Source organism: Sander vitreus, chromosome 16, assembly GCF_031162955.1.
Source record: "Sander vitreus isolate 19-12246 chromosome 16, sanVit1, whole genome shotgun sequence".
NCBI lineage: Eukaryota > Metazoa > Chordata > Actinopteri > Perciformes > Percidae > Sander > Sander vitreus.
Window position 1 is genome coordinate 27,350,738 of NC_135870.1, and position 144,179 is coordinate 27,494,916.

Consider the following 144,179-nt stretch of genomic DNA (forward strand, 5'->3'; position numbering starts at 1 on the left):
GCATACAATAAGTCTGTTTGCAGATGACGTAATGATCATTTTAAAAGACCCAATAAACTCCTTTATGAAACTTATGCAAGTTTTGGAACAGTTTGGAGTATATACAGGTTACAAACTAAACTTATCTAAAACACAAATTCTCATGTTCTACTTCAAGAATTGAAGGAACTAAAATTAAATTGGAAAGCGAAATCAATTCAATATTTGGGTATAAGCATAACCAAAAACTTGTCAAACCTATACCGAAATAACTATGAACATATTGATAACATAAGGAGACATATTGAAAATTGGTCGACTTATCCGATGAGTTTTATAGACAGGATTACCGCAGTAAAAATGAACATTTTGTCATGTTTATTATATTTGTTTCAATCCTTGCCAGTGAGCATACCACAGGTCCAGTTCCATAACTGGGATAAATTAATATCTAGATTTATATGGGAAGGCAAAAGACCAAGAGTACAATATACCACTCTCCAGCTGCCTAAAGACAAGGGGGGACTGGCACTTCCAAACCTAAGGGAATACTTCCATGCAGCACAAATATCGATATCGATATCGCTCGATGGAAAGAAATCGAAATACCTGTGTTGGGGCACCTGATTCAACCACTTATAGGGCAAAGAGAAATCCCTGCCCATATGAAAGATGGGGAAGAATTAGACTCAATAACAAAGTTCACCCTAGAAACATGGTATTCCATTACAGCTGAAAGTGGGAAGGGAACTAGGACTATTAAAATGGATAGCTTTTGATAATGAATTCACACCAGGAAGGTCTGACACCAGATTTGAACAATGGACTAGGACGGGCATAACAGCCATATGCAGTTATTCATAAGGGTGAAATGAGAAGCTTTCAAGAACTAAAAAATACAGTCGGCCTAAAGAATCAGGATTTATTCAGGTTCCTACAAATGAGGGATTACTATACAAAAAGGGTTAAGAAAAACATTGATGAGATACATCCCATGGTTAAGGTGATTGTACAATCTTACAAGAATGTTATACCCAGAGAAGTGTCGATTCTGTATACTTGTTTGATGGAAGCAAAAAATAAAAAGAACTGAGAGAAGAGACCCCGGAAAAGAAGTGGTATGAGATGTGGAAAGTACACCAGACAACTACAGAGTCACACAGATGGAGAGAATTCACTTGGTAAAACCAAATTCATTTTCTTGTCACGCCCAAGATTACTAGAAAACGCATGAAAACTCAAAAACCCTGCTGGAGACAATGCAATCATATGGATCCAAACCATATGCACGTTTTGGAGCTGCAGGAAAATACCTTTCTGGAATCGTATACACTCGGTGCTATGTGAGGTACTAGGTTACAGCACCCCCCAAACCTGTCTTGTTCTATACCTTGGATATTTGGAAGGATCTGTGCATAAAGGAGACCAATATTTGGTCAAGATTCTTCTTGCGGCCGCAAAAACGGCCATCACTAAGAACTGGCTCCAGACTGATGCACCTGAACACAGACAATGGCTGACTACTATCAGTGACATTCATATGATGGAGAAACTCACATATAGATTAAAAACTATGGAAGACTCATTTTCTAAAGGCTGGGATAAATAGCAAATGTACTTGGCAAAAAAAAAAAAAAAGTGTAAAATATTGCTTGTATGTAATGTATAATGTCCCCCAACAGGCACTGTTCTCCCTTCATTTCTCAACTTCCATCCTTTACTTTCTATTGCTTTCTCTCCATCTTTACCTATACTTCAAAAAAGCAATAAAGGAAAGTTAAATTACAATTAAAATTGCAACTCACATTTAAGGCAAAATGCTGTAGGATGGGCTCAGCAGTTTATAAAGCAGGTCTGCAATTATTTCAAGTTTATTTGCTACTTCCAGAAACTGTCATTCTTAAAAGAGGTGACAAGTCCAGTCTTTCAAAAGGCAACCATGAGATCAAACTGCTAAAATGATAAATAAAATATATATCACTTTATTTGAACACATTATTGGCAGTTAACACCAGTTTAAATGTTTTATTTGCTTAAGTGGGATACATAACATCAAAATTAAACCCTTCAACATTTTCTTATTGAAATATGAAGAAATTTAAAAAGGTATTCTCATTGAGGGGGAGAAGAGGATGTTTACCTTCATGACAGAACAAAGTAAGTGAGTGCAAACAAACTGTAGCTACTTAAGATTCTGTAGACCTGAAGGGATGTTACTTCAATGAATTTTTAAAAAATATGTTAAGTTTCAGACTTGAGATCTCCAGAGGGTGGAGAGAACTGGCTCTTATCATTAGAGGAAGTAGGGAGTGGTTGTTCGGGGTGGTATGACGCGCTCAGAGTCAGGGACAGCACGGAACAGCTTGGGTTCTCGTCTGTTGACGTCCTTGAAGACCATGATAGACGCGATGTTTCCGCAGCGGTAGCAGTAGTTGGGTGCCGACCACACGGTCACCAGCTTTTCGTCAAACATGAACTTGTAGCCTTCATGAACAAGCTGATGTGCACGGCAGATGAGCTTCAGACTGTTGATGTGCACAAACTAAAACAAAAAATGAGCATGACTTTCAATCAACTGGTGTTACAGGCATTTCAATTTTCCATTGATTAGTTTAAAATTTTGTCGACACAACATACCTCATTAGTAACCTTGGAGCCAAACAGCCAGCCTGCACCTCGTGGACTGATAGCCCAGGTGTCCACATCCTCTGGATCTGACCACACAAGATCACAGAAGGCCCCCTTGTGGGGAATCTCCTGGTTGCGTTCAATGGTGCGGATCTGGTCCAACGTCTTAATGTCAGGTGAAAGACCACCATGGACACACAGGACTTGCTCATCTATCAACTTGGATTAGAGATTAAAAGATTTCATTAGAAAATCAGGCAGTTCTGAAAATATCACACAATAAATACGACCAGTCATATTTTTTTTATCAAGTTTGATATTGTCTGTAAAAAACCCGACCTGCACACTCTAGAGTAGTATAAAATGTGACGAGATACAAAACCAAAATCAGGTAGGGGGTTCTGGGGAAAATTTCCCTTAAATAGATTTTAGTGATTTTGATATGCAAATGAAGCCTTTTGGAGCGCTTTGAAATTAATAAACTTCTTTTGATTAACCAGGTTTTATTGCATTTTATTAATTCATTATTTTAATCACAAGTCCAATAACCAGCCAGATGGGCCACAGAATAAACTGCCAAAAATAAAAAGCATAAACGTATTAGCATTAATACTTCAATCAATATACTTAAAGTACCAAAAGTACTCATTGTGCAGATGAGTACTTTTTTTCTATATATATATATATAGAGAGAGCTTGGTAGCTTGTGAATTTCCCCCTGGGGACCAATAAAGCCTTTTTTTTCAATTTATTGATTATATTTTATATTGTTAATTGGAATCATCATAGTAACTAAAGATAAATACAGATAAATGTAGTTGAGTTGAAGTAAAAAGTAGCAGAAAATAGAAATTACCTCCACTGAGTGGAAGTAAATGTAGCATAATTAAATCTGCGATATTAACAGAAAATTTGTATCTTTAAATGAATATATCTAGTTTTGAAGTTAATCTGCATTTGTTCAAAACACAATACATTGTGCATTTTTTCTTTGAGAGGTTTATCATAATCCCAATCCTATTAACACCGCGTTATCCCAGACAAGACCAGGGTCCTCCTTTATAAAACTGTGCAGCGAATTTGCGTCAGAAGTGGCGTACGGACGAAACATAAGATGTGAGTACACACAGAAATATTCAGATTTATAAAACCGTGCGCACGTACGTCCTACGCCGGATTCCCTTTATTTTTGTTCAAAGATTTTTTTTATTGAATGACAAATTTGCAAAAACAATTACTGTACGATGGAATATACATATTTTTCCTTCTTTTTTTTAAACCAGAACATACCCCACCCATTTACAAACAGACCTGCATTAAGAAATTCCTACAAGAGATTATTTAAATCACAGTCTAAATTATAATACATAAAGGTTGAAAGGGTTAAGAATGGCAGAAATGAAATACACACCTAAAAATATATATATATATATATATATATATATATATATATATATATATATATATATATATATATATATATATATATTCAAAATTTTAAAAATTTTCTCTAAATTCACACAGGACATAATGTTTCTAATCCAATGTGAGTGGGAAGGAGGAGCAGGATCTTTCCCCTTGAGTAAGATAACCCTACGAGCCAGTAAGGAGGTAAAGGCCAATACCTTCTGCTTCAAGCCCGAAGCTCAATTTGATGGTGAAGTACTTCAGAAATTGTTTGAAAGACTGATGTCCACAACTCAGTCAAGGTGGGACACGTCCAGTACATGTGAAAGATTGACGCAAGTGCGCTCTTACAGCTATCACAGGTCAGGTCCACATCAGGGAACATACGAGCTAGTTTGGTTTTAGATATGTAAATACGATGTACTACTTCAAATTAGGGCTGTCAAAATAACGCGTTAATTTTGATTAATTAATCTGAGAAAAAAATAACCCATTAATCCATTCCATATTGAACTTTGACCCAGAGCCGTTCTAGCCACCATTCGACTGTGAAATGAAGGAGGGAGACGAGAATGTGGTGCCTGGATCATTAATTGGAACATTTCCTTAAAAAAAAAAAAAATCTTCCTGAATAGGGTTGGGTACCGAAATCCGGTGCCAATACGGCACGGGTGCCTTCACGACCTGTATCTACCGGACCGAATAGCAACGTGGATTTCGGTGCCTCATTTCAATGCCACTATGTCTGTGCTTCTCTCAGATGCTCTGAAACAGACATTACAGGAAATAGAAACATCGCTGCACGTGATGCTAGTTACACTATACTCAACAGCAGCAAACGATAGCCTACCGCTAGCTAGTAGCTGGATTAAACACGGTTACAATGCCGACAGCTAACGCTAAACGGTGTAAAGTGTGACTGCATTTTACTGTAGAGGATTCAACACGGTAACCTACAGTCTTGTGGTGCATTCAAAGTTGTTGTTAAATGCCCTTTTCCTATCTGGTGGTTGTTTTTCCCTCATTCAACAGCAATTTACTAGTGAAATAAATTAGTTATTACATTATTATTAAATCATTTAATTTTGACCATATGGCCTAGCTATGTTTATCGCCCTTTCTCCCCCCCCTTTCTTAAAAAGTATCGGTTAAGGCACCGGGCAAAAATTATGTATGAGATTAATTTAGATTAATTAATCACAGTATGTAATAAATTTGATACATTTTTTTAATCGATTGACAGCCCTACTTTAAATTGCACAAGAGCACGTCGGGCGCACATGGAGGTAGAGTGTATCCGATCCAGGACTGAATCCCACATGTGATCTGTGAAGGTAGAACCTAGGTCCTCAGATTCCCTTTATAAATCACAATCAACTCTAAATGTGGCGCAGCTTTGGCGGCTTCATGTCACGCCCATTATTGCCCTTAAATAGTCAGTGAAATGCCCCAAATTAATATTCATCCATACCGACATCATGCGCTATAGAGTGACAACATGTTGCAGACACAGTTAATGCCACAGCCTCAGAGGTCGGACCATGGCCCAAAGTAAAAATAAATGGTCCGATATTAAAGTTGATGCAAAATAAACGGCTAGTGCTACCCCGAGAAAGTGTTTATGCCATGGGACACTGGAGGTGACCCCTCTTGAAGTGGGACAGGCAAGGCATGGTTTCTCCGAGTGCTCCTCTGTAACGCTGGGCCCAAAACAGCACAAAAATCCAACAGGACAGCTCGAGGAAGTCGGAACAGGCTCTGAGGCCACTCTTCCTCATTTGCCAGCAAGTCTTCTTGCTGTCGGTCTCCATTTGCCACATCTTCCAACATTGCAAAGCCAGCCATTGTGCGTCATTACACATGACATGCATTTAGCCATTCATTGGATTGTATCTAAAGGTGTTGGAATTAATCTAATTGTAAATGACAAATAGTTCTGCGCAAGGAGCATGCAATTAGTAAAACGTTCTATTGCACCTTTCACAATGGTTGAAGGACAAATCCGGCGCAAAATGAACCTAGGGGTTAATAGCATGTGTACCGAGTTCGACATTCTCTGCGATTTGTTTTCATGCTAATCGAATGTGACCAGTTTTATCACAAACTGCTAATTACCTTATAATGCTAGCCGTCGGGGCACGGCTAAAGTAAAAAGAAATCGCTATTTCTATACCACTAACAAGGCTCAAAATAGCACCACACTTCCACGGTAGCATAATGAGGGTCCCTACATATTAACCAAAGCATTGAGATCTTTTTAAGTGTACAGACAGCTTATTAAAAAGATAGTTTAGAAAGACAGTACCGTTCACATATACAGGCGAGCGCCATCTTGGGAAAACAGTCACGACCAGTCGAACGAAGAACGCCATGCAACGTGAGCTGAACGGTCACTTGAAATCTCCCATGGTCCGTGGTTTCCCAATGGGTCGACAGGAATTACGTTTGTAAAATGTAATTACATGGAAATGCATGAATTATATCCGTTTATTAAAATATATGCACAGCGTTCGTCATTTGACTGGTCGGACTGTTTTCCCAAGATGGCGCCCGCCTGTATACGTGAAAGGTCTTTCTGAACCATCTTTTTAATAAACTGTATGCTTATAAAGTTCTCAATGCTTCGGTTTACATGTATGGACCCTCATTATGCTACCATGGAAGTGTGATGCTATTTTGAGCCTTGTTAGTGGTATAGAAATAGCGATTTCTTTTTACTTTAGCCGTGCCCCGACAACTAGCATTATAAGGTAATTAGCAATTTGCGATAAAACTAGTCACATTCGATTAGCATGAAAACAAATCCCAGAGAACGTCGAACTAGGTACACGGGTTATTAACCCCTAGGTTCCTTTTTACGCCTTTAAAACATGCTTTAGACCTACAATAAAAACAAACATTTAAAACAATATTTTTATTTTAAAGCCATAAAAATAAACACTATGATACTGTAGGCTAAATGATGACCATTTTAAAATGATGTGCTCCGCCAGACGGAGGCATCGAAAACAGCATCAATCTATTTGTCCTTGTTTATCGTATTATTCATGAGCATAAATTCCATAACATGCCAATATAATTACAGAATATTTGAGTTTTCTTTACTTGACTTTACGATAGTATCTTGTTTTATTTTGTCCGTTTTTCCCCGCAGATGGATCAAACAGGTGTTTGTGTAGGATATTAATTGTAAGAATGGCTTTGTGAATTCTTCATATCATCAATAAAGGGAATATTTCGATTTGTTTTACACAATGGTCTCAGATTCACACAGTTTCAAATGTTTCATCCATCTGCCGTTGGTGTCGCCGTTTCTCATTTCACCAACATGGTATCATGACTTTGTGTAAACATACACGCCACTTTCCTAAAGCCAAATGGCGTGTTATCTGTACGCATTTTGAGCTATCCATGTGTATGACTACGCTGTATACAGCGGATGTAAACACACACACATACCACGTGGCGTTGCCAACGTCACACGCTTAGGAAAACAATAAACGGTTGGGTTTAGGAAAAGAACATTGAGGAAGGCTTTATTTTAAAAAAAAAAAAAAACGATCCCGACTCTCCTGGGTGAAAGTCTTGTGTTTTACCCATCCGCCACCCCAACCAACCTCCGTCCTTTCATACTACTCGCTACAGCGATAATTCACATGTAATGTAGGTCAATGAAGGCCAAACGTTGATAAACACGCTAAAAAACGATTATGCGTCTTGATAACTCGCCAAAATGGCATACGAATTGGTGTGTCATACATACGCCACTTAGTGAGATCAGTCTGCATTTCACCTATTTCTGTGCATACACCTGGGTCATAGTGTCCGTGGAGGACCGCACATTTTCCCATCAAGTTAGCTTTTTATAAATCCCAATTCTTGCGTAGAGAGCGGCGTACATCTTCTTTTGTGCATACGCCACGTTTATAAATGAGGCCCCAGTTCAAAGCTAGTAGATGGCTGGACCGTGTATGGTCAATGTGCTTAATTTTGGCCAAATTGTTATAGGGACAGTAGGGCTGGAGCAGTTTACAAAATTCACCGTTCCGTTCATATCATGGTTTTCGGTTCAGTTCGGAACGTTTTTGGTATTACAGACTAAAGACAAACAAAGTGACAGTTACAGTAGCCTATAAATTGTCAGTTCATAATGGAAATATAAATTTTCCACTTGAAATTAATATACAGCCTTTAAAAACTAATAAATTGGATTTCTTATTAAAATGACAAGTTCCACTGTGTTAAACACTGTACACCATTTTCAAAACCACACTGCTTTGTTAATTCTATTCGTTATGTTCCTCTGCACAAAAAATACAGTTCGAGATTTAGTGTTGCTGAAATGTCGGCGGATATTCTAACTTTAATCATAAGCTGAAATCCAGCATCCTCCACGACTGCATATCTTTTGCTATAAACCCTGCCAATTCTTTAGTTATGGATTGGATTGCCCTTTCTGAATCTGCACGGAGAGGCTATATCTATATCTCTCAGTCCAATCAGTAATGCCACCCTGAATAAACACTAAAGAAGCAGCCCCCACCCTCGCCCTCTACCCCGCTGTACGCAAGCACGCACACATACACACATGCGCTGGAAAATTTGGGTGTTTGGTGTTTTAAGCCCCCAACGTCGTCTTCCAGGCAGCGCTGCCTGGAAGGCACTAGGATTAGGCAATGGTTAAGGTTAGGTACCTTGAAGTCAACGGTCGCAGCACTGCCTTGAAGTCGATGTTGGGGGCTTAAAACACCATCGAGCGAAAGTTTGCAGGGCCTGTTCCATCCGAGACATACATCCATGCCCAAGACTCATTGGCAACATTTTTTGTGGTAATGTTAACTAACTGCAGTAACCCACAGTTTTATCATTATCAATGTATGACAGCTGTTTTTTCATGAAAAACAATGTATACTTTAATAAATACTTAAATATAGCGCAGATAATGTTTTATTTAACGTTAAAGGGAAGCTATGCCGATTTTTAACCCGTGTTTGTGTCATTGCAGTGTGGGTTAATAGATGAACGTGTTTGGCTTCTCTCCATTACACTTAATGCTAATGTTTAACTTACATGACAAACTACATAATCTTCTTAAGGAAAACAAGAGTACAAGCAGTGTGCTCCAAATGCAATTATTATTTTCAATTATTTAGCTAGTATTTACCTTAATTTTCAGTTCAAAATCAGACCTTCGTAACAGGCTACAAGGATAGCACCTGGCTGCCTACATGAAGGTTTCCATCAATGGGTCGACCCCAGAGGAATTTACCTACAAGAGGGCATTAGAACTTTTTCTTCTCAAAGCCCATGGAAGATACATGTCCAAAATTAGTGTGCAAAGTTTGTCAATATAGATAAAATAGATTGTTATTGTCCACCAGGACAAGTAGAAAGGCTAAGCTACGTTTGATTTTGTCGGAACGGCAAGACGGGAAAAAAACTGACTAGACTAAGTTGGGGCATGCTCCTGTTGTCTCAATTGTTTGGTGTAAGGTACACCAAACGATTGAGACAACAGGATGCGCCCCAACTTTAGCAAGACTCATTCCGATAAATAGTCTGCGAAAATGTTTATTAATATGCACTGTTCCTGTCAAATAAAATAAAGCTAAAGACCGATGTAGCAACTTTATCTCCTCTTCTTGCCCTGTCCCTGCACCATTTCCTCCTCGGTATATTTGCTTTAACAACTAGTATGTGGGTTTTCCAGCCCTGATCGTCCAATGCTAGCGCACATCTGACCAAAGAGGAATGGTGCATTTATGTGCTGTTGTGTAGCTAAAGGCCCTGACACACCAACCCGATAATTGGCCGTCGGACAGTCTGTCGAGGTCAGTGACTTGAGACTGTTTGGTGTGTTCAGTGCCGTCGTCCGTCGGAGCGTCTGCCTTCATTTTGGCTGACCTGACTTGCTGGGTCAGAGGACGGGCTGTCGGACTCAATGACCAATCTGATTGGTGGAGTTCTAGCCCTTGACTAGCGACTCGTGACGAACGGCGCTTAAAATCTGACAAATCTTTCAAACTGACCTTTGTCGATAAAAAAAAACAAAAAAAACAAAACAGATTCAGCAACTGTATGGCCCATTTCTTGCTTAAAATGTTTTCAGAAACACATTTTGGTGAACTATTTTTCGTAAAATACGGGATCATATTCTGAACGATCCGGTTGGTGCGTAAACTGTCTTCCACTCTAAAGACAGCTGAATTATTTTCATAGACCGTTCCATATAACTGCATGCATTAGCTATGTCCAGCAAGTTTCAATTATCTGTGGCCTGATTTTGATATTGTACAGAAATGAAAAGAAACCAGTGGGCCCCTGGAAGGTTTTTTTTTTTTTAATTACAGTGCCATTTGCATGAATTAGAAAATGGTTGTCACTATTGTATAGTAAGTTTAAGCACACAGGATTTACTGGGCTGGTTGTGCAAATCCACTTGTGTGGTCCTTTATGTTGCTTTGGGAGAGGATTGATCCATGTTTACACATCCTACCTATGATCAAAGATTTACAGCACAAAATGCAAATGTTATAGTGAAACCAATGTGAAAGAACCATGAATGAACTTACAGCTGCCACAGTCAGCATGTCAAACACTTTTGTGCAATACCGCCAGGCATTTGCGTTTCCATATTTTGTTTGGCACTCATCTAAAAATAAGCAGAACATACATGACAACAGGGTTTGATGAGCTTGAAGAAAACATTCATAAACAGTAACAGTGAAGCATGTCTACCTACCATAAAAGCCGTACACTTGTGTTATTTGTCTGCTTTCGTGGTTTCCACGTAGAAGTGTGATACGATCCGGCCACTTTGCTTTTAAAGCTAGCAGATGTGTAAATGTCTCCAAGCTATAATATCCTCTGTCTACAAAGTCGCCCTAGAGGGAAAAAAAAAAAAAAGACACCATCAGTGACCTTAAAGAGCCTCCATATATACGCAAATATATACAAAACACAACTCAGTTGTCTCCAGGATACAGTGTCTCTTCATATCTGAACAATCTGGGTACAGAATAATTGTTGTTACCTTAAATCTGTGTGCTACATACTGTGTACTACTTTTTCAAGCCTGTGTGCATCCTGTGCTTAAAGGGATACTTCACCGATTTAGCATTAAGCTTTGTATCAACAGAAATACGGTAGTATTTTTGAATGACCGTGCTTCCCTCATGTCCCCAAAAATCTTTGTTTTCCGTCATCGGAGGCATTTTTGACCAGAGGCAATGGACTACAGCCAGTAGTAGGAGCTACTTCCGCATGTTTTCAACCCGCCCATAGGGGGTTGGAATGTCGTCTTTACATGAAGATTCCCGAAACAAAACGAGCATCAGCCATCTTGAATCCTCGCTTACTGGCTTCTCAGCAGAAAACTAACAGACAGACAGATTTATTCATCCCGAAGAAAATTTTAGAACAATAATTATGTGCATTCAAACTACCGCACACGTGTACCACCGGAATACATTGGTACAGATCGGAGAATATGCAGGACACTTTATTACAGACGGAATACTCGACACACTACGCGAGTTTCGCCTGCCAGGTATGGAGACCAGCGGTGTTGCTTGATGCATCTGGCCGGTAAAGGGACATCATCAGCGGGGAACGTTGAACGAGTGAGCCGGTGGAAAGCTAACGATAGCCGGCCACCTGTTCCATCAATCCTGCTTGCAAGTGTCCGCTCATTAGACAACAAACTGGACTACATCCAACTTCAACGAAACTCCCAACGCGAGACTGCTGTGTTTTTGTTGTTGTGGAAACATTGCTGTATTGGACTATCAGCTACCAGCCTGGTGCAGAAATGGGGTGCTTGTATCCAACTAACTGCTGGTGGAGTTTGGGACTGTTAAATGCTGACCATTCTACATTCCACGCAAATTTACGGCTGTGTTTATAGCCCACCAAGCGCTAATGCTAGTAGCTATGTGTTAGCTGAACTTTACGGAGCATATCATGTCTGTGCACTAAATGTAGTATAAAGTCGTTTTTATATTTTTTAATTGTGTAACCACTTGAGCCACGGTGAAACGTTGTTTCGTGTATATGGTTGAAATGACAATAAAACACACTAAAGTTGAGTTGACTGTCTCACTGTCTGTCTGTAAACAGTAGGCGTGGCTTGGGAGTAGATGCTAAAGCAGCAAAGCAAATGCATTCTGGGATTTGGCGTCTTTCATCCACATGAGCCAAAAACACATTTTCTGGCTTTTCTCGGCCTAGAAGCCACCAATTTCTAAAAAAAAATAAATAATAATAATAATAATAATAATAATAATAATAATTCACATTTCTACTACATAAGTGACCCAATTTAAAGATATATTCATCTTTTCAACAGTGAAATATCCCTTTAATTCATCTGCCGGGGTTCAGACACGTTTAAATGTGTGTGAAACAGTACTATTAGATGTGGGGGGGATATGGGATGGGAAACGTGAAGTTCGAAGGAAGAAACATGTAGCTCAGTTATGGCATCAGCTTTTTGATATCAAAGAGAGAAGGTTGACCAGAGGAACAATTATTTGGGATAAACAAATCAATAGATCTTGATTTTAAAAAACAGCACACATATAAAAACATAAAACTATAGTTGGTGAGTATTTACAAACCAGCTGACTGTGCGTGTTGATTCCCTTTGAAACAGCAACGACCAATGGGGAAGCTCCAACTCGACCTAGGTCATCACTCACTTTTAGGGCTGCCCCTTCTTAGTTGATTAGTCAACTCATCGATCGTTTAGGTTAGTCATTTATTATGCTTTTTTTCCGTGCTGAATGACTTGTTTCCAAGAAATGTATGAGCACATATGGTAAACGCAAGTTAGTCGACTAAGAATTTCTTTAAATCGAGGACAGCCCTACTCACTTTGACCAATGGTGTAACTTCATCACTTACTCTGCGACAGATGTTCGCGTTTATAGGCCTGGCCTATTTTTGGCTGGGTCCAGCCAAAAAGTTTACAAAATTGGTCTCAAAATATTTGTGCATGTACAAGTATTTTGAGCTCTGTTAGTTAATAAAAAAAAAACGAAAAAAAAAAAACTTACTCACCATGAAAATATAATTTGTGTCTGGAACTTGGCCTCCAGTTCTGAAGAGCTCGCAAAGATCATAAAACTAGACAGGAACATTGAAGAGAACATTTAATCTTAAATTCATTAAAAAGGAAAGACAATGACAGAATACCACAGTATTAGCAATATAATATCTAATTTAGCATTTTACATGGACTGGTATCCATGTGGATACGTGTCTTAAAAGGGGTGATACAATGCAAAACCGATTTTAACAATCTCAACAATGCTAAAAGTTGACGTCAACTCCTCAACTCCTACCTTATTTGGCTCTAGTCTCTACCTTTGTCACGCCCCAACATTTACATAGGCTACACCACTGATCTGAGATCAGGTAGTCTTCTGAATAGGTTGCGCAGATCTCAGAAATTGTATACATTGTTCATATGCTATTTTATCACAAAATTCACTTCTGAGACTTTTTTATGCAAGAAATCAATTATGTAGAGGTCAAATATGGGCCGTTTTACGAAAATTGATGGCTAATTGCCAATTTTGTCCGACTGTGTGTCGGTCACCGTTTCTGGGTTAATGGACTACCAAACGCCGCTGCCCTGACAGAGCTCCAGGGCCTGCAGCTCGCTGTCCTCCTTCCCTTCTTCCTGCTAAATGGCCGGTGTGTGTGAGTGAGAGCGCGGTCAGCGAGCTCGTTACGCCCGCAATCTCTTACCACAGGTTCCAGTTAATCTTATAATGGATGTGTGTGTTGAGTTATTATATATATAAACAAACGATCGGGGAAATAAACGCCTCTTGTCCGCAAGTGTGCTGGATGGAGCGCTATCAACGAGAGCTAGCTTGCCTCCTCCTAACGAGAACTCTGAAATTCACAAAAATGCCTTAAACTGAAATCGGACAAAAGTGTTAGCTAAGCTTTGTAAAACCTTAGGGTATCTGTGATATACATGTCGTGACGAAATTCAAACTGTAAATATACTATAGTTATGCCGAAAGTGTAGCTAGCTGCAATCTTTACCCATAGGATTGAAGGGACACTAGCAGCTAACGAAACCCCTCACATTCACAAAAATGCATTAAATTGAAATCGGACACAAGTATTAGCTTTGTAAGACCTTAGGATAGCTGTAATATAAGTGGCGTGACGAAATTCAAACTGTAAATATACTATAGTTATGCCGGCAGGCGGCCCGCTCCGTGGAGCCCCGAGCCCCGGTAGTCCAGTAACCCAGAAACGGTGACTTTGCCCTGGGTATGGAGCCCAGTCCGACACGTCTTACCAAATTTGCAATTAGCCATAAATTTTCGTAAAACAGCCCATATTTGAGCTTTATATAGTTGATTTCTCGCATAAAAAAAGTCTCAGAAGTGAATTTAATAACGAAATAGCAGACAAACAATGTATAATGTTGCAGTGTCTGAAATATGAGACCTGCTGTCTCGTCTCCAATGTATGTGTATGTGGTTCACTCACCAATCAGCGCGCAGCTCATCTAAATATTCATGAGCATACCATATTTGGAAGAAAAGCTCTTGTTCCAAATGGAGCCATATTCACAGGGTAGTTAAGGGCCCACAGAATAGCACTTGGGCAATTTTCAGCCCAACCAATGTTACATACCCTATTAGGAGACCTTAAGGAACAGTGTGAAATAGCCTATATAATTATTCTATCACCCCTTTAAGAAGGGGTGCACCGAAACTGATATTAAGATCGGATATCGGCCCCAATATTGACAAAATAGCTGGATCAGAAAAAAATTAACAGATCCACGGGCCGATCCAGTTTATTTTATTATTTTTCTCCTCTCACTATTTTGCTTCTACTGCTACATTTTATTTATTTAAATAAGTTTGATTACATTCTATTTTCAATTTGAATGAATAAAGTTATTAGAATAAGAATTCAATACATTACATCTAGGTTATTTTGTCTTAGTTAGGAAAGTCTGGTGCCTTTAGTCTCTTCCACATTGTGGAAGAAAGGTATACAGTTTATTATTAATTCAACAACGGTATCGGAACCGACAGATAGCGGTATCGGTACTGAAAAAGTTGGATCGGTGCACACCGGGGGCGTGACGAATAAGCGACGTGAATATGCTATACGCAATATTACACATATATATATATATATATATATATACATATACATACATATATATATATATATATATATATATATATATATATATATATATATATATACATATACATACATATACATACATACACACACACATATATATAGACGTGCAAATTAATCGCACTAAAAAAAAAAAAACAGCCCTGGTGTGTAAAGGCCTTTATAGCATAAAATGTTTGGTAAGGCCAATTGCTAGTAACATATTTTCTTAGGCTGACTAAAAGTAGGACTGGGGCCAATTATCAATAATTATGCTATGGAACTGATTTGTGCATGCCATTTATGACAACACATTTATTGTTTAAAACAGCCACTAATTTAATACGTATACATTTTTTCGATCAGTAAATTCAGTCTTTAGGCATGATTTTGAGTTCATCCATTCGGAGGGTTTAGAACAAGAAATTAGTTAAACCAACCTGACCATGAATATCTCCACAAACAGTAACTGGAGTAGAGACTGGCTGAACATTTGATTCTTCCAGCAGTAAATCACAAACATAATCACACAATCTCTGAAAAAAGCAAAACATGAAAATGGTTAGGCTAGTAGTCAAAGTCATCCTGTTACAATACAGCTTCATAACAGCAGGACACTGCAGCTTACTGGTCAACTATTTCTATCCATGATATGAAATGAGGGGCCATCCACACGGAGACGCTTTTTGATGCAAACTCACGTTTTGCATCGTCTGGGCCGACCGTCCAAACGAATTCTGTAAACGTACTGCCTGAAAACGCACTTTTTTGAAACCTGGTCTCAGGGTGAAAAAATTCGAAAACGGCTCTCGTTTGGATGGCGAATACGTCTGTATCGATGATGTCATCGCCACACCCCTCGACCTCTAGTGCACGGCCACACACAAAGCTAAGCGAGCATATCCCATCTCCATGGTCAAACCAGCTCACTTCATCTAGCTAAATAGTTTGTCTCTGCTCCCTGACACTTCCCTCTGCTCTGCCGGTCCTGGATTCTACACAAGATATATTGCTAACGTTAAACATCGCTAAAGTAGCTGACCGCTAAAGTAGCTGACCGCTACAGCAACGACGTAACGTTAGCTGCTATGGTTAGCAGTTTATAAAGTGGAAGTAGACAACTTATTAACTAGCTAGCTAATCTGTCTGCTTATCAACTCCTTGAACGGATTATAGTAACTTTTACCACGGCTTATTGTAGAAAGGCTACCGCAAGAAAACTTGTAGATTATCAAAAAGACATTGGTTCATTGATGTTTGTTGGACTGCCGATGTTAGGATGCCTGGAATATGAAGTAGCGTGTTGAGTCATTTACAAATGGTTTCGTTCGGACGCAAACATTCTTGAAACAAATCCAGGGAAGACGGGTAAAAAAAAGATTGTTTTGGTACGTGTGGACGTGGCCTGAGAGGCATAGAGCTTTTGGGTGTAACAAAGAAAAAATATAATCAAATTTAGCTTTCCAATGTTAAAACAGACTTGGGCAATCCAGATGACAGAACAGGATTCAGGAAAGCTGGTCAGACAATCAGAATTAGATTTCCAAGTTGAGCTCAGAAAAACATGTCCACCTGAAGTCAAAATGCTACAAAGATCATTGACCTAATATTACTTATACAGTTCTTAACAGGGCTAAGTTAGCTCAAGACAAGCACCCACCCACACAGTGACTGTGCAAGTCTCAAGAGTGGGTTAAGGGCTAAACCGGGTAAACAAGGAAGTATGCCGACAATAAAATATGTAGAGGTTGTAAACTAGTTTACACTAAAGCTTTACTTCCTCATAAAGAATATAATAAATATGAAGCCAGTAAAATGGAGCTGCAATTAGTATTGGTTGTTTTTGATAATACAGATAAAAGTAAATCAATATATATCACTGCTAGACGAGATGTTAGACATGATCAGGTTGGAGAGAATGATGAATATCAGATATAGCTCTGACGCTCTTTTGTAACAGATTCTGATTTCAACAATAAACCGTAACGTTACTGCTCCCCTGAACAAGTGTTTCAGTTTAACCTTTACCTAGCTATATAGCTAAACAGTGCCATACATTTAAAAGTAAGTAGCAACATTTGCTCTAAGTATTTATGGTGGGTAACGAACAATTCACCTAGCTAACTACTGATATAACGTTAGACTGCTGATGAAACTCGATAACGATAGGCTAACGTTAGCTACTGTTTGGTTTGTGCCGTGGTTTCCATGTTTCACACCAATTGTAACATTTAACCGTTAACGTTAGCTAGTTACGTAAGCTAGCATTAATAATCAACAGCTAAAGCTTCCTCTTTGACTTTCCGGTCATGATTTTAATACACGAGTTTGTTAGCCGACGATCGCCATTATGGGTAACAATGGTAAAATGTGCATACAAATAACAATAATCCTTGCTAACTCCAAGTAACAATTAGCAGTTACGTGATTAGCCACGCTTGTTGAACAATCGTTTTACGTTAGTCACTCAGTTTGCTTCCACTAATATTAAAATCTCAGCCTACGTTAATTTCAGCTACTTAAACTCACCTTTAGATCATTTTCTGGCAGGTATTTGCAGTGTCTCGCTATTTCAACGTACTTATCAAGGTCTAAAGGCGCCATTATCAAAACGCTTAAACCAGAAGATTGCTAAAGTAGTTAGCCAGCTAGCAAGTTTTTTTTTTTCTTCTTCTTCTTCTTAATGGCGACTTGCAACCAGTCGGAGCATTATCGCCACCTACTGTATCGTTTTTGCATTTTCCTTACATTCTCATTAGTTCAGTTTATGTGAATGTGAGTTTTAACACCATATCTCCAGAGTTATTGTCATATAATGAAAAACAAGTGGCGCAGTGTGATTGATGGGTAACCTTACCTTATTTTGTGAATTTGTATTGATTGATATAGCAATTTTTGCCTTAAAACTTTTATATTGATTGCTGTGATTTTCTTATTGTTGCTTATTGTTTGCTGTGATGTTGCTGTGGATTATTATTGTCAAACAATTGATCATACTGTTTACCTCTTTCACGAACTTCAACAACAAACACTAATTGACACACCTGTAGAACCCGGTCACATCAGCAATCTAATTTGCCGGTTGCTCAGACTACTCCCAATAAAAAGGATGCTAATTCCATTACCGAAGGAGAGAAAAACGCTCTGGACGGATGGACGTTCCGTTTGCTACAAGTGTATCTCGCTGCAGTCTGCGGGAAGGCAGGGCTTGACATCAAGCCCCGCCCACAACCAAGTCAGCCATTTTTCTTTGCTTACGTCACTCCCAAGCCCCCAGGAAGAGCGCCATGTCTAAAAGCCACCATGGGCTTAGCGGATAACGGTGGTACTGCACCCCATGGCCCAGAAAGACTTTTCACATAGACTTTGCATGGCGAAAGAAACGTCTATATTTCAGCGGATAATTTGTTTCAGGGTATATCAACTTACCAGCCCAAACAAGTAAAGGGTCCTTGTTTAAAACATCACGTTTTTTTTTTAACATTTTTAACCTTCACTAGAAGCGAATCCAGAATTATTAAATTAGGCATGATGAACGCGCATAATGGGCGCGAGCAGAGCCGCGGGACTGCGCCCGCCCGCGTCGCCTGCACTGCGCATGCTCATATGACTGTTTTGAGTCCTGTAGCTGTAATAATCTAATGGATGTAGCTCCAGCAGCTAATGGCTGTAATTCACCATGTGTTCTATTAATACATCCATGGTATTATCTTATGATATATCCGAGGAATGTATGGATGTATGCTGTAAAGCCTGTTACGTGGATGTAACGTCATTAGCGTTTCCCAAAACTACCAGGGCTATCGGCTAGTAGCTAACATCAGCGGTAGCTAGCATGGGAGAACGGTAACACTGTACATAGATAACATTACAGACATAGTGATTACATCGCCTTGGTTTTCTCAAAACATCCATCGTTTATTTTGATAAGCATTACTAATTAATACATGGCAAAGTGAAGTATTATAATGAGCATTGTCGTTGACTGTTGACTCATTGACTCAATGTCTGGCTCAATGTATATATATAAAATATATATATTTGAATTTTTATATATATATATAAGAGACGGAGTTCATTTCACAAATTTGGGAAATTATTTTTTTTAAAATAGCATCGTACAGTCCCTTGAGGCTACAATCCATACTAGATTGTAGCCTCAACGGGATTGCATTTTACAATAAAAACTTGTAAATATCCAGGGCAGCCCTCTTTGTGTAAGGATATGTCTCCACCTATTTATGTAAATGTTTTACATTTTAGATTATATATATATATATATTTATTTGTCAATCATTCTGTTCACTTACATTCTCTGTTCTTCCTCTCCCTCTTGCCTTTATTTCTCCCTGCCTTTTCCTCTCTTGCCTCCACTCATCTTCCCCAGCCTCACCCACATGTGTTTTGCATTTTTTATTTTGTCTTTCTTCCCCACGTCGGATGTAGATTTTGTTTGTCCTATATTATGTTTTTTTTTAAAGATTATTTTTGGGGCTTTATTTGAAAGTGGATCGATATGAAAGGGGGAGAGAGATGGGGGATGACACGCAGCAAAGGGCAGCAGGTCGGACCTGAACCCTGTGCCACTGCAGGACTCAGCCAACGTGGGGCGAGCTAGAGGCCGCCCCGTCCTACATTATGTTTTTAATGCATTTTTTTTTTTTAAATAATCCTGCAGGTGGAATACATTTTTCTATTGTGTATTGTATTGTGTTAAAATGTAAATATACACCAGTGTTGTTGAGCATTATTTTTGTGCTTTCCAATTTTTCCATGAAAAGTTTGAGACAAAAGTCAACTTTTTAATAACAAAAATGTTGGAGTACATGTAACTTGCAATGAGCATCAGTTGAAATTGTTATTACACATTATGCATACAATTTCAACAGAAGGTTTTAATACATGCATGGATTTTAACTCATTGTGAGGTATAGGTTATTGTATATTGCACACAAGAATCCCAGATAAGATGGAAGATAGGTGATGGATGAATAGATGATAACTGCACTCCCAAGGTTGGAGTTGTCTGTGAAAAAATTTGTCTGTGAAGCAATTTAACAAAACAACGAGTGAAAGTTTCAGTATTAATCTTAAATTAAGATAATTAGTTTTAAAATAAGGAACATGTTGTTTGTAACTTAAATACAGTGTCACTATCACTCAACCTGGTTTAGTGGTTTATTGCAAAAGCTAAAAAAGCAGAATGCAGGTCAAGCTAAATAATAGAGCTAGTTAGGTAGCTAATGTTAACGTAATATCTTATGTGTCCCTAAGAGCACAGAGAACACTTATCTTATGATACATCCGAGGGCTGTATGCTGTAAAGCCTGTAGCATGGATGAGAGATAAAGCCATGGATGTATTAAGAGTTGCTCTGTTCACCAAACTGCAGACTAACCTACTAGCTAGCTAGCTAGCTAGTAGCACAACATAATAATTACATCTCCTTGGTTGTCTAAATACATCTATTGTTTATTTAGCTAAGCATGTTAACGATCAGGAACAACAAAAACACAATGTTTAACGTTAGTGAATATTTTAGACAATGAAACGGCGAGTTCATGAGTTCGCTAGCTACGTTTACCGTGGATGTAAGAGACACGAGTGGGAGTGAGAACGGGTCAAATTCATTTCCTTGTTTCAGAGACCATTCTCTTCACATGTGTGACTCGAACACAGACGCGTAACTATCAAGGGGGTAAGCTTCTCCTCGGACCGCAAACCTCCTATGGCGCCATTTTAATGCTAATAAGCCATCACCTCCTGTTAGCATTCCACTGACTGCCATTCATTTTGGCCCCTCTTTGACAGCGAATAACTTTACATCTGAAGCGTTTAAAGACTCTATTTGTCCATTGTTTATTTCTAAAGAAACACGACAATGTATAAAAGGCTCCATTACCTTGTACCTCACGTTATGGCTCCGTATCAGACCTTTTTGTAAAAATAGGAAACGATTGTGTCATAACCACGCGACTTACTGTCACATAGTAGAGGAATTACCGTATAGTACAGGAGAAGCGCGCAGGCAGTTTCGTCTGACATTAGCTGTTTAAGTGTAATTACTAATGTTAACTAGCATTTTAGTTAGCAATAATTAGCCTGTGCTTATGTTATCTCCTTACATATACCTACGCTCTCGGTCTCTGCAATATTCGGAATGATTGAGATTTCTCTTGGCACAGCTACCAGAAGACTTACAACTTTCAGACACGTTGCTCACGTCACATTTACGTCGTTTCTCTCAGTTGGAGGCTGCGCAGTAACGCTCAGCCATCACCGGAAAAGTGCTTCTAATGGCCTTCACTGGTCTCCGTCCAGAGCAACGGGAGCTGTTGGTCCATTCTTATATACTGTCTATGGTAACTATCGGCAAAGCCCGTCTACGGAAAGCCGTTCCACTCCCTATTCAGCCCCATTGTACCTACTTTGGTTGCAGTTCCACCAGAGTTCCACTGGGGGTGATCACGGTCCAGTGCAAAATGAATGGGACCCTATGGAGCTAGACGGCTAAATTTTTCTCTTTCGCCTGATTGTCGTTGAGGAATCCCAGATTTGATTGTAGTTTTTGCAAGTTCAACATGGATTATAGGTCAAAAGTTGAATGAACCAGTACTTATGCCCTTTCGATTTGTTACAGGTTGAGTCGTTGTTGCCCATAACACGCTAGCATTCTGCTAATGAATGCTGATTGGTCAGTGAAGGACTGATTACGATCGGAGATCCCACTTGACGGCATCCGAAGCAGAGCCAGAATGTCAGAGTGAATATTTCGGCGTGGTCTTTAAAACATTAGCAAACCTCTTTCTAGCATGTGTATTAACAGGGAGAGGCTAACCTGTCAGCTGTGTTGTCGATGCCTCGAGAGAAAAAAGAGCTTGCCATAAAGCAGTATCTCTGGCCATATATGTGTATGACGTCATTGACATTTTAAAAGGCTTTTTAGAACAAAAAAGCGACGAAAAAATCTAACACCCAGCAGTGTGCATTTTCTTAGCCTCCCCTTTCGAATGCAACATTCAAATTACTAGACAAAAAATTACATCCTGAGAAAAGTGGATTTTGAGGGGTATAGCTCCATAGAGTCCCATTCATTCTGCACTGGCCTGTGAACGCCCCCTATATGGAACTCTGGTGGAACTGCAACCAGTTCAGAAGCCGGAAGTAACGAGGGAGTGGAACTTCTTCCCATATTAGAAATTCTTTGCTATCGGTAAGCAGGGTAAGCGGTGCTTACGGGCCCGGACCAATCAGGGGCCCGCGTGACTGGAAGATATTGATTGACAGCCGGGGCCCCCTATCGCATTTGGCCACTGACCAAGCGGGAGTGAGAACGAGTCAAATTCATTTCCTCGTTTCAGAGACCGTTCTCTTCACGTGTGTGACTCGAACATCTCACATTTACCAACAAAACGTACAACGAAAGACATTTCAGACCGTCCTGCCAACCTGTAAACATTTTAACATCAATGTACGCTGTAACGTTTTTTCACTCTAAAGTCACTGAAAGTTGCTGCTGTTTACATCCTGTCTGATCTCTGCAGCGGGCGGGGCTGCTGAGTTCCCCCCGCGACTGACACACACACACACACACACACACAAAATCACACACGGTGGATGCAGGAAAAACCGAAGATGAGACATACAGGATGACCTAAATTGAGGACAGCTACTCTCGTTATTGTAAGTGCAATGCTAAGTTAAAGTCCAATAAGTACTTTATTAAACCGTATGAATGTGTGTCCCAGGTCAGGATAGGAAATTAACTAACAATGTAAAGATCAACAAGCTACTGACAGACATGTTCAAATTTGATTCATTTAATAAATTATTACTTTTTGTCTTAAATCCACCAGCCATTTTCATATTATACCAACATTTGCAGCATCCTGAGCCTTTTTGGTAAAGTTCCTAAGGAAATCTCAGCCCAGAGTAATTAATTAATAGTAATAATTATTATTCTCCCCAAAACAAGTTTCCTTTTTTTTTTTTTTTAAAGAACTATACAAAAAACTTTTTTTTGCAACTTTCACTGTCTTCTGCAACTTCATTGCAACAAACATACAAAAGACATCGCAACTTTTATCGCAAAATCAGGCATTTTGGGCCGCAACAATCGACAACGAAATCCTGGAGGGACTGCCCTTTGTGTTTTTTCATGTGTTATGGTGCGCAGTCACCAGTGTTTTGTTGGTGGTGTTGTTGTGGTGCGCGTAGGCTACTCCTGATTTTGTCAGTCATCTCATCTCTTATATGCTGTGTCTCTATGATCCTATCCTGTCCTATTGATGGTAGCCTACTCGTGGACATTGCGCCGTCATCACGTGCTGTAGTAGGGGGGCCCGCCTTGATAATCCTGCTTAGGGGCCCGGTGTTGGCTCGTTACGCCACTGTTTTACACTCAGTGGCACCGTGATGAATGCAAGGGGGAGATCACTCGCGATTGCTGGCAGATTTGAAAGCCTGTTGAAGATGGAGGATCACGCCTATTCTCAAGGACATGTAACGGAGTTGCCAAGAAAGTTAAAAAGATAATTTCTTGGTGAAAAACTGGGTTACAGTTTGACACCCTTTCCTTTGTCTTTCCTCTCTCTCTTTCCTTTTTTGAAAACCAGATTTTGATTTAACGTTACTTGGCAACATTGTGGTCACTGTAATTCTGGCGCATCTACTGACTGCAACTAAATACCATCACTGAGTGCTCTAAGGCAGGACCAAACCATTACATGCAGATACAGGGGGGTGGTCGGTCAATATGGATGTTTACTTTTTGGTCAATGGGGACTGGGAATGGGGATTTAACTTTTAAAAAATATTTAAGTTATTTTAAGCGAAGAGAGGGAGGCTGTAATTCGGGAAGAGAGGACCGTGAGTTTGTGTGTTTAGCGATTGTTGCCGTAATTCTAAGCCAATAAAGTGTGTTCAGTCGGGTGGAGAGGACGGCAAGGTAGTGTATTTTTAGCAGTTCCTAAAGTAATTCTAACCCAAAAAAGTGTGTCTGTCAGTTGGGTACAGAGCACCGCGTGATCACGGGCTTTTATGACAATATGACAATATAGCCAGGATCTAACGTTAGCTACTCCGCTGTGCTGTGAAGTAATGTCTGGCTATATGAGACAAGCGTCTAGCAACATTGTTGTGGATGCTGACCTCCCAGAGTGTTCGCTTACGGGCATGCCAGTGACTTTGCCGGTCCCCGGCGCCCCTGAGACCTCCCCAGTGACTTTGCCGGTCCCCGGCGCCCCTGAGACCTCCCCAGTGACTTTGACTTTGACTTTGTTTTCGGTCAGACCCACTCCTGCCCCTTGTGCCCTGTCGGCACCCCTGTCGACCTCTGTTCCCGTTGCCTGTTTGGCGGACCCCAACTCAGCTGGCCCGTCGCCTGTCTTCAGCCCAGCTGCCCCTTCTCTTGCTCGGTATGCCTGTCCTCCTGAGGGGTTTCGCCTTTGCCGCAGACCTGCTCGGCCTTCAGAAGGGATTCACCTTCGCTTTTGCCACCGCCCTCCAGAAGGATTCTGCCTTCGCCGCTGCCCTCTAGAGGGGTTTCGCCTTCACGGACGGCCTCCAGAGGGGTTTCGCCTTCACGGACGGCCTCCAGAGGGGTATTGTCTTTGCCGTCGGCCTCCAGAGGGATTTCACCTACACGGTCGGCCTCCAGAGGGGTTTCGCCTACACGGACGGCCTCCAGAGGGGCCCCGCCCTGAGGGGCTCTACCTTCGTCGACGGCCGCCTCTGAGTCCTCGACGTCCTGTTAAGCCGCCTGAGGGGCTCTAGCTTCGCCGACCTTTTCGGCCGCCTGAGGATCTTCGCCGTCCTGCTCGACCTCCTGAAGGTCCTCGATGGCCTGTTCGGCCGCCCAAGGGGTTCCGCCTTCGCTGCTGTCCGCAGCCCTGGACTAGCTGGCCGTAGCACCTTGGTGCCGAGACCACTCTGTCCCCTGTTGCCGAGCGCGCCCCTCTCTGTCCCCTGTTGCCGAGGCATGCCCCTCTCCGTTTCCTGTGCCCCAGTACATGTAGAGGCAAGCCAACCGTCACTGCTCTCCACTTACTCCCCTGGGCAAAAGGTATGGCTTAAGATCTTCCTCTCAAAGTGGAATTTAAGAAAATGGCACCTCGTTTTATTGGACCGTTTAAAATTTGTCTGTTATAGAATGCCTTTATTGTCATTGCATATAACGAAATTTCAATTGCACTTCCTCTGGTGGTGACACATGACAAGACAACATAATGAAAACATGAATTAAGACATAATAAAAAAGAGACCTAAGCAATATGAACACAGTAGTAAGTAAATTATAAGAATTGAAGTAGCTAAAAGAAGTCCATAAAGTGCAGTGCAGTCCATATGGGTCATGAGTTCAGGTGTTTTATGGCACAACTATTCAAAAGTCTAGAAGTGTGACCCTGGAAAGATCTGTAACGCCTTCCAGATGGCAACAGAGTGAAGAGGTAGTGACCTGGGTGGGAACAGTGATGGCATGCGTGGTTGACCTGTTTGCTTTATAGGCAAACTGGTGCTGGTCCAGTGTGGAGGGGAGGGAGGCTTTTAAAAGCACTTCATAACAGTGGAAGTGAGGGCCACTGGTCTATAGTCATTGAGGCTACTCCCAGCTGATTTTTATTTATTTATTTTTTATTTTTTTGGGGGGATCGGCACAATGGTGGCAGATTTGAGGCACTTGGGGATGGAACAGGTAGACAGAGAGAGGTTGAAGATGGAGGGAATACCTCAACCAGCTGGTCGGCACAGTCCCTCAACACTCTCCCTGGGATCCCGTCAGGCCTGTCAGCCTTCCTGGGGTTCATGCCAAGAAATGCCCTCCTGACCTCCTGTGTTCAGAGAGAATGTCAGGGCATCTGTGGGCAAGAGTGTTATTGGTGTGGCTGATGTTGGCTCAGTCCTGGTCCCATTTGCCTCAAAGTGCGCAAAAAAATAGTTGAGCTCCTCGGCCAAATTGCTGCTGGTGCTTGGGTCTTTTGAACCCTTAAAGTTTGAGGTGTTGGATTCCCTGCCAGACACGTCGGGGATCCCCCTTGTTAAAGTGCCCCTCGATCTTCCTCCTGTAGGCCGCTTTTGCTTCCGTGATGCCTGCCTTTAATTTGGATCTGGCGGTGCTATATAGTTCATGTCCCCAGACCTGAAGGCTTTATCACGTTTTTTTCAGCAACAGCTTGACCTCCCTGTTCATCCATGTGTTGTGTGTGTGTGTTGAGATAGCATTTGACCTCTCAAAAGTGACATTGTCAATGCAGGTCTTAATGTAGTGCAGAACAGTGCAGGTGTAGCCCTCAAGACTCTGCTGTGAGAAGTGCCCAGTCAGTGCGCTCAAAACTTGCAGTTGTTGAATTGCAGTAGCAGGCCACAGTTTTGTTAGTTTCACTGTGTGCACAGATCTCTTAATCACTGTTAGGCCTACTGCTAGGTAGCTTCTCTCCCTCCCCTCTGTCTGTCCTAATTGCAGGAGTGGATTCAGGGTTCTAGCTGCATCTTATCTACCACGATCAACCTCTGCTTCATATACCCGGTCATTCCTCCACTCTGCGTCAGATCATAGTCAAGACGACCAGTTAGTCTCGCGCCTGACAAACCTTGCTATCTGTTTTGTCATTTGTATATTTGCCTGGCCTGATCCTTTCTCTTGTGCCTCAGCTACTATTGGAACCTGACTCCTGCTACCGCTTCACTCCTGCCATCCACCGGACCAGACAACCAACTGTACTACTCTGACGGAACCACTCCTCCCCGGAAACCACCGGACCTGTTCGCCTGTCTGGAAACCTGGACTTGCTTTCCCCCCCTTCCGGAAACCTGGACTTGTACTTAAGTACTTTGAGTAAACCTGTTAATTCACACTCTGGCTCTGTGTTATGTCTGCATTTGGGTTCTGCTCTTCATTCAAACTTAACAGTTTCAGTAGCGTTTATAAGGGCGTTTCAGTAGCGTTTTTGAGCAATTCAGTTGTGTGTGTGTGTGTGTGTGTGTGTGTGTGTGTGTGCGTGAGGTTTCAGTATAGTATGTGAGAGTATAATTTTTCTCGTGTGTGTGTGTATTTCACTTGTATGTGTGAGGTTGAAATGGAGGGGTGTGACCTCCCACAATTTAACTGGTTGAGGCGGCAGATATGGACTTGACTCCGGTCAAAGAATCAGGCTCCAGAGGAAGTATGTCTGGTTAACAGAGCTTTATTTTGAGTTGCATTGGTAGTTTGAGTTGGTGTTTGGTCTACAAGAAACAAAGAAATACAATAAAATATCAATTTAAGCTGCAGTATAATATCAATAATAAAGGAGCTATACTAATAATTATGAATGGTATAGGAATCAACAGTGGTTAATTACTAACTGAACAAAAAGCAGCAGCTTTAAACTTAAAGTGCACAAATGTTAGCTGTAGCTGTTAGGAACGTTATAAATGGGCTACAGACATGTAGCGTTGAATAAATCACGAGGTGATTAAATGCACATAGCATACAGAGCACAGCAACTGAGATTCTCTTTACATAACTTATACAATATAATGTAGGAGGTTAACTTTAACATATAAACACTCAAAGCACACACAGTGTGATATAAACCGGCATTATCACATTAACGATAGCGATAATTAGGTAATTAGACTAACGAGTGTGCCGTGGAGAAAGGCCAATAAGGCTTACATGACAACTCCTGCCATAACTTTCGATCTAAATAGTTAACTATACAGTTAAACTAACCCATATATTGTACCTGCATGTGGTCCCACAAACTCCACATGTACAATACTCACGTTTTCCTCACGAACACACAAACCAGACAGAATGAAGAAAAGGAATAACTAAAGTCTGCTGCCTCTCTAAACAGACATCAAGGCTCAGTGCCGCTCCCTCAACTGACAGACTACAGTATCGCCATCCACCTGCAGGGGGCGTGGACAGGCTTTCCAACAGAGGTAATTGTAAATAAAGTCCCAAATGGCCCCTCATAGATTTTCACCTCTGCCATGCTAGTATTGATAGTATTGTAATTAATCCGTAACTGATGTATTCCAAAGTAGTGCTAGTAAAATATGTATTCCATTTGTAATCATCAATCATGTTGGAATTTGTTGCATGCTACACTGCATTCTCAATTCCAAATGGGGGATAAAAAGGGAGGATTGATGGAGATATTTGTTATGCATGATCTTAAACATATAAATGCCTTACATAATGTCTGACCTATGGTAATGTGTGAACCTCACATGCGGTTGATGTTAGGGCCCAAGTCATGAGGGGTCATGGAAAGAGTTGAGTGTGAAACTATGATGTATAATGTGTCATGAAGGCGATGTTAGACAAATGAGAGCTGAAAACAAGATTCCAATAGTTCAACTCTGACCATTGGGGGGGGCCTAACATACATCAGAGATGCACCTAAGTCTGGGAACCTGTTGTGATTGTATGAGTGACATGGATCTCATGATGTGAGGTTAACCCTTGTGTTGTCTTCCTTTCAACCTTGAAAAAAAACTTTTTTTCCAATGTTTTTGACACCTGTTTTTCAGAGTTTGTTTTTGCTTTTTCCAACTTTTTAAATTTTTCTTCTACACATTTTCAGCGCTTATTTCTACGTCCCATATTTTCTGATATAAAACAAATTTAAAACGGATCAATGTGACCCGAAGTCAACACAGTTCGGTAGACCAGTGTTCAGTGAGAAGATTTGTCTGTGTATGCATTTGCTGTATGTAGACTGTCTCTCCCACTAGGTGCCGTGTCTGAATAAAGCTGCATTTAATCTGAAGACACCCAAATCTGTCATCTATGAAGTCTTCTCATTACAGTGCCAGATAACAGGTAGTTGTGCATATCATTTTTATCACCAGACTTAAAGACTGGTACAATTCTAGCAATCTTTGTCATTTTAGGCATAGCTCCAGAAAATAGAAAGAGATTGATAGAGTAGACAAGAGGCTCCAAATTTCCTTCACAATAGCTAAGAATTGTGCCACAGATTGGAGCTTTTTATATTCAGAATGATTTCAGAGATTTCTGTCAGTTGACGTTAAAAATAATTAATTCAAATAATGTCCATGTAGATATTGTCTGAAAGTAGCACTCTTTGGATGGCTGATTTTGTTAGAATGTTTTTTTACCTATGGAGACAAAGGGATTGATGAAGCTATTAAGATATGCACTGTCAAAATCATAACTGGTATTGTTTGTTTTTTAAGATCAATTTTTTTATTTATTTTTTTCATTTTAAACATCAGAACAGACAAACACACTTGAACAGGAACAACCACCCTCTGCGGTCTCGAGCAAAAAAGAGAAACAAACAAAAACAGAAATCACACCTTGCCTCTTCTACTTCTTGTGATGCTGAGGTCATTAGGACTGATACCTGTGCTGCTGCACTTCTCCATACATCTATAGTAGATGATTTGGCTTTGTTAATCCTTGCTATAGAGAGCTCAAGCATAACTATGTCCAGAAAATACGCCAACCACTGATTTATACAAAGCGAGTCGGAGGGGGGAGCCAGCATTTAGCTATCATTTTCTTGGTTGCGGTTGAGCCGGCTAACCAAACTTTCTTTTGTCTCCCAAGCAGATGTAATTTAGAGTCGTCATTAAGTAACAAAACGGGTCAGTAGGAATTCGACATCCTATCGCATCAGATATTATTGATGATGTTTAATGTCAAAACTCGTGCACCTGTTCACACTCCCAGACTAGATGTGCAGGAAAGTTCCAGTTTGTTCAGGTTGGCAGAACATGCAATAGGGAGTAGGAATGCCTTTAGAGACGTATCTCTTCTGAGGTGTCCAATATGTCCTATGGCATATGTTGAAGTGGATCTGCTGGTGATTTGGGTTCTTGGTACAGTGGGAAATGTTGTCCCAAACTGTCTCCCAATTAATTACGTTCCCCTCCGGGCTCAGCTCTCATTCCCATTTCTTTACTATTGGGAGTTCTCCTACGGATACTTGCATCAGTTTAGCATAAATCCTGGACACTAATCCTCGCAGGAAAATCAACAAGCCATTTAATGATTGGGTGTATCTCAAGACTGTTCCCCCATGGTACTCCATAACATTTTAGGGCTGAACTAAAGCGAAGATAAAGGAAGAAGGATGTCCTAGGGACCTCATAGCTAGCTCTCAGGTCTTCAGAACTTAACATACCTTCATCATTGAATAGCTGGTCTAGAGTATAAATACCTCTGTCACTCCACTGGTTATAAACAAAAGGTTTGTTACCAGACATTAAGTGCATGTTGTGCCAAATGTGGGTGCTCAAATGCCACTTATTGGTGTAGCATAGTTTCTTCTCCACCTGTTTAAAGTTGATCAATGTGTTGGTGATAATAGGGCCATAGGCTAGCATACACTTTTTTGGACACACACCTGCAAAGGCAAGGTCTTGCAGTCTTAGACTTCCAGTGAGGTTTTGCTCTATTTCTCTCGATGGAACTGTAGAACTGTATTTTAGCCTAGGTTGTTTACTATTCCAAATATACTGCTGGATTACGGTATCAAGTTTCTTCCAGAAATGTATTGGTGGGGGTAAGGGGATCATTGTACTTAAGAAATTCACACAAGGAACTATGTTCATTTTAACAGCAATCCTGGACCGTAGCGATGCTGGCAGCGCAGACCAATTAGCCAGAACCCTTTGAACACTACTTAATATAGTTTCATAGTTGTCCTGGACAACTCGCTGTAGCGATGCGTGAATGGTGATTCCCAAATATGTAATTTTGCTTTGGGTTGGTATTGTATCACTAATAGCTGATGTCACCTGTTTGTTGTTCAACAGGAGCAGATTAGATTTATTCCAATTGATTTTATAGCTGGAGATTGAGCCAAATTCATTAAAGATCTTAAGGAGTTTTGGAACAGAGTTGTCAGGGTCAGATATGTACAGCAAAATATCATCTGCAAATAACGATATTGATATTATTGGATTTAATCTGGACATTACATGCTAGCAATTTGCTTGGTTTACAACCATTAAAATAGTAATTTTGCCTCACTCTGTGCATTATGAATTCAGCTCTCCTTTTTAGCAAGTCATTTAGCTCTGCTCGATTTGTGACTAAAAGTGTGTGTAGATTTAGAAAAACAAGTCTTTAAAGACTGTTCTAATGATTTACAACATTCTTCCAACTCCGCAATCCTTGCCTCTCTCTTTTTCTTCAAATTTGCTGCAAAGGAATGTGAAATCTCTAATAAATCCTTTAGTGGCTTGCCAGATGTACGCCGTGTCCGAAACTGAGTCAGTATTGATTGATATGAACTCCGCTAGTTTGGCTCCAAATTCTGTATCAAAAGCTGTGTTTTGGAGAAGGGAATTATTAAATTGCCACCTTCTAGAATTTTCTCCTAACATATCACAATGGAATGTGGTTATCCGTGCATTGTGGTCAGACAGGATTGCTGGTTCCATTGCTATCGTGTGGAACATTGCCTTAAGTTCACTGGAGCACACAAAATAATCAATGCGGGAGTGGGTGAGGTGATGTGTGGAAAAAAAGGTGTAATCCTTGCTAGTAGCATTGTGCATTCTCCATATATCTGTAAGACTGTGGGATTCCACAACTGCATTAAACATGTCCGATATGTGTTTTTGGGCTTTCGTGTGGTTGACCCCTGATCTATCCTGATTTAAATCCAGTACCGCATTCATGTCTCCCCCTATAATTAATGAGTATTCATTGAGAGAGAGCAATTCATTGGTTAGTTCGTAGTACATATATATGATATCCTGCCTGAAGAGTCTTTACTACTTTTGTCTATGGTGAGGGTGCATCTCCGTGACAACACAATGGAGCCCTTGGTTTTGGTGTCGTCACTAGATGCAGCAGCAACTTTGAAATATTTTGTAGACGCTTTACATCTCTTTTACGCAAATGTGATTCCTGAATAAGCGCCACGTCTATGTTCTTCCTTTTTAAATAGTTCAGGAATTTAGCTCGTTTGATCCGTTTAGCCCCCTGATGTTAACAGAAAGGATTGAAAGTTCAGCCATTTTCAAAATGTACATGTATATATGTCAAGCAGCCTACCGGAATTCACTGATAATTTTGTAGCAAAGGGTGAGCTGTTAGATCTAAGCACAGTGTGGTGAAAACACAAAAAATAAAATAAATCCCTTAGCCCTCCGAGACCGCAGACCCCCTTCCCTCTCTGTAGGATACGTGGCCGCATCAAACGCAGCTCGCACAAAAACTCCATTCCTTTAGCATGCAGCTTATTCTGCACTCCTATAAATCCCTGGCGCCGTTGGACGGTGAAAGCGCTGTAGTCAGGTTTAAAGCGCAGCGTTGCGTTGGAATCACAAATCTGACCTTCCTGTTATACTTTTCCTTGCCTGAATTATTGCTTGGCGGTCCTGATATCTTAGACACCTGAGAATCCGCGTGCGTCGTTGCCTCCCCCCCCCTGCCGTAGATTCTGTGTTGCCCTGTCAATTTCAATGGTAGACCTGTTCTGTAAGGATGGAATCCACTTTGGCAACTGTTTTTGCAAAAATCCAACTGGGTCGTCTTTCTCGCTGCCCTCTTTCAGCCCAGTGACGCGGACGTTATTTCTTCTCGATCTGTCTTCCAGTTCAGCCAACTTCAACTCAAATTTCCTCTGGTCATCAATACAGGCTTTCACCGTGTTTCTCATCTGTCTGTTGTCTTTCTGCACCTCATCTAGTCGCTGTAATAAATCTCTTACTCTAGTTCCCTGCCTCTCCAGCTCTGTTCTGATGTGTTGAAGCGAGGTGTCAATTTCTGCCAACGCTTCCTTCACTGCGATGCGTACCGCTGGTTGAAGCGTGCTTTGTTGCCTTTCCAGGACCCTGGCCATGGCCTCCTCCATACGTAGATCTGCGTTAGCATCAGAAACCTCAGTAGCCGTCGCCATGCTAGCATCGTTGGCAGAATTCTTTGCTTGGTTAAACGTCTGTGGGGTCTGCTTTTTCGCTCCTGCAGGCATTCCGCTAAGGCTGTGGTGACCAATCAAAGGATTGGCGTCAAATAAAAAAAGAATAGACCTGGTTTTCAATAAAAATACGAGATAGGGCGGAGAGCTCTAGCCTCGAGCAGCCATGCAGTTCATCGGTCACGTGATCTCCCTTCTGGTATTGTTTGTTGTCAGTAAGCACAGGGGTTTTGTGACCCCGGACTTGAGGACTTCATTGAGCACCTTCCAGAGCTGCATCTCCTAACCCTTACTTGATCCTCGATCCTCGGCTAAACCGGAAGTTGTTCGTCCATCCTCGGTGAAGGCCGTCTCAAAGCTCTTATTTCTGCCCCGAGGAGCGAGCATCGAGGAGGGATCACCGAGGAGCAATGAACGAGGATACACGAGCAGCCTTCCCGGAAGCTGTGCTTCTGAATGAATGCTAACTCGTAAGGTCATAGGTCATAAATCCCACCCCCCTTTGTGTAAACAGATGCGACATTGGCCAAAAAAATAAATAAATCAAAGTACACCTCAAATACATTTTTCCCCAAAGATGGTTTCTGTCATTTTAGTTAGTTCTGATCATACTGACGTATGTTCAAATGTTAATTTTTCTGATCGGTTTTGTTTTTATTAGTTATTTGATGCTATAAAAACAGGGTGAAATGTCACGATTGACAGCTGAAATTTACTGTTCTCTTAATGTAGAGATCAGGGATAAGAAATAAAGAGTGTTAATAAAATCGTTTTGAGCCTTATCCGCTTTAGAAACGGATGTTAAAATCCCCAAGAAGAGTCTTCATGCTACACATTGGAAGGTTTCTTTTTCAAATAGTGTGGGTATTGTGAAAGACCTCGTATCTTTTTAGCACCTTATCATAATACATTCCGAAATGTAAACATTTTTGTTTCTCTGAGAAAATGTATACATACTGCCCAGATTCTGTAAGTGCCTTTAAGGACTTCCTCACACAAGAATAATGTAAATTTTCATCCATGTTGTGCAGGGTGATTACTAAAAAGACTCACACATTTTATGCAAAGTTATTCATCTTATGGTTAAGATAGATCAAAACTATAAACAACAAACACAGGTTAACAAAACATTTCCAACAAGTTTTTCTTTAATGTTACTTTTCATATTAAAAAAACAAGTCCACTATAAAGGTATAGCAATTTTACAAAAGAAGAGGACAAGAAGTGACAGTGAATTACATACGTTAACATATGTTCAACTTGAAAATCATCACTTTACTTTGGTTCTTGTCAGCTTGCTGCAATGCAATGTGAGGCACGGTGCAAACAGAAGTAACAATGGGAACAATCAATCCCTCATGCACAGGGTACAGTATGAACTACCTATGTTTTAGCATGCAAATGAACACAGGTGCACAAATAACATGTCTACATGCAAAAATCAAACCCCCTCTCTGATTGGCTGCAAACACGTTATGGTACTGAGCAGTACACAGCGGTGACATTACCAGGGATTGTTGTAGTTTGATTTTACACATGCACACTGGTTATTTCAGTCAGGTAAAAAAACAGTAACATCAGCCACAGTATACCTAAGTAGCCAAAACACTTTGATGTGGCTCACTAACATGTATTAAAGCCCCTATAAATAAGTAGGATTTACTGACTCAGATTATTGCATCTTCCAAATGATTCTGATAGTGTAAGAGTTTGTTTGTAGGAAAGTTTGCTTACCAATACACACTATCCTAATGAGAATTGGGACTTTTATTCTCTATCTTTTTGGGTCCTCCCGCTATCAGTCACTCAGAAATGTTCAAACCCTACACATAGCGGCATTATGTACTATTTCTGATGTATCATCCACTGACAAAGGTTTGATATATAGTCTGGGGGTGCCCCCAAATAGGTGACTATTTAATGGAAGGAGCCCGATTCAACTGCGAATCTCACTTTCAAATTGTTGCAGTGTCGGAAAATTTGGTTATAAAAACAAGGATCATTCAATCCGGGCTATGGGGGTGCTGAATGTCTGATTTTATATAGAATTACTTGGTTTCTCCTAATAAATCATGATATATAGCCTATTTTGGAATACACTTATTAATCAGAGCACTCACTTCAGAATGTAGTACTAGCAGAGCGCTAAATATGTTTTGAATCTATGAACGATTCGTACGAGCGTAAAAACAGCCGTTTGCGGCTTGCACCTCTCTCTTTCTCTCTTGTTGACTGTCCCTTCACTACCCTGTCATTTTCCTTCTGTGGAGGGAAAATTTAATTAGGGCCGAAAGTTCCATTTGAAACCATTAAAGCAAGCAGGCTTAAACTAAGTGATGTGTTTTGTCAGTCTGTCTATCGAGCTCTGTTTCAGATGGACAGCACTGCTCCCTACACACACGCCTTAAACACAACAAATTGGTCTGAAACAACAGCTAAGCAATTACATCATGTATCTTGGCCAATAATATTGTTTTTGCTATTTTTCTACAAAAGGGTTAAACAGAGGGTGAAAAAATACAACTGGCAACTAGTGGCACCAAGCCCATTTCTGCTCTTTTGTCTGCTGTTGAAAACATTTAAGCCAATGTTGCATATGAGAATATGGATCACCAAACAATTAATCCATCTTTCCAAGACACATCTGTAATCTTTACTCCTCCCATAGTATACTTATGTCAGTAAGCAGTCTGTAGATATATCCATTTGTCTTATTTTCTTATTATATCAACAGTATGTCTCCTCTGTATTTGTAATAATAGCAGCTGAAGTTACACTAAAATGACGCTAAAAAGCAAAAGCAAAACAGCTCCAGCCATTTCTCCACACATGATAAAATACAAAGGTGCACCAAGATACTGTAAAGTTGATCACTGAATGATTTGTGTGGGTGAGACAGCATTTATCTGTATGGGGTGGGGGAGCGGCACGAGTCATGAAAACAATAAAAAACCTTTATCTCGCTCGTAGTTCATACATAACATTAATTCATATGTTTGTGTTAGCTTATGGATAGTTGTTAGCCATTGCTAGCTAAACTATTGTAACCAAACTGCTAAAGTGCAGAAGTTATTCTTCTTCTGGGGTTTTTAGCAGTTACCATTCAGCTTCAGTTGCATTACCTACTTCTGGACTGGAGAAAGGCTGACCCTGATTTACATGTAGCCGAGAAAACAAAGACGGATTGCAAACAGATTGGAGATCTGCTCAACAGAGGCACATATACAGATAGGTGACAAATTAAAGGACAAACCTGAATAAATGAGTAGGGAAACATAATGAATGCAGAAGCTTCCACACAGGTACACTACATGGTACAATTAATCAAGTAACCTCCAGTCATGCTCATTGGCTTGTATAAAATGATGAACAGGCCCAGTCGATTCTGATTTTGTATCAAGCTGGCAAAAGTAAAAGAACTAAGGCTACGTTCAGCCTGCAGGCAAAAGTGACCCAAATCCAATTTTTTTGCTTATATCTGATTTTTTTCATATTTGAGCATTAAGGCCTGCAGTCTGAACGTAGCATAAGTAACTTTGAAAGAAGGTTCATTGTTGGGACATGGATGGCAGGAGCTTCAGTCACAAAGACAGTTCAACTGGCTAGTGTTTCAAAAGGAACAGTGATCTAAAGTACATTTTGACCTATGGGAAAGACATCAGTAAATAGGGTCAGAAAAAGACATTTGATGACCGCGATGCTCGTGCATTAGCGCAAAATGTAAAGAAAAAAAGAAGAGCAATTCTTCCTAAGGTGACTGGGAATGTCAATGCAGGACGTAGTCAGACTGTGTCAGCAAGAAAAGTCCCTTGACAATTACATAGAGATGGAAAACTATAGCAGGGTTGCAGTGCATAAACCTCTCTTTACAAAGATGAATGCACATTTGAGAGTTCAGTGGTGTAAAAACCATAGGCAGTGGTCTACAGAGTAAAAAGTGATTTGGTCAGATGAATCATCCTTCATCATATTCTCAACAAGTGGTTGAGTTCATGTGTGGCGTACATCAAGAAAACGATAAAGCCTGAATGCTTGACCCCTACAGTGAGGGTATCTGGTGGCTCAGTTATGCTGTGGTGGGCATTTAGCTGGCATGATTTGTGTTGACTTGTCCCCTTGGAGGGAAGGGTCATGCAAATCAACACAAAGTTGTTCTGAGAGATCATCTTTATACTATGATGAAACATTTCTATCCTAATGGGAGTGGTCTCTTCCAGGATCAAAGTATCACTATCCATACGGCACGAGGGGTCACTGAATAGTTGCTGAGTATGAAAATGATGTGAATCATTGGCCTTTGCAGTCCCCTGATCTCAAACCAATTGAACACCTATGGGATATTTTGGACTGACGTGTTAGACAGGGCTCCTTATCGCCAACCATCAAAGCACCATCTTCTTTTGGAAGAATGGTGTTCCAACACCTAACTAAGACACTTTACGTTGTTTTTTTCTTTAATTTGTCACTGTCTGTATGTGGCTGAATGTAAATAAGAGTGTCTTCAATATAAGAGATTTTGTGTCAATTGGGCCTTTGAATTGTCATATCTGGAAAACACAGGTGTCATTAATATTACTGTGACAATGACAAAAAACACTTATAGTGCAGTACTACATGTTGATTAAGACAGTCTAATGTAAATTAGACTGCTCAATCATAGATCTTTTTGTCATTTCAACTGGAATTTTGACCATAGTAGACATGGTAACGGCAGACCTCTGTTACATAAATACAAAAGGTCTGAAGAATTTAAAATGATTGTTGTAAGAGTTGCCCTGACGATGTTATACAATGTCCATATTGTATTCATACAGATACATTAAAATCAGTCATTGTACTGTAATGCCAAGTGTTTTGACTTAACATACGTAGTGTGAATGTTACATGGTGTGGTGTGTGTAACTTTTAGTTAGGGTTAGATTTGAACTGTTGCTATGACTGATGTGCTGAAGGCAAGGTGAAACATAATGACGGCATACTGTGTGTGCAGAGGAATGCCTGGATTTGTGCGTTGTGTTCAGACAGTGAGGTGCCCATGGAGACTGACAACGTGTCTGTGAGTGCAGTCATGCTTACAGGAACATCCGTGTGTGTGTGTGTGTGTGTGTGTGTGTGTGTGTGTGTGTGTGTGTGTGTGTGTGTGAGACTTTGTATGTATTTGGTGATCATTTCAGAGTACCAGGAGTCTCCAGAGGACACGTCATCTGAGTACCAGGAGTCTCCAGAGGACACATCATCTGATGCAGCTTCATGTCTCTTTCTACCAGGAAGGAGCAGTGTTGGCCAGTCGTCTCATACGCCTAGAAATACACATTGTACTCACGTTATTTTAAGAATTCTGCAAAAACTGTAGGAATGATCTGAGCATCCCAGTTGTTCTCAAAGTTTAATCTCTGTAAATCCGGAAATCCCATGATTTGCTAATATTTATTTTACTTAAAAGTTCTGAGAGGCTTAATGTTTTACTTTATCTACTTTATCATTGTATCAAATCAGGTGCAAAATATAAATACATGTATATACTGTATACTACATGATATGAATGTTGTCTAATTTTACAAAAATTACAGTTTTGTTACATTTTGTTCCTGAAATGCACCCTTCTGCTGGGATCACGATGATCCAGATTTCATGGATCAAAGGTTTCCCAATCCTACTGAAAAGTTTTGAACAACACATACTGACGGTTTAATCCAGATTAGGACCAAAATTGGATTACGTGATCTAATTTCAGATTATGAAATTTCAGATTTCAGAATCCTTTTTTTCTTTTGAACAACTCATTTGAAAGATTTGATCCAATCCGAAAGCCAAAATTCACCCAGATTACTTCTGAACAACTGGGCCCAGGAATATGATTATCTAGTTAAACAACAAACATTATATTGTAGCGATAGTCGTTTTTTTGGTCCTACATGTCTTGCGTCACAGACACACCTCCAGTCCACCTCCTTAACTACGCTGGCAATAGCAAACTTGGTTTTGGGGCTGTTGCTGGGCAACACAGACTTTCAACTCCCTCCAAAGATTTTCTATGGTGTTGAGATCTGGAGACTGGCCCAGGCCACTCCAGGACCTTGAAATGTTTCTTACGAAGCCACTCCTTCGTTGCCCGGGCGGTGTGTTTGGGATCATTGTCATGCTGAAAGACCCAGCCATGTTTCATCTTCAATGCCCTTGCTGATGGAAGGAGGTTTTCACTCAAAATCTCACGATACATGGCCCCATTCATTCTTTCCTTTACACGGATCAGTCGTCCTGGTCCCTTTGCAGAAAAACAGCCCCAAAGCATGATGTTTCCACCCCCATGCTTCACAGTAGGTATGGTGTTCTTTGGATGCAACTCAGCATTCTTTCCCCTCCAAACACGACGAGTTGAGTTTTTACCAAACAGTTCTATTTTGGTTTCATCTGACCATATGACATTCTCCCAATCCTCTTCAGGATCATCCAAATGCTCTCTAGCAAACTCCAGACGGGCCTGGACATGTACTGGCTTAAGCAGGGGGACACGTCTGGCACTGCAGGATTTGAGTCCCTGGCGGCGTAGTGTGTTACTGATGGTAGCCTTTGTTACTTTGGTCCTAGCTCTCTGCAGGTCATTCACTAGGTCCCCCCGTGTGGTTCGGGATTTTTGCTCACCGTTCTTGTGATCATTTTGACTCCACGGGGTGAGATCTTGCGTGGAGCCCCGGATCGAGGGAGATTATTAGTGGTCTTGTATGTCTTCCATTTTCTTAGAATTTCTCCCACAGTTGATTTCTTAACACCAAGCTGCTTACCTATTGCAGATTCAGTCTTCCCAGCCTGGTGCAGGTCTACAATTTTGTTTCTGGTGTCTTTTGACAGCTCTTTGGTCTTGGCCATAGTGGAGTTTGGAGTGTGACTGTTTGAGGTTGTGGACAGGTGTCTTTTATACTGATAACAAGTTCAAACAGGTGCCATTAATACAGGTAACGAGTGGAGGACAGAGGAGCCTCTTAAAGAACAAGTTACAGGTCTGTGAGAGCCAGAAATCTTGCTTGTTTGTAGGTGACCAAATACTTATTTTCCTGAGGAATTTGCAAATAAATTCATTAAAAATCCTTTTTTCTCATTTTGTCTCTCATAGTTGAAGTGTACCTATGATGAAAATTACAGGCCTCTCTCATCTTTTTAAGTGGGAGAACTTGCACAATTGGTGGCTGACTAAATACTTTTTTGCCCCACTGTAGCAGGTACAGTGGAGTAGATATATACATATTGAAAGAATCTGACCTTCTATCTATATCTGAATGTCTCACCTTGTGTTCCTGTCTTGGTCACGGATCTTCTTTTCCATTTCAGCATCTGTGAGGGTCTCCAGCAGGGGGCACCACTGATCTGCATCACCTGTGTTGCGGATGGCAATCTCTACTGTCGGGAGTGGATTCTCACTGTGAGCAAATTACAAGCATGGCAGTAATGAATCATTAACATAATACACCAAAGATCATCAGCTCAAAGGGTAAAATGTAGAAAGTTGGGGATGAGCCTACATACTCCAAAAACAGTGATAGTGAGATGCTTGCTACAGTTACATTTCTAGTGATGAATCAGCGAAAACACGTTTTATTTCTCTGATTTCACAGCTTTGTTCTAACGCCGCTGGGCACTCTCTCTCTCTTCAGTCTCTATCTTGCTCGACCATATAACGTTACCGTGCTTTCGGATAGTCCGTCTAAAACAGTTTTTAATATCCAATGCTGTCCAAATTGCTCCAAAATCCAAACCTCAAGTTCATTGGGTACCCAGGAAACCAAGTGTGAAGTAGATTGGAAGAACGGTTCATGAGATATTTTAAAGACAGACGCACAGACATAGACACGCACGCACGCACACACACACACACACACACACACACACGTCCCACTTTATTAGATAGATGTAGCACCAATTTCAATTTTTTTCGCCTACTGCAAAGACACCCCAATTTTATGAAAAGACCATCTTTCCAGTGTTAAAATATTTCTTTAAAGTGAGTGGGTGAGTTACCTGAAGGCATAGGTCCTCTGGTGCCAGCTGAGCTGACCACGAATGCTGTAGGCGATAGTGGTTACAAACTCTCCACCCAGACCCAGCTCAGAGCACAGCTTCAGTGCAAATGACTCCGGCGAATTCTCTCTCTCTGACATGTCCCACTCAAATTGGTCCACCAAAGAAATGTTCCCCACGTGGATATTCAGCTGAGGAATACAAAAAAACATGTACACTCCAGTGGTTTTTTTTTAGCAAGTTAATCCTACACATTACATTAGCATTACAGCGACTTCTTATTTGTCTCAATACAGTTCCTGAAGAGAACATGACATTCACTGGAAGAAAAACAGCGTAGTCTTGACAAGATTACAAAGACCTTTGTAATAAGCCTAGTCTAGGTGTGCAGAAGATGGTAGGGATGTTCCGAGAGCACAGGTTTTGGTGAATACTCGTTTCTGATTGGCTGCACGGTGTCCATAAAAAAGTGTTATGGGAGTTCAGGTGAAACTGACATTAAAATAAAAAGAAAATGTGAATCTGTTGATTCACAGGATGGTGCTAATACACAAGCTGCAAGAACTAAGTTACACTGCTCTTCCTGAACTTCCTTTGTTTCACAGCGAATAATGTTATCTCACATCCTGTTCGCTGTTCAGGTCGCTTCTTCAGGCTGTGGCCGACAGTACACATGGCGGATAATTCTTCGTGAAAACTGTTATACTGTTTTGGGGACAATGACATGGCTGATAGCTAGCTTGTCCTGTTGTTAAATATACTGTAAAAATGATATTTACTGATTGCCAACTGTACACGTTATTGATTTTGAATCCTGCAAGCACAGCGTTAGCTTTCTGGCTCTAAGGGTTCTATGAGCTGAGCGGACAATAAATAGCTCCCATTGCTAAGTGAGGTGTCCATTGTCAGGTATTAATGAACTGAACACGGCAAAATTTTGAAGTTTATTCTCCCCCCAAAAATAGGTAATTGAGCACTGTAGTGGTTATGATCATATCAATGACTATGTAACTACATGGAAACGGGCCAAATTATGTCTGTTCCTAGTAAAGTAACAGCGTTACAGAAGGCTAGCTGTAGTCTTGCGCTGAAATCCCTTGGGAATTCAGTTGTAGCAGGAAAAGGTAAACAGCAGTGTGGAGATCGGAGCGTAGTGTGTGAAGAGCGGAGGTGTTCACAAGGGAAGAAGCTTGGAGTAACGAAACTATGGAGCTAGAGCTAGCCTTCAGTAACGCTATTACTGTACAAGAAACAGGCATCATTTGGCCCGTTTCCATGTAGTTACATAGTCACTGATACGATCATAACCACTACAGTGCTCAATTACCTATTTTTGAGGGGGGAATAAACTTCAAAATTTCACTGCGAAAGCATGAACTGTCCTCTGGAGAACATCCACCAGACCAGCGGGCGCCCGTGGATTGTTGTCGGCCGCAGCAGGCGAGGAATGCGGGGAGGAAGTAGGATGTCGGTCGGGCCTGCTAGCCAGGCTAAGGCAACTAACACACAGTTCGCCACTGACGAGACTCCTATTCACAAACGCCAGATGGATCGCACACAATATGGATATGTATGTTACAAATACACACGGAACTGCTGCTTGATGATTATTACCGAAGCCTGGCTGAACACACTCACTCATCCCAGACGGCAGCTAGCAGCTAACAGGGTAGGTGAATTTAAACGTCTGAGTTGAAAACACATCTTGTTGTCATGTAAGGGCCCTGTTCATGTTGCATTTTAATTAGGGCCCGAGCGCCGACAGCGGCGAAGGTCCTATTGGAACTGAAGGAATTATTAGGGCCCGAGCACCGACAGCGGCGAAGGCCCTATTGAAACTGAAAATGTACGCATTTTAAGGGTTTCGGGAATAGGTGCACAACAATGGCTCGCTAGCGCCCCCTACAAAACTTAAAAAATTTAGCCCCTGCAGTGCGTTTATCGTAGACGCACGAAACTTGGTACACATATGTAGCATGTCAAGACGTATAAAAAAATGTCATTAGAGCCATACCCTAAACCAAACAGGAAGTCCGCCATTTTGAATTCAAAGTTCGAAATTAGTGCGATTTTGGCATTTCCACATGTCGTACTTTAACGAACTCCTCCTAGAGATTTCATCCGATCAACTTCAAATTTGGTCTGTGCCATCTTAAGACGTTAAAGATGAAAAGTTGTTAAAAGAAAAACTTTTCGTCATAGGGCATGGCCGTGGTGGGGCGGCCATTTTGAGTGTTTCGCCACCGAAACAGGAAGTGGGTGTAATTTGAGTGTACATTGTCCAACTGGCTCGAAACGTTTCATGATTCATAAGAATCTAACTCTGAGGACATTTACTGGACAAAATTGACTCAAAGTCATAGCGCCCCCTAGTGGCAACAGGAAGTAGGCCCAAAACTATACGTGCTATAGTTTAACGAACTCCTCCTAGAGATTTCATCCGATGGACTTCAAATTTGGTCTGTACCATCTCAACACATTAAAGATGAAAAGTTATTAAAAGAAAAACTTTTCGTCAGACGGTGTGGGCGTGGCATGGCGGCCATTTTGAGTGTTGAGCGATGAACAAATAAGTTGTTGTAACTTGAGTGTACGTTGTCGTATCCGCCCGAAATTTCGGAGGGTCCAGGCCTGAGGACATCTACAGGCCAATATTGACTTTTGGTCATAGCGCCACCCGCTGGCAACAGGAAATGCGCCTTATATGTCAAACATCATTCGATTTACATGAAACTTATGTGTGGTCTACATGTGATACTGAGCCGCCCCCTATACTTTAACCACACCCCTTTATCAGGCCACGCCCCCTTTCATAACATTTGAACTGGTTAAGGTAGAGTATTGTGTGAGGTATCATTGAACTCAGCAGAGAGTTCCTTCTTCATTGGTGATGGTTTGACCCGCCCCCTAAGCTTTAGCCACGCCCCCTTTATAACTAATGACCCGTTTGATGTAGACCCTTGTGTGAGGTATCATTGAACTCAGCAGAGACTTCCTTCTTCATTGGTGATGGTCTGGCCCGCCCCTTATGTTTAAGCCACGCCCCCTTCATACATGCTGACCCATCTAAGGTAGAGTCTTGTGTGAGGTATCACTGAACTCAGCAGAGAGTTCCTTTTTAATTTGTGATGTTTGAACCGCCCCCTATGCTTTAGCCACGCCCCCTTTCACAGCTAATGAAATGTATGACGAAGAGTCTTGTGTGAGGTTATTGTTGAACTTGGCAGGGAGTTCCCTTTTCATTGGTGACAATTTGCGGTGTCTGAGTGCCGCGCAAATGCACAGTCGCAAAGAGCGGAGTCCGCCAGTAACCCCGAGGCGTGCCGAGGCGCGAGGGCCCGTCCATCGCTGCTTGCAGCTTTAAATATTATTTTCCTGGCAAATTAATTGCCTTTTTGAGGGGCTTATCATACTCAAAAACTGAAATGGCCCGCCCCCTATGCTTAAGCCACGCCCCTTTTATACCATTTTAATCGTTTAAGGTAGACCCTTGTGTGAGGTATCATTGAACTCAGCAGAGTTCGTTTGTCATTGGTCATGGTTTTGCCCGCCCCCTATGTTTAAGCCACACCCCTTTTCATAACTGGTGACCCATTTAAGGTAGAGTCTTGTGTGAGGTATCATTGAACTCAGCAGAGAGTTCCTTTTTGATTGTGATGGTGTGACCCACCCCCTATATGTTAGCCACACCCCTTTTCATAACTGGTGACCCATTTAAGGTAAAGTCTTGTGTGAGTTATCGTTGAAATCAGCATAGAGTTCCCTTTTCATTGGTGACGATTTGCCCCGCCCCATATTCTTAAGCCACTCACTCTTTAATAACTAATGACACGTAGTACGTAGGAATGAGTTTAACATTGGGGGGGACACATATCGGAAACCTGACAGATCCGTTAATGGTTTGAACAGAATATGTCATAAATTAACTACACTGCAAAACATTCACCAACATACTTTATTCTACTAAAAAGATACATTTGTAAAGATAAAGGAAAACACATTTTGAATGGCAGTAATTAACTAGTAATTTAATTGCAGGCCTAATCATCCAGTTTAGTAGATTAATAAATAACATATATTGATCAACATTTGAATTCAAATTTTCTGAATACATTTTCTTTTCTTAGTTGTATCTTAAGCCTCAATGAACAGACACAGATACATGCAAAGGTTAAGGTGAAAGGCAAAAACAGCATCAAAACTTTTAACATATAAACCAACTTGTTTTTACTCTTGAGTGTGATATCCTTCCACATTTCCACTAACTGGTGTGTGAAGGTAAAGGTAAACGAAAAAGACATTAGAATGGATGTAATGAACTGATAAATATGAATTCCTATGTAGTTTTCTGTCACAAATAAAAGTTGGATAGCACTGTACAGTCCTGCATTCAATAATTTGCGTGCTGTGATTTTTTCAGTGTCAAACATGTGCCGTGGCACACAAAAGATCCATAGAGTTTCTTGAAATAGACTTTCCCCGATAATACAAAGAAATGCATCTTACCTCACTTTTGCCACTAAAGCTGAAAGGCTTACAGGGAATTGACCTTGTTGTTTGGTGCATACAATAAACATATTGAGGAAATGAAAATACAGGCAAAGCACTGCAACAGTCAAGAACATATCAAATAGAAAAATTGCACTGAAAATATGAAAAAGATACTTGTACAGTATAGCTGTATCAGAATGAGAAAGCTGTATAGTCTTGTGCAGGATGTAGGCTACTACATTGTTGGAGTACTCTTTACCAAAGCAAGATATGACGTAATATTTCTATTACACATCAACCTGTGTCCGTAGTACACACGTAATGTGCAATACAGACAGAAGTAGTCATAGTACCGTAGCCAGGATGTGACGATTCAAGACACTACTGGTATGTGTGGTCTTACATCGAAAACAGTAGCCAGGGGTGTTTTAAAGCATGTGATATACGTTATAGAAGTCTTAAGAGTGAGGTTGGTAGGATGGCCCAAAGGACTTTGACACTGAAGGCAGGGATTTGCTTCCCATTTCCTCCCCACAATTACCTCTGACAATAGTTTTCCATTTTTTTGGCATTAGGACTTCCTGCAATTTCAAAATCCCCTAAGTAATTTTTAGGGGGGAAACAATCAAATAACTATTCAAAATGGCAATACATAGAATAATGAATGATCAAAAAATACATTAGCATATGGATTTGCTGCATATGCTAATTTGTGATATCCCACTAATTTGCTAAAACACCATCGATCCCACCGTGCACACAGCGTCTGTCTCCATAAAGGAGAGAAGACGGCAGTTCACGAAAGGGTAGTATCTATCTCGTGAACACCTTTACACAATCACACATTCACAATCACCAACCTGACTCTTAGCAAACAAGCGATTGCGCCCGCTTTAGAAAGTTAAATAGTTGCAAGTTTGCGGTAAAATGCAGTTAGGTTGTCGAGGTCAAAACACTATATGTAGCAGCTGTGAATCAAATATACGTATTATAAATAATGTTATGTCATTTTCTACTGAATGTTTGCTGCTTCAATCCAGGTGAGTATTGAAAAGTATTTTCCGCGACTGAAAAAGGCACGTGTTGAGGATGAGGACCAGCCTGAACTGGAGGTATCAGTCTGAAACAGAGCTGAACAGTCCTACCAGTGTAATGAGTTATGTTATTAATTTGTTCACAATATTTTCAGGCTTCAACCAGTGAAAGACAGGGGAGAGAAAGACAGATTCGTTAGGCATTGAAGTAGGAGAGGAGGACAGCATCCAACTGCGTGTCGTCCTCAGTTTTTTATATACTCCCGCAACACCTAAAGACTGAACAACAGCCGTCGCCTCTTCAAACAGAGTTTTGAAACTTGCCTCATTTCTTTTGGCCTTGAGTGAGGTCCTAACAACTTTGACAGCAGCCCTCATGCCAGCAATGGTTTCAGTTCTCTTCTGAAAAGAGATGTTCAGGCATTCAAGCTCACAAATCACTGGTGAGGCAAGGATGAGACCCAAAACTGTTTTGCCTTTCCTAAACTGCCCTAGCAGGCCATTAGCAGTAGATGCAGTATTTGAGGCACCACAAGCCATCTCCTGCAAGCTAGCCAGCACTGACCCATACTGTGACAAAACAGCTGTGATGGTTTTGCCCCGTATTGTCCATCTCGTGGGACACAGGGGTTTTATTGCAGTGCATGATGGATTCTCTGCATGTGCTATTGCTGCATGGATCGTCTTACACTTCCCTGAATGAGACAAAAGGACTCCAAGCTGGTTGACCCAATCCAATGGGTCTCTGATCAGAACTGAGGCTAAGCAAGCTTTCTGTGTGATTAAATTAGTACAGTGTTTTATCAGTGCCTGTGCACCAGCATGCTTCCCAGCCATATTAGCTGCCCCGTCATAAGTTTGACCTCGTAAACCGATTTGCAGTGTCTGAGTGCATCACAACCGAGCAAGATTCAGTCATGAAACTTTACAGGTGTGTACTTGAGATCAAAATGAAGGCCAAGTTTGAAGATGTGTGTGATCCGGGCAAGGGTGCAGCGAGAAGGGGTTTGGAAATAAGAAGTCGGGATAAAAGAGTTTCTGAGTCTATTGGACCTGCATCTGGGCATGGAGTACCTACAGCCTGATGGAAGTAGCTTAAACTGGCAGGACAAGGGGTGGCTAGGGTCAGCTGCAATGGATTGGGCCTTCTTTGCCACTCTGTTGGAGTAGATGTGGGAGAGAGTGGGGAAGTTGATGCCTGCAATCTTGCTACATGTCCTGACGGTACTTTCTAGTCGTCTTTTTTTTTTTTTTTTTATGGACAGAGAACCAAACCAGCAGATAAAACAGAAGGTTAAAACAGACTCAATAAAACATTCTCATAAAAGTGGGGTTAATGTTACAATTCCTCAGTTTACGATAAAAAGTACATACTCTTTTAAACCAAACAGCATCAGTGTGTGGTTTAAAACATAGCTTGCTATCAATTATTGTGCCAAGGTACTTATATTCTGAAGGCGTTTGATATGGTTGAATGGGGCTATATGTTAAACATTTTTAAAATGTATGGGTTTGGCAGCATTTCTATAAAGTTGATTACACACAACAAATGACTGTACACAAATGACTGTACCTCCAAGGACCCAGCTGTCAAACTCTTAAAATTTGTGGACGACACCACTGTCATTGGGCTCATCCAGGATGGTGATGAGTCTGCATATCGGCAAGAGGTTGATAATTTGGTGCTCTGGTGCAGTTAACACAACCTAGAGCTAAACACTCTGAAGACTGTGGTGGACTTTAGGTAGCACCCCACAGTGCTGCCCCCCCTCACAATATCCAACAGCCCAGTGTCAAATGTGGACTCATTCAAGTTTCTGGGCGCCATCATTTCCCAGGATCTGAAGTGGGAGTCCAACATCAACGCCATCCTTTAGCCAGGTTAGACACTTTTGTTTGGCTGTTGGGCCATTAACGCATCATCCCTTTCCCTCTCTATCGCGCTGCGTTAAGCGTTAATAATAAAGGTCAGAAAAAGTATTGTGTAATAATAACTCAACAAAAACATCATACAATTTTAGAAATATGTATTCACAATGTACATAAAATGTAGCCTACATATGGTCATAACAAATATGTAAACAGTCTACACAAGACGCAGCAGTAAGTGCAAAATGTGTAAGTGACATGTTCCAGGAAAAAAACCTAAATAGCCAACAGACTAAAGAAGACATACATGAACAGGTGTTTTGAACTTTGGTTCGAGTAAAGTGGCGAATTTTTTGAAGTCAATCGACTCACACAGTTGTGTAGACATCCCAGTATCAATACACATATTAACCCACACTTCCTCCCGCTTTTGGTGTTCCTGCGTATGTACTAACCAGCAGCTATTGGGTCGCCGATGACAGCCTTCCTGTAGTGTTCTCTGTCCTGCTGTTGTCTCTGTCATGCTGCCTAGCCCTGTATCCATACATCCATGCCCGTAATGTTACCGGGGTTAGCTTATGTTTCGGGGAAAGGGGGCTTTGCTTTCTCCTTTACCTTGTTAAGGTAAGCTAGGTTAGCCTCCTTGCTTGTGTGCACTTCTCAAATGTACTTTCAAATTCGTGGATTTTTTCCCTGTAATAAATTGTCCACATATTTTACCACCTTCCATTGCAAGGCACTTGCTTTTATCTGACACAGTCATAATCAAATAGGTGCCGCTTTCTTCCGACTTTCGGTACCGCTATGATGCCAGGCGAGGGGCATGGACTATGTTGTATCAATTTGACATGGAATGTCGGGATTTCTGGGTTCCCAGTCGGAAACTATACATGTCTACGGGAAATGTCATGGTCGGAAAGATATAACGTTATTTGCTCTATGAAAGACATTGACAAAGACGAAAGCTAAGGACATTTACTCGATAATTTTATTTTATTTTAGTTAGTTTTGCAAACAGACATTACAGTTTTAGTTTAGTTATTATTTTTTGTAATGCCTCGTTTTTATTTTTATTTCAGTTAACGACCATGTTTTTTCCCACCTAGTTTTCATTATTTCGTTCGTTTTCATTAATGATTATAACCTTGCTATGGATAAGGGACTTTTCAACAAACCGACCACAGTCGGTCAAGATGGGCCCCCACCACTCCTCTTCCCTGTCTTTCAGTACAGGTGCTCCACAAGGCTGTGTCTTGAGTCCCTTCCTGTACTCTCTATACACCAATGACTGCACACCCACCCACAACACCAATGTCATCATCAACTTTGCTGATGACACAACAGTGGTTGGTCTGATCAGCAGGGGAGACGAGACGGCATACAGGGAGGAGGTCCAGAGGTTAACAGACTGGTGTGCAGTTAACAACTTGGCTCTAAACACCAAAAAAAAACAAAAGAGCTCAGTGTTGATTTTAGGAGGAAGAAGGAGCACCAGCCTCTGGTGATAAATGGGGGTGTTGTGGAGAGGGTGTCAACATTTAAGTTTCTGGGCACACACATCTCGGAGAACCTCACATGGAAACACAACATCAACTGCCTGATCAGGAAGGCACAGCAACGACTATACTTCCTGAGAGTTCTCAGGAAGGTCAATCTATCACAACATCTGCTAGTATCCTTCTATCGCTGTTCGATTGAGAGTGTCCAGACCTACAACATCCTGGTGTGGTACAGCAGTAGCTCTGCAGCTGACAAAAATGCCCTGCAGAGGGTAATCAAAGCTGCTCTGAAAATAACCAACACACACCTACCTGCTTTGGAAGACATCTTCACCTCCTGCTGCCTCCAGAAAACAACAAATATACTGAAACTTAACTGAGCTTCCCACCCTGCCTACCATCTCTTTGACCTTCTGCCCTCAGGCAGACGATACAGAACACTTAAAACACGCACCACTAGATTGTTGAACAGTTTTTACCCAAAGGCCATCACTACGCTGAACACTACCATGCAATCATCCAGCTAACTGGGATTGTGCAATAAATTTGTATCTATTTATGTTTACAGAATATGTTGGCCGTGTACCTGCTGATAGTGTGAGTGTTGATGTGTGCGTGGAAGTGGAATGTATAAATGTTATTTATATAGTTTTATTGTTTTAATTTTTTTTACTTATTTATTGCTTGAGATCCGTCCTCACTTGGTGCAATGGAATTTCGTTGTATTCTTTTACAATGACAAAAAAAGGAATTTAATCTAATCTAAAACTGGTGCATCAGCATCAAAATAAAAAAGAGACTTCATCTCTCAATCTAGAAGGGAGAGGCCAGGAGCAGCACATTGACCCAACTCAACAGCAAGTTATTTAGTTGTTAGTCATTTATATACACATTTAATAAAGCCAGACTTAAAATGCAACCCTGACGGACACCTTTTCTCTGGGTGACAAATTTATTTTGTTTGTCTTCAATTTTAACAGCACCCATATTTTCTAAATACACAGATTTAACCAAATCATACATTTTGCTCCCTATACCACAGTGTAAGTCTGTAATAGAGCCCTTCATGCCAAAAAGAGTCTGCAAGAGTCTGATTTGTGCCCACTCTTATGAATGGGGTCAAATAAGCCCTTCACACCAGATGTCAGGAAAACATCCTGACTGTACTACAATATTAAACAACTTTAACACTGCACCCTGCCTCTCTGGGGTGCTGCATTTAAACATTTTATTTTTAATTCTGTCTGAACCATACATGTTCCTTGGCTGGAGAGCTTTTGTCTGTGTGGTCAATTCTTCCCAAGTAATTGGGAAATCAAATGGGTTTTGGTTGTCTTAATCTGTGTCTTCTAATGTTTGGAGTTTTTCTTTCATAATCAATTGATCTGAATTGATTTGACTTATTAGTATTAAATTTATGTGATATCCAGATGTCACAATTTTGGATGGGTAATGCTTGTTGTTGTTTTATGTTGAACTTGGTCCACATATCCCAGAATTGATTTTGCTTAATGGCGTCCCAAATATTTTCAAGTTTCCCACCTCACATGTACTCCACTGCTCACTGTAACACTCTCATAATAAAAACGTTTTTTGTATTATAACTAGTGGAGATGTCTCTCTTGGTTTGTGTGCTCTCTCATGTGAGCGTGCAGCCCTAAGTAGTGGTTCCAAGGTCATGGTGTGTGTTGTGTACGTCGTTGTGGACAAGTCGCCAAGTTGGCAACACTGTCAACAACATTATTGCTACATCGTTTCCTGATTTTCCCAAACTACAGAGCAATATCACAGAACACGCATTCGTTAATCGCGCGTCAAAAGAATGTGTGGCGTTAAAAGGAATTTGCGTTAACTTGTTACTGTTTTGTTAATTTTGACAGCCCTAATTAATACAGATATTTTGTCCTGTGTTGGAAACCTGAGGACATGTAGACATAAAGTCTCCAATTATATTGCCTCAATTTTGTCGAGAGTATAAGTCAATAAGTATATTCCTGTCAAGTCACCTGATATTCTCTGAGGATTTTTTGTTCCTTTGATTTAGCACCCACCTTGATGATGACTCTCTGGTCTGCCTGCTCTTCCAGTATACTGTCAGTGGGGTAGGACTCAATCTGCTGACGAATGGCTGAGGCAATGGCAGGGACAAAGGCCAGAGGATTCAGGTCCAGGTCATCACATAAAATCTCTGCAAACATCTCTGGGGTCATCAGTTTTTCTGAAGAGGGCGGATTGGTGAGGTTAGATAAAATTCTAAAATGTAATAACTTGACATTCTGAAATAAATTATACAGGTGACAATACGGGTTGTTTTGGATGTTGGTAAGCACATTGACTTTTAATATTATATATAATGTTATATTCAATTTACCATTCATGTTCCACGTAAAGGCATCTCGCAGTTTCTGTCCGTCTATTTCCATGTCTAGACGAATGGGAACCAGTGCTTCTACCTGGGCTGCATTCTCATGGATCACTGCAGGGTCGTGGTCATCAAAGCTGAGCAAGACAAGACATAATAAAACTCAATGTTGGATTATTATTGTTTATGCAAGTAATTCTAAATATTTAAGATAAAAAAAAACATAAATTGCACAATGTAGCTATGAAACTATTGTTATATCAGATCATATCCCAGTTAGTATTGGCACTTTGCTTGCCGGAGCATGTCTCTCCGCAGCGTCTACTCTCAAATGAACATTTTGTGAAATATCTTGCTGACCAAATTGACTTTTTTTTTCTTTTTTACAAACTAATGACTTTCCAGAGGTAACCAGATGCACATTATGGGAGACTATGAAGGCATATATCAGAGGTATCATTTTGTATACAGCTAGTGAGCACAAGAGATTATCTACACGCCAAACAGAATTGCATGATAAGATTCAGCAGGTAGATCGACAGCATGCATCTGCACCTACCCCTGAGCTCTTCAAGGAGAGGCTCCTTTTGCAAACAGAATATGACATCATGTCAACCAGTCAGACTCAAGACCTACACTTACGATCATTTTTTGAGCACTACGAGCATGGTGAGCGTGCAGGCAAGCTATTGAGTCATCAGCTTAGGAAATCTGAATCTGCAAATCAAATTCGAGAAATAACGTAAGATGGAAAAGTCACCTGTGATCAGAGGACAATGAACAGCCAATTTATGCAATTCTATAAAGACTTGTACACTTTGGATTCAGCCACCGACAACACAATAACCCAGTGGTTAGATGGACTGGAGTTGAAGGGAGTTGAGGAAACGGATAAAGTAGCTCTCGATCAACCCATCACTGTAGAGGAAATTCTTAATGCAATCACACGTCTGAAATCTGGTAAAGCCCCTGGACCAGACGGTTTTCCAGTCAAATTTTATAAGAAATTTGCAGCGAAGATGGCACCCTTCTTACTAGAAGTGTATGGTGAATGTTTTGAGAATAAAACCTTGCCCACAACGATGGCCCAAGCTACAATATCTGTACTTCTTAAGAAAGACAAAGACCCTTCTAAATGCGAATCTTATAGGCCATTGAGTCTACTAGGGTGTGACTAGCATTAGGGTGAAAGATATTGGCTTTCAGACTGGAGTCAGTCTTGCCTAAATTTATACACACTGATCAGACAGGGTTTGTGGTTGGTAGACATTTATTCAGTAATGTGCGAAGAATGTTAAATCTGCTCTACTCATCTGAATTATCACCTTCCAGAAGTACTTGTCTCACTGGATGCAAAGAAGGCTTTTGACCGTATAGAGCACAATTATCTGTATAAGGTGCTTGACAAGTTTGGTTTTGGCCCGACTTTTCAGACTTGGATTAAAGTGTTATATGCTGCTCCTCAGGCAGCTGTCCGAACCAACAGAATATTATCAGACTACTTCCCCATCTGTAGAGGCACCGGACAAGACTGTCCCTTGTCCCCTCTTCTTTTTGACATTGCTATAGAGCCACTTGCAACTACTCTTAGGAGCTCACCTGAAGTCATAGGTATAGTAAGAGGGGATATTACACATAAGGTATCATTATATGGTGATGACTCAATGCTTTTTCTATCAAACCCAAGCGCCTCTATTCCAGCTGTGCTGCAAATTATTGCAGACTTTGGCAAGATTTCTGTCAACCTCACAAAAAGTTTGATTTCTCCCATGAACAATCAGTCTCGGCAGATGTCTCTTAGCTCATATCCATTCCGTGTGGTGCGTGACAGTTTTACTTTTTTGGGTATCATAGTGAGTAAGTAACTATAAGGATCTATATAACAAGAATGTTAAACCCTTGTTAGATAAGACTAAAAGTGACCTGTTCCGTTGGTCAACCTTACCCTTATCACTAGCTGGGCGGATTAATTCTGTCAAAATGACTATCTTGCCCAAGTTTCTGTTTTTGTTTCAAACACTACCTGTATTCATTCCTAAATTATATTTTAAAGATCTAGATCAGGCTGTATCCTCCTTTATCTGGAATAAAGATGTCCCACAGATTAGGAAAGGGTTTCTGCAAAGACACAAGAATGATGGAGGCCTTAGTCTTCCAAATTTTATTAATTATTACTGGGCCGCCAATGTGCACAAGATTCAATTCTGGATGTCTCCTGCAGAATGCCAGCCTCTGTGGGCGCTGATGGAACAAGATGCAAGCTCTCCAATAAATTTTGCTGCATTGATATGCGCTTCACTGCCTCTCAGTAAAAAGCATCTCACCAACAATCCAATAGTGTGTGCCACACTCAAAATATGGTCCCAGTTCAGGATGCATTTTAAGCACCGAACTAGACCCAGTTAGACCCAGTATTTCAGACATGGTCTAAAAGGGGTTTGGCTTGTGTTAAGGATTTTTTTGCTAATGGAACATGTATTACCTTCCAGCAAATGGTACAGCATTACTCAATTCCACAGTCACATTTCTTTAGGTATTTACAGGTTAGGGACTATGTTAAAAAAAAACTTTTCTTCGTTCCCAGCGCCGCCAGTTCATGATTGGATTGACGAGTGTCTTGATTATAACTCATCTGGTAGAGGGTTAGTTTCTAGATTATATCATACAATACAAGGAATAGACACACCCTCCCTCAACCACATTAAGGAGCAGTGGCAAGAAGAATTAGGAAGAGTAATCCTGGATGTGGATTGGCAATGTGCTATACAGAGGATACACTCCTCCATATGTATCAGACATAGGGTACTGCAGTTTAAGATCTGCCATAGACTTCACCTATCAAGGGCAAGACTTGCTAAGATATATCCTGGTTCCGATCCAACATGCCTTAGGTGCCATCAGGAACCAGGAATGCTGTATCATATGTTCTGGGCTTGCTCTAAGCTCCGTCTATTTTGGTCTGCAATTTTTTATACATACACACAGGTTTTTAATAAAGATGTGGACCCTGCTCTTATGATTCGTATTTTTGGGATAGCACCTCTTGGCTCTGAACTCACAACTGCTCAATCGGAAGTACTAGCCTTTTCATCTCTGCTGGCTAGACGACTCATCCTTTTGCACTGGAAATCAGCTAACCCACCGTCATTTGGACGCTGGGTGACCGACGTTATGGCACATCTTAAATTAGAAAGAATGAGATGCTCCCTCGGTGGCTCAGATAAGAAATTTAAAAAAGTGTGGCAGCCCTTTGTAGAACATATAGAAAATAATTTCAGACCTATATATCTATATAGACCTGTATATCTATGCCCTGCATCCCCCCTCCCTCTCTTCCCCCTTTCCTCTCTCAATATACTTTATTTTATTATTTCTTTGTTGTCATGCATTTTATTTTTCATATCTATTTTAATGTATATTGCAACACATGTCAATATTGGTTTTCCATTACTTAAAATGTTGACATTGTAAATATTGCTTGGAAACCTGTGCAAAAACCCAATAAAGATAATTTCAATGATAATAATAAATTACACAATGGGGAAATTCACAATGTCACAGCAGCAAGTTTAGTTTACTCTTAAAAACAAACAAATAAATATAAGTAAAGAATAAAATAGTAAACAGTGGTATTTAAAGTATATACAGTCACATTATTGCACAGTAATCAGTCCTGGTGTGTGTGTGTTTTGTTTATGTGGTCTACTGGGAGCAGTGCTGATTGTAAAGTCTGACAGCAGCAGGAAGAAAAGACCTGCGATATCTCTCCTTGACGCAGCGCGGGTGCAGCAGCCTGTCACTGAAAGAGCTGCTCAGTACCTTCAGAGTGTCCTGCATAGGGTGGAATAAGTTCTCCATCATGGCAGATAATTTAGCCACTATACTCCTATCTCCCACAGCCGCCACAGTGTCAAAGGGGCATCCAAGAACAGAATTGGCCTCTCTAACCAGCTTTGGTTTTACTATCTGCCAGTGAAATGCCACTGCCCCAGTAAAATGGCTGACGCCACCACAGAGTCATAAAAGGTCCTCAGTAGAGCCCCTTGCACCCCAAAGGACCTGAGTCTCCTCAGCAGATACAGTCTGCTCTGGCCTTTGTGTTGTCAGTTCAGTCCAGTTTATTGTTCAGGTAAAAGCAGAGGTACTACTCACACGATGTGAACAATTTTAGTAGTCAAGTATTTTACCAATTATTCCACCAATTATTCAAGTTACTGGTTAAGAAAAACTTTTGCTTTAGAGAGCAATAGTAAACATACAAAAAAAGAAAAAAAGACAGGTCTCTTAAAATGAACAACTAACCCAAATGCTAACCAGCTGTGTGTCACCGCAGTGAGAGCTGTCTCACCTCAACTAGCAAGCATATTGATTTACATTACATGCTAGCATTAACGTTCGGACTGATACATGTTAGACATGTTAGACTGATAATGTTAGACTAAATGCTTTCTGCTTTTGCAATCCACTATCTTCTTCACATAAGTGCATTGTGTGACAGTATATAGCTATATGGATTAAAAAGCTGTTCCACCAGTGCTCCCCCTAGAGGCCTGGAGAACTTCCATTGTGTAAACTGGATGCAGCATTTTTTGTTGCATTTGTTTTAGGGGTTTGTGTGCTTTTCTTTTTGCATTGTTTCTATATTTGCAGGGTGTTTGTGTAATTGGTTGTGTTGTGTGTAAATGCAGCGCATTTGCTAAATGCTGCGCATGTGTTGTCAAATTAAAGGAGAATTCCGGTCGATTTCAACACGTAGCTCTGTCGTTTGTAAATTTGGAGTGCTGTCAGTAGCGAGAAAAAAGAAAACTATCGGTGCTGCTTACACCGTGTTATCCTCCTGCTAGATTTTGCAGCCAACAGGCTGAAACAGGGCAAGTTTTAAACTTGTTTTTCGCCTCTAAACATGTTTGAAATGTCATTACAAGTGCCTACCCTACTCACAGATAACGGATAACGAGATTGTGTCAGTGTAGAATATCAGCTCAGATGGATAGTTCATCCCAATCCGATGTGGAACACACAGAGGAGTTTTTGGAGTTTGATGGTCGGGGTTATCTTTTTGAACCTGAATATACAGACGAAGAGTTATTGGCACAAGATCTTGTCGAGAGAAGGGCACAAACAGAGGAGCAGGAGGCTGCTGCTTCAAGGCCACGACGTGCGGGGACAGGGTGGTGCTCCTGTGGAAACTGTATCGCAATGACCACTGAGGATGAAAGCCAGTGCTGTAAGGAATGGGATCTCATACAGCCTGGTCTGGATGGGTCCCCAGATAACAGACATTGTTTCGCCCATACAGAGAGGTTTCCCCATTTGATCTATAAGGATGTTCTGGAAGCGTTTTTTTTTGTCCCGAAAGTAAATTGGAAGAAGCAACCTAAACCGGACGGACCTGATGGCCAGCTGTCTAATGAGTGAGTACAACAGGCTTTCGTGAGTCTGTCCTAGGTACATTTGCTTTTAGCTGTAAATACACATTCAAAACACTAATCAAAACACACCTCTTCAGATTAGCTTTCCACATACAATAGGCTTACTAGTTACTGGTTTTATTTATTGTTGGTTTTATTGCCTGTTTTAAATGTGATATATGTGCTGGTTTTTACTGTAAAGTGTATTTGAGTACCATGAAAAGCGCTCTATAAATTATTATAAATAGATGCGCCACTTCTTTAGTGAAATACCCAAAGCTTGCCCCCCCCCCCCCAGCCAATGCCGACTCGTGGCCTACCAGGTGATTCTGGAGTGGGTTCTGAGAGGAGAGCGCCTTGGCCATGGCACCAGAAGAACATTACCTAGCTGTGTTGTAGCAGTGATCAAACAAGAGTACCCCTTCCCCACTGGAAGTTACACGGGATTCAAAGAGGCAGAGGAAATTTTGAGTTGAATAAGTAAATTGTAAGAATAAGTAAATTGTACAGTTATATAATATATTGCTAACACCTGTCTGTGATCAGTGGTTTTATAACAGTACACATTTCATTTGCGCTTTTGTGTCTTTACTTCAACAACAACAAAAAGTAAATTACAATATCACAATTTAGACACAATCAATTGATTGTGTTATTATGTATAAAGCAGTGTCTGGTTTTATACATAATCATGCCGCAACTTAGTCTGAAGTGTACAAAGAAAAAAAATGTTCAGTACTCTTTTCCAAGGCCTAGAACATGCTCATATAACACAAACTCAAACCATTTTCTCATATTCCTCCTGATCTAACTCCAAGCTCTGTCTGTTAGCTCTGCGAGCTCCTCTCTGCTTTCGCCGACAATCTCCACCGTTGCTTAGTTACCCATGCGCGATAGCTCTTGAACTTTTGAACTGTAGCCGGCCCTGCTCTGCTGGGTGAGCTGTGGTGTCAGGTTACAGCCTGTTGCTACAGTCATTACTATGGACATAACCACGGCAAATCGTTTTTTGGGGGGAAAAATAAGTTTTGGAATATTGGATTGTATGAGTTCAGCAATCGCCTAGTGTGGACTTCACCGGAAAACAGGAAATAACAGAGGTATGGATTAACACAACTTATATGCATTTCTGTCACATCTACTGCAGTCAGATTCGCTGTGTTCCCTCGGAAGGAATAACTGCACACACTGTAATGACATTTCAAACATGTTTAGAGGCTAAAAACTAGTTTAAAACTTGCAAAATCTAGCAGGAGGATAACACGGTGTAGGCAGCACCGATTGTTTTCGTTTTTCTCGCTACTGACAGCACTCCAAATTTACAGACAACAGAGCTATGTGTTGAAATCGACCGGAATTCTCCTTTAATTAAGAGGTTTTCTTAATTTGCTTGTGTTTTGTCTATTTGAGTGTGTTTCATTAAGTTGCAGTGCGTTTGCCCCTGTCGGCCACCGTAGAGAGGCTACATCAACAGCTGGGAGGCAATTGCCAGTGGCAGGGAGCCTCCAGAACCTGAGCTGTAGAGAGCAGTGATAGAGACAAACTTGAATTAGGAAGGTGTACCGCTGTATTTACTTTCTTGACATTTTGTGAATTTATTTTGTTAACTAAAAAAGCTAAGAGAGCTTAGCAAACTCGCTGATGGCGCACAATGCATCCTGGTACATGAGGCACAGCTGCCACAGCTCAACAAGCAGGAGAACTCGCTTTCTCAGTCAATATAGCACACACTGGGGAATTTATTTTTTCAATGGACAACATATACCATCAGTACTGACTGGACATCCACATTAAAGGTGGCACATTTTTCCTTTAAAGCATGTACCTGTAAACATGTTGGACAGTTTGGAAGAATAAGAAGAAGAAGAAGAAGAAAGAGGAATACAAATGAGAAATACTATTGAGAAATACAATAGAAAAATACCTAGAAACCTAATTCTCTAGTCCACACAGCACAATGCCTGAGTAAGCCTTAGCACGTTTAGGACTCCTGCACACTGCCTGCGTGGCGTGAGTGTGGTGTTTCTGTTGCGTGTCAGTTGCGTGTAAGCTGTGTGGCGTTGTGCGTCTATGTCTTTGCACACCAGAAACGTGATTTGGATCACCCTTGTTCGACATATGGGGAGAGAGTATGGGCTGAAATATGTGCCACCAGAAACTGAATTTGAATTTCTGAACTTGAATAATTGCATTAAAAAACTGAATTTGAATCACATAATTTGAAATTGTATTGTTTAATTTGAATCATTGCATTGAAAAAACTGAATAGAATAATTTGAAATTGAATTTATTCATTTGGAACTGAAGTCCAATAAAATTTGATCCTCACTGAAAATTCAACTCTCTATATATCTTCACATTCAGTTTTCACAATTCAGATTCAGTTCTCAAAATTCAATTTCAAGTTACTGTGACAGACATCCGGGTAGTTGAAGGATGAAGGAAGAGCAATCAAGCGCAGATCGATAGATAAGAGTTCAGTGGCGCAGGATCAGCACTAAAGATGCCAGACTGTTGTGCTGCTTATGGATGTTTGAACGAAAGAAATTAAAAAACCAAACAGCAAGGGATAACATTTCACAGGTGAGAATGTGTTTTATGATATATATGCCGCCTTCGACCTGCAATCTGAGCTCCGGCGGCGGCGAGTTACCTGGCTGTCGGCAGCGTCTCTTCCCCCGGGTAGGAACACAGCTTTGCCTCGCTGCTGGTCCCCGCTGGTCCCCGCTGATCCAGATGGGACCGGCCAAAGACAGAGTGGTGATCAGGAGGATCTTCCACGTAGTTAGGGATGTAACGGTATGAAAATTCAACCTTACATTATAGTGACGAAAAGTATCACGGTTTTCGGTAATATCGCTGTATTTTTAAAAGTGTGTTCAATATGTTCAGAAAACACTGATAGGCCTACACAAGCTGAAATAGTTTCAAAAAGTGTAACAGTGTTTATTATATTACAAAAATCTATGCAATAGGCTTGTAAAAACTATTGAAACAGGCTGCTGAAACACTGGCCCACTGTAGGGTGTCCGGTAAGAACGTCTGACTTTGAGATCCAGGAAGATTTATTTACAACTCCAACATGAAGTTAACTATGAAGTTGTATTTGACATTACATGTGAAGTTGGATGTGGTTCTGAAATATAAGCAAATAATAATGCACATTAATAAGCATCTGACTTACTATGAACATTATTTACCAAAACTAAATGTTATAGCGGACAATGCGGATTCCGTCCTGGTCGTGGAACAACGGACCAGATCTTTACTCTCGCAAGGATCCTGGAGGGAGCCTGGGAGTATGCCCAACCAGTCTACATGTGTTTTGTGGATCTTGAGAAGGCGTATAACCGGGTGCCCTAGGAGATACTGTGGGAGGTGCTGCGGGAGTACGGGGTGAGGGGGTCCCTTCTCAGGGCCATCCAATCTCTGTACGACCAAAGCGAGAGCTGTGTCCGGGTTCTCGGCAGTAAGTCGGACTCGTTTCAGGTGAGAGTTGGCCTCCGCCAGGGCTGCGCTTCGTCACCAATCCTGTTTGTAGTATTTATGGACAGGATATCGAGGCGTAGTCAGGGTGGAGAGGGGTTGCAGTTCGGTGGGCTGGGGATCTCATCGCTGCTTTTTGCAGATGATGTGGTCCTGATGGCATCATCGGCCTGTGACCTTCAGCACTCACTGGATCGGTTCGCAGCCGAGTGTGAAGCGGCTGGGATGAGGATCAGCACCTCTAAATCGGAGGCCATGGTTCTCAGCAGGAAACCGATGGAGTGCCTTCTCCAGGTAGGGAATGAGTCCTTACCCTAAGTGAAGGAGTTCAAGTACATTGGGGTCTTGTTCGCGAGTGAGGGGACAATGGAGCGGGAGATTGGTCGGAGAATCGGCACAGCAGGTGCGGTATTACATTCAATTTATCGCACCGTTAGATGTAAAAGAGAGCTGAGCCAGAAGGCAAAGCTCTCAATCTATCAGTTTTTGTTCCTTCCCTCACCTATGGTCATGGTCAAGGCTGGGTCATGACCGAAAGAACAAGATCCAGGGTACAAGTGGCCGAAATGGGTTTCCTCAGGAGGGTAGCTGGCGTCTCCCTTAGAGATAGGGTGAGAAGCTCAGTTATCCGTGAGGAGCTCTGAGTAGAGCCGCTGCTCCTTTGCGTCGAAAGGAGCCAGTTGAGGTGGTTCGGGCATCTGGTAAGGATGCCCCCTGGGCGCCTCCCTAGGGAGGTGTTCCAGGCACGTCCAGCTGGGAGGAGGCCTCGGGGAGACCCAGGACTAGGTGGAGGGATTATATCTCTAACCTGGCCTGGGAACGCCTCGGGATCCCCCAGTCGGAGCTGGTTAATGTGGCCCGGGAAAGGGAAGTTTGGGGTCCCCTGCTGGAGCTGCTACCCCCGCGACCCGACCCCGGATAAGCAGATGAAAGATGGATGGATGGATGGAAATGTTATAGCCACCAGCATATAACAATAAACAATACTAAGAATTACATTAATTTCTCTGTAATAATTAACATAAATGTAACATATTATTGCTCAGTATCACAAACTGAGAATAAGCCACATCTTTTACAGCACACATATCCATAACGGAGCAAACAGTGTAATACATCTTTAATAGCTAAGCACGTGGCTCCACAAGCGCTAGTCTGTTTACCTTTCTTTTACTGTCTATGCCGTTTACTGGCGATTGCACGTTGCTAGCAAACGCAACCTGAATATCAACACATGGCTGCACAAGTAATATTAAACAATCTGCACATCTATCAGCTATGCAATAAGAAAAGCAGCAACAGCAATATTATCAAGGCAATAATATAATATGTATATCTCTCTACAAATAAATGTCACGGGCTAAGTGTATCCACATCATAGCAGAACACTTATTGAAATATGAATAAACATTTAACGTTTACACAGATAACGAGGCAGTAAAACCCAAGACAGTTTAGCAAGCTACAGAATAGTTTTAACTTACGTTCTGGGCTAACCACTTAACTTCAACATAATTAAAAAGAAAAAAGCCCACTAACATACTGCTACATTCTGTACCGTTCTCCTGTCTGTGCGTGAGTGATTGGCAGGAGATCAAAGCATTTAACTCTCGTCACGGATTTGTCAATCATCTCAGGAGAAAGAGCAAGTGTTACTATCGTAACTACAAGGCTGATACATGACGACGGAGAGAAGCTACAGCGGGGCAGCAGAGTCTGTCTGCGGCTGCAGGATCTGGAGCTCACTGCCCGCTTCCTGGGAGCCAAAACTGACACCACGCTGCTAGAGGCCCAGGCCGTACTGCTGGGCCCGCTGGAGGGAAGGGAAGCCTGGGAGAACCATTCGAACCAGGACCCAGCAGAGCGGACTGTCACAGCCTGCTGAAGTTTAAATCACAGGTTTCCTAAAGGGAGTCTAGTGGGACACGGACTGTGGATGACGAAACATGACTTTAAGTCTCGTTAAATAAATAAATACATGCAGAAATAAATGAATAAATAGTGGAGGAGTGAGCCTGGACATTTCAGTCTGTGTAAACTTCACTTTGAAGCAGAAGGGTGAAGTTTCCGTTTGGACTCAGAACTGTGAACTGATTATAATAAACTAAATAATAAATATTCTTTGTATTAACACATTAATTAGTCTCTTTGTTTTGTTTGTTACTGCACATGATGATAAAGCTAAATTTTTAAATCACAAACAAAACTAACTATTTATAAACGCTCTAAGGAGACAAACGATCAGATATTAGAGTTGATACAAATAATACTCAAATAATAATTTACTATTTTGTGTTTTAATGTGGAAACATCTTGTATAAACTCAGGGGACTGGCTCTTACATCACATTGTATTGCAGGCTTGCCGATATACAAAGTAAACCAATACAATTCAAATGTTTAAATTAATTAACATAATGGCTACAATAGTCACACCATTGTAGCCATTTTGCATGCAGTAGGCTAGGCTAGTTCATTTTAAGTTTACTTAAGTGGAAGAATGTGACTAATAAACCTAGGCCTACTAGCACTAGGAATTACATTTTGAACATGAAGTAGATTATATTAATATCAAAAGCTTACATTTTCTCTGGACTCGATCATAAATACATGTCCGACCTTTGGAACGAACCAAAAAAACTTGAAAATCGCATGAGATTTTGACGATTTATGGTGATTTTATTTCCGTTAGACCTTTGCCTACATTGACGCTGATGCCGTAAAGAGGATTGGCTTCCCCGTGCCAAGATGGCGGCTCTATTGAACAGCAGTAGCCAAGGCGACATCTAGTCAGTATATATATCTATAAGTCCGAAGAGGAGTCTTGTGTATCAATCTGCGCTCAATGGCTCTTCCTTCATCCTTCAACTACCCAGATGTCACAGATGTCACAGTAACTTGAATTAGAATTTTGAGAACTGAATCTGAATTGTGAGAACTGAATGTAAAGATACATAGAGAGTTGAATTTTCAGTGAGGATCAAATTTTATTGGACTTTTTCAATGCAATTATTCAAGTTTAGCAATTGAAATTCAAATATAAATGATTCAAATTCAGTTTCTGGAGGCACATATTTCAGCCCATAAGAGAGTTGTGGAAACTTACTGCACTCAAACAGTAGTATACTTCATGTTAAAACATAAATATATACCGATTTGATTACAGCAAAGACAATGTTGGCAGTATTGACGGCAAAATAGGCTACAGAATATTTCGTTCTGTATTGACAGGTGCAATAAATAAAAATCGATAATTATTTATTATTTGTTTTTTATATTACATTTATATCTGCATTTATGTCAAAACCTAGAGACTTTCATACATCAAAATGTCATTTACTAAATGTATGTGTGTCAAAATGACATATATATATATTTTCGTATTCTATTTTACATGGAAACGCGAGAATGTTGGAAGCCAACACGCTTGCGTGTCGCGTGAAAAATAGGCATCGGTCCTATTTCTGGCATGCACGTATTTTTGGTGCGGCTCGAGCCACGCCTGAGACGTGCGTGTCACGCAGGCAGTGTGCAAGCTCTAACCTGTTACATGGGAGCCAAAATAAAAACGGACACGCCACGCAGCAGACACGCTCATGCAGGCAGTGTGCAGGAGCCCTTATTCTGCACCTCCCCCGGGGCTCAAGCTCATAACCTAAGACATCAAGGGCATGTTATGATCTTGTTGAGCTATGTGCCAAGTAAGAAACCAAAGATGGCTTCACACTACACAATATCTGAGGCAATCACCAGGGCTGCATATAAAGGCAGATTTCAAACTATTGTCAAATAATCAGTTATCAAGACAAGATTCTGAGAATTTCTGTACTTAAAGTAAACAACATAGAAATCTGTAATTTTTACAAAGACTGATTCCTCCAAAACTGATGTTTAAAGATGCTCTATTCCCATTGACTGCAATAGCTTACATGAGGATAGAATTCAAAATATTGTCAAAATTTAATAGATTGATACGAAATGAATGAGAATGATGTTGAATACATCATTGTGAAATGCAGGCCGGTTTATACACCAAGGGAACTCTCCTCTGTTTATGTGACAGCTGTTTACATCCCACCCCATGCTAATGCTGGACTGGCACTGAAGCCTCTACACTCTGCTATCACTGAACAACTGAACTCTCTCAACTGAAGGAGTTTTCATTGTAGCAGGAGATTTTAATCAGACTAATCTCAGCTTAACCAGTTTTTATCAGAACAATTAAAGTCCAACCAGGGGAGAAACACATTGGATCAGGTCTATACAAAAGTGATCAATGCATATAGGGCTGTGTCATGCCTTCATATTGCACATTGTCTGATCACCTCTCTCTGTTAAAGGGGTAATAGAATGATTATATAGGGTATTTCACACTGTTCCTTAAGGTCTCCTAATATGGTATGTACCATTGGTTGGGCTGAAAATTCCCCGAATGCTATTTTATGGGCCCTTAACGATGGTTACGTATGTAACCGCGGTTCTAAAAGTTTCGGATGATCACCAGAGGCGGTGTTTCAGCATCTGGATATCCATCGCACGCATGTGCAGGTCGAGTGTTTGTATCAACAAAGTCACCTGTGACCTGGGTGACGTATGCCCTGTGCCCCGGCACAAAGGGCAGGCCCACCCAGGAAGTGACCTCTTGGCAATCTTCTCATGGATATTCCGAGTGACTGCCGAGCTCTGGTGGTCATCCGAAACTTATAGAACCGCGGTTCTATACGTAACCATCGTTCTATTTCGTTTCTGGTGCTTTCAGCACCTGGATGGCTAATATCAACAAAGTCAGGAGGAATTGTTACCTGCCTGTTAGGGATGTTGTGAAGGTGTAGGAAGTACTGCTGCAGCCACTGGGTTATGTGGTACAACATTAACCCTGTAGAATCTAGCAAATGTGCAGGTTTAAGCCCATGAAGCTGCTGCATAAATGTCTGAGAGGGGCACCACTGCTCTTGTAAGCATGGCCGATGGTCTTGGCTATCCATCTTGACAGCCGCTGTTTGGACAGGGCAAGGCCCCGTCTTGGCCCTGTATGATAGACAAACAATGCGTCTGACTGCCAGATTTGGGCGGTCTCCTGAAGATAAATCCTGAGTGTCCGTACGGGGTACAAAAGCTCAGTGTTCAACCCTAGTTCAGACCTCTGATCTCGGGGTTCAAAGGCTGCCAGCCTAAGAGGATGGTTGATGTATGAGGACGAAAAGGTCTTTGGGAGAAAAGAGGGGTTCGGCCATAAGGTTACTCCTGTACCCCCCGGATGCCAATGCAGACACTCTTCATTTATGGAAAAGGCATGTAGCTCTCCTACCCCCTTTGCTGATGTAATGGCCAAGAGAAAGGCTGTCTTCATGGACAGCCAGTTCAACGCTATACCCCCCAGGGGTTCAAATGGGGGTTTGCACAGTGCACGCCAAAGGGGCAAGTCCCAGGAGGGCACTGGGTTTCGCCGAGGAGGCCTCAATCGCTGAGCTCCCTTTAGGAAGCGGGTCACCACTCTATTGTGCATAGATGAGATGGCGGCAATATACACTCTGATTGTGGAGGCTGCGAGGCCCCGATCAAGGAGTGACTGGAGAAAACTGAGTATACCCGGTATGGAGCATTGTGTTGGCTCCTGATTTTGAGCTTGGCACCACTTGGCAAAAAGCTTCCACCTATTAGCATAGAGCACATTGGTGGAGGGTGCCCGGGAACTGAATAGTCCGCACCACTGCTGGCTCACAGAGCCCTAGCAATGGGTCTGGCCTCTGAAGGGCAGTTTCAGCCAAGATGGGTTCGGGTGCCAGATTTGGCCGCCCAACTGTGAGAGGAGATCCATTCTCACCGGAAGGCACCAAGGCTCTTCCTGTTGGTGTAACACTGGAAACCATACTCTTCCTGACCATCTGGGGGCTATTAGCAGTATCTCATGTCCCGCTGCAGACAGCCTGTCCAGTGTTGGCAATATTAATGGCAGGGAAGGAGGCGGAAAAGCGTACAGCAGTTGCATGGGCCATGCATGTGCCAGAGCATCTTGGCCTAGGGGACTTGGTTCCCCAAAAGAAAACCAGAGAGGACAGTGTGTTGTTGCCTGGGAGGCAAAAAGATCCACTTCCGCCTCGCCGTACCTGTGCCAGATGGCTTGTACAACCTCTGGGTGAAGTCTCCATTCTCCCGGATGGGGACGCTGGCGGGACAGGAGATCTGCAGCTTGGTTCTGGGTGCCAGGTAAGTACATTGCCCTCAGGCTCAGCAGGCGAGGGTGAGCCCACTGCAAAAGCTGCTGAATCAATCTTATGGACTGCCTGGCCTTGGTGCTCCCCTGGTGGTTGATGTGGTAGACTACCGACATATTGTCTGTTCTGACAAGTACATGCCTCCCTACCAGAACTGGGAGGAAATGCTTTAGGGCAAGCAGAACTGCATGTAACTCCAACACATTTATGTGTTGCCCCTGCTGCCAAAGATTCCATTGGCCTCTGACTGTCCGACATTGCCATACGGCACCCCACCCCTCTAGGGAAGCGTCCGTAGTTACTACTGCTCTGTGGGAAGGTATAGACCCTAAGGGGACACCCTGAACGAGATATGTTTCCTTCCTCCAGGGTTGTAAATGCCTCAGACAGCTGGCAGTGACCCTGACCAGCTTGTGTCTGTGGTGAGTGGGATGTAAACCAAGGCTGTTCACCCAGATTTGGAGGGGTCTCAATGACACGAGGCCCAGTGGGACCACAAACTGCTGCAAGCATCCCCAGCAGTCTCTGAAACGTTCTGAGAGTCAGGGCTCTGCCTCCCCTGAAGTGCCTGACTTCCTGGCAGATACTGCTGGCCCGTCGCTGAGAGGGAACAGCCTTCATTGCTTGGGAGTCCAGCTGGATACCGAGGAATCCTATCTGCTGACTGGGTACCAGGGAACTCTTTTTGTAATTTACAGTCAGCCCCAACCTGGGAATATGGGATATCAGCAATGCAGAATCTCTGAGGGTGTCTGCCTATGACTGGGAGCATACGAGCCAGTCGTCCAGGTAAGGGAAAATACGCATTCCCTGGGCTTGGAGTGGAGCTAGTGCCGCCGCTACACACCGGGTGAAAACCCTGGGTGCCAGCGAAATCCCAAATGGGAGTACACGGAACTGATATGCCCTTCCCTCGAATGCGAAACGAAGAAACTGCCTGTGGTGAGGTGCAATGGGGACATGAAAATACGCATCCTTCAGATCGATGGTAGTGAACCAGTCGTTCTGTCGAATGCCCTGTAAGACCTCTATAGTGCGCAACATGTGAAACCTTAGTACCTTGAGATGGTCATTGAGAGGCCTCAAGTCCAGTATGGGGCGGAGGCCCCCATCTTTTTTTAGTATGATGAAGTACGTGGAATAGAAGCCACCGTTCTGTGTATGCGTGTCTAATGGCTCGATGGCTTCCTTCTCCAGGAGAGCCCAGATCTCCCGGCGTAGGGCCAGGGCCTTGGTCGGATCCTTGACCATGCTCATTTTGACCCCACGAAATCCTGGCGGTCGGCGTCGGAATTGTATGGTGTAACCTTGGGACAGGGTCGTCACAACCAGGGGTCTGATGTTAACGCTTCCCAGCATCAGAGCTGCTGGCTGGTGAAGCGTCCGACCGCCACGACTGTGTGATCATTGTCTTACCCCCCCCCCCCCCCCCGATGCCTGGAGGGGCGACTCTGATGCCTGGAGGGGCGACGGACAGAGGTCTGGCCTCGTTGTGGAAAGCGAGGGGGCTGTACTGGATTGGGCTGCTGAAATCGTCCAGAGCGTCGCGTCACCTGCTGGACGGCTGGCTGTGGTATTGCTGTAATTCTGGACGAATAGGGCCTCTGTCTACTGGGGTATTCACGGCGCAGACTTGCGAACTGCCGTCTTGCTTGTGTAACCTGTACACTACGCTCCAGAGCCTGTTGTGCTGCAGGGCCAAACAGTTCCCCTGGAACAACCGGAAGGGAACGGAGTGCCCTTCTGCATGGCTCCAAAAGAGGAGACTGGGCCAGCCATATCTGGCGTTGAGCGAGGGTTAGTGAGGACATAAGCCTTCCTAGCTCCCTGCTCATGTAGGCAAATGCCTGCAGGGAGGCATCGCTTAACCTCTGGATAGACGGGTCTGCATCTGAGTCCTGTAGTGACTGGGACAGGGCTAGGATGAGGTGGGACATAGAATTTCCAATACGTCCCATACGTGCCGCTGTGTCATAGCTCCTGACGATGGAATCATCAGTCAAGCGGTACTGCGGCCGGGGACAGCACAAAGGCCGCAACAGCCAGCTCTATATTGGGCATATTGCCTAGTCCGTAGCTGGACGCATCCTCCATGTTCGCCAATGCCCTACAGTCACTTGGCAGGTGAGAGAGACGTCTGGGGTCTGCCCAGCACCTTTGGAGCTCCTCAATGTATGGAGCTGATGGTGGGACACAGAGAGCTGTTGACTGAGGAGGCGTCTTAAAAAATGCACTCTGAGGAGGTACTACGATCGGTGCCTTATCTAACCCAAGACGCGCTAGTGCCACCTTCAAAATAAGCCTGACCAATGTCTGGCTGCTCTCTGAGCCTCCCCTTTCACTGTGGCTTGTTTCCTGAGAGCCAGGACGAGAGCAGCTGAAGTCCTGGCCTGCCCCGTCATCACCCACCTCCTCTACATACTCCTCTTGGCCAAGAGTTAAGCTCTCCGAAGCCCTAGTGGAGAGGACATCGTCCTCCTGGCTTTTGAATGCCGGTGATAATATTGGAGGTGGTGGTGACATTGGGCTGTAGCGAACCCACTATCTGCCCCTGCACCTGAAGGCTGTGATTTCTGAAGGAGAGCCTTAATCTGTGCAAATTCAGACGTCAAACTGTCCACCTTTTGTGACAGGGAAACCTTTTTACGTTTGCCTGTACTAGGATTTTCACATTTCTAAGTCCCTAGACGCTTGTGAGGACTTGGGGGTGGAGGACTGTCCCTGTGTGGCAGAGGCCGCTGAGCCCCACTGGTCCTCCCTAGCTGAGCCAGTGTGGCTGACCGCACCGCTAGGCTTAGGCAAGCGCAATTCATGCACGCCAGCTCTGTTAGCCCCTGTCTTAGGTGGTCAATGCCAAGGCAGGAAGGACATCTGTCGTGGCCATCATCTGGCTCAAGAGGGGCCCGGCAGTCAACACAGGTCATAAACATTGTCACTGACTGTCTTGCTGCGCCTTCACTCATGCTGCAAGCAGGCAGCCTGCACCGTGGTTAAGCATGTCACACTGTCCCAGGTGCTGTTATTGTTGACAGTGATGCTACAATATGATGTAGACAATCCCTTCTATTTTAAGGCGAAAATAACTTAATGCGAACACACTCCAGTGCAGCAATGAATTTCAAGACTGAATATCTCCTTTTGCCGTGTAATGGGATATGCGGAGCGATCGTGAAGTGTCCAAGCGAGCACACTCATGCACCATGATTGTCAAACAAAGGAAGATCTATTAAACCAGAGCAGCGGCAAAAGGGCGCTTCTTAATCAACTCAATTACGGGGTGGCTACGCTACGAGCACACGCCGCCAATGCCAGTGCCGATAAGATCCGACACCTCAGCAAAAGCAGAAAGGTGGGAATATTTTGTTTCACCGAGACATGGATGGATGACTCCATTACGGACGCTGAAATTGAATTGGAGAATTATTTGGTAATTAGGAGGGATCGAAACCGCAAAGGTGGAGGGCTGTGTATATATGTAAGAGCGGACATTGGTTTTAATCATAGAACGGACTTAAATAGTGAGCAGGTTGAAGCGATTTGGTCATTTGGACATCCTTGAGGCAATTAGGATAAGAAATAGGAAGTATGGTAAATTCAGAGAAAACAAGGATGAGCAGAGTTGGGCTGATTATAAAAAGGCAAGAAATGAAGTTAACAGATTAGTGGTCAATACTAAAAAGGCATATTTCAATGAAAAAATTGCTGAAAATCATGTTAAGGCGGCTAGTCGCAGTCTTTTGGAGGGCATAAATTCACAGCTCCAACCCGTATGGGTAACAAGACTTCCAGCAACGCCAAAATCAGTTTGAAACTCGAAAACCTGCTTGCCAACGCGAGAAGATGCAAGAGGTCACTTCCTGGGTGGGCCTGCCCTTTGTGCCGGGGCACAGGGCATACATCACCCAGGTCACAGGTGACTTTGTCGATACAAACACTCGACCGGCACATGCGTGCGATGGATATCCAGGTGCTGAAAGCACCGCCTCTGGCGGTCAGTAGAAACTGAGAAAATGAGCTGCGCGCTGATTGGTTGGAGCGAACCACATACAAACACACTGGAGACGAGACAGCAGGTCTCATATTTCAGACACTGCAATGTTTCGTTATAAAATTCACTTCTGAGACTTTTTTATGCGAGAAATCAACTATATAAAGCTCAAATATGGGCCGTTTTATGAAAACTGATGGCTAATTTCAAATTTGGTAAGACGTGTCGGATTTCAGGAGGTCCACAGTCTGACAAGACAGCGGCAGCCTGCTGGGCTCCATACCCAGGAGAAACTGGGTATGGGTTACTGGACAACCGGGGCACGGGGCTCTGCGGAACTGGCCGGCTGCCGGCATAATTATAGTATATTTACTAGGGCTGTCAAACGATTAAATTTTCTTAATCGCGATTAATCGTTGAATTTCTATAGTTAATCGCGATTAATCGCATGTTTTATCACATGATTAAAATTCTATTATTTTGCATTTCAAAACTGTTTTTAAGTACATATTAACAATGGAAAGCCATTCTTACCAGTGTATCTTGATTGAGAATCAAATGAATGCAAAGAAAGTGGCTTTATGAACTTGATTTGTTTATTATATATTTAATCTAGTCACACATTTGAATTTAACAACAACTTTGAATGCACCACAAAGCTGTAAATTACCAGTTTCATTGAACGCACCGTCTGTGTTTTTCCGACAACAGCAGCTGCAGATTGTTACATCCCGGTGTCGGAATCCTTTACAGTGAAATACAGACACACTTTACACCGTTTAGCATTAGCTGTCAGCATTGTAACCGTGTTTAATCCAGCTACTAGCTAGCGGTAAGCTAACGTTAGCTGCTGTCGAGTATAGTGTTAACTAGCGTCATGTGCAGCGATGTTTCTGTTTCCTGTAACGTCCGTTTTCAGAGCATCAGAGAGAAGTGCAGGCATATCAGTGGCACCGGAATGAGGCACCGAAATCTGCGTTGCTATTCCTGCAGCAGCAGGATGTGTTACGAGGAAGTACGGCAAAATAGTAGCCTGTTAGGCACGACACAAAAAAGAGTGAAGTGAAAATAAATTAATAAATGGCGGCATTCAATTAATACAATTTAAAAAAATCGCGATTAACGCGTTAATGCTGACAGCCCTAATATTTACAGTTTGAATTTCGTCACGCCACTTATATAACAGCTACCCTAAGGTCTTACAAAGCCAACGCTTGTGTCTGATTTCAATTTAATGCATTTTTGTGAATAGGAGGGGTTTCGTTAGCTGCTAGTGTCCATTCAATCCTATGGGTAGCTAAAGATCGAGGCTAGCTAGCTAGCTACACTTTCGGCATAACTATAATATATTTACAGTTTGAATTTCGCCACACTTCCAGGGTCTCCTTCTCCATAAACAACATGAAATCAAGCAGAGGGTTAACTTTTCCTGCTGCAGATTTCCGACCGTGGTCAGAAAGCAAAGGAGAGACTTTGTTTCTCCCACTATGACTCTAGAGTTGGTCATCGCTCAGAAGCTAATCACCGTCATTCTCTCTCTCGCCCTACCACGCACACACACATGCCAGCCCTGCTATTCTCCTTAAGAGATCGACGCACACACCAACGCACAAGTATAAACTTCAGGCCACTTACCTAGGCTATGGGGAAAGCTCTGCGTGGAGCCTCCGCAGAACCATAAATCACTCTTAAGAGAACTAACTGGTGTTAAGTAGTAACAGCACAACTACAAGACTGTTTTGAGTGCACTGACTGGAGTCTTTTTGCTGATACGGATCAGTACACCAACATCAGTACTATCATACTACTGTTAAGAAAATCTGTGAGTTTCCTAACCAGAAACCTTGGCTGAACAACAGCTAGTTGGAACCGGAACAGTTAGGAACCTGCTAAAGCTTAGGGATGCTGCTTACAGAGGCAATGGCATTACAGCCTATAGCCTAGCAAGGTGAAATCTTAAACGTGGCATTAAAGAAGCAAAATACAACTATAGACTTAGTTAAGATAGCATAAAAAACTTCACCAGTAATGACTCTTGACTAGTGCTGTCAAACAATTAAAATATTTATTCGTGATTAATCACATTAATGTCTTAGTTAACGCGCAATTTATCGCACATTTTTCTCTATTCTAAATGTCCCTTGATTTCTTTTTGTCCCATTATTTTTTCTCATTTTAATGCTCTTATCAGTCCTTCCAGAAAAATGCAGAATTTTTTGTGATTGTTGCGGGCAAAAATCCTTGATTATGCGGCACATTTTCTTAAAAAATGCGATGGAATATGGGGGAAATTTATGCAATTTTATGCGATGGAATTGCGGGAACTTGCAAAAATTGCGGGAACTTGCAAAAACTGCGGTTTCATCATGACTTCATCGCGGGGTTTGCAGTTTTTCGATGATGTTCACGTCACCTCATAACGTCATTTCATAACGTCATTTCATAACGTTCCCATGGCAACAGGGGAAAATGGCTGCTCTTGTGTGAAGTAAAAGCAACATTTTTCAACTTTCTGCTAAGATATATGTGACTTTTTTGCAACGAAAATGCGGGGATTATGAAATCATGCAAGCCCCGCATATTTTGCGCGGAAATCAGCAATTTATGTGGAGAAAGTGTGGCGTATTTGACAAAATGCGGCCCCCGTACAAATATGCGGACTTTGGCTGATTATGCATTGAATTATGCGATCGCATAATCGCATTTTTCTGGAGGGACTGTCTTATCAACATGATACAACGATACTTTTACAATGGTGCCTGAACCGAAAGATTTTAAATATATATATTTAAAAAACGAGCACCTTGTTCAATTGTATAGTCTGTTCAAAAATATAAAACAATAAAAAGTTGATCTAAAAAAAAAAAAGAGGAGCCCAAAATGGCAAAAAAAACCACTGGATGGGAAAAGGGTATTTTACAATAACATTGAATGCACCACAAGGCTGGCGAGGCGAAGCTGAGTCTGCGTTTTTCAGACGACAGCTACAGTCTGGTGTTAGAATCCTCTACAAAAATACAGAAATACAGTCACACTTTACACCATTTAGCTGTCAGCATTTTAACCGTGTTTACTCCAGCTGCTAGCTAACAGTAGGTTAACGTTAGCTTCTGCTAAGTGTAGTGTTGACTAGCGTCCCGTGCGGCGATGTTTCAGTTCCCTCTAACGTCCGTTTTCGGAGCATCAGAGAGAAGCGCAGGCATTTAAGTGGCACCTAAATAAGGCACCGAAATCCGCGTTGCTATTCGGTCCGGTAGATAACAGTCGTTAAGGCACCGGTGCCGTATTAGCAGCTGGCAGAAATCTTTACCAACATCTTTAATCTCTTTCCCTGAACCACGCTGTTGTCCCAACATGTCTTAAAGCAACAACCATCGTGCCTATTCCCAAACAAAAAAGCATCAGCTTTTTAAATGACTATCAATTGCACTCAACCCGGTGATAGCCAAATGCTTTGAGAGACTAATCCTGGTCCATCCCTGCCACACTAGACCAACACCAGTTTGCCTACCGGGCTAACAGATCACAGAAGATGCAATCTGTGTCACTCCCCACACTGCACTGGAGCACCTTGAACATCCTGATACATATGTCAGGATGCTCTTTTTGAATTTTAGCATTCAACCTTGACAGCCAAGTGTCTAAACTTCATGGGCTGGGCCTGAACAAACCCATCTGTAACTGGACCCTGGACTTTCTGACCAACCCTAGGCTGGGAAAACAAACATCTTCCACCCTCATCCTGAACACTGGTGTCCCTCAGGGGTGTGTCCTGAGCCCTATCCTGTACACCATATTCACACATGACTGTCTGCCTGTCCATAGAACAAAAACCATCATAAAGTTTGCAGACGACACAACAGTCATTGGTCTGATCACCAACAATGATGAGTCAACGTACAGGGATGAGGTGAGACACCTGACAGTCTGGTGTTTTACTAATAAATCTAATCTAATCTGATCCAGTGGAAAGGGTCCCCAGTTTTAAATTCCTTGGAGAGCTGGTCTGCCACAGAACCTGGTGAACTTCTACAGGTGCACTGTGGAAAGAATTATCACATACTGCATCACAGCGTGGTTTGCTAGCTGCACCAAGAAGGAACAGAGGGCTGTGCAAAGACTAATAAAGATATTTCAATACATACTGGGACCCAGCTTCCAGCAAACATATACATATATCAGGCCCGTCAGAGCAGGGCCTAAAACATGACCCAACTCACCCTGGCTACCACCACTTCCAACTCCTCCCCTCTGGCAGACAATACAGGACAATTCAGACACAGACAACAAGACTAAAAAACAGCTTCTTCCCCCAAGCTGTTAGTAGGGTTAGGTACCGTTCACATAAATTCGGTTCCGGTACCCAACGGTACCTTTTTCGGTACTTTCACTCTGTAATAACAACAAAATAATTTCAGTTGTAAAAATAATTCCAAAGCTATTTATCCTATTTACTTAAAACATGATGCTATTTATTTAGAACAGGTACCCAAAAAAGTTCAGAGTTCGGTACCCAAACCTAGCTGTTAAGACTCATGAACACAGCCTTTCACAGATTTTTGGGCTAAGATCCGGATCATTGTTTAATTGGACTGTGTCATGTAATATTTTTGCTCCTCAAACTGTGTAAATGAGGTGGACAAATAAAGTTGGATATAGCAGCCCAAAGTACAGGCAACAAATGAACAACAGAAATAGTCACAACGGAGATACAGAGCTTGTGCCATACTGTTGCACTTTTTTTCTGTACAACTTTCTCACCACAGTGGGAAGGTCCTCTTCTTGTCACGGCCCATTCGGTTACGGTTGATGGTGGTGGAGCAAGGCACAGCATCTAAATGGTGAGAGCTGTTGGGCAGCGTGGGGACCCACTGACTGCTCCTCTTTGCTTTCTGCTCCCTAGAAAGGACACAAAACCCAATGTTGACAAGGGTACAAAAGCAAATATTGTACTTCCATAAAATTGGGGGTAGAGCTTTCACAATCATGAATTTTAATTGACGATTAATTGTCATACAAATAATTGCGATTAACAATTTAATTGTTTTTTTTCTGTTCAAAAAAAACCAACAGACTGACCAACAGCAATAAGATCTAGACAGCCAAGCTATTTTTGACAGGTTTTATTCCTAACATTGAAACCTTGTGCTCAGGTAGACAAGTCAAGTAAATAAAAAAAAGAAAAATAGATCCGAACTTCATAGCATCTTTCAGTACCCTCCTTGACTGGTAAATGGCAACATCCTCCAAAATCCCCACCTGCAGTTTGTTATGCAGGCTTCCGTTTACAATTTTGCAGTCTCTGAGACAAGCTGAGATAACCTTGATGACAATACTAAGGATTGATCATGATTATTTGGAATAGTACATTGCATGTCATTTAGCTGACGCTTTTATCCAAAGCGACTTACAATTGCTACATATGTCAGAAGCCACACTCTTCTGGAGCAACTGTGGGTTAAGTGTCTTGCTCAGGGACACATTGGTTGATGTATCGCAGTGGGAATTGAACCCAGATCTCCCACACCAAAGGCATGTGACATATCCACTGCATGGGATATGTTCCCCTTAAACAGTTATCCAACTATGGTACAATCCATTTCTATGCTGTGAGAAGTATTTGGGGCCAGCGTCTGCACCTTGATGGTCAGAGTCCAAGGTACAGTTTGGATCACACATTCACACATACTTTTATGGGCCAGGAAAAAATCTAAATAAATAACAATGTAAAAATAAAACACTGAAAATGAGCCATCATCTCATAGAAATTACCTGAGGTAAGCTGGGGGCTCTGTGCTGATGGACACCGCCTTGTATTTCTCATCATTACCCTCGAAGATCTCTTCACATTCTGATGCCTTCAGCAGAGTAACACTAGTAGCTACAGATGGACAATGGCAAAGAAAACACAGACGCATGTCAACTTTTGCTCAAATTTTAAATCCTAAATGCATTGGGGCTACAAGTGCTAATCAGTTGTAACTGATGCACTTATTAATGATTGTCACCACTACTGTGACATAATGTTTTTGGATTTTCTGTTAGTTGGGTTAACCATGGTAGCTATCTAGCCATGTTAACCACCTGTTCTAGTTTCAACCCATACTGTATGCTGTATGATTTCCCCTGATAAAGTCCAATGAAACACTAGCTATTAATGTAAAAAATAAAATGAATCAATAAAAATAAAAAAGATAGTTTTAAAACTTTTTTTTAACTTGACACGTTTTGCTTGAGATAATATGTATGTTGACAAGTCAATAGTCTGACTGGTCACTTGATTCAAATATAATATTTTACATCTACAATATTAAAATTGTTTATAGCGGCAATTATTAAATATAATTTGTATACAATCTATAGAGCTTCCAGACTAGGAGGAGTTCAAAATGAATTTATCACTGTCCAGTGTGAAAAAACAAAGATGCACCAATAACCATGTGATGATGCTACGATTTTCTTCCTCTCCTCCACCGAGGCTAGCCTCCTCCATAAAGATGGATATCTTTTATACAGAGAGCCTCTGAACATGCGGAGATAGTTTCCAACCTGGAAAGCAAAGGAAACCAAAATTAAATAAATGAAAAAAAAAACATCAAATGATACTGTGATTAAAAGTATTTTTTATATATATTTTTTTTTCCACAAAAGCAATCAAAATGAACCATCCATGTTTTGAGGTGCTACAAGTTTCTAAGACAAGCTTTTATTGGGGCATTTCATCAGAAATCAGTCAGCTTCTGACCTCACCCCTTTCGCTTTGAAAAAATTTTCCCCTACATGTTAACCTATAGGCCTATGCGAGAATGCTAGAACATTGATTAACAAGAATAACCAACCTTTCAGGAGACAGGGGCCATCAAAGTTGATCCATATTGGAAAAGAAACAGGTTCTCTAAATATGGTTCTCTGATTATCGGAAAGCTTACAAACAGGGTTATCTAGAATTTCAATACTTTTGGTCCAAAATAATTATAATTATTATAATAATTAGGCGATTTCTTTTGTGCTTAAGTCCTAATTTGCAAAAAAAAAGCATGAACTTAATTTTCTAATACGTTATAGGGTAGACACTTATATCTACTGAAGTTTTCATGTTGGGCTACAGCAGACTTCTGAGTCAAGGCTCCAGACTATCTTTTTACATTGGTTGCACTGGTGCATCTAACTTTTTTTTTCATTTAGGTGCACCCAAAATATTTTGGCGGGCCTTTTGGCGCCACAATAATACAATACATTTTAAGCCTTTTGTTGTCAGTTCCCATACACATTGGTAATTTCTTTACAAGTTATTTGAAGTGGCTATTTGTAACTTTCAGTTTGTATTGATTCTAGCGTCCCTTTTGGACAAAAGCTGTAGTGTTTTTACCACACCTGCTGTCGTAAAGATGTTTTCTTTACGGTGCTGTATTGCCCACTGTATATTACTGAGTTAGCAATACTGGGAGGTCACATAGTTGCGATGAATGTTTTGCTCAGACAGAAAATCATTAATTTACAATAAAATAATAAATTACAGATGCATCATTGCATTTCAAGTGTTGCATACGGTAACTTAGCCTACTTTGGATGTATCGTGAGCTAAACCGGGTAACGTTATCCCTGTCACCGTGTTACGAGCCAAAACATTAAGAGGTTGTTGTAGCAACCAACGTAAAAGGAATATTTGAAACGATTTGAACGATTTTTGAAAATAATCTAATTGAGATTTTTTTTGCAATTGCGATTCAATATGCGATTGTTTTTTAAGCTCTTTGTCTTCTGTATTATTCAACAAAGAAACAATAAATCATTGTATAGTATGAGAAACACAATATTAGATATATTAAACAAACTGTTCTTTCCTGGAGGCCATGCATGTATATGATGATGAAATTAGGTGATGCATGAATTTATATGAATGACATCTTTTGTTTAACTACTTCAATCATAGTAGTATATTGAGCACTGACCGCCTGGTGTAAACATTCATATGAAAGTCAGAAACAAATCACACTAAAGTGCCGATTGCAGAAATATAAAAACAAATATGTGGCTTTACCACACTTTAGTATTTAGATTATTTAGTTGCACATTTTAAATACTTTAAATAAGTAAAAAATATATATGAAACGGTGTATTTTTTACAGCGCACATAGAGGAGCTGCCTCCAGCCCCTCCCCTCATGAAGTTGCGTGCCGTGTGCATGACAGCGTCACAACGTTGCACTCTCTCAGAGAGGCTATCGTTACGTTAGTAGTATGTTGCTGGTGTTCTTGCCGTGAGATAAACTGCACTAATAAAACCGTTGAAACAACGCAGCCACACTGCTGTGAAAGCTCCCCGAACGTCATTTATCAGAGTCTGGTTGTTACCCCTCTCCTCCACTCCATAGATTTATAACGGAGCTAGCTAACTGGAGCTAACCGTTAATCAGAGCTAATCGATGCTAACCGAGCCTTCAGTTCTGTGTGCCTGTATCCATTAACTGCATGTATGGAATAAAACCCTTTATTTTATTAAAATGGCTGTAAAAGTTTTAAACTACAACTAATAGTTGTTTGAATGACAGAAATGAATGAAGAATGCTAAGTTGATGCTTTCTCTGTGGAGTGCAGACGTGAGTCACGTGACCAAAAGGCAGCCTTTGCAATTAGGAAATCGCATTTTAACATATCGCGATATAATTGCAAATGCAATTAATCGTTCAGCCCTACTACTGACGCACAACCACATCGTGCAATCTAAAGGATATTAACACCAGGAGCTCTAAAAAAAAGGCTAGGATAATCATTTAAGTTCCCAACCACCCAGGTAACAGTCTTTTCTCCCTTTTGAGGTCGGGAAGAAGGTACCGGATACACCAGGCCAGCACTGAGATGCTCAGGAGGAGCTTCTACCCTCAGGCCACACAAAAAAAGAACTTAAAAAGGTAACAGTAAAAGTGATAAAAGTGAAGATCAAAGTAAGGAATTGTGGTGACAAGAGATGGTGTAAGTATGAGTGAATATTTGTTGAGAGAATGAAAATTGATTTATGGTGTGTGCGAGGGAGAGTCAACTGGGAAGTTAGGGGAGGTTTAATCTCTAAAAAGCAGATTCCGGCACAATTTAAGGAAACAATTTAATCTTACAAAATGTCTGTGTTTGTCTATGTGTTCCCTACTAATCTCAATTTAAACAATCAAACTGGATTAATCAAAAGGTGGAATTGGATGCAATCACATTTTTGACTGTCTTCTATGTTTGCAAAACCATGGAACTTACAGTGTGCTTTCTACTGTGGTTGGCGTTATGCCTTTCTCATGGTCTCCAGCTCTCGCATGATCACCTGGCTCGGATTCAATATAGCAGAGTTTCTTCTGCAATGGAGTAACCCTCCGTCAGTTTCTCCCCCTGAGCTAACCTTCCTGTGCCTTGACTCAATGATTACAAAGACTTTAACAATGCTCCGCCACATAAAACAAAGATGCAGTGGCGTACTTTAGAGACTACAGAGACAGTCACTCTCTTGTATTCCTCTACCATCCATCATCCTCGCTAATGCAAAATCTATTCAAAATAAACTTGATAAACTTCAAGCCCATGTAGAATGTCTATACTCTGTACATAACCCTCTATACTCCTTATCTGTCACTGTAGACATGTAATCTGGAAAACCTGTACTTATCTTACCATACACTGTTGCACATAATTAATCTCTATCGTCTACATAACTGCACTCTGCTAAATGACAATAAAGTTATATAATATAATCGATATTGCGGCGATATTCTAAGGTTGACAACTGGTGCTCTAACAAAATATCTTCACACTTAGATTTTAGATAATCATCAGTAATGTGGACATAATGTCTAAGTGGGGAAAAGGCAAATAATAGAACAGCTAGAACAGTCTGGTAAGTTCAGAAAAGTACATCACTCTACTGTAATGCAGCCTTTAAAACCAGTAAAAGACAACACTTATGTCATATCAGGATATTACGATATCCAAAATCTAAGACGATATCTAGTCACATATCACGAAATCGATATATCAATATATTGCTCAGCCCTAGCTAAAACTAACTCTAAAATAACAAAACGTGAAATAATTTGTTTTGCCGCTGCCAACTGCAGCAATCTTGCTTAATACTGACCAATGTCAAAGATTTGTGTTCCCATCAGTCACTTAGACACAAAAACATGGGTTGTTCCAGGTTGAAAAAAAACGGTAGTTACCCTTTAAGTAGAGTCAACTTTGGCAGCAGTTACAGCCTTAATGTTATGTAGATAGGTCTAAATCCGCTTTACAAGTGTGGACACTAAAATTTCTCAAGCTCAAATTCATTAGGATCGTTGTCATGTTGGAAATGAAATATCTCTTCCCATGCTAAAATTATCTTGCATACTTTACTGCAGCAGAATTTGCCTTCAGAATTTCTCTGTATTTTAAGTGCTCAAGGGCCTGCTGCAGAGAAGCATCGCTTCATGGTAGGGTGGTGTGTTTCTACCTTCTTTTGATGTTGTGTTTGACATACACCAATTATAGTGTAGTGTTTAGTTTTATGGTCATTCAACAAGCAAAACTCATTAGACCTTAGAAACTTTTTGTTCCTTTGAAAACTTGATCCAGAGTCTGCAGCAAAGTCGGATTAAATCCCAGGCCGCTGCCAAAGACTTAGCCTACATGGGGCGCATACTCTACCAGGTGAGCTAGAGGTCGCCCCGGAGTGCCTGTATCTTTAAGCACCCTTACCGATAAAGCTCAGTGTGCTCTGATTGGTCTGCGTTTCCTGATCTCCGAATTTTCCGCATCTGTGCTCAGCCTCCGTAAAGTGTACTGTTAACTGCAACGGAGTACATAATAGCACTTTCTACTACTCTACCAATAAAGGCTTCTAAACCAAATATTACATAACCGGACAGTTTCAGCAGAAATTTGGGAGAAATTAATAACATTTGCAGCAATTACAGCTTTCCCTGGCGTAAGCATGTGGCTTCATGTAGCAGTTTATGTAACGTAAACACTGCAGTAGTACTGGAGCAGATGACCATATATAGAAAACCGGCTCGGTATGACATGATACTGAGCCAAGAGTAGAAAAAAACTGTTGAAACTGGAGTGTTCAGAACAGTGGGAAATTTTGGTTTTGGCTCACAGGGAATTCTTTTAAATACATTTATATCATTATATTTGAAGCTTTGGCCACGTAACAAACACCCAACATTGTAAATAAATATATATATATATATATATATATATATATATATATATATATATATATATAGAATACAGGAAAGCATAATTGGTCTCCTTTAAGGCCTATTTCCTGGGGCTCTGGTTATAAATGTTGCATGCGCACAAAAAAGTTTACGTACGCTGTTTTTTACGCACATGGTATGATGTACAAAAATGAACTTGCAATGAGAATGTGCGGGCCATTATGCAAACTCTAGACTAGAGCAGCCGTGAGAATGTGCAGGTCGTCCGCAAAGTCTTGTCTGGCTCTGTAACATGGGGAATTCAGACTGAAAAGTGAGCTTGCCCACCCGAATCACAGGGAAAATTGCTTTTTTCTGTGCCGATCTTGTTGTTGCACAGTAAGACATTTCATCCGTGGGAAATAAGACGGGGTGCGCACAATATAACTACAGTCAGGTCCATAAATATTGGGACATCGACACAATTCTAATCTTTTTGGCTCTATACACCACCACAATGGAGTTGAAATGAAACGAACAAGATGTGCTTTAACTGCAGACTTTCAGCTTTAATTTGAGGGTATTTACATCCAAATCAGGTGAACGGTGTAGGAATTACAACAGTTTGTATATGTGCCTCCCACTTTTTAAGGGACCAAAAGTAATGGGACAGATTAACAATCATAAATCAAACTTTCACTTTTTAATACTTGGTTGCAAATCCTTTGCATTCAATTCCAGCCTGAAGTCTGGAAGGCATAGACATCACCAGACGCTGGGTTTCATCCCTGGTGATGCTCTGCCAGGCCTCTACTGCAACTGTCTTCAGTTCCTGCTTGTTCTTGGGGCATTTTCCCTTCAGTTTTGTCTTCAGCAAGTGAAATGCATGCTCAATCGGATTCAGGTCAGGTGATTGACTTGGCCATTGCATAACATTCCACTTCTTTCCCTTAAAAAACTCTTTGGTTGCTTTCGCAGTATGCTTCGGGTCATTGTCCATCTGCACTGTGAAGCGCCGTCCAATGAATTCTGAAGCATTTGGCTGAATATGAGCAGATCATATTGCCCGAAACACTTCAGAATTCATCCTGCTGCTTTTGTCAGCAGTCACATCATCAAATACAAGAGAAGCAGTTCCATTGGCAGCCATACATGCCCACGCCATGACACTACCACCACCATACTTCACTGATGAGGTGGTATGCTTTGGATCATGAGCAGTTCCTTTCCTTCTCCATACTCTTCTCTTCCCATCACTCTGGTACAAGTTGATCTTTGTCTCATCTGTCCATAGGATGTTGTTCCAGAAATGTGAAGGCTTTTTTAGATGTTGTTTAGCAAACTCTAATCTGGCCTTCCTGTTTTTGAGGCTCACCAATGGTTCACATCTTGTAGTGAACCCTCTGTATTCACTCTGGTGAAGTCTTCTCTTGATTGTTGACTTTGACACACATACACCTACCTCCTGGAGAGTGTTCTCGATCTGGCCAACTGTTGTGAAGGGTGTTTTCTTCACCAGGGAAAGTATTCTTCAGTCATCCACCACAGTTGTTTTCCGTGGTCTTCCGGGTCTTTTGGTGTTGCTGAGCTCACCGGCGCGTTCTTTCTTTTTAAAAATGTTCCAAACAGTTGATTTGGCCACACCTAATGTTTTTGCTATCTCTAGGATGGGTTTGTAACAGCAACAGATTCCAAATGCAAATAGCACACTTGAAATGAACTCTGGACCTTTTATCTGCTCCTTGTAAATGGGATAATGAGGGAATAACACACACCTGGCCATGGAACAGCTGAGCAGCCAATTGTCCCATTACTTTTGGTCCCTTAGAAAGTGGGAGGCACATATACAAACTGTTGTAATTCCTACACCGTTCACCTGATTTGGATGTAAATACCCTCAAATTAAAGCTGAAAGTCTGCAGTTAAAGCACATCTTGTTCGTTTCATTTCAACTCCATTGTGGTGGTGTATAGAGCCAAAAAGATTAGAATTGTGTCGATGTCCCAATATTTATGGACCTGACTGTATATATACAATATATATTGTTATTACTGCTAACCTGCTGCTAACATGACTTATGTCTTGCCCGTCAAATATAGTCAGCTCTGCATGGCCTGGGTACAGTGGGGCAAAAAAGTATTTAGTCAGCCACCAATTGTGCAAGTTCTCCCACTTAAAAAAATGAGAGAGGCCTGTAATTTTCATCATAGGTACACTTCAACTATGAGAGACAAAATGAGGAAAAAAAATCCAGAAAATCACATTGTAGGATTTTTTATGAATTTATTTGCAAATTCCTCAGGAAAATAAGTATTTGGTCACCTACAAACAAGCAAGATTTCTGGCACTCACAGACCTGTAACTTCTTCTTTAAGAGGCTCCTCTGTCCTCCACTCGTTACCTGTATTAATGGCACCTGTTTGAACTTGTTATCAGTATAAAAGAGACCTGTCCACAACCTCAAACAGTCACACTCCAAACTCCACTATGGCCAAGACCAAAGAGCTGTCAAAGGACACCAGAAACAAAATTGTAGACCTGCACCAGGCTGGGAAGACTGAATCTGCAATAGGTAAGCAGCTTGGTGTGAAGAAATCAACTGTGAGAGCAATTCTAAGAAAATGGAAGACATACAAGACCACTAATAATCTCCCTCGATCCGGGGCTCCACGCAAGATCTCACCCCGTGGAGTCAAAATGATCACAAGAACAGTGAGCAAAAATCCCAGAACCTCAAGGAGGGACCTAGTGAATGACCTGCAGAGAGCTGGGACCAAAGTAACAAATGCTACCATCAGTAACACACTACGCCGCCAGGGACTCAAATCCTGCAGTGCCAGACGTGTCCCTCTGCTTAAGCCAGTACATGTCCAGGCCCGACTGGAGTTTGCTAGAGAGCATTTGGATGATCCTGAAGAGGATTGGGAGAATGTCATATGGTCAGATGAAACCAAAGAACACCATACCTACTGTGAAGCATGGGGGTGGAAACATCATGCTTTGGGGCTGTTTTTCTGCAAAGGGACCAGGACAACTGATCCGTGTAAAGGAAAGAATGAATGGGGCCATGTATCGTGAGATTTTGAGTGAAAACCTCCTTCCATCAGCAAGGGCATTGAAGATGAAACGTGGCTGGGTCTTTCAGCATGACAATGATCCCAAACACACCGCCCGGGCAACGAAGGAGTGGCTTCGTAAGAAGCATTTCAAGGTCCTGGAGTGGCCTAGCCAGTCTCCAGATCTCAACCCCATAGAAATTCTTTGGAGGGAGTTGAAAGTCCGTGTTGCCCAGCGACAGCCCCAAAACATTACTGCTCTAGAGGAGATCTACATGGAGGAATGGGCCAAAATACCAGCAACAGTGTGTGAAAACCTTGTGAAGACTTACAGAAAACGTTTGACCTCTGTCATTGCCAACAAAGGGTATATAACAAAGTATTGAGATGAACTTTTGTTATTGACCAAATACTTATTTTCCACCATAATTTGCAAATAAATTCATTAAACATCCTACAATGTGATTTTTCTGGATTTTTTTTCTCATTTTGTCTCACATATTTGAAGTGTACCTATGTTGAAAATTACAGGCCTCTCTCATCTTTTTAAGTGGGAGAACTTGCACAATTGGTGGCTGACTAAATACTTTTTTGCCCCACTGTATGTATAAAAGATTAACTTGTATTTTACCATCTTATTAACCTGTACTGCAACCTTTAATACTGTATTAAGATCTCCATCATAAGTGATGTAGTTTATTTCATTTTTATATTATTGCTTTGCATGGTGCAGGAAGATGGGTCCGGTCAGTGTTGCTTGGCTGTGTTTTGTTGCTTGTATGGCTTCCTGTACTGAATGTGGATACATGTGATGTTGATGTGTACACTGTGCTAATGACTTGCTGCTTCTTGTTGCTCTACATGGCTTCTTGAGAAAGCTTATTTGTTGCTCTACCTGTCTTTATGGTGTCTTATTGACTTCTCTCTGTAAATGTATCCTGTACTAATGCCTTGCTGTTTCCTGTTGCTCTGGTCTCAAAACATCTTGCCAAAGGACTACAGCTGAAAATTAGCCGGCTGGCTAACACTGGCATATTTACAGAAATGTTAAAGGGCAACTATTATATAGCATTTTCAGGTTAATACTTGTTCTAGTACAAACACAAAATACATGTTTACACGCTTTAATGTAAAAAAAAATAAAATAAATACTTTTTTTCTCATACTGCCCATGGCTGCTGCACCTGTATAAGCCCCCCCTCCTGACAAAGCCCAGTCCGCTCTGACTGGCCAGAGTGTTTCCTGGAATCTGCGCTTCGCTCCACAGCCTACGCTGTTGTTTCACTAGTAGCAGCTGGACCTACTGCAACGCAGTATATAGCAGGACTTTGTACTGTGAAAAATCACCAAAAAAGGCTTCTAAACCAAAGTCCCAGCAGTAATGTGACCTGAAATTAGGGAGAAATGACCAGCGTGTGGCGTTAGCATGCAGCTACTTAATACACTGAACAAAATTATAAACGCAACACTTTTGTTTTTGCCCCCATTTTTCATGAGCTGAACTCAAAGATCTAAGACTTTTTCTATGTACACAAAAGGCCTATTTTTCTCAAATATTGTTCACAAATCTGTCTAAATTATGGTTAGGGTCTCTCTTGGTCTCTCTCTCTCTCTCTCTCTCTAGTTCAGAATGGGCAAATTCTCACATTCAATGGCGTCTGACACTTTAGAGAGGTGTTCTCTTCACAGATGAACTCTAACCCTAACACCAGATACTGACTGGTTTTCGGACCCTTCAATACAGTAAAACTGCACATTTTAGAGTGGCCTTTTATTGTGGCCAGCCTAAGGCACACCTGTGCAATAATCATGCTGTCTAATCAGCATCTTGATATGCCATACCTGTGAGGTGGATGGATTATCTTTGCAAAGGAGAAGTACTCACTAACACAGATTTAGACAGATTTGTGAACAATATTTGAGAGAAATAAGCCTTTCTTGAGTTCAGCTCATGAAAAATGGGGGCAAAAACAAAAGTGTTGTATTTATAATTTTGTTCAGTATATTTAGCAGTAGGCCAACGTTAGATTACGGAATGAAGCAGCACTTTCTACCATCAAAAAGGCAGATAAAGGCTTTTAAACCAAATACTCCATAACTAGAAATGTTTCAGAAGAAATGTGACCTGGAATTGAGGAGAATTTAACCACACTGGCAGCCAAGATGACATAGTTTACTGCTGTAGCATGTAGCTACATGCGACAATGTTAACACGCAGTAGCTTAAAAAAACACTTCAGTAGTTCCTGCCTGGAGCAGATAACCAATCATAGAAGACCGGCTTAGAGTTGCGTAATACTTACTACTTAGCTCACGGGAATTTCTCAAAAATGCGTTTACCTCATTATTTTTATAATTTCGGACACTGTTAATATTATTGAGAGGCAATATTTCGATTTATTTTACACAATGGTCTCAGTTTCACACAGTTTTACGTGTTTCATCCATCTGCCATCGCCATTTCTCATTTCACCCGTTTCTGTGCGTACACCTGAGTCAGAGTGTCAGTGGAGGACTGCACATTTTCCCGTCAAGTTCGCTTTTTATAAATCCCAATTCTTGGGTAGAGAACGGCATACGTCTTCTTTTGTGCGTCTGAGTTTCCGTTTTCCGGTATTTACCGGTCATTGACCAGAAAAACAGGCTTGACTTTCTCAACAGCCTGCGAGGTTCTTATTGGGATTACAGTGAAATATATCCAGATTGGGTCAAACTGGCCAAAGTAGCATGGGTAAAAACCCATCTCCAGTGTGCCAGCAAAGAGAGGCTTCTCCCTGCAGAACCGCATCAAACAGCGCAGCGGTGTCAGGCAGAGGCGAATCGTGAGTTGCAGAAAGACTTTTGTTTACAATTATTTTGATTCAAGTCGGCACTTGATAATTTTATGAGCCAGTTTGTTTGTACTGTAGTTTGTATTTTTTTTTATTTCCTCAGCCTAGCAAATGGAAAATAGGCCTATTTTAATTCAGATCGGCACAATTATGTGCATTGATTAAATTATTTTGCCCTCTCTGCCTGTAGCAAGTAGCCTACATTTCAATAAAAATAGTATAACTCTACATCCCTTGATGATATTATTCTTTATATATAGCCAGCCTATCAATTGTTTTTAAGCGCGATAAACACGGAAAATATTTGACCAGAACTTTTCCCATTTGATCGGTAAAATTAAACCTTACAAGTCACATGACCAGCACCAAGTTTTTCTAGCGGAAACTCTGTTGTGCATACACCACGTTTATAAATGAGTCCCCAGAGGGCTATTTCACAAAACCAGGATAAAAGATTAAGCCGGGATATTCCAGTTATCCTGGCTCAATTGACTCGCTTTCACAAAAGCAGAGGCACCTAAGTTACCAAGAGATTTATTCTGTACAGCTAGCCTGGTCCCGACCAGGCTAACAGCCAGGATGTATTAATCCTGGGGCCTTTTCTGTTCATTCAGAAGTGGTTTTACCTTATTGTTATCAGCCTACATTAAAATACAACAGGTGCACATTGCTGTTCATTTAAGTACTGTTATTATTTAAAGTTGTGACTATTTTTTATAATATTCATGTGACATTGTTACTGTTATATTGCTGTATGAAGACTACTGCTGTTCATATTGTTGTTAGAAGTTTGATGAATATATTACGGCAGTTGTTGAGATAATTAGAAAAGGCTGATAAAGTTTCCAAATGTATTTAAAATGAAGTCTGTTGCTAAGGGCAATATATAAAGTGCTGTACATGTGTGTTTCTATATTGGACCAATGCACCTTAAATTATTTTAGTTGAATTTGTTTTGTATTCTTTAACGACTATAATTTGGGAGGATTGTACAATTTTAAGAACATATCCTAATTGTACAATCCTCTCAATTATTGTCTTAGTTCACTGAACCAATAACTATAGTGTAGACTACTGTACATTCATGTAACAACTGGGAAAGGACACCTCAATGGTTTTTTACCTTATATTTGGCTGAGGGGAAATAACTGATGAATACATTCATGTTTACAGTGTGCATGGAATTTATCGCTTAATTATCTTTATAGTTTCGAGATTTTAGAGTCCAATTTCTTCAGTGTCTTCCTTTTCTATATCCATATATACGAGGGAGCAAAGCATATACTATGTAAAGAAGGAAACTCGTCCTCTATAACAAAAAACAAAAAAAACACGTGAGAAAAAGCGTGGCAGATGCAACGCTTCACAAATAAAACAAAATATCGCATAATTATCGTGAGACTTTCGGTATAATATCGCGCAACGTGATATCGCGATAACGATATTAAGTCGATATATCTTGCACCCCTACTCCACCCTCTCAGTCACTCTCTCATTTCTCTCTGCTGTCCCCTGTGGTCAGGGGGGTTAAGAAGTTTGTTTATTGTAGAGAATCATTAAAGGTAGTCTGTATATGCATGGAGATGAACTGTTAACCACTACATTTGCAACGGCAATGTACCGCAGACCTTGCGGCTCACACCTCTCGATATTTACTGACGTTTGCCTCCCCACCATCAGGCTTTGGGGCGACTTTCACCGGGAGGCTTGGACCCCGTCATAACTGCTTGCAGTTCTAGTTAGGGCCCGAGCACTGACAGCAGGGAAGCTGAAGGAATTATTAGGGCCTGAGCGCCAACAGCGGCAAAGGCCCTATTGAAAGCGAAGGAATTATTAGGGCCCGAGCGCTGACAGCGGCGAAGGCCCTATTGAAATTTGAATTTGAAAAATTTAATTGAATGTCCGAAATTAGTGCGATTTTGGCCATTTCCACATCTCGTACTTTAACGAACTCTTCCTAGAGATTTCATCCGATGGACTTCAAATTTGGTCTGTACCATCTCAACACCTTCAAGATGAAAAGTTATAAAAAAAAACTTTGTCAAACGGTGTGGGCGTGGCGGCCATTTTGAGTGTTTAGCGTATATGAGAAAGTGGCCGTCTCTACAGTGTACATTGTCATATCTGCTTGAAATTTCACACAATCAACAAGAGTCCAGGCCTGAGGACATATACAGGCAAATATTGACTTTTGGTCATAGCGCCCCCCGCTGGCAACAGGAAATCAGCCTTATATGACAAACATCATTCGATTTACATGAAACTTATGTGTGGTCTACATGCGTACTGAGCCGCCCCCTATATTTTAACCACGCCCACTTACTCAGGCCACGCCCCCTTTCATAACATTTGAAACATTTAAGGTAGTCTTGTGTGAGGTGTCATTGAACTCAGCAGAGAGTTCCTTCTTCATTGGTGATGGTTTGGCCCGCCCCACTATGCTTAAGCCACGCCCCCTTTAATAACATTTGAACCATTTAAGGTAGAGTCTTGTGTGAGGTATTAATGAACTCAGCACAGACTTCCTTTTTTATTGGTAAAGGTTTGCCCCGACCCCTATGCTTTGGCCACTCCCCCTTTCATAGCTAATGAACTGTATGATGCAGAGTCTTGTGTGAGGTTACATTGAACTCAGCAGGGAGTTCCCTTTTCATTACTGACGATTTGCAGTGTCTGAGTGCTGCAAATGCACGGTCGCAAGGAGCGGCATCTGCCAGTAACCCCGACGCGCGCAGAGGCCCGTCCAATGCTGCTTGCAGCTTTAATTAGAACCCGAGGACTCGAGGACAATAGAACCCGAGGACCTATTGTTTTGGGTCAGATTATTATTTTTCCTTCTTCGCATTTTTGAGGGGATTAGAATGCACGAAAACTCACAAAAATTTGCACACGTCACAACTGGTGAAAATTGCAAAGATTTAAAAAAATTACTCATATCCACCACTAGGTGGCGCTATTGCAGGAAAAACACGCTTTTGGCCCTATAACTCCCAAACCGTACATCGCACATTCAAAAAACATATCTTCGCGATCCCTGGATCCAGCTGAATCTCCTGATATAGGCCACGCCCATTTCCGCCTAGACTTTTATGCGTGAAAAATCGCGATTTATCGAAAACCTACTTTGCCGAACGCCTCCTAGACCGTGCGACCGATCTGCACGAAACTTGGCAGGTAGCATCTCCAGACCGACCTGACAAAAAGTTACCCAAAGAATTTTTATAGGATAAAAGTTGTGCATATCACGCACAAACAAATTTGTTTGTTTTTTTTGCAATATCACGCAATGGGCAAAACCAACTTTTTCGAACTCGTCCTAGGCCATGTGACCGATCTGCACGAAACCTGGTAAATAGATGGACCTAACCAAAAATTATCAAAAGAATATTGCTACATTAAAGTCTGCGCATTTGACGACCAAACAAATTTCCCTAGCTAGCTACAACACACATACAGTGGGGAGAACAAGTATTTGATACACTGCCAATTTTGCAGGTTTTCCTACTTACAAAGCATGTAGAGGTCTGTATTTATCATAGGTACACTTCAACTGTGAGAGACGGAATCTAAAACAAAAATCCAGAAAATCACATTGTATGATTTTTAAATAATTAATTTGCATTTTATTGCATGACATAAGTATTTGATCACCTACCAACCAGTAAGAATTCTAGCTCTCACAAACCTAGTTTTTCTTTAATAAGCTCTCCTGTTCTCCACTCATTACCTGTATTAACTGCACCCGTTTGAACGTGTTACCTGTATAAAAGACACATGTCCACACACTCAATCAAACAGACTCCAACCTCTCCACAATGGCCAAGACCAGAGAGCTGTGTAAGGACATCAGGGATAACATTTTAGACCTGCACATGGCTGGGATGGGCTACAGGACAATAGGCAAGCAGCTTGGTGAGAAGGCAAAAACTGTTGGCGCAATTATTAGAAAATGGAAGAAGTTCAAGATGACGGTCAATCTCCCTCGGTCTGGGGCTCCATGCAAGATCTCACCTCATGGGGCATCAATGATCATGAGGAAGGTGAGGGATCAGCCCAAAACTACACGGCAGGACCTTGTCAATGACCTGAAAAGAGCTGGGACCACAGTCTCAAAGAAAACCATTAGTAACACACTACCCCATCATGGATTAAAATCCTGCAGCGCACGCAAGGTCCCCCTGCTCAAGCCAGCACATGTCCAGGCCCGTCTGAAGTTTGCCAATGACCATCTGGATGATCCAGAGGAGGAATGGGAGAAGGTCATGTGGTCTGATGAGACAAAAATAGAGCTTTTTGGTCTAAACTTTCCGTGTTTGGAGGAAGAAGGATGAGTACAACCCCAAGAACACCATCCCAACCATGAAGCATGGAGGTGGAAACATCATTCTTTGGGGATGCTTTTCTGCAAAGGTGACAGGATGACTGCGCCGTATTGAGGGGAGGATGGATGGGGCCATGTATCGCGAGATCTTGGCCAACAACGTCCTTCCCTCAGTAAGAGCATTGAAGATGGGTCGTGGCTGGGTCTTCCAGCATGACAATGACCCGAAACACACAGCCAGGGCAACTAAGGAGTGGCTCCGTAAGAAGTTTTTCAAGGTCCTGGAGTGGCCTAGCCAGTCTCCAGACCTGAACGCAATAGAAAATCTTTGGAGGAAGCTGAAAGTCCGTATTGCCCAGCGACAGCCCCGAAACCTGAAGGATCTGGAGAAGGTCTGTAAGGAGGAGTGGGCCAAAATCCCTGCTGAAGTGTGTGCAAACCTGGTCAAGAACTACAGGAAACGTATGATCTCTGTAATTGCAAACAAAGGTTTCTGTACCAAATATTAAGTTCTGCTTTTCTGATGTATCAAATACTTATGTCATGCAATAAAATGCAGGTTACTTAAAAATCATACAATGTGATTTTCTGGATTTTTGTTTTAGATTCCGTCACTCACAGTTGAAGAGTACCTAAGATAAAAATTACAGACTTCTACATGCTTTGTAAGTGGGAAAACCTGCAAAATCGGCAGTGTATCAAATACTTGTTCTGTATCATATCATATCATATCTCGGCCAAATTAAATGTTCATCAGCAAAGAACTTGAGATCATTGTTCAACATCCCACTACAATGCTCTGTACCAAATCTGCCAAAGATCGGCCATTAGGGAGCGCTATAATCAATGTTTATTTGTTTTGGCCAATAACTCAATGCATTTAAATGGGAAATTTGCAAGTGCAATATCTCTGCCAGAGTAAATGCTATCAACACAAAACTTGTGATGCTTGTTCGGCATGCTGCTCTGAGGCTCTCTACCAAATTTGGTAAAGATCGGCCAATAGGGGTTGCTATAGTCAACGCAGACCAGTTTGGGCCATTTTACCCCTTCTGAGGTCGAGCATATAGGTCATATACGACGCGAAACGTCATTTCTGATTCATAACTTAATAACTTTATAATTATAACTAGTAGAAACACAGTCTTTTGAAGCTAAAGGCGAACAGTCGCCACGTTCTGCTGATGTCTTTGTTGTCTTCCTAGCCCTTACAGAAGGTTTTCTATCCAGCCTAAAATCCAGAGTTTTTTGGAGTCTTTATGCCATTAATCCATACTGTTACATCCAAGATTGATACACTGTATGTAAGAAATACATAAATTGTCCTTTATAGGAGTTATAATGTTCAATATGTTTATTTTTGCACTGGATGATATAGAACTGTTTTAGACAACACAAATGGTCCTACAACCTTTTTAACATTCAAGTTACCTCACTGCCAAATACCTAATAGCCCAGTTTTTCCTGAAAAAGAATGATGTTCATAGATTGACAACAGGGTTGATGTTTTACAAGCTTTTATAGAAAATAAAACCAGATGGACCAGAGGTTGTCAAAAATCCTTTAGGGCTTTGGGATATTTGCAATGGCAATGTACCGCAGACCTTGCGGCTCACACCTCTTAATATTTCCTGACGTTTGCCTCCCCACCGTTACGCTTTGGGTCCCACTTTCGCACGCTCCCCGGGTCGTCGGGGCGCCTGGCACCTGGCACCGGGAGGCTTGGACCCCGTCATTACTGCTTGCAGTTCTAGTTAGGGCCCGAGCACGAAAGTGCGAAGGAACCTATTGTTTGTCTAAAAGTTATTCCAATTTCCATGAAACTTAGAATGTGTGGTCTACATGTGATATTGCGTCCGCCAGTAAACCCCGGGGCAAGGGGCGAGGGCCCGTCATCGCTGCTTGCAGCTTTAATTGCATTTTGTATCTGTTAAGAGGCCCAAAGGCACTTTTTAGAAAATGCCCCCACAACTGGCATTTTAGCTAACTGGGAGCTCTGGCCATTAGCTGCAGCAACTCCAATTTGCTAGCACTGATTTTGGTCGTTTTTTTCCTATCGACTCTACTTGAGACATCTAGCAATGAAATTCAGGTAAAAATCGGCCAGAATTCTCCTTTAAGTAGTCTACAAATGAAACAGTTAATTGGATTTTTCATTTGGGTTTTTGCCTTTTGATGTTAAACATTATCCTAGGAATGCACAAATACCGCAACAAGTTATCACACTCATCTCGTAAAATAACCGATTATAGCAAGCGTGACAAGCGGGACGCGAACCCCGCTCTCCTGGGTGAAAGTCCTGTGTTTGAGAACGGGTTGAATACCGATACCAGTATCGTTCGTTTATATTTTACTCGTAAGGGTTCAAACACTGGGTTCGGGACGTGCAAAAGTCTGTGGCGAAAGATGTTGGAACGAATTCCGACTCAACGTACATGAGGCCCCTGGTCTTTTAAACACATCCAGTGCAAATATATTTATTAGAGCTGTCAGTCTCATTCAAATTTCTTTTTTTTTATATTCGAATAATATTCAAATATTTAATGCTCATATGCAGCCTGTTATAAATATGTACTTCACTACTCAGGCTTATTCATTGTCAATGCCATTTAAGCATGTGGTTGTTGTTACTCGTTCTGTCCACTGGATGGACTTCCAACATCAGCCCGGCCTTGAAGGGGATCTACGTCATGGCGCATTGCATTTCTGGCACGCCGCTCTCCGTTTACTTTATTTTCCACCACGCACACAGCGACAAACACAAATCAACAGAGAACTCTGTAATGAAACATAATCTAACAAGTGTATTGATAACTGATATTGTTGTTTAGGCTAACATTGCTCGGTTAGCACAATGGCATCATGTTAGAAAGCACAGCCGAAACGATTTGTCATAAACTAAGTAACAATAGTGTTAGCCACTAGAGCCCGAACGATAAAGGATTTTTAAGGCCGATATCGATACAAATATTTGGGGATTTAAAAATCAGATATTCCGATATATATGTTAAAAAAAAAAAAAAATCCAGACACATGTAACAAAACAAACAGGTTTCCCTAACATTAGTTATTTGTAGTTATTTATGAGTCCTCACTAAAATAATATGATAATGCAGTTCAAAAACAAACTTGTTTGTTTTATTGTCACAACAGAACAGAGGAACATCAAAATATATTAAAGTGCTGATAAATAAAATGTATAAAAATACAAACTTAAGATATGAAACTTAAAGGGTTAAACACAAGTGTTGCCAACAGGGACAAACTATGCAACGCCAACACTCATAACATGGTTGAAGGGTGCTTCGTCCGTTTTTATTTTATTTTTTAAATATTCATTTATCGGCCATTATAAATGCCAATACAGATAGTTTGGAAAATGCCTAATATCAACCGATAATATCAGCCCACCGATATATCGGTTGGGCTCTATTAGCCACGATGCTAACGGCATTGATAACTAAGCCAAACGGTGCTGTCACTACTATTTTAGTGATTTAAAAGCAACCTGTTTCTTGCATATTGTCACGTTACTGAGAATACAGCTGTTAGAAGGTAATATATAAAGTTGAAGCTAACTGACAGCTGTAGGGCAGCTAACATTTACTTTAGCTGTCTCCATGAAGCTAAGCTCCTATAACTCTCGACGCAGTTAGGAAACCAGAACAAGACAATTATTGATAACATAAGCATTTTTGCTCGGTTGATGTCGATTTTAAATTCATGTAAAAACTATTTTTCATCCTTCTTCCGATTTCCAGCTACAGCCTGTCACTCCTCCCTGTACTAACGTTACTCGGTACGTAACGTTAGCTCACAATGCCTTGTGTTTCTCACTCCCGTAACTTTATTGTTCATCAGACGTGACTTAACCCTTGTGTTGTCTTCCCTTCAACCTTGAAAAAAACCTTGTTTGTTTTTGCTTTTTCCAAAGTTTAACATTTTTAAATTTTTCTTCTACACATTTTCAGTGCTTATTTCTACGTCCCATATTTTCTGATATACAACAAAAATTTAAAACAGGTCAATGTGACCCGAAGTCAACACAACGGATAAGAAGAGGGAGATTAGCTACCGTTAGCCAACCTATTTATAAAAAACACACAATTGAATAGTAATTTCAGCATTCGAATAGTATTAGCCTACTTTTTTTACTATTCGAATTATATTCGACTTTCGGAATTCGTTTCAACAACCCTAATATTTATAGTGCACAATCATAACCGAAGTTATCTCGGGACACTTTACAGATAAAGTAGGTCAAGACCACACTATAATTTACAGAGACCCAACAATTCCCCCCAAGCATTTGGTGCAATAGTCGCGAGGAAAAACTTCCTTTTAACAGGCAGAAACCTCAGGCTGACCCTTGGTGGGTGGCCTTCTGCCTCGACCGGTTGGGGAGAGGGGGAGAGAGAGAGAGGGGGAGAGAGAGAGAGAGAGAGAGAGAGAGAGAGAGAGAGAGAAATACGACTCATAATAATTATCCAGTTAGTATTTCGAGTAGCTTATAGTAGACTACTATAGACATTACTGAGGAGCATTACTTTTTTTTTTTAAATCAACACAAGTGGTTAGTAATATAGTAGTTAGAAATGTTTAAATATCAGACGTCGATAAAGACTGAGGCGGTGTTTGAATGTGTTACATTTGAATGTGTTACATTCAAACACCGTAACGTTACTCTTTAGCTCGTTACTTCATGTATGGGAGGCTGAAATTAACGTTTGGAGTTAACGTTAGTGCAAGACAGCAAAAGCTGTTCGGTTAGCTGTTATTTATTTGGTTTGGGGTTTGATTTAGCGGTTGCTGACCTGCCTTTAGCCAGTTATTTGCTGTTCTTCGTTTTTTAGGTATTTCTTTGTTAATGAAGCGATCAATGGGCTGGTTAGCATGCTAGCATTAACTAGCCAGAAGAACAGATAACTGAGGCTAAAGTAAGGGAGCTAAGCATTGGAAGTTTATAAAAAGATGGTCACATACCTCAGATCCAACCATGTAAAAGTCCCCATCTGGTTCTAATTGAAATTTAACTGGTTTCTGGCCAAAGGTTTTACTAAGAGCCAGTTGCATCTTTACGCAATCGCTAACTAGCTATTATTAATCAGCGTTCTCTTCTTCAGATGTGTTTGGGACCTACAATAAAGATGGGAAATCAGGGTTTCCTCACGAACGCTGCATTGGCCTTTCCAAAGCCTCTTACTCTTCGTTTCATGGCAGATTAACTGTTTCCAAAGCCCATTACTGCCCCCTACTGATCTAAAGTGAAATAAGATTGAACTCATCTTTATCTGTAAAGTACCGGTGTCGTGCCAAGGTACTTATCCCCGTCAGAATTTGTATCCCCTGGCCGCGGGAGCGCGCGTGCACTCGGAGCGGAGCTTCGGTCCCCCTACAGGTTGTCTCATTGGAACTACAGCTGCAGCTAAAAGTTACATAGTGGAAGACTCGACAGGGTTTTCCATAGTAAGGGTCTCATTTATCTACATAAATACGTGTATTTTTCTGTTACATTAAGGCGACGTGTGAATTGTTTAATGCGTCGTTTATTATTGTGGATTAATCAACAGTGTTTTCCAAAGTTCCATATTGACATGCTCCTATAGGCCTATCTACGTTAGTCATGCAGGTTAATGAATAATATTTTTTTCCTCGTCTTTGCTAACCCATCCCTCCCTGCCCTCTAACGTGATTTCTTTTTTAGTTTAATTTAGTTTAATATGGCTTTTCAATTAACCGCTTTGTTCACCTGTCTGCCATATAAGTTACAGCGGGGATACACAAAATATCAGGCCGTTTCTCACCTGCTATAATCTGTACCCCCTCCCCTTACATGCAAATGGTCTGTCCTGACATCATGTGAGCTATTCTCTGACTTTACCAGGTCACAATAAATAACTTGAGATAATATGGCGATGCCTGCTGTTTTAAAGCAAAAGTTAAAGAGGGGATAGGCCTACACAAAACATCTGGACGTTTTTCACCTGATATTTTGTGTATCCCCTCCCCTAACATGCAAAGGGTCTGTCCTGCCATCATGTGTGTTATTTTCTGACTTTACCAGGTCACAATAAACAACCTGAGACAATATGGAGATGTCTGCTGTTTTCTAGCAATAGTTACATAGGGGATACACAAAATATCAGGCCGTTTTTCACCTGATATAATGTGTATCCCCTCCCCTAACATGCAAAGGGTCTGTCCTGCCATCATGTGTGCTATTTTCTGTGTCTACCAGGTCACAATAAACAACCTGATACAATATGGAGATGTATGCTGTTTTAAAGCAAAAGTTAAAGAGGGGATACACAAAATATCAGGACGTTTTTCACCTGATATAATGTGTATCCCCTATGTATATAGACACAGAAAATAACACATATGATGACAGGACAGACCCTTTGCATGTTAGGGGAGGGGATACACAAAATATAAGGTGAAAAACGGCCTGATATTTATGTGTATCCCCTATGTAAGTTTGGCTAGAAAAAAGCAGACATCTCCATATTATCTCAGGTTGTTTATTGTGACCTGGTAAAGTATCCCCTCTGTAAGTTATATGGCAGACAGGTGAACAAAGCAGTTAATTGAAAAGCCATATTAAACTATTAAATTAAATTAAAACAGAAATCACGTTAGAGGGCAGGGAGAGATGGGTTGGCAAAGACGAGGAAAAAATATTGTTCATTAACTTGCATGACTAACGTAAATAGGCCTATAGCTAAGGAGCATGTCAATATGGAACTTTGGAAAACACTGTTGATTAATCCACAATAATAAACGACGCATTAAACAATTCACACGTCGCCTTAATGTAACAGACAAATACACGTAGGCCTATTTATGTAGATAAATGAGACCCTTACTATGGAAAACCCTGTCGAGTCTTCCACTGTGTAACTTTTAGCTGCAGCTGTAGTTCCAATGAGACAACCTGTAGGGGGACCGAAGCTCCGCTCCGAGTGCACGCGCACTCCCGCGGCCAGGGGATACAAATCCTGGTGGGGATAAGTACCTTGGCACGACACCGGCATCAGACAGGAGGCTCCCGAATCGATTTTACCGTTGGACACGCCTATGCATGAGGGGGGAGGCATGAGACAGGAGGCTCCAGTGCTGCAACCATACGCGACTCAGCTCATTGGGGATATTACTCAAATGCTCTTGTAAATCTATATATATATATATAGTATATATAGACAGTATATATCTGATATAGTTGTGTGTGTGTGTGTGTGTGTATGTTATATTATAATAAAAATGTAATATTTGTAAACAAAACATGTGAAGCACACGTGTAGGAATAGGTGTATGATTGTAAACATGATACTGAAATACAGTGCATTATGTTGATTATAATTTGGCTTCCGTACCATTCCTTAATAAGGATGGTCATTAGGGGCCGAGCAGCAAAGCCGTACATGCTACAAAGTCGCAACTTACGCCAAACTGTAGCCCCAATAGAGCAGAAACTGTACTCTGCTTTTAGTGGCAATTTTAAAGTCCATCACTATACTGTTTCTTAGTGAATATACTGTTTTTTCACCCAGCAGTTTTCCTTGGATTAGGGTTAGGGGCGGTTCTACATTGAATTACACCCAGGGCGAAAACCTGACCTTTCTGCCTTTCCTTGATGCAAAATCATAAATGATGTTATCATATGAAATCTGCTCCCCTATTGAATGATTGATACTGACGGAAAGGCCAGTGAGCTGTTCCTGGGACATGGTTGACCTCAGGTATGACTTGATCAACTTTAGCTTTGAAAAGCTCCTCTCTGCTTGAGCCACAGTGACTGGCAGAGTAAGTGCGATCCTGAGAGCAGTCCAAAAGTTGGGGTAAATCTCCGATAGATCCATATCATCCCCCGTTCCCCCCCTTGTCCGGACCGTTCCATTTGGGAGACCAAGCAACATAGGCGCCGATTTGTTTTCCTCCGTGGGTGCTCACGGGCGCATGCTCTTTAAAAAAAAAAGTAGTCAAAAAATGTTTGCATTTCAGACAGCCGAAAAGAACACACACGCCTATCAACTTGATAATAAAGCGGTAAAGTAGGCTATCTTTCAACTCAGGATAGGATTGGAGATGAAAAGTTTAACTGACACATAACCACGATCAGCTTCGTGGGCGCTCAGTATTAGCAGAGCACCAACGGTATCGGCGCCTATGCCCAGCAACCTGTTCGACCCAGAGGTGAACTGTCCCCCGCTCCCCCCTCCCCTTTCCCCTTCTCACACAGCCTCTCAAGCAGGGGCGCCAATTTGCCAATTCCCCACACGGTGAAATGATAGATAATACAGTAGAAAACCGCTTTGAGTAATTTTTTTTAAGTGTTCGTGCCGCCCCCCATGTGTCATGAAAAAATGCCGCCCTGGGCGCTGCCCGGTTCGCCCGTGCCAAAACCTCCACTGATTAGGGTGGCACCTAAATCATGTTTGCAGTTGTCACCGTGGTCTTGTTCCACGCCCTGCTACACCCTGCTACGCTCTGCAGTGCCCTGCTACGTCCTGCTATGCCCTGCAGTGCCCTGTTATGCCCTGCTACACCCTGTAACGCCCTGCAGTGCCCTGCTACGCCATGAACTACTACAACTACTATTTCTAGTCATAGTTCCATTATCTTTATTGTGACTATTATTGGTCAGTGTATATTTTGGTCATTCGATTTTTATTTCACAAACAGGTATTAAAAACAAAAAACAAATGGTTATTTGATTTTCGTTTTAAAATACAACATTTAAAATTGAATTACAAGGCGTTCTTTCCTTTTCATGGTCGAAAGGGGATGTGAAAATTGAAAACATGCTTTGATTTTCATTTTCTATTTCATATAACAAAAAATTAAATCACTAGAAAACAGAAATGAAAAAATGCCATTTTTTTCATATTCTGAGAGCGGATGTTACATTTCCAAGGCAGTCGCACGTTCTCTTAATACATCCATGAGTAGCACCGGTGTAGCCTACCAGTTTTGCTTTAACCCAGGCTGCAGTTGAGGGAAACTGTAGCCTAACTTCCTGAGCGACTGATCATCCGTTTTTTGCACCTCTTTACATAAATATAGGATATATAAACATATGCATTAGTCGTTATAGTTCAATAGCCTAAATACATATGTTTTACTTTTATTTATTTCAAGGTACTTTTACTTATTTCGGTCTATTTATTTGCACGTTATAAAACACGAGCGCGGCAGATTCGTCTGATTCCCAGCTTAGCTAGAGCGGTTGCCGCCAGCTCTGCAGACAGACCAGAGTTAGTCAGCACCGGGGAGCGAACCGGAGACCCAGGTCACAGGGCTGGTGGCTAGCTTCTAGCTAGCTGCAGCGGCAGTAGCGAACATTGTAACATTAGACCCAGCACCAGAGGTCTGATCCCCATGATCTGATCCTGAACCGCCGGTGACTTTCTGCCGCAACAGAAAGTTTGCTGGGATCAGACTTTGGTAACGGTAACGTTAATGTAACAGCCGTGAACTGAAAGTCTATTTCCTCAGGTGGTTTGACTCTCTTCGGGCGAAGTTGTCTGCGGCGAGTAGAGACAGAGAGTCAGAGGAAGGCAGGGAGAGAGAGTAATAAATAAATGTGACATTATGAAATAAAAGTCCCTCCAAGCATTATCAAGAGTATAGGTTTCCAAAGTAATTTTAGCCTGGGCTGAAAGCAACACTGGTACACTGGCGCTGTTGCACTGGAAATGACAACATCCGGTCTCTGAATATGAAAAAACAGGCCTTTTTTCGTTTCTATTTTCTAGTGATTTTATTTTTTATATCTGTATATCTATATTTGTTATATGAAATAGAAAATGAAAATCAAAGCATATTTTAAATTTCTCCCATCCCCTTTTGACCATGAAAAGGAAAATACACCCTGTATTTAAATTTTTAATGGTGTATTTTAAAACGAAAATCAAATAACCATTCGTTTTTTTGTTTTTTAATACCTGTTAATGAAATGAAAATCGAAAGATCAAAACATACACTGACCATTATTGCCACTGTTCATCACACCCCCAACCGGCACCGTCAGACAGGGTCTGTCCCTGAGGTTTCTCCCTAAAAGGGAGTTTTTCCTCGCCACTAAATGCTTACTTTGGGGGGGAATTACTGGAATTGTTGGGTCTTTGTAAATTATAGTGTGGTCTAGACCTACTCTGTCTGTAAAGTGTCTTGAGATAACTGTTGTTATGATTTAATACTATAATAAAATTGAATTGAAAAAATATATTTATTGCAAAAACTGCAAAACTTCTTAAACCCATCTCCTCCCACATTTTTTTTTCAATTGACACCACATATGGGGAACTTCATCTCCAGACTGTCCTCCACAAATTTACCATTACATTTTTTGATTTATCCAAAATGTTGCCCACAGTACATTAAAACGTTTTACTGCATAAATTAGTATAAACAAATACTGCAATTTTTTCCAAACTACATCTTTGATGTTCATTGAAAAAAAATCACAACAATCGAAGATCACTGTAGATTTGGTGTGTAAAATTTCAGAATTTTATCTCAAAAAGTGAATTTAAAAAAAACTTTGAATTGTGTCCTTATCTACACATTGCAGTCAATGCAAAATAGAGCATATTTAAACATCAGTTTAGCATTTATTGATCATTGTGAAAATAAATTGCAGCCATCTCTATAGTGTCTTAACCAAGTACACAAATTCTCAGAATGTTCTAATGAGAAACTAATTTTTTACAGCAGTTTAAAATTCTGCATTTTCACGCAAGCCTGCTCCTTGTCTACTAGGTGTTGGCATTTGTGACATCACCCAAATAATAGTTACCTGAGATCAGAAACTGTTGCAAGATGATCATACATTTTAGCTGCGATATGCAGCTCTATAGCTCAGTCTGCCAAAAAAAAAATTCCCCACCCTTGGTGGCAACAGTTTTTCACCTTGAAAGCTGAAATATGGCATGGAGGGCAAGTGTTTGTGAGGTTGTGTGAGAAAAAGTATGTAAAGCTTTTGGAATTTCATGGTTTTCTGAATAAATTTATCATAAAATGTGATCTCATCTTCATCTAAGTCAAGGGTATTGACAAACATGTCTAAAATAATAAACAAATTCTGATCTTTCATGTCTTTATTGAACACACTCATTCAACATTGAAAATGGCAGTGGAAAAAGTAAGTGAACCCTTAGAATTAATGGTTGACCCCCCCCTTGGCAGCAATAACCTCAACCAGGCGCTTCCTGTAGCTGTGGATCAGACCTGCACATCATTGAGGAATTTTAGCCCAGTCTTCCTGGCAGACCTGCTTTAGCTCTGTCATATTCTTTGGACATGTCATGTGTATGGCCCTCTTCAAGTCAATCCATAGCATCTCTATTGGGTTGAGGTCTGGGCTCTGACTAGGCGGATTTAGTTTTTCTGAAGCCATTCTGTTGTGGACTTGCCCCGATGTCTTGGGTCGTTGTCCTTTTGAATCACCCACTTCTACAGTTTCAGCTGACGTACAGACATTCTCACATTATACTGAAGAATTGTCTGATATACTTGGGAATTCATCTTCCCCTCAATGATTCCAAGCTGGCAAGGCTCTGATGCAGCAAAGCAGGCCCAAATCATGTTTCCTCCACCATACTTTACGGTTGGGATGATGTTTTCATGATATGCCGCGCCCTTTCTACACCAGGTGTAGTGCTCTGTGTTTTTTCCAAATAGTTCAATCTTAGTTTCATCAGTCCACAAAACATTTTGCCAATACCTCTGTGGAGTGTCAATGTGCTTTTTTGCAAACTTCAGGCGTGTAGCAATGTTCTTTTTAGTAAGCAGTGGCTTCCTTCGTGGTGTCCTGTCGTAGATACCCTGCTTGTTCAATGTTTTACGTATTGTAGACTAATAAACAGAAATGTTAGCCAGTTCCAATGATGCCTTCAAATCTTTGGCTGTCATTCATGATTTTTTCTTGACCTCATTGATGAGTCTCCGTTGTGCTCTTGGTGTCATTTTGACTGGGCGCCCACTTCTTGGTAGCAACAGTCCCAAAGTGTCTCAATTTGTAGATTGTTTGCCTAACTGTAGACTGGTGAATTTCTAAAGTCTTTGAAATAACTTTTTAACCCTTGCCAGCTTTATGTAAATCAACAATTCTTCATCGTAGACCCTCTGAAAGCTCTTTTTGGCAAGGCATGGCTCACACAAGCATGTTCTTCTAGTGCAGAGCAAACTCTAAAAGTTTGAGGGGTTTTTATCAGTCAAAGTAGCTGTAGTCCACACCTCCAAACTCATTATCTTAACGAGACTCCAGGTGTGCTAAAACCTGACTCCAATTAGCTTTTTTGAGGTCATTAACTCAAGGGTTCACATACTTTTTCCACAAGAACTATGAGTTTTTTTTTTAGTTGTTCTCAATAGACATGAAAGATAAAAAATAAAAAAAAAGTTATGTGTCAATACCCTTGACGTAGATCCGATCACATTTTATGACAAATTTATTCAGAAAACCATGCAATTCCAAAAGGTTCACATACTTTTTCTTGCCACTGTATGTGTTTTTTGATCCAGTGCAAGCATAATCCAACAAGTTTTTCAATCTTACTATTAATTTGACATCTTGACATCTTTTTTTATCCCTCCTCAAGAGCAACAAACAAGCCAAACATTACTCCGATTTATAATCCATTTGCTGGGCCAGTAAATCGGATCACATAGTCACATAAAAAAATTCTAAATGTGTGCAAAATCTATTAAGCCAAAAATATTGTCACATACATATAATAGGCAAGACTCACCGTTTGTGACTTTTGGTATATGTCATACCTACATGTATCTGATACAAGGCTGTTTGTATTAAATTAGATAAAAAGTACAGCTGTGAAAACTTAACCTAACTGAAGGTGGATAAAAAGCTGAAGTTGAGGACATAGTACAAATCTTGATATTAGTATACTACAATGGCCTGCTGTGTACAGAGAATGAAGTTACAGGATGCTTTCTACTGACCCTAACGTTATTTGTATGAATCAATTAATCTAATTTGTTGAGACGTCTTTGGTTTCAAGCAGTACTACTACAGTTCAAAGAGATAAAATCAAAGCATCATTTGCCACACACATTTATTAATTTTTAAAGTGAAATGAGAAAAAAATGCACTCACCATCTGAATAAATTCATTTAGCTATTTCACTGCTGTCATTTTTGTCTCTTTCACGTTTTTATCAATATATTTTTATTTTTTAAGATGAAGACAAACATCACCCGAGCACCAAAAGCCCAGAATTCAATCTGAAGCTTGTGTTCTCTCAAATAGTCTTAGAGCATCAAAAAGAGTTTCTGGGGATGATTTGAGCCCATACGCAAAAACAACAGACGGTTATCTCCAAACCAGCTCTGGTTGTTTGGCATTCTTCATCCCGAACTAAACAGACAAGTCAAAACCAGACCATGTTTGTCCCCGTCATCTCTCTAGAGGAATTGTCCTTGGAATTGACCTGGCGATCAGGGATGATCTGGGGTCATATTTAACCTCCAAGGCGCTGTCCCTCTCCCCAGGCAAACCCTCCTGGGCGCTCCTCAGGCAGGGGGTTGTAGTTGGCATCTTCCTCTGGTGTGTCAAACAGCATCTTTCTGTGGGAGATACAGAGGAGGATGATGAGGGATTTTCTAAAGATTTCGAAAGGGGGGTACAGTGTCAGACTTTAGAAACCCCTGATCTAATGCAGCCATCAAACCAAATGCTACACAAAATCTCAATCTCACCTAAGCAGGTTCAGGATCCCCAGAGAATGAACCCTTTTCATTTTGGTAACTCTGTGAGCTTTTATCTAGCTCCACCATAAGGACAAAAGAAAAAAAACTCCCAAGAATTCATTTATCATTCCTTCCCTTTTTAAACTGTAGGGTTAATTATACATTGAATCTTACAGGTTTAAACAGGGTCCAACATAAACATTTTTCCCCACTGGCCCCCGGGGCCAGTAGATCAGGGTTTTACTGGCCTGGAAAAAAAAGAGGTTACAAAAAGTACTTTTCTAAATTGTTAATTTATTAATCAAATATACATTGTAATAATTCATCCAAACAACAAACAAAATGCTATTCTGCTTCAACAAATATGAGTTCAAATTTAGTTTCACACTCTAATAATTCATAGTTATTCTACAGTCATGCTTGTTTTAATTTATGTTGAAAGGCCTGAGTGAGGCTATAGTTTCACTGCTGCCTTTACTAACTCTTTGTAAACTGATTAATCAACATTGTGTATTTTGGTTAAAAAAAGAGCAATCATTGATAACTTTTGTGATATGGTTTTGGTAGGCTATATATTCATTATTGTTCTTAAATTATGAAACTAAAGCTAATTTGCCACTGTTATAAAAAAGGAGAAGACATGCTGATCAGGCAAATATCAGATACTGTATTTAAAGTAAAAATATTTTATTCAAACATCTGGTAACAAGTGTGTTTTGTCTTTGTGTTCATGTTGTAGTAACCTTATTATTTCCCAGCCATGTTTACCTGGCTATTTTCTGCGTTCATTTTGAAATGATTGTAAAATTTCCAACAGCATTTAAACACAGCACTGGGGAAGCTTACTTTGCAGTTAGCTTACTTCTTTGAGTTGCGGCAGCAGCAACTCGAACCCAGCTAGACCATGGATGTATTAAGAGAACTGGATACAGTGTTCGGCGGGAAGCCCCGTACATTCCAATGAGAGTTGCTCAAAAGCACATAAAGCAAACATGGAGCTTGGCTCTTCCGCGTTGACTGCATGGTTGACTGGCCCATGACGTCACGATGGACATGCGCACCAGCAACAGTTTGGTTGTGTTGTCATAGCAACCGGTAGCAACATGCTCGTTCATGAGCTCCTCTCGTGTCTCTTACAAGTGGCAAACTCATGAACTCGCTGTTTTATTGTCTAAAATATTCAGTAACGTTAACCATTGTGTTTTCGTTGTTCCTGATCGTTTACATGCTTATCTAAATAAACGATAGATGTATTTAGACAACCAAGGAGATTTAATCATTATGTTGTGCTACTAGCTAGCGCTAGCTATTAAGGTTAGCCTGCAGTTTCGTGAACAGGGCTCATCCATGACTTCATCCCTTATCCACGTTACAAGCTTTACAGCATATAGCCCTCAGATGTATCATAAGGGAGAACCAAGGCGATGTAATCACTAGCTATATCTGTAGTAACGTTATGTAGGCATATAGCTAATTATGGTATTATCGTTATCTTAATACATCCATGCTAGCTACCGCTAATAGCCGATAGCCCCGCCAGTTTGGGAAAAGCTTCCTACATGACGTTACATCCACGTAACAGGCTTTACAGCATACATACATCCCTCGAGTTTATCATGAGATAATACTATGGACGTGTTAATAGAACACATGGTGAATTACAACCATTAGCTATATCCATTATTACAGCTACAGGACCTCGGGAGAACAGTCATGTGAGTGGGTGGGCGCAGTCCCGCGGGTCTGCTCGCGTCTATTATACGCGTTCGTCATACCTAGTTTAATAACTCTGGATTCGGTTACTAGTGAATGTTAAAAATGTAAAAAATGTGATGTTTTAAACATGGACCCTTTAATTGTTCAGGCTGGTAAGTTGATGTACACCCAAAAAAAAAATTCTGCTGAAATAAAGAAGTTTCTTTCGCCATGCAAAGTCTTTGTGAAAAGTCTTCTGGGCCATGGGGTGCAGTACCACCGTTATCCACTAAGCCCATGGTGGCTTTTAGACATGGCGCTCTTCCTGGGGACTTGAGCTAGACCAGGAGGCGAAGGAGGAGAGCAGGCACCATCTCCGGTCTGACTGGGTTTGAGTTGCTACAGCCGCTGCTGAAGGTCCAAAGCATGTGTGGACTCTTTGTGGTGGGTGCCGCGGTTGTTTGTTGACGTTAGGTTAGCGAACTCCACTTCTAATCAACGTTAGATAGTGTTGCACCTAACCTTAGCACCAAATTACAAACAATTGACTCATGACTAAGATTGGCACAAACAATATCACTGGCCAGAACAGGCCAGCGACTGGCCAATCAGTCACCTAAGTTTCAAGGTGGGCCCCCAAGATTAGTGCCATCAATTTAGTATCCGACCAAATGTGAAATATGGTAACAATCTTGCCCTCTGTTCCTGACTTATGGCGTTTAATAATGGCCAGAAAAGTTTTGACCTTTGGGATATAAAATGTCATGACGTGTGAAATTGAGTTATGGCCAAATAAGTGTTTTGTGGATGTTTGTGCCAGATGTAACAACAATCCCTCCAAGTGTTCCTGAGATATTGCCATAGAAATAAAATTGATAGAAAGGCCAATCAAACTGTTTTCTGTGGTCATTTGATTAGTACAAAACAAAATAGAGATTGTTGTCAGTTGTCATGGTGAAAACACACATCAGTGGGGCCGTAATCTGTGTTGCTGTCAATATAATACATCGATGGTCACTGCTTGCTGGGAGGAGAGCGACCTGACGCAGCTCAGGTGAGCTCACTCCCCATCGCCCCGGAGAACTCCGGGGCGATGGGGAGTGAGGAGGATGGACAGTTCGACCCAGCGGCAGTGGGTCAGTGGACCGTTAGACCCAGCCCGCAGTTCATTATCTGTAAACAATGCAGCATAAAAACAAGGCAGAACCAGCAAGCCAGCGGACGACTTGTTAGTTGGCTAACATGAGCTTGCTAACTTTGCTGTGCCCCCACACCCCACATTTCACAGAAAATGAGCCAAACAAAGCTGGTTATAGCAATGTACTTTGTGTGGAGAAAGCATTAAGTTGTTAAATTTGACTCACTTACCGGCTGGCTTTCTGCCTCGTAATGTTACTACTCCACTGCTCATTTGTCTGTTACCATTTTATTTCTATGGATATCGTGTTCATTTGATTCATTTAATTTTCACGGCTACACTGAGAATGGGAAGTGGGACGAATGCACCGAAACATAAAAATGTTAAAAGAAAGTAGAGACTCACATGATAGATGGGGTCTTGAGCCACCTTCCCCCCCCTGGCTGGTTGGGAAAAACATCCTCCAGAAAGAAGTACACATGACCAACAGCGATACCTAAAGAAAGGTAAAAACATTTTAACATATGCTTTATTCATACTGTACCCAACCAGCCACACCAGTTTCCTTTGGCTCTTAGCATATGACCAAAGTACTAAACATTGACTGCAGATGACAGTGATAGGTACCTAAAAGATCCACAATGATGGAGTTGCCCAGCAGAAGTGAGAATCCCATCAGCACCCAGGGAAGAAAGGGTGCCTGGAAATTCAGCAGGCCAAAGAAATTCATGCGAACGTTCGGGTTTCGCCGACTCCACACGTACACCAGCATGATAGTGAAGGCTTGGCCCAGGAACACCAGACTCACAAAAGTGCCAAATATCTGAAACCTTGTTAAAGAATATGGCAAAGAAATTAACTTTGGACAAACTGGTTATTGTGAGGAATGAAGTTACTGGTGCCAAACTAGGGCATACAAGGAGGGCCACTCCACAATTAAAGCATTAACTCTGGATGAAAGAAATTGAGATGAAGATTGTTGCAGCTATATAGTTGGATTTTAGTGAACATAACTGACCATAAAGTTGTTATTGAATGAGTTAAATTGTTTGGCTTACAACCTTCTGCAGTTGCATGCATCGGAAGTTCAACAGGAAATATACAATATTTGGTAGTTATTAGTGTTATGAGGTAAATGGTGGTCAGTGGGACATAAGTGGCATGCCGACTTCATGTGATCCACAGCAGAGGCATACCATTAGTGAGTAGCTCCATTATGACAGTAAGAATTGAAGTAAGAAAAGCTTTGACGGTGGGACTTTCGAAATTAGACGTTACAACCCCCGGGTAAATATTGGAAATGTATTTGAAAGATGGAGACAGCTTAGAGCCCAAAATGACGCAGAGTTGGCCAATTTCCTCCTGAACATCAGGATGAACTTCAGGCTAATTTATCACTGCTACAAGGAACAGGCATTTTATGTCATTTCATTTGTGTACTCACATTGAATTATATAGCTAGAGTACCCGAGTTGGTTACTCGCAAAAACAACTGAGACACAGCCAGTAAAGTGATCCCTACTGGTCCTGGCTAACGCCGCCATGCTAACCCTGCTAACTGCAAGCTAACGTTACTGGAGGACCAGGCAAGCGGCCACGGCTGTTTACAATGTGTAGCCTGTTCAGCGGCCGTAGCTGACAACGGTGAGTTATTTGAAGCCAAGAGAGGGAGGCTGCAAATCAGGAAGAGAGGACCGGGAGTTTGCAGTGAACATGCCGTCTTTTAGGTCGGGTAGAATCTATCTCTGTTGACTCTTGTTCATATTTTTTCGAATGTCCCATGGACCGGAAGTAGAAGGGTGTGACTTTGTCTTGTTCGCGACCTCCTACTTCTGAATGTATCGACTGGAACACTCTGACGCGTATACTGCCAGAAGAGGCACAGCACCGATGCTGCTAACAATGGCATTGGTGCTCACGGTGCTTCAAAAAAATGGGCATTGTTGGTGTTTTGTCATTTTAGAACCAAAAGGTATCGCAAATATCGGTTCTCGTGACATCCCCAGATGCAGTGAGTGAAATTCTTACTAACCCATAATAACATCATACACAAACACACTATATATGGAGATTAAAGGGCACCATTAACTGTACACCACCATTAACAGAGAGCTTTCAATGTTGAGATCAAAATAAATGGAGGTACCGGTCATTGAATTGTTACATAAATACCTCATTATCTGTACATAAAATGTATTTTTTAATGAAACACAAATGGGAAGGATACAGTCATCAGAAGTCCACCAAAGAGGAACATGAAGACAAAGTCAGCTGTGCGTCCCCTGAAAGAGCCCTCCTCTAGCATACGACAGTATCTGTACCTGAAATCGAATGGTTAAGGAAATCTACACAGAAACACTGCCAAAATTATTATACAGATTTCATCATCACCACTTATTATATTGTTTGTGTCATTGGTTAGATAATTGTGCATCTTACAGTATGTGAAGTTTCATCATCTCTGAAACTACATACAGCCTTTCCCTGTGAAACAGAAAGTATGCAAACACACTTCACATGCTAAATGAAGTGAAACATGGAACTGAGAAGGATACAGAAAAATCATATTGAACAGGAAATTGAAGCCAACTGGACCAAAAAACAGGAAGTTGGTTATTAGTCGCCATACCTACAAAAAGATAAGAACCAAACCAATCATTATCCGGCGAGGCGCTACTGACAGCAAAGGGTGAATCTCCACATACAGTAGTTCTGTCCGATTCACACAAAACTTGGGCCGGTATTTCGCTGTACCACACTAAGGCTTCTTACAAAATTTGGTGCATATTGGCCACTAGGTGCAGCTTTTACACAAAGTTGAAAAATATGTCAAAGCTTCTTTTTCAAACTTATTTTAGGTCATTAGTTCAATCTCTCCACGGAAAGCAGGGTGCAACTTGCATGGGGGGCTTGGACCCCATTAATACCTACTTGTAGGTCTAATTCTATTTGAGTTGAAACATTATGTGATAAACCACTGAAAATCTAGGATATCTTATTTCGTCAAAGATTAATTTACACTATTTAAATGTAACATCCTATAACACTGATTTAGATTAAACTCCAACTGAAATCACATTTAGTAATCTTTTTTGTAGTCAAAAATAATGCCAACTTGACTTTTAAAATGTATTTATAATAGTTTTTTACTATTAAGAAAAGTTAGGTAGAAGGGTGTGTCTGTGTTTGATTGACAGCAGCTGCAAGGAGTGCAGGAGTAACAACTTGGATAAGAAGGAGACTTTAGCAGGAAAGCTAATGTGGTTGTTGTTGGGTCCACTTGCTCGTGTTGTGTAGCAAGCTGTAATTCTGTCATTTAATGTAATATTATCCGCACCACCATGAAACCGACATTTCTCCCTTTTGGTTTCTGTTTTTTTTTCTAGAAATGAGGAAACGGGTGATTTACAGAAAACATAGCAGATGTACCTGTAGCAGACAAACAATGCAATCTAAATTCAGCAGAACTTTAACACTACTTTCTGGTTAACTTAGACAAGTAGCTAAGGTTATTAAGGCTGTAAAGTGTATGAAATGTTACAATGCCCTGAATCATCCTGAGGATGAGGATGAAGATGAGCAGTGGGTTAGATTACTCACCTGGTAATTCTTTAGAATCAAATCCGGATTGAAGTATAGCTGAAATGGTGTGATGATCTCTAGTTGCTGTGAGAAAAGATAAAACAAACATGTTAAAGATGATAAGAATAATGAAAAACAGTGTTTCCTCTAGGATTTCAATCAGCAGCGGGGAAAAATGGTGGCAAGTTAGGGCGGTCGGGGATCTTTCCCTTGGTGTGTCACAAATCGCACGCTTCTGTATTGACCCTAGCTATTTTGAGTACATAGTGCATTCACACTGACAAAGTGTGGCCAAATGCAGTGCACTACAAGTACCCGGATGGTGCACTCATAACAATCAAAATGTGTGTAACGATGGACACTTTCCACCCTCAACAGTCACCATCTTGGCTACGTAGCGGAAGGGGCTAAGCCACCAAAAGTTCCAAAACTTTCAATAACAGTGGCAGAGGACGCGGTGGCGAGTCCCGTAACCGAGCACTACAAAATGTAAGTTGAACATGAGTCTTTTTACTATACTTGTATAGACATAAGCCATCTGTATGTTTATTTGGTTAATTTTGCAGTCGGTAATGATTTTGGTACCGCAAATTATAACATATATTGGTATCGCACCATAACGTGCTAGCAAGCTTACCTTAGCTAGCTAACAGCGGCACAGTTTAACCATTCGCAAATAAGTTATTACTTCACGTTACAGGTGTTTATTCTGTTAAATTTACATCCTCACTTTAGAAGATTGTGTTAGATGTGTGATCTTAATAAGTTGTAAATATTCAGCTGCGAACCTTAGCTATGTAACGTAGCTAGCGATCAGCTGGTGATTGTCCGGCAGTAACGTTTTCAACGTTGTCTCAACAGTGCTGTTTCTGTCTTGATCTGATGTATATAATCCATCTCGTTAGGGACAGACGAGGACATTAGGTCCCTTATTCAGTGGCGGATGGTACACGCCTCCAGCTTTACAGGCAAGCCGAATGCTGCCCTGAATGGATATGAGTACCGTATTTTCCAGACTATAAGTCGCTCCGGAGTATAAGTCGCATCAGTCAAAAAATGCGTAATGAAGAGGAAAAAAAACATATATAAGTCGCACTGGACTATAAGTCGCATTTATTTAGAAATTTATTTCACAAAATCCAAGAACAGAAATTTAATCTGGAAAGGCAAGTTATTAAACTACACAACAGCACACAGAACAAGGGGCTGAATACGGTAGGTGTCCGGTATGTTAACGTAACTGCACTGTTGACGAGCCTCTCCCAGCAGCACGTTGTTCAAGCACCCATCTGTGGACTCGTTCCTCCAGCTCTGGCCATCTGGATTTCAGCACGCGACTAGCTTTCTTTGTTTTCTTCATTGCAGTAAGACTAACCTTTTCGCCAGTCCCTCACAAGTTTCTCACTCACTCCAAACTTTCGTTCTGCTGCTCGATTACCGTTTTCGGCTGCGTATTTTACTACCTGCAGTCACCTGCAGTTTATTTTCTTTCTCAGTTGTCTTTAGGAGCAGCATATAGTTGTCACAAGCCTAGAGCGCCTCTCGCGGCTGTATATGGTAATGTTTTCAGCATGAAATAACATTTAAAAACATGTTCAATTATATACATTTTGATATATAAGTCGCACCTGACTATAAGTCGCAGGACCAGCCAAAGTATGAAAAAAAAGTGTGACTTATAGTCCGGAAAATATGGTAAGTAAATGTATCAAGTATTGCTATCGTTGTACATTGTAATGTTACTGGGAACCTATATTTTAGTTTTTGTATCATAAACTTCAGTCCATTGCACGGTCCCGCTCTGGTCTATGAGCCTGTCTCCCTTTGTTTTCTTTAATATAAGCTATTTATTTTAGATACATTTTTCATTTACATGTGTTGCAGCTGTAGATTTTCAAAAGGGGAAGGAAACCCTGTCTTTGCACTTTATTTTGATTTTTGTCACCAATCCTGTTTGTGATATTCATGGACAGGATATCGAGGCGTAGTCGTGATTGGGGGGGGTGGAGGGGTTTGCAGTTCGGTGGGCTGGGGATGTCGTTGTTGCTTTTTGGAGATGATGTGGTCCTGATGGCATCATCGGCCTGTGACCTTCAGCACTCACTGGATGAGTTTGCAGCCGAGTGTGAAGCGGCAGGGATGAGAATCAGCACCTCTAAATCTGAGGCAAAGGTTCTCAGCAGGAAACCGACGGAGTGCCTACTCCAGGTAGGGAATGAGTCCTTACCGCAAGTGAAGGAGTTCAAGTACCTTGGGGTCTTGTTTGCGAGTGAGGGGACAATGGAGCAGGAAATTGGCAGAGAATTGGCACAGCGGGGGCGGTATTACACCACTCTATCACACCGTTTTGTTCCTACCCTCACCTATGGTCATGAAGGTTGGGTCATGACCGAAAGAAAGCGATCCAGGGTACAAGTGGCCGAGATGGGTTTCCTCAGGAGTGTGGCTGGCGTCTCCATTAGAGATAGGGTGAGAAGCTCAGTCATCTGTAAGGAACTCGGACGAGAGCCGCTGCTCCTTTGCGTTGAAAGGAGCCAGTTGAGGTGGTTTGGGTATCTGGTAAGGATGTCCCCTGGACGCCTCCCTAGGGAGGCGTTCCAAGCACGTCCAGCTGGGAGAAGGCCTTGGGAAAGACCCACGACTAGGTGGAGGGACTATATCTCCACCCTGGCCTGGGAACAGATCAGGCTCCCCCAGTCAGAGCTTGTTAATGTGGCTCGGGAAAGGGAAGTTTGACCCGACCCCGGAAAAGCGGACGACTATATTGTTTCTATCGCAAAGTTGAAAAACCAATGACCGAACTGCATTACGGAAATAAAGTTATTTGGACAACGCGTTCTGAACCTTGCACATTATGTGCATTGTGTATTGAATTCACACACACAATACAATAATAAGCTTTACCAATTGGTTATTTCATTTAGACTATTTATTTATTGAAATACCAGAAAACATGCTGTCATGATATTTATCGTTATTGAGATATGAAATGACCTATATATTAGGATAGAAGATTTTGGCCATATGACAGCTGTTTTGCCAGATCCCAGCATCACAAAGAAGGGAGATTGCACCCTGGACCTGACACCAGACCAGTGACTGATAAGCTAGCTTGCTATGGGGCTAATTGTTTAGAGGTGCAGAGGGCACAGAGTGTATTACGGTCTTTATATTAAATATCACGGTGTAGGATATTAGCGTTAGTTTATTTTGTAATGTGTAGGTATGTAGAGATCTTGTAAAAGACATGTTATGTTGGAATAAAAATGCCTAAACAAGTAGTTATGTATATCTCATTGTAGGCTACATTTACCATCTTATGAACATGTGCAAAAATAGTTATTCCAATAGTTTGAACCTGTGTGTTTTTAGAAGGAACATTCAAATGTAATCTTTGACCTGTTTTGACTGTTCTGTGTATTGGATGGATTAGATGAGAAAAAAAAAATGTAAGGAGCCTTGGGTGTGCCTGTCACAGTCGTTTGTTTTCCTCACTCTTGTTTCCAAGCTGAAGAGCCAATCAGATGAATTGGTTGTTCAGCCGACGCCGACAACCATCGACGGCGCCAAAAACAGGCCAGCGAAGGCTGACGGTACAGGACACAACTAGGACCGACGGCCGTCGGCCTGGTGTGTAGGGCCTTTACTCCCTCTCTTTTGCACGAGACACCCGTCTCCAGACTGCAGTTCAGTGCTGCTGCGGGGTAGCGCGAATCTCTCTCTCTCTTCTTTTTTTTTTCAAATGAGTCGTGAAGTAGACAGGAAAGCCCCCACTTTACTTCTAATGAAATCAAACAAAGAGAAATATTCTCCCCTTGTTTTAAATAGTAAAAAATACTAGAGTAACATACTTCTTACTTTTCCAGCTGCTGCAATAAATCATTTGTACAAAATCATCTGATAAGTGTTTGATGGTTATTTATTTGTTCTTTAGAACATAATCAATGTGAAACAAACACAAAATAACTCAAATTCTCTCTCCTACTGTACAATGACAAATTCAAGTAGCTACAAAACATATTAGTTCTGTTTGCTGGATGTGACAAGTTAGCTGTTCACTGAATATGGCGTGTAAAGCCCCACCCACTTTTAGCACTTAAGGTAATTGTTATGCATTGCTCCTGGGATGACCCAGGTGAGTTCTGAATTGTCATGACCAGGGATATACCCATGTAGCCTGCCTTGGTTTGAATTTCCAAAAGGAGGGTTGAACCCTGATCAGACAACCCTAGCCCAACCCTGGTAGGTGGTGTGAAAGAGGCAACACATTTCCTCTTTTCCTCTCTCCTCCCATGATTGCCTCGTCTCTCCCATGCTTACTCAGTAGGACAGACTTAAGTGTGATTTATACTTCTGTGTAAAATCTACGCCGTGGCTACGCACGTAGGTACGTGGAGACACAAACTTACGCCGGACCCTACGCCGTAGCCTGACGTGCACCTCTCGAAAAATGTAACTACACGTTGCGGCGATGCACGTCGGGACTTGGTAATGTTGCATTTCCCTCTACTCATTTCCTGGTTCTCCTTGTCCATAAAAAACATGAAATCAAGGAGAGGGTTAACTTTTCCTGCTACAGATATCCCACCATGGTCAGAAAGCACAGGGGAGACACTTTGTTTCTCTCACTATGACTCTAGAGTCGCTACTTGCTCCGAAGGTAACTGTCTCTCTCTCCATCGCTCTAGCACACACTCCCCAAACACACACACACACACACACACACACACACACACAAGTATAAACTTTAGGCCACTTACGTAGGCTAAGGCGAAAGCTCTGTGTAGAGCCTCCGCAGAACCATAAATCCCGCTTAAGACGAAGGGAAGCAAGTGGAGGAGCCGGGGATGCAATTTAAGGGAAGTGAGATGCACCTTATGTCCATCATCACTACAATATCTCTGTCTCAATAGATCAAGCAATCCAACAATCAACATATTATTCAGTGGTGGAGGTAAATTAACCAAGTAGGCTACGTTTAACTAAGCACCGTACTTTAGAACAATTTTTAGGTACCTTGAGATTGAGGGAAATACTGTACTTTTTAACTACATTAGATTTGGCAGCTTAAATGACTAGTTACTTTGCAAATCCAGATTTTATGTCAACATGTGATGCATTAGATACATCTAATGTTACTGTTATAATGTACTTGAAAAAGCTCCATCTTAACCAGCAGAAAAAAAGTAAAACAATATAACATAATTCAAAACTTAACGAGTCTGCATAGTAAGTACTTTTACTTTTGATGATTTTCCTATTTTTAATCGATAACAATAATATACCAAACTTTAGAAAGATTTTGAATGCAGGACTTTTACTTGTAAAAAGGTATTTTAACAATGTGGTATTACTAGCCTACTTTTAGTATCTGAGTAATTATTTCACTACTAACACATGTGTTACACGTGTATAAGGAAATTAAATTAGTTTCTAACGATATAGGTATTGTGTTATATTTAAGGTACGAACACATAGCCTACACAAGTCTGGTTTAGTCAGATGATGGGAGTTTAGTGTGGGTTCTCTCTAAAGAGAACAACATATTATATATAGCAGCATTAACGTTAACTGCAAAAGACACAACAGCTGTCGATTGTGAGCCTTCCGTAAACTGCCACGCTACGGAAAGGCAATTTAGCGTGCCCTTAACGTTACCATTTTGGTTCACTGGTTGAAATTAAGATAAGGCTTCGGTCATAGGTAGCTACGCTTTTAGCTTTTTTGTGACTTGAGTTAACATCCTGGTCTACCCAGATTCGGACACGTATCATTCTCGCAGGTGCTACAGCTAAACCATCGAGCTAGCAGCAAAGTTACGTTAGCTAGCTAACGTTATGTTAAGTGGCACCAAGCTATGCCCTGCCCAACACAGTAAACATGTGAATTTGTCTTACCACTGCAGCAGTTGTGAGTACACAGGCGGTTGTATATGCCCTGGTAACAGCAGGGATCTGTAAGTACTCCTGTTGTAGAGTCTGGTAAGCCATTTTGGACAGACTGAAAGCTTCCGGCACTTTCTTGACACGTCATTCCAAAAGGAAACGGGTGTTGCGTTCAAGCACGTGCGTCTCGTTGTGGTGGTCTGAGCTTTATGGTTTTATATACAGTACATATATGATATATATTTTTTATTATTATTATTAGGGCACGAGCACCGACAACGTCGATCAGGGAAGCTATTGCTGTTCAAATGTTTCTTCTTCTTCTTCCTATTATTATTATTATTATTATTATTAGTCTTTGAGCGCATTTTTGAGGTGCTTGGGCACGAAAATTGGTACACATGTCAGACCTGGTAAAAATTGCGATCTGATATGGGTTTAGGGTTTGGGCGTGGCAAACTGGCTCGATAGCGCCCCCTAATAGTCAAAGTTAAAGCCCCCTCCTTTCACTTTCATGAAATACGTGCATGAAATTTGGTAGACATATGTATCATATCCAGATGTACAAAAAAGCCTCTTTTAACCATACCCTAAACCCTTGAGCTCCATACAGCTTCCTAAGGCCTGAAAACGTTGTTCCCGTCACTAAAACAGCTGTCCTACCAGAATCTGGCCGCAGGTCGAACTCACAGGCGCTGTGTTGAGGAGTGAACCACCATATATGGGCGCACACTCTACCAAGTGAGCTACCCAGGTGCCCTAAATGAGAATATTTGCAGATACATACAACAACACACCCCAGGGAGTCCACCCAGGCAAATTAAGTAACAGTCCAATTCATAGCATCAAATACAGTTAGAGGAGTTCCAATATCATTCAGTCATGTGACGTCACAAGAGTTGAATACTGCACAGTCTTCAGAGCTTGACCTATGAGTATCTTATGGAGTCCAAATATTCATTGCCTTCACTCTTAAGCACAAGGAAGAAAGATTTAGAGCCCCTGAACTTACATTTATGGATGTGATATTTAGCAAGCAGAAATAAAAGATTTTTTTATAAAATACTTTCCTTCCTTGTCCGTCATAAGCTCCACCACACCAAAGAAAACATGCCTAAAACTAAATGAGAAATCATTAATGAAATAAGGACATCTGACCAGAAATTCTCTGTGTAGGAACATTTCCAAAACAAATGGGAAATACTTTAATTGAGCTTTTACAGAAAGAGCATTCAGATTCAATATTTAGTTTATACCTCTTAAGTACACACTTTGCTGGGTATCTGTGAATTATCCATCCATCTTCATCCGCTTATCCGAGGTCGGGTCGCGGGGGTAGCAGCTCCAGCAGGGGACCCCAAACTTCCCTTTCCCGGGCCACATTAACCCACTGGGGGATCCCGAAGCGTTCCCAGGCCAGGTTAGAGATATAATCCCTCCACCTAGTCCTGGGTCTCCCCCGAGGCCTCCTCCCAGCTGGACGTGCCTGGAACACCTCCCTAGGGAGGCGCCCAGGGGGCATCCTTACCAGATGCCCGAACCACCTCAACTGGCTCCTTTCGACGCAAAGGAGCAGCGGCTCTACTCCGAGCTCCTCACGGATAACTGAGCTTCTCACCCTATCTCTAAGGGAGACGCCAGCTACCCTCCTGAGGAAACCCATTTCGGCCGCTTGTACCCTGGATCTTGTTCTTTCGGTCATGACCCAGCCTTCATGACCATAGGTGAGGGTAGGAACAAAAACTGACCGGTAGATTGAGAGCTTTGCCTTCTGGCTCAGCTCTCTTTTAGCCATCAACGGTGCGATAAATTGAATGTAATACCGCATCTGCTGTGCCGATTCTCCGACCAATCTCCCGCTCCATTGTCCCCTCACTCGCGAACAAGACCCCAAGGTAGTGAACTCTTTCACTTGGGGTAAGGACTCATTCCCTACCTGGAGAAGGCACTCCATCGGTTTCCTGCTGAGAACCATGGCCTCTGATTTAGAGGTGCTGATCCTCATCCCAGCCGCTTCACACTCGGCTGCGAACCGATCCAGTGAGTGCTGAAGGTCACAGGCCGATGATGCCATCAGGACCACATCATCTGCAAAAAGCAGCGATGAGATCCCCAGCCCACCGAACTGCAACCCCTCTCCATCCCGACTACGCCTCGATATCCTGACCATAAATACTACAAACAGGATTGGTGACAAAGCGCAGCCCTGGCGGAGGCCAACTCTCACCTGAAACGAGTCCGACTTACTGCCGAGAACCCGGACACAGCTCTCGCTTTGGTCGTACAGAGATTGGATGGCCCTGAGAAGGGACCCCCTCACCCCGTACTCCCGCAGCACCTCCCACAGTATCTCCCGGGGCACCCGGTCATACGCCTTCTCCAGATCCACAAAACACATGTAGACTGGTTGGGCATACTCCCAGGCTCCCTCCAGGATCCTTGCGAGAGTAAAGATCTGGTCCGTTGTTCCACGACCAGGACGGAATCCGCATTGTTCCTCTTCAACCTGAGATTCGACTATCGACCGAACCCCTGTAATTGGCACACACCCTCTGGTCCCCCTTTTTAAAAAGGGGAACCACCACCCCGGTCTGCCACTCCTTAGGCACCGTACCAGACTTCCACGCAATGTTGAAGAGGCGTGTCAACCAAGACAACCCCTCCACACCCAGAGCTTTAAGCATTTCTGGACGGATCTCATCAATTCCTGGGGCTTTGCCACTGTGGAGTTGTTTAACTACCTCAGCAACCTCCACCAGGGAAATTGATGCCAATCCCCCCTCATCCTCCAGCTCTGCCTCTACCATAGAGGGCGTATTAGTCGGATTTAGGAGTTCCTCAAAGTGCTCCTTCCACCGCCCTATTACCTCCTCAGTTGAGGTCAACAGCGTCCCATCCTTACTGTACACAGCTTGGATGGTTCACCGCTTCCCCCTCCTGAGGTGGCGAACGGTTTTCCAGAAGTACCTTGGTGCCGACCGAAAGTCCTTCTCCATGTCTTCTCCGAACTTCTCCCACACACGCTGCTTTGCCTCTTTCACGGCAGAGGCTGCAGCCCTTCGGGCCCTTCGGTACCTTGCAACTGCCTCCGGAGTCGTCTGGGATAACATATCCCGGAAAGACTCCTTCTTCAGTCGGATGGCATCCCTGACCACCGGTGTCCACCACGGTGTTCGTGGGTTACCGCCCCTTGAGGCACCTAAGACCCTAAGACCACAGCTCCTCACCGCAGCTTCAGCAATGGAAACTTTGAACATTGTCCACTCGGGTTCAATGCCCCCCAGCCTCCACAGGGATGCACGAAAAGCTCCGCCCGGAGGTGTGAGTTGAAAGTCTGTCGGACAGGGCCTCCTCCAGACGTTCCCAATTTACCCGCACTACCCGTTTGGGCTTACCAGGTCTGTCCAGAGTCTTCCCCCACCCCCTGACCCAACTCACCACCAGATGGTGATCGGTTGACAGCTCCGCCCCTCTCTTCACCCGAGTGTCCAAAACATATGGCGTCAGATCAGATGAAACGATTATAAAATCGATCATTGACCTTTGGCCTAGGGTGCTCTGGTACCAAGTACACTTATGAGCATCCCTATGTTCGAACATGGTGTTCGTTATAGACAATCCATGACTAGCACAGAAGTCCAACAACAAACAACCACTCTGGTTTAGATCAGGGAGGCCGTTCCTCCCAATCACGCCTCTCCATGTGTCTCCATCATTACCCACGTGCGCGTTGAAGTCCCCCAGCAGAACTATGGAGTCCCCGACTGGAGCCCCATGCAGGACTCCACTCAAGGTCTCCAAGAAGGCCGAATACTCTGAACTCTTGTTTGGTGCATATGCACAAACAACAGTCAGAGTTTTCCCCCCCACAACCCGCAGGCGTAGGGAGGCGACCCTCTCGTCCACCGGGTTAAACTCCAACGTAGCGGCGCTCAGCCGGGGGCTTGTGAGTATCCCCACACCCGCCCGGCGCCTCACACCCTGGGCAACTCCGGAGAAGAAAAGAGCCCAACTCCTATCCAGGAGTATGGTTCCAGAACCAAGACTGTGCGTAGAGGTAAGCCCCACCAGATCTAACCGGTAGCGCTCCACCTCCCGCACAAGTTCCGGCTCCTTTCCCCCACAGAGAGGTGACATTCCACGTCCCCAGAGCCAGCCTCTGCTGCCCGGGTCTGGTCTGTCGAGGCCCCTGACCTTCACTGCCACCCATGTGGCAGCGCACCCGACCCCAGCGGTTCCTCCCACAGGTGGTGGGCCCATGGGATGGAGGGATGTCCGCCACGTAGCTTTTTCGGGCTGTGCCCGGCCGGGCTCCGTGGCAAACCCGGCCACCAGACGCTCGCTGACGAGCCCTCCATCTGGGCCTGGCTCCAGACGGGGGCCCCGGGCTTCCTCCGGGCAGGGTCACTTCATCCCTTCCTCGATTTTTCATAGGATTTTTGAACCATTCTTTGTCTGGCCCCTCACCTGAGACCACTTTGCCTTGGGAGACCCTACCAGGAGCACAAAGCTCCAGACAACACAGCCCTCAGGTTCATAGGGACACACAAACCTCTCCACCACGATAAGGTGATGGTTCCCGGAGAAGTGTGTGAATTAATTTAAACTTAACTTCTCTCACTTTAATAGTCAGCACAAATTTTGAAAGGCAAAGACCAAACTTTTTTCCAAGGCACATTCTCTATTAAACCGTTCCAATATGGGATTATATAAGGAATAATAACAATCTCTTTTTGGAATAAAGCCCTCTGGAGAAAAGCATAAACTCCCCACAGCAGTAATAATAATCATATTCATAATAATTATAATACATTTTATTTATATGTGGGAGGGAAGGAAACAGGAATGACTCAGACAAGGGGCAGGGTCTATAAAAGGGGGTGGAGAGCTTACCTGGGCCTTTCTTCCTGCACTGAGACACACCTGAGAGAGCAGCTGAGGCCAGCCTTTGTTTGGTAGGCCCTTTTCTTAATATAAAATGTGCCTAAAAGCATGATTTTAGTGAACATTGAACTGTTTTATCAAGAAGTAGTTTTAAAGGTCCCATGACATAGTGCTCTTTGGATGCTTTTATATAGACCTTAGTGGTCCCCTAATACTGTATCTGAAGTCTCTTTCCCGAAATTCAGTCTTGGTGCAGAATTACAGCCACTACAGCCAGTCCCACAATGAGCTTTCCTTGGTATGTGCCATTTCTGTGTCTGTAGCTACTGAGGAGGAGGGGGGGGCAAGGTGGAGGGTGGGGCTGTGGCCTTGACCAACTGCCACTTTGCTCGTTTGAAAGCCATGATGTCTCTCTCTCATGGGTGGGCCAAATTCTCTGGGCGGGCAAAGCAGAGAAAGGGGAGGTAACCTTGATTCCAGATCGGCCCATCTGATTTTCTCAAAGGCAGAGCAGGATACCCAGGGCTCGGTTTACACCTGTCACCATTTCTAGCCACTGGGGGACCATAGGCAGGATGGGGGAACGCATATTAATGTTAAAAAACCTCATAAAGTGAAATTTCCATGCCATGGGACCTTTAAACTGCATTAAAGATTTGTTATTAAATGTTAAAACATGTTCTTTGTTAGATTTCCCATGTCACATTTGGTGAGGGCCAAATAATTAGTGATTGCTTAGGCACATCAGCCAATAAATAAGGTATGCTCATGCTAAAGATGTTTTAAATGGGTTTTTTGGTATCTTTCATTGTTTTTTAATAAATGTAGATTCCAGTCACCAGTCTCCGGATAGGGAAAAGGGACTATTCTAGCTTTGAAAGTTCTAAACAAACACACTGCTGAATGAGCAAACCACTGTTTTTGCCAGTTTAAGATTTTTAGTGTACTTTTAATTAAGCTACTGGACAGCGGTTTTGTTTTCCTTCTTTTGTGGGATTTCTGCTGGGTTAGAGGGGGGACTGACTAGTAGAGGAGCCATTCCGCATGTGTATTTAATGTGTGGCTTAGGCTACCTTAATGTGCTGTGAATAGGCAATTTGAGTGTGTAAAACTGCTTGAAGTGGCTTGTAGTGCAGTTTAACCCCATCCATTTTTAAAATTTTGTTTTATTTTGTTGCATATACCTGGGCGGTTGCTATGGAACGTAGCCTACACTAGCAGCTAGCATATGAAAGTATTTCCTCCGTGGAACTAGCGCACGCCTCCGCTGCTCTGCTCCTTTCTTAGGAGATGGGTACTGCTCAATCCACAGAGTTAGGCCACTCAGGAGGTTAGTTTAACCTTAAATGTTTCCATATCAGGTTATAGCTAGCTATCTTTGTTAGGCTATCAGTTAGACGTTTTTTTTTTCTCAGAAGTGGAGTGATTCTTATTGTGCAAAGGAATTAGACTGTCATATTGTATGTGGTTCTTATATCACAGTAGCCTGACCCATCTCAGTTGTAAATGAGAGTGGGTCTGGGGAAGGTTCATTCACAGCCCATTTCTAAAGGGGCGTCACCAACGGACGGCGCTCAAATGCCTCTGGATTGGATAGTCCTTCAACCAATCAGACAGAAGGATCTGGGTGATGAAACAGTGACAGCGGCATCAACGGGTTGCTGCGCTTTGGTGGCTGTCATGTTGAATGTAAACAAAAAGTTGCTTGCCGTCGCTGCGCTATCGTCATCGTGTAAAGCCCACGGTTGTGATTGGTGCGATTTGGAAAAATTGGAAATGGGCTTGAATGGGCTCTTGGCCAGACTGACTTGATGAGCAAATCTCAAATTTGCCAGAAGTTCATCAGGGTTTTCCAAGGCTAATATCACGGCTATGAACCAATCAGATAATTGATTTGAGCTACGTGATCCAGTCTGTCTGACTTCCTGGGAAATTAACCATCTGGTGATATGGAGCAGTCAGCTAAATGTTTAAGAGTGGGGATGGATGGATGGATGGATGGAGGTTATTTTCAGGTATCTGTTTGGCTTCACCAGTGGAGTTACAATCCTTCAGTTAGTCCCTTTGTGAGTCCTTGGTTCTGAGTATCCTTTTAGACAGTTGTGTCAAAAAACATGGTTTAATGTGTGGTTAAAAAAATATGTAAAAGTTGGTATAATTCTCCTTAGGTAATATTGGTAAGGTATGTAGTTTTACAACAAAGGTTTCAAGAGCTTAAGTGAGCATGACCTCTCTCTCCCATGTCTTTCTTTCTAGCTCTATATCATGCAACGTGCAGCTGGATATCCTGCTCTTCATAGAAAATATGAATAGGATTTGTGGACTTCACGGAATTGGTGGATCTCTTTCCATGCTTCCAATTTATTGTCTATGTAAGTGTGGCAAGTGGTGTGATGTTAGTTTGGTTTGTTGGGAGTAGTGCATGGATGTATTATAAGACAAACCATACCCACAAACCATTGGGACAATGAGTAGTGTTGACAATGATAGGGGAATTTCACTCCCAGGAAATTATTCAGAAGGTTTAACCTCTTTGAAACAAAAAACATTTCCAAAACATCATCCCACAAATAGATATACATTAATTCACAATAATTATTTCAATAAAAAGGAAAACAGGTCAATTGTAACACTGTACATCATCCTAAAGACACCACTAAGTATCAACCCGTCACCCGCTTTGGCCCAACAGCTCCTGTCTTCTGAGAGAAAGCAAAGAGTTAGCAAAATAGCAGTATGAGGAGGCACACAATAAATATACTGGTGTCTAATTCATTTTTTCAATTTTAAGTTTCATTGTCATATGCACAGTAAGGAAACTGTCAGGGTAGGCGGACTCAAATGCAGGACTCAAGATAAACAGGTTAGTGCAGTTTATTGTTCAACGAACAATCAGGCAACCGTACAAAATCAGCAGGCAAAAACGTCGTCAGGAAACAGGCAAAAGGTCTAGAAAACACTGGGATATACAAACTAGGAAACCGCTGGAGAGTGAGTTACATTCGTCAACAATCTGGCACAGGTGAGTGAATCTGGTGAGTATTTATACAAGGGACACAGATGATGATAATTACACACAGGTGAGACACATAAGGGACGGGAGGGTAATCACACAGGTGGGAAAGTAGACAAAGACGGGAAGACAAGTGACCAGGGATGTATACAAACAGTGGATTTCAAAATAAAACAGAAAACAAGGAGGCGGTGGTGTGGCAGGCACCAAAACGCTTTCCTTGACAGGCTTGACTTTGCTCACATGGAACGTGGGATGGACTCTCATCAACCTGGGGAGCTTCAACTTCACAGTCTAATAACTTAAAAGATGAATAACTTTTGACACAGGGAAAGGTCCCACAAAGCGAGGAGCCAACTTACGGCACATAACGGAAGAGCCTTGGTGGCTAACCACACCCTCTGTTCCGAGAGACCAGGCAGCGAAGACCCATCTCCATCTTCTGGTTCAGCCTCTCCATCTGTCCATTGGACTGGGGATGGTATCCAGAAGATAAACTGACTGTGGCCCCAATTAACGTGCAGAACGCCCTCCAAAACTGCGAGACAAACTGGGTACCACGATCCGACACCACATCCGCCGGCAATCCGTGCAGCCTGAAAACACGGGAAAGCATAACCTCCGCCGTCTCCTTGGCGGACGGTAACTTCGGCAGAGGAATGAAATGCACCATCTTAGAAAATCTGTCCACTACTGTAAGGACAGCAGTATTACCTTCAGAAGGAGGTAGTCCGGTGACAAAGTCCAAGGAAATGTCTGACCATGGGCGTTTGGGAACTGGCAGAGGTTGTAGGAGACCAACAGACGCTTGCCGAGAAGTCTTGTTTTGGGCACAGACTGGACAGGCCGGAACATACTCTTTGACCTCAGTCCTCGTGGAAGGCCACCAGAAACGCTGCTTAACCACAAACATGGTCCTCTTGGACCCAGGGTGACAGGAGAGCATGGAAGTGTGAACCCAGTGGATGTCCTGGGAACGAAGCTCAGGGGGAACAAACGATTCAGGGGACACCCGTCTGGAATATGTAACCCCTCTAATGCCTCTTTTACTTTCTCCTCCATCTCCCATGTGACTGCTCCTACCACACAGGATTCAGGCAGAATGTTAGTAGGATTAACGGGAGATGGGTCAGGGTCAAAAAGGCGTAACAAGGCATCAGGCTTGACATTTTTAGAGCCAGGACAGTAAGACAAGGTAAAGTTAAATATGTTAAAGAATAACGCCCACCTTGCCTGACGTGAGTTAAGTCTCTTGGTAGAACGCAGATACTCCAAGTTCTTGTGGTCCGTCCACACCAGTGATGCCATTCCTCCAGAGCCACCTTAACAGCCAACAGTTCTCGGTTTCCAACGTCATAATTCTTCTCTGCTCCCGAAAGCTTACGGGACAGAAAAGCACAGGGATGAAGCCTCCCATCCTGGGAGGAACATTGAAACAGAACGGCTCCTAAACCCACATTCGAAGTGTCCACCTCCACCACGAACTGGCGTTGGGGGTCCAGCAGGATCAGCACAGGAGCAGTAGAAAAACTTTTCTTCAGGCGAGCAAACGAACTTTGCAGACGAAGTCCACTGGAAAGGCACCTTGACAGATGTGAAGTCATGAAGTGGGGCAGCCACAGTACTGAAGTTCCTGATGAACTTGCGGTAGAAGTTGGCAAAACCGAGAAACCGCTGCACCTGCTTGCGGTTGGCAGGAGTGGGCCACTCAGCAACTGCCTTAACCTTCTCCAAGTCCATATGAGGCTCCCCCTCCAAAACCCAGGAAGGACACTGTGGAAATGTGAAACTCCCATTTTTCAGCCTTGACATAGAGCTGATCCATCAATCGTTGTAGCACCTGCCGCACATACTGAACGTGAGACTACAGGTCAGGAGAGAAGATGAAAATGTCGTCCAAGTAGACAAACACGAAAATGTTCAACATGTCTCTCAGAATGTCATTAACCAGTGCCTGTAAAACAGCAGGGCCGTTGGGGAGTCCAAATGGCATTAGGAGATACTCGTAATGGCCAGTAGGAGTGTTGAAAGCAGTCTTCCACTCATCTCCAAGTTTAGTGAACACTTTAGCTCCCTGCAACAGTTCAAACGCCTTAGAAATCAGGGGCAACGGGTAGCGATTCTTAACGGTAATGTCATTGAATCCCCTGTAATCAATACAAGGATGCAGGGATTTGTCCTTCTTAGCCACAAAGAAAAACCCAGCTCCAGCCGGAGACAAGGAAGGACGAATGATTCCCGCTGCCAGTGAAGCCCCCACATAATCCTTCATGGCCGCCATCTCAGGAGGCGACAGAGAAAACAGACGCCCCTTAGGAGGAGAGGTACCTGGGAGGAGAGCTATGGCACAGTCATAAGGTCTGTGGGGAGGTAATGCAGTGGCCTTAGTCTTAATAAACACCTCCTTTAAGTCCAAGTAGCATTCAGGAACACCAGAGAGATCAGGAAATCCGATGCTGAATTTTCCTGACAGACAGTGGCAGCTACAATGTTGCTACCACCAACCTCAATGTGAGTGGACAAACAAGTCTGTTCACAGTTCTCACCCCAACCCGAGAAACAGAACCATGGAGCAAGGTGACCTCCACCTTGGGACGAGAGGGACAGATAGGAACATGTGTACGGCTCACCAGTGCCCTCTGGATTACTGATGAGCCTCTCCTTTTACAGGAAGCAGGAAGCGATGAAGTGCCCCAGCACAGCGCAGTAGATGCAGCGACGCCCCCTCATGCGGCGAAGACGCTCTTCAGGGGAGAGGCGAGCTCTGCCCAGCTGCATATCTCCACAAGGCAGATGAATTCCAGCCACTCTCAGCTGCCAGAGTCGAAACTCAATAGCATAGTCAATTACACGTCTTTTCTCTTGCCGTAATCCCACTAATGCAAGAGCAGCCTCTCTCCCAGGAGTAATGTTCTGAAAAATCTGCGTGAAAGTCAGAGTAAAACACAGGTAAGAGTCACATCTCTGGCTCCACTCAGCAGCAGACCACAATTCTGCTCTTCCAGTGAGATGATAAAAGCCACCTTGGCTCTATCAGTGGGATATGCAACAGGTTGCAACTGGAAATGCAGCTCACACTGTGTCAGGAGTGCCCTGCAGTCTCTAGACTCCCCTGAAAACTTCTCCGGTCGAGCAAGATGCGGAAACGGCGAAGAGAAAGCCCTCGTCCCCGCAGAATCTCCGTCCGGCGACATGGAAGTAGAGACGGCCGTGGGGGTGCTCCCAGCAACAGTTTCGGCAGATTAACCTCTCACAGCTAGCCGATGAACATGGGCAACGAGCTGGTTAATCTGCTCACCTAATCTGACCACCTGGTTCTCCTGACGACTTGCCATAGCCATAACTTCATTCCGAAGAATGGCAAGTTGTTCCTCTTGCTGGTGCAACTGCTGGCCCTGGGCACGCAGAGCTGTCCTCACAGCCTCAGAGTCGGCTGAGTCCATCGTGGCCAGATTGTACTGTCAGGGTACAATAGGCGGACTCAAATGCACAACTCAGGACTCAAGATAAACGGGTAAATTCAGTTTATTGTTCAACGAACAATCGGGCAACAGTACAAAATCGGCAGGCAAAATCGGCATCAGGAAACAGGCAAAAGGTCTAGAAAATACTGGGCTATACAAACTAGGAAAACGCTGGAGAGTGAGTTACACAAGGTTCATCAACAATCTGGTGAGTATTTATACAAGGGACACAGGTGATGATAATTACACACAGGTGAGACACATAAGGGGCAGGAGGGTAATCACACAGGCGGGAAAGTAGACAGACAAGAAGACAAGTGACCAGGGATGTATACAAACAGTAGATTTCAAAATAAAAAAGGAGGTCCAGAAAACAAACAAAACACAAAATAAGAGCAGAGCGGGGCTGAACATGACAGAAACATGTTTCCCTGTACAATGAAATTCTTCCTTTGCTGTCCACAGAATGCCAAACAATGTAAAATCTACAATTTATACTACAAATATACAAAATAAAATAATTTTACAAAATAAAACAATTTTAAAAGGCAGCATGTAAAAAAATAAAGCAATAATAATAATAAACGGTGCAAATGTAAATGGTGCAAGTTATGAATGTGCAAACTGGAGAAATATAAACAGTCGAGTACAGTTATGAGGTAGACCATGAGTATAAACTCCTATCCGCTGTTTAGGAGTCTGATGGCAGTACGAAAGAGAGTTCTTTAGTCTGGTGGTCCTGCATTTAACACTTCTGTACCTCCGGCCTGAGGGTAGAAGTGTGAACAGTCCGTGCTGGGGATGGGTGGGGTCCTTGAGGATGGAGGCGGCTTTCCTGTGGACCCTGCGGTGGTAGATGCTCTGCAAAGAGGGCAGTGGAGTCCTGGTTATCTTCCCTGCAGTCTTCACCATTCTCTGCAGGCGTTTGCGGTCCACAGCATAGTGCTGCTGTACCGTATAAGTTGCTAAGAGGATCTTAGACAACATGCCAAATTTCCTCAGCCTCCTCAGAAAATACAGCCGCTGTTGGGCCCTCTTTGGTGGTGTTAAGTGTCCAAGTAACGTCCTCACTTATGTGGACGCCCAGGTATTTGAAGCTGCTCACCCTCTCTACTTCAAACTCCCAGATGTACAGTGGCCAATGAGGTCTCCTCTTCTTCCTCATGTCCACTATCATCTCCTTCGTCTTGTCCGTGTTGAGGATGAGGTTGTTGTCCTCACACCATTACCCCAGATTGGCCACCTCCCTCCTGTAGGCCGCTTCGTCCCCACCAGTGATGCATCCTATCACTGTGGTGTCGTCTGCAAACTTTAGGATGATTAATCCAGAGATCACTTATCTGTCTTAGCTGAGAAACACACCAGCATTACACTCAGCCACCCCAACGCATGGGCTACTATACCAGGCCAGACAAACTCCACCAAAATCACTTGTGAATGAAAACACATTCACACACAGCTGATCAAAGACACACAATCAGGGAAAATCCCAAAACAATACAAACAAAATACTAGGCTAATTGTACATAAAACAATAAGAGGAGAAAACACAACTTTCAAAATAACCAATAAACTGAAAAGAAACTTAAGATAACTAAACAGAGTTTAGATGAAAAACGCTTTCCAGATAAACTTTTTGAACTGTTTCCAGATAAACTTTTTGATTATGTATGATAGCCCGGTGCTTGTGGGAAATGCTAAGGTAATGATTTCAGTTGATGGAGTATTTTAGTAGTGAGTAATGTATTCCTAAACAAATTTGCAGTTATTTATAAAACGGTATTACATCAGCAGACTTGGTTAGCGGTCTAGTAATTATCGTTCACTACATCTTTGCAATTGCATTCAAAAAGGGGGGGATTCATCTTTACACACTGAGCATCTTTGATGCTACAGCTTGTTGAGTTTGTTGCTAAGGGACGTTAGAATGTCGACTCTGGTCCAATCCCTGTTAGAGAACGATGTCACCTGATTTAAACTGACCAACCAGAAAGACGTTAGCGTCACTACCTGTTGTTTCATCCAAGCCTTCACTCCAACAGACTTTTACTCATTTTGCCTGCTAAACATTAACGCTGTACTGCCAATGAAATATATTTTGTCGAATAAGTCTTGACGAATATATTTTGGTTTCTCATATGGTAAGACGGATTTGTTCGGATTTGTTAACAATTGCACAGACGCTAGAAAGGCTGTTGTCGGCTAATAAGTCAAGCTAATGTCAGCTAAAGTAACGCACTTCTTGCTAAACTACGTTGCCTTTCGATTAAATCTTTAATGACACACCCACCATAATCATCTAGATAAATGTATTGCCGAATTATTAATGTTACATAAAATATTGTCAGTGCGTGGGTTTTAGTTTGGAATTCTTAGCTTTGGATAATGTAAGTCCAAAATTTGAGAAGTCTACTCGTTTAACTCGTAGCCTAAGTTAACGTTTTTTTTTTTTTTTTTTTATCTGGTCTGATGTTGTCTAGATGTGAAAAAAGCAGTGACATCTTCACCCTTTTTTTTTGGCAATTTAACAAACAAAATAAGACTTTTCTGAAACGATGTTTTCAAGAATCTTTAGCCTCTCTGGGATAATGTGTAGTTCAGATTTGACATGTCAAGGTATAACTTAGTGGTTTTTGATCACTTTTGATTTTCTGTCATATTTTGTAGGCAAGGCAGCTTTATTTGTATAGCACATTTCAGCAACAAGACAATTCAAAGTGCTTTTCATAAAACATTAAAGAGCAGTTAAAAAACAATCAAAAACTAGAATAGAATAAGGCAGATATGAAATACAAGAATGAAAGTTATAGTGCAGTGTAAGAAATTAACAATTACTTACAAAAAAGGCAGCATCAAAAAGAAAAGTCTTGATTTCAACCTTGATTTAAAACTACTGAAAGTTGCAGCGGACCTGCAGTTTTTTGGAAGTTTCTTCCAGATACGTGGTGCATAAAAACTGAGCACTGCTTCTCCATGTTTAGTTCTGACTCTGGGAACAGAAAGCAGAGCTGTCTCAGTCGACCTGAAAGGTCTGGGTGGTTCATAATGTAGCAGCAGATCATGTAATTGTGTATGGAATTACACTTGGAACTCTCCTACCTCCTCAGAACTCATCAGCTTAACACTAATTCCTATTGTAAATTCTGATGTGAACAGTTTGAGATACTAAACACCCTCTGTTTCACAGAGGAAAGTAATGAGAACTCGGTCAAGTTCACCTCCAATTCATGTGCACGTCAACGACGCCACACCGGTCCATGTACATGTGAAGAGCCAGAGGGTGAGTCCTGCCAGGACGCCTCAGGTTAGAGATCTTCTTATGTTTGGACTCTCTGTCAAAGTGATGTCTTTCGTTTTTACTGTTTTCACTTGAAGATGTGTATCTCCTTGATCTTATTTTTTCCTGATCAAACGTTTGTCTTTCTATATTCACTATTCCAACCCTTTGTGTATTTTATAACAAGTATGGCTTCTATTTGTATGCCTCACAGTACACCATTCAGTACTTAAAAACTACAATTCCCAAGAGGTGATGCTTCTACCACCAGTGTGTGCACAGGTGTGTTGCATACTGCCAATGATTAGAATGGGATTGGTTATTTTTACCTGCCTGTCCATTACTGAATAGTAATAATTCATACTTTATTAATCCCCACCGGAGAAACGCACACATGTAGGCTTGTTTGTGCAATAGACTACAGACTCCGTACTATATTTAACAATTATTTATTAAACACAAAAAATAAAATTTAAATAATAATATATAATTAACAAATTATATCTATGTGGCTATCTGCCACATGGCGAGTAAATGTATGTATGTACTAAAATAGTTCTGTTTTTCAGTCTTCATTTTGGTAAAGGTGCTGCTACTTTCTTCTGTTGTTCTGCTGTCTGCATACACACACACACACACACAAACACTGGCGCACACACCAGACCACAGCCACCACGTCACTTCTGTTTACTGATTGCTATTGTTTACCTCAGGCTAATTAATTAGCTAGTAAGTGGCGGACAGCCTCCCAAAAGATGTTAACCGATCATTAACCATTGACCGACAAGCAGTTCATCTATCCGGGAGGCTCTGGCACATTTTCCGCACTCTGTGTCTGCGGACAGCTGTAGGCTTGTACCAGTTAATGTTCTGTGCATTGTCGGACACATGCAGCCACTTTCCTGAAACCGCTTGCGAGACTGACAAGTCCACAGCAGCCCGTGGCGTTTATGTCCGAGCCTGTCTCCACCGCCTCCACCTTCAGGTTGTCAACTGTGTGGTTTGGAATGAAAGGGAGAAAACAGGACAGAGTAACACGGCGGATATCGCTCATATACATATTTTTTTGACGACGTAGTTAAGGCGGCAGGCGTGTGTTGGTTAGGCGGCCGCCTTAGCTGCAAAGTGCTGCGGGAAACCCTGCGTGGTTTCAAAAAGTCATGGTTTCAAAACCACTACAATTTTCCATGATACCGTTCCTGCAGCATGAGCTGATTTTGGACATCTTTAAGGACAGAAAGTGCAGTTTAGAAATCCCTCTGCCAGTGTGCAGTGTGTTTCAAAATAAAATACATTCTGTTCGATTGGGGGAGTAGTTGTTTTTTACCCAGACATTTCAAAATAATACATTTAAAGCTCTAACTGCAATACCTCAATACTGTGAAACCGTGATATTTTTGCTGAAGGTTATCATACCGTCAGAATCTTATACTGGCCCATGCCTACTCTGATGAAGGCCGAAAGCTCAAAATAAACTGAAACACTGCATAGATCTAAGTGTGCGGATATCTCATCAGTTCTAAACAAAAGTTATGACATCTTGATGGCTATGACATGCTGCTGCACACATTGTTTTAAAGGGGACGACCCATGTCGACAGAGGAAACCTCCGTACTACAGCCAAGGTCAAAACTCGATGTCCATGGATACCACCAGGAAAGGTCTCCATACGGGACGCTTTATACACGTGGGAGGTAACACATCATCATCCACCTAAATCCCATCCTCTGTAAGATTGTTTTTGTGTCAACATTGTGAAAGAGCTCATCCAGTTAAACATATAATGTTATTGAAAGTGTTATTTGCACCAAGGGGCCAAAGCACCGCCTTGAAATCACACCACCGGTCCCTGACCCAGAACCTGAACATTCCCAGTCTGCGTTGCGATTAGCTGACCTCACATCAGAAGAAGAAGAAGAAGAAGGGCTGCACGGACGAATCAGCCAATATGAGAGGAAGATTGACTGCTTACTGACTGAAGTCAGCTCTCTGAAGAATGAGGTCAGTTTCCTCTCTGTTTCCACTTTGATCTGACCAGGTCTGCATCACACAAGTCCATTCCTTTTTAATTCCCTATCAGGCTTTAGGCATAAACCAGTTTGGCATTATATTGGCCTCATATTTGTCTTTTTAAAAATTGCACTTTTTATTTTAGGCCTTATTGATGCTTCATTGTTTGTTTGTATGTTGGAGCACTCCACTGATTTTTGTCACGTGAAGTAAAACTCAACCTGAGAAAACAGGTGTATAATGTAATGAATGAAAGTAACCCTGAAGATGTCATCAGCATAACACATTTCTAAGAAAAATCTGCATTAAAAACTTAGGACATGGAGTTTGAAAGACATTTACAAGGCAGGGATAGTCTAATGGATATCCAGTTGCTAGATCTAGTGTTCTTGGAGCTTGACCCTGATTATAGGTACTAAAAAGTCAGGATGTATCTGCCTCTGCTGCATCAATTCTAAACCTTTAAAAAAAAAGATGCCTCTTATGTACAAATGAAACAAAAAAAAACAACCTCATGAGCAGTGCGGATTATATCAGACTTAGGAAAGCATTCTGACCACCTTCACTTTTTGCACACTGGTATACATTTAATTTAAGATAGATTAAAGGTACCTTTTTGGCAATTTATTCTACACACAATACTCCATAATGACAAAGTGAGAGCATGTTTTTATTTCTTTAATAAATTAAATCTCTCATTTACCACAGTATTCACAGCCTTTGCTATCTCACTCCAAATTGACCCTTATTCTTGAGATATCTCTAGAACTTGATTAGAGTCCACATGTGGATAATTTAATTAATTGGACATAATTAACAAAAAAAATATTTTTTCTTAATTGTCACATACAAATCACAGTACAATGTAGTGGAATTCAATTACTACATCTAACCCATCCTTAGCATTAGGAGCAGTGGACAGCAATACATACAGCATGCAGGGAGCAACTTGGGGTTCAGTGTCTTGCTCAGGGACACTTTGACGTGTGGCCGGAGGAGCCTGGGATCTAATTAACAATTTACAGTGCTTTTCAAAGAAGCAATTCCTGAGTGAAAGGTATGTGACAACACTCCAGCAGCCAGATGCATAACATGACTAAAAATGTGTACACAAAAAGACAGCTATATAAGCATTATTTTCATCAAATTTATCAAGCGGCATATAAAGCTTCATTGGTGGTGATATATCAATCATTATTTAACTTCAGAAAGATCATTAATGTGATTATTTCTTTTATGATTAAGATTTTATTTTTTTATTATTTTACAGAACACACAAAACATATAATTTGAAACACTAGTACAGTGCCCGCTCAAAATATGCCTGCTTGGCCTGTGGGATTGCTGCTTGTAGCATATTCCAGAACCAAATTTTACCCCAAAATTACTTACCGACGGACCCCAAAGTAGAGGGCTGCATTGTCTCACGGGAGCGGGCGGTTTGAACTTTGCTGCGGGCGGGAACGGGCGGCTAAAAAAACCACTGCGGGATCGAGATGTAGCCTAGCGACAGGATGGAGTCAGTGAATGATGTGGAAAAGAACCTCAAACGAGGTCTTTACAACAAAAAAAGAAAGCAAGGCAAGTTTGACATTTGGAGAAGTTTCTCAATTGTTTGTGACAAAGATGGAAACAAACTAGACTTTGTTTGTTGTGACAAATGTGCAAAAATACTAGTCTACAACGGACACAAATCTGGCACCTCTGGGTTGAGGCGACACACCTGCTCTGTTCTCCCCGGTCAAAGTAAGCTGCTTTTTAAGGATAAACAACATCTCCCTACACATATTAAACAAACTACTGACAAATGTGTGGAAATGTGCTGTCTAGACATACGGCCATATGACTTCGACGCTGGCAAAGGCTTTGTTGACATATCGCAACACCTTGTTAATGTCACCGCTACATATGGCAAATTTGATGTAAAAGATGTTTTACCTCATCCAACCATTGTATCCAGACATGTCGAGGGGCGAGTACAAGCACTACAGGTGTCAGTGGCAGCGGATATAAAGCCCATCATCGAAACATATGGATGTGCCATCACAACAGATATGGACAGAGGATTACCATAAAACTTCATTCATATCGGGCACCATCCATTATACAAACAACAACTTCAACCTCGTTTCCAGGGTGTTATTCGCGGCTCCCTTCGAGAGTGGTGTATCAAAAACAGGGGAGAATATCAGAAGCCTGCTGTTCCAGAAACTCTGTGAATTTGGAATAGATGCGTCACTTCTATCTGGCCGTGTTGTTTGTCACTGACCGTGGAGCCAACATAGTCCCTGCCCTGCGTGGATACACCAGGCTGAACTGAACTGCAATTTGCACCAGGCGTGTTGGCTGAAAATGAAGCCAATGCTGAGCTGTCTGAACTGTTGACCAATGCAAAAAAACTGGTGAAATATTTCAAACATTCAGGTCTGCAAAACAGCTTGAAGAAATCCTTCAAGCAATCCATCGAGACAAGATGGAATTCAAATTATGATATGCTGGATTCCATACTGCAACAGCATGAGGAGATCTCCACATTACTGCTGAGCAATAACCAGTATGAAAGAATTGCGCAGATCAATGCAAACACTTTGAAAACAGTAGTTGCATTCCCTTGTGTTGACCTCGGGTCACATTGACCCGTCTTAAATTTTTGTTTTATATCAGAAAATATGGGACGTAGAAATAAGCGCTGAAAATGTGTAGAAGAAAAATTTTAAAATTTAAAATGTTGGAAAAAGCAAAAACAAATTTGTGAAAAAAAGGAGTCAAAAATGTCAGGAAAAAAGTGTTTTTTTCAAGGTTGAAGGGAAGACAACACAAGGGTTAAGTTATTCAAGGATGCTACTAATGACTTAGAGTCCGACAACTCCACTCCCAGCGCTTCACTTCCACTGCCGTGGTCCGTAAAACTCATTGAACACTCCCAAGCAACAATCCTCGAACCCTTGCTCTCTGAAGTCGCCAATGTGTGTGCCTCGCGTCTGGAAGAACTGATGGGCACCAGTGACACATCTGCATTCCCTCTCCACATGATGTACAGGATTGCAATGCTCCTGACTCCTAAAATGCAAATGCTACGGATGCTGCCCCCAGATGAAAAAGACGTGGTTAAAGGTATGTAACCTTTTACAGACATAAAAACAGAAAATGCACAGTTGCAATTACAAATTAGAATAAGTGAAATGCAGTCAAAAAATAGAAACGGAGATAAAAGACAATGAATAAAAATTTAAAGTATATATAGCTAAATGAATAACAGCATGAGCCATTTTATAAATATATATTCATTTATATAATCCTATCCAAAGGCGCAAAGGAAATTATTCAGAAGATGCAGATTGACGTGGTCCCAGCCACAGCAGAGGATGAGCCACCAGCCAAAAAGCAAAGCACAGACAGCGCTATCAAAGCTGGCGCGTTTCATCTTCAGTATCCCCATCCATCCAGTGCAGCATACATATTGCGGGTGCAGGCGGGAGTGTAACACACACGTTGCCGGTGCGGGCGGTAATGGTCAGAAATTCTAGAAAGCATTTTAATTTTATGCTGCTTTACTGAGTTATGGCTGATACTGGGGCAGGGCCACAGAAAAGAAGGAAATTGAACGAAGAACAACTAAAAGCTAAAAGGGAAAGTGAAAGAACAGGCGAAACCGAGTCAATCTCGGTCAATGACGGGATTGTAAATTATTCAAAAACGTTCCCAAATTGGCCCTCAGGTATGTCATATGTCTATTTCATTCATAAAATAACTTAATGCGCGATGTGGTTGTACACCAGTAGCCTAGATTAAATGACCTCCCCCTTCAATTTAGCACAGACGTTTTATTCCTTTTAGTCTGTGTTTGTGTTGGCCTACTATTTTCTTTTCCATTGTCCCCCTATACTTGTGTAAAGCGTCTGTGGGTTTCATGAAATGCGCTGTATTAATCAAAGTTATTCGCCTTATTCACCTCGAACGTTCTAAGGAGCTTGAGGGGTACCTACACCTACCACTTCCGGGAATTCCCGCGTCGCGATTTCTCTTAGCGGCAATGGCGCCGCACTGCTGTGTTCCCCAGTGCACTTCGTCACAAAAATCCAACAGAGGACGAACCTTTCACCGTTTTCCAGAGGATAAGGGACTACTTCGAGAGTGGATAAAAAATATCAGAAGGGATCCTGGTCGTAATTTTAAGGTAAGTTTTTAGATAGCTGGTGCTTTCAGTCAGTCTCCATAACTAGCATGTATCGCTAACCAGGCTAGCTAGAACAAACAAGTTAAAGTTTTAGTAGATAGATTAAGGCAGAGAGACAGGTTGTTGACAATTACCGCCTAGTCCAAAATTAGTGGTATGCTATTTAAATCTACCACCACAGATTCACTCGTATATAAGTATATTCTGAGTGAGCTTGTTTGTATTAGTTTCTAGTCACTAGCTAGGTAACCTAGGGAACATCAGTGTTCACATAAGTGTCCCTAGCTAGTAAGAGGATGCTCAGGAGTCACGTCGAGTCCGATCAATAAAATTATTCTTGTAAAAATATTTCTTTATTGGTGCAGATAAAAACACACACAAGTGTGCTCTGAGCATTTCCTCCCAGACTGCCTTGTAAAAACCAAGACTGGCATCACCAAGCTGAAAGAAGGTGCTGTGCCAACTGTGTTTGCATGGAGTTCGTTCAGACCAGAGATGAGGATCGTTGTTAGAACTGCAAGGTAGTATTTAGATGAGTGAATTTACTAGTTTGTAATGCATTTATTAACTGTGTAGTGACATTATTTCTCTGCTGATTATTTCCAGTAATGTTTCCACGGACCTCGATGATGGTGTGAATGTGTTGAGGTATGTAAAGGTGTAATTGGTTACATGATATTGAGCAACACATGTATGTGCTTATAACACGGTCACTGAGCCAATGATTATGCTGCTGTTGATGAACGGTGGTCTAACGTGAATTATATCAGTGTAAAGTTTAATTACAAGCATCCAAATGCTATTTCATACGTTTTACAGTATATGTGACATAAAAATCCATGTTTTAATCCATAAACATGTTTAATCCATGTATCCTTTTAAAAGACCTAATGTGTCCATCAATATGTTTCTCTTATACTTCCAGTGAAACCCAGACAATGAATATGCTGCACTGCCTCCCTCACTTCAAGATCAACTTGAGGAAGCTTGCAAGACCATCTGTGAACAAGAAGTGTTAATAGCAGAACTTCAACAAAAACAGTTTATGGTGTAAAATTTTCAAGGTAATGATAAACAGGTATCATTTTATACAGGGTTCCCAGATTATGCTACATTTAAAGCTGTGTTTATGGCCCTGCAACCTACTGCAGAAAATATGGTGGGATGGAGTCAGGCTCAGCGACTCAAACATACAAATTTGGAGGTAATTCGGCAAGGCTTTAGCGCCTCTTAATTGTCCACTATGGACCAGTTTTTTCTTTTTCTTTGCAGGTTGAGGCAGGGATTTCCTGAGCAGGACCTTGCATCCCGTTTCCATATATCACAGTCAACAGTAAACAGGATCTGTGTGACTTGGGTCAACTTTTTGTATTTTATGTTGGGAACACTTCCAATTTGGCCTTCAAGAAAAACTGTGGATGAGCTTATGCCAGATTGTTTTAAATGCACGTTCCCAGGTACTAGTTATATTGGATTGCACAGAAATTCATGTACAGAAACCTAGCTCCAAGGTCCTTAACTCAGTGATTTACTCACACTACAAAGGTAACGCCACATTTAAGGGTCTAATTGGCATTGCGCCCTCAGGTGAAGTGACTTTTGTCAGTGACTTATATACAGGTTCCATATCTGACAAGGAGATTACAAAACAATCAGGTATCCTTTCTGTGCTTGAAGAAGGAGATATGGTCATGGCCGAACAAGGTTTTCTCATCAAGGACCTTGTCTCTGAAATACATGTCTCCCTTGTAATCCCTCCTTTTTTAGGCCCAAGTGGGCATTTCACTGCAGACGAAGTTTGAAAGACTCAAGCAATAGCAAGACTGCGAATCCATGTAGAGCGCGCCATTAGGCGGATTAAAGAGTACCATATATTTGATATAGTGTTACCCATGACACTGGTGGGCTCCATTAACCAACTGTGGGCCGTTTGTGCCCTTTTAACTAATTTCCAAGGTACTCTCTTTTGAAATTGTAATGTAAATATTTACCAATGGTATGTAAATATTTATCAATGTTATGTAAATATCTACAACTGTAATGTTAATATCCACAAATATATTCAAACCTTGTTTAAGAAGTGCTAATCTTTTTATGAATGTGTACAAAACCTTAACCATTAGGCCCTATTATTGTTCATCTTTACGACTCTATACAAAACCTTAACCATTATTATTGTTGATCTTTATGAATCTATACAAAACCTTAACCATTATTATTGTTCATCTTTACGAATCTATACAAAACCTTAACCATTATTATTGTTCATTTTTAGGAATCTATACAAAACTCACTTTTGTTGTTCCATTTTTATTTTTTATTTTTTTAACGAATCTGACCTAGTAATCACTTCACATGCTCTTTGATATACCTGTGACTGATTTTATTTTATTTTTTATGTGTGGGAGATATGTGTATGTATAAGCTACTGGATCTCCCTCCGAATGAATAAAATGTCCATTTACCTAAAGAATAAAGTCCAATTTTATTACACATAGATGATGTCCTTCATAACTTTACAACTTAGTATACAGGAACCAGAACTGGTCAGAACATCAGAACATCAGAACTCCTTTGGTTCGAAGTGCACCCGCTCCAAGTGATTGTCATCTTTGCATTTCACAAAAAAGTTACACCACTTTAACACAGTGATGCCCATCTGCCCCATCACTTGAAAATAGTACTCATGTGTGGTCTTGAGGCTAAGACTACCATCAGCGTTGCAGCGCAAGTACTTGCAATCCCTCACGCTGTCTTTGTTGGGGCACTTGATCTTGAGGACGCCGTGCATTGGTGAGGCACTGGGGTCAATCACCTTTTGGTCAGGTGAGGCACCTAGGTGTGGGGTGTGGTGGTTGATGACAAAACCACAGGGGAAGATCTCAAAACCGGTGAGGTCTTGATAGTCGGCCGCAGCAACAGGCTCCAGCTCCAGGCCTCGCTTCATCGCCTTTGTCTGCACTGTCTTTTTTTTCAGATTGTCAGCTAAAACCTTGAAGTCTGCCACCTTTGAACAAATCCTCTTGAAGGAAGAGGAGGTAAGACGGTTGGTTCGGACTTTATGCCAGGTCTTACCATGGCTCTGTCCCCTAGTGTCGATCTCCAGCTGTATTGCAACAGCCTGAGTGACCGTCAGGCCACCATAGATGCACGCCTCAGTGTCATCTAGAACTGTGCTGAATGAGCATGGCTGTGATGGTAGAGGAAACGGGGGATCATCACCAGACCTGGTAGACTGTGCTGTGTGGTAGGTAAGCACAGATCCCTTTGGAAGGTCTCCAAAGTCGGTGGAGACAAGAGCAGCAGCTGCTTTCTGTTCTCCTCCAGCAGTTTGAACATCTGACTCTTGCTCTGTATTGCACTCAGGTTTCGGTGTAGGCTCTCTGCAAAGGCATTTGATGGAAGCGGCAGTGACACAGGGCAGTACAGATTCGACATCACCCCTTCAGAAGAGCGTTGCCTCTTTGGCGGGGGTGTGTTGGTCACTGGTGGTTTCAGCTTTGAAACACTTACAGAGCTCACCGTTCTTGGACTGACACCCAGGGCCCTTGATGGAATGTGCCAGGCTTGAGGCAATGACGTCTTGCTATTCTTTGGGGGGACAGACATGTAGCCCATCTTGACAAAGTGAGCCAGAGTATAGAGTAGCCCGATGACATGGTTGCACTGTCCCAAGCCAGCTTTGCAGTTGCACTGTGTCTCCCTTATGTATGGCTGCTCAAGTGACAGCTCCACCTGAAAAGATAATCAAACTTTACACACTTGACACTTCAGAGTTGCTAATAACAAATGCAATAACATATGGATTAAATAAATAAATAAATTAATTAATTAATTAATAATAAAAATAAATAAATAAATATATATACATACACACACATACATACATACACACACACACACACACACACACACACACACACACATATACACTGACTGTGCAGTGAATTAGGTACATCTGGTTTGAAAATCTTATAGGTTATTTACGATGACATTTGCGGACATAACTTGAAATATACCTAATATCTTGGACACTCATTGTACAAAAAAATCAGGGTTGTGGAATAGCTCACAGTATGGATTTTAGACGTAGTTACTTGTGTTATTTTAAGTAATGACATTCCATTGTATGTCATGTCAATTTTAAACGGACACGTGATTTGTAAACCTAAAGCTAAATACATTTTGAAGAACCTTCCTCGACCCTGGATACACTGCTCCAAGAACTGAGCAACTCTTATCTTACAGTAACATGAATGTTATTTGCCTTACCTTATCACTTACCTGATAGTTATACTATCATTATACTATCCTTAACCACAAACATGCACCTAGCCCTGTCTTGCTTTGCTAATTTGAAACAACATAATATTTTAGAAGATATCAATGAGGCGTATGTGATATCACATCAATTACAGGTATCCATCCATCCATCTTCATCCGCTTATCCGGGGTCGGGTCGCGGGGGTAGCAGCTCCAGCAGGGGACCCCAAACTTCCCTTTCCCGGGCCACATTAACCAGCTCCGACTGGGGGATC

At 41.8% G+C, this 144,179-nt stretch overlaps 5 protein-coding genes and 1 long non-coding RNA gene across 11 annotated transcripts in view; 3 read left to right on the forward strand and 3 right to left on the reverse strand.

Annotated features, from left to right (window-relative positions):
* Nucleotides 1-1,945: 1,945 nt before the first annotated feature.
* Nucleotides 1,946-17,860, reverse strand: ppp6c (protein phosphatase 6, catalytic subunit). Of its 2 annotated transcripts, XM_078271109.1 has the most exons (7): nt 17,710-17,859; nt 15,621-15,716; nt 13,075-13,140; nt 10,757-10,898; nt 10,587-10,666; nt 2,617-2,826; nt 1,946-2,521 (listed from the first exon to the last, which is right to left on the reverse strand). In XM_078271109.1, exons 1-7 carry the CDS (start codon nt 17,782-17,784, stop codon nt 2,273-2,275), a joined length of 918 nt encoding a protein of 305 aa, XP_078127235.1. In that variant the 5' UTR covers nt 17,785-17,859; the 3' UTR covers nt 1,946-2,272. The 2 variants fall into 2 exon arrangements, with proteins under 2 accessions (XP_078127235.1, XP_078127236.1); XM_078271110.1 differs by lacking the exon at nt 15,621-15,716 and having other exon boundaries at nt 17,710-17,860.
* A 4,537-nt stretch (nt 17,861-22,397) lies between these two features.
* On the forward strand, nt 22,398-28,940 carry LOC144531789 (uncharacterized). The gene is made up of 3 exons (XR_013503255.1): nt 22,398-22,863; nt 24,471-25,243; nt 26,830-28,940. It is a non-coding gene; the product is annotated as an uncharacterized LOC144531789 (long non-coding RNA).
* Nucleotides 28,941-34,201: 5,261 nt separating this feature from the next.
* On the reverse strand, nt 34,202-97,972 carry LOC144531180 (SWI/SNF-related matrix-associated actin-dependent regulator of chromatin subfamily B member 1-like). The gene is made up of 9 exons (XM_078271164.1): nt 97,790-97,972; nt 77,876-77,987; nt 77,211-77,319; nt 76,200-76,337; nt 52,349-52,476; nt 52,029-52,195; nt 41,085-41,275; nt 40,355-40,486; nt 34,202-38,371 (listed from the first exon to the last, which is right to left on the reverse strand). Exons 1-9 carry the CDS (start codon nt 97,877-97,879, stop codon nt 38,332-38,334), a joined length of 1,107 nt encoding a protein of 368 aa, XP_078127290.1. The 5' UTR covers nt 97,880-97,972; the 3' UTR covers nt 34,202-38,331.
* On the forward strand, nt 60,358-63,121 carry LOC144531628 (small ribosomal subunit protein bS1m-like). The gene is made up of 3 exons (XM_078271876.1): nt 60,358-60,549; nt 60,749-60,782; nt 62,874-63,121. Exons 1-3 carry the CDS (start codon nt 60,358-60,360, stop codon nt 63,119-63,121), a joined length of 474 nt encoding a protein of 157 aa, XP_078128002.1.
* A 7,268-nt stretch (nt 97,973-105,240) lies between the features above and the next one.
* On the reverse strand, nt 105,241-118,947 carry derl2 (derlin 2). Its single transcript, XM_078271185.1, has 7 exons — nt 118,829-118,947; nt 112,950-113,015; nt 111,905-111,978; nt 111,577-111,670; nt 109,977-110,172; nt 109,755-109,845; nt 105,241-106,393 (listed from the first exon to the last, which is right to left on the reverse strand). The coding sequence occupies exons 1-7, from the start codon at nt 118,919-118,921 to the stop codon at nt 106,288-106,290; spliced, it is 720 nt and encodes a 239-aa protein (XP_078127311.1). The 5' UTR covers nt 118,922-118,947; the 3' UTR covers nt 105,241-106,287.
* Nucleotides 118,948-126,597: 7,650 nt separating this feature from the next.
* Nucleotides 126,598-144,179, forward strand: part of odf2a (outer dense fiber of sperm tails 2a) — a 57,100-nt gene continuing 39,518 nt past the window's right edge. The window contains exons 1-4 of one of the 5 annotated variants that reach the window (XM_078270918.1): nt 126,598-126,735; nt 133,365-133,481; nt 135,035-135,148; nt 135,267-135,455. In XM_078270918.1, the coding sequence (XP_078127044.1) occupies nt 133,374-133,481; nt 135,035-135,148; nt 135,267-135,455 (411 nt within the window). In that variant the 5' untranslated portion in view covers nt 126,598-126,735; nt 133,365-133,373. Of the gene's footprint in view, nt 126,736-132,169; nt 132,319-133,364; nt 133,482-133,671; nt 133,737-135,034; nt 135,149-135,266; nt 135,456-138,504; nt 138,579-144,179 lie in introns of those variants that run through there. The other 4 variants (XM_078270917.1, XM_078270916.1, XM_078270919.1 and 1 more) reach the window with 4 other exon arrangements.

What these genes read in the sequence shown, in the direction of transcription:
- ppp6c (XM_078271109.1), bottom strand. Translation starts at nt 17,784, where the DNA reads ATGGCGCCTTTAGACCTTGATAAGTACGTTGAAATAGCGAGACACTGC. An exon ending in TGCCAGAAAATGATCTAAAG is followed by an intron (nt 15,717 to 17,709) that starts GTGAGTTTAAGT and finishes TGCTTTTTTCAG; the next exon opens with AGATTGTGTGATTATGTTTG. An exon ending in ACACAAATTATATTTTCATG is followed by an intron (nt 10,899 to 13,074) that starts GTGAGTAAGTTT and finishes TTTTCCCTCTAG; the next exon opens with GGCGACTTTGTAGACAGAGG.
- LOC144531628 (XM_078271876.1), top strand. Translation starts at nt 60,358, where the DNA reads ATGCCGCCTTCGACCTGCAATCTGAGCTCCGGCGGCGGCGAGTTACCT. An exon ending in ACGTAGTTAGGGATGTAACG is followed by an intron (nt 60,550 to 60,748) that starts GTATGAAAATTC and finishes CTATTGAAACAG; the next exon opens with GCTGCTGAAACACTGGCCCA. An exon ending in GGCCCACTGTAGGGTGTCCG is followed by an intron (nt 60,783 to 62,873) that starts GTAAGAACGTCT and finishes CAATCATCTCAG; the next exon opens with GAGAAAGAGCAAGTGTTACT.
- LOC144531180 (XM_078271164.1), bottom strand. Translation starts at nt 97,879, where the DNA reads ATGCAACTGGCTCTTAGTAAAACCTTTGGCCAGAAACCAGTTAAATTT. An exon ending in CTTTACGTGGAACATGAATG is followed by an intron (nt 52,196 to 52,348) that starts GTAAATTGAATA and finishes CGCCCTCTTCAG; the next exon opens with AAAAACTGATGACCCCAGAG. An exon ending in GACCAAGACAGGAACACAAG is followed by an intron (nt 38,372 to 40,354) that starts GTGAGACATTCA and finishes GTGTATTTCTAG; the next exon opens with GCGTATGAGACGACTGGCCA.
- derl2 (XM_078271185.1), bottom strand. Translation starts at nt 118,921, where the DNA reads ATGGCTTACCAGACTCTACAACAGGAGTACTTACAGATCCCTGCTGTT. An exon ending in TGATTCTAAAGAATTACCAG is followed by an intron (nt 111,979 to 112,949) that starts GTGAGTAATCTA and finishes ATCTTTTTGTAG; the next exon opens with GTATGGCGACTAATAACCAA. An exon ending in CTGTTCAATATGATTTTTCT is followed by an intron (nt 111,671 to 111,904) that starts GTATCCTTCTCA and finishes ATTCGATTTCAG; the next exon opens with GTACAGATACTGTCGTATGC.